At 50.3% G+C, this 134,684-nt stretch overlaps 2 protein-coding genes across 3 annotated transcripts; both read left to right on the forward strand.

The window, feature by feature from the left end:
- Positions 1-2,801: 2,801 nt before the first annotated feature.
- GALNT13 (polypeptide N-acetylgalactosaminyltransferase 13) lies at positions 2,802-52,849 on the forward strand. Of its 2 annotated transcripts, XM_036386518.2 has the most exons (14): positions 2,802-3,371; positions 12,422-12,521; positions 13,239-13,465; positions 16,791-16,959; positions 21,099-21,265; positions 22,875-23,082; positions 25,004-25,174; positions 29,931-30,048; positions 35,987-36,167; positions 37,957-38,096; positions 41,066-41,164; positions 42,927-43,061; positions 50,869-51,025; positions 51,056-52,849. In XM_036386518.2, exons 3-13 carry the CDS (start codon positions 13,324-13,326, stop codon positions 51,007-51,009), a joined length of 1,671 nt encoding a protein of 556 aa, XP_036242411.1. In that variant the 5' UTR covers positions 2,802-3,371; positions 12,422-12,521; positions 13,239-13,323; the 3' UTR covers positions 51,010-51,025; positions 51,056-52,849. The 2 variants fall into 2 exon arrangements, with proteins under 2 accessions (XP_036242411.1, XP_036242409.1); XM_036386516.2 differs by having other exon boundaries at positions 50,869-52,849.
- Positions 52,850-56,590: 3,741 nt separating this feature from the next.
- Positions 56,591-92,481, forward strand: KCNJ3 (potassium inwardly rectifying channel subfamily J member 3). The gene is made up of 3 exons (XM_036386800.2): positions 56,591-57,569; positions 62,044-62,260; positions 88,382-92,481. The coding sequence occupies exons 1-3, from the start codon at positions 56,892-56,894 to the stop codon at positions 88,966-88,968; spliced, it is 1,482 nt and encodes a 493-aa protein (XP_036242693.1). The 5' UTR covers positions 56,591-56,891; the 3' UTR covers positions 88,969-92,481.
- Positions 92,482-134,684: the final 42,203 nt, after the last annotated feature.

Below are 134,684 nucleotides of genomic sequence, written 5' to 3' on the forward strand. Positions count from 1 at the left end.
GCTCCATGGAATTTTCTTGCACACAATTAAAAGGGAGCTTTTTGGGGGAAGATTTAATTTTTTTGCTGTTTTCTCGAAGTTTTTAATTCCAGCAAAACTTGGATTTTTGTTTCTGTAGAAAATCCACTCCCCCTCTCCACTCATCCAAGGCCTTTTTAGGTGGGAAATTTCTTTTCCCAACTAAAACTCTTCTTTTTCCTTGCTGGAAAACCCAGGAATTTAAAGATCCCTTTGCTTTCGGGCACAGGAGTGGTGTCCAGGTTCTCACCTCCCAAAATCCTGGAATGCTTTGGAAGGGCCCTCCCAGCTCAGCCATTCCAGGATTTTTCCATGAGTAAAAGGGAAGGATTTTCCTGCAGCTCTTCCAGAGGGCTGGGGTTGGGATGAAATCCACCATTCCCCCATGGAATTCTGCTGGTTTGCCCAAAGGCAGGGCAAAAACTCGGAGGAATTTTTCAGGATGTGCTGGGGAGAGAGAGAGAGAGAGGTCCCTAAATAATTTATTAAATATTTTAATTAGTGGAAAATGCCTTTATTGCTTATTTTATAAGGGGGAAAAAAGCTTTTATTGCTTATTATATGAGGGAAAAATGCTTTTATCGCTTATTTTACAAAGGGAAAAAACCTTTTATGAGTTACTTTATGAAGAAGAAAAAAAGGATTTATTCCTTATTTTATTAAGGAAAAAATGCTTTTATTCCTTATTTTATAAAAGAAAAAATGCATTTATTGCTGACTTTATAAAGAAAAAAATCTTTTTATGACTTATTTTATAAGGAAAAAATCATGTTATATCTTGTTTTATAAGGAAAAATGTTTTTATTGCTTACTTTATACACAAAAATGCTTTTATTGCTTTTTTATAAGGACGAAAAGGTTTTTATTACTTAATTTTTAAGGGGAAAATGGTTTTTATTGCTTATTTCTTATGGTGGAAATATTTTAATTAATTTTTTTTTTTTAAGGAGAAATTTTTTTTTTTAGCGCTTCTGTTTTTGGATGAGGAACAAAATCCCAAGTGCCAGGACGTTTCTTGTGTCAAATAATTTCTGTTTGTGCGTTTGGTGCTCATTAAAAAGAAATATCTTTCTTAATTCTAACATAATTAAGAAGTTATTATTATTATTATTATTAGTATTAGTATTAGTATTAGTAATAATATCAATAATAATATTAATAATATTAATAATATTAATCAATAATATTAATAATTAATAAATTTATAGTATAGAATATATATTATTATATATAATATATAATAATTAATATAGTATTAATATTATTAATAATTATATTAATTATATTAATTTATATTATATTAATATTAATTATAATAATTAATATTAATAATAATATAATACTATTAAATAATAATAATAATAATAATAATAATAATAATAATAATAATAATAATAATAATAATAATAATAATAATAATAATAATAATAATAATAATAATAATGTTTTTATTTAATTCTCAGCAACCAAACATGGGGAATGTGGAGTTTCTGGCACTGCTGGACAGACAGGAGAGGGAGAGGAGGGCAGGGATCCCTGGAAAACCTCTCTGGAGCCGGGCTGGGAGAGCTGGGAATGTTCCCCTGGAGAGGAGAAGGCTCCAGGCAGAGCTCAGAGCCCCTGGCAGGGCCTGAAGGGGCTCCAGGAGAGCTGGAGAGGGACTGGGGACAAGGGATGGAGGGACAGGAGCCAGGGAATGGCTCCCAGTGCCAGAGGGCAGGGATGGATGGGACATTGGGAATTGGGAATTCCTGGCTGGGCTGGGATTGCCAGAGCAGCTGGGGCTGCCCCTGGATCCCTGGCAGTGCCCAAGGCCAGGATGGAACACCCTGGGATGGGGAAGGTGTCCAAGCCCGTGACAGGATGGATTGGGATGGGCTTTAAGGTTGCTTCCCACCCAACCCATCCCGGGATTCTGGGATTTGTCCGGGAATCCCTGACAGAAACGCTCCGGTCTGGGCAGGCTTTGCCCCGCTCCTCCTGCACAGAGCGATGAGCAGCATTTATCATTTGGTTTTCTTTTCCTTGAGAGTGAATTTCCTTTCCAAAAAAAGTGAGGGAATTCCACCCAGATGCCGGCAGGAGAGCTGGAGCCCCTGGGCCTGAGGGTTGGGAATCCGGAATGGCCCCGCGGGACGGGAGCGGCCCTGGGGATGGAACCTGCTCTGGTGCGGGCCTGGAATCAGCAGATGTGCTCCAGCGCCCGTGCCTGCTCCCCTGGGCTCCCCATGGCATTCCCTGGGCTCCCCATGGCATTCCCTGGGCTCCCCTCGGCCCCTCCAGCCTTCCCCTGCTCCCTCAGCACCCATCCCACATTTCCCCATCCCAGCCTTCCCCATCTCTCCTCAGCACCCCATCCCACGTCCTCCCATCCCCTGCTCTTCTCACCTATCCCTCACGCATCCCTTTGCTCTCCTCCTCATCGCTTCCCACACTGTCCCACCTCCCTCAGCGTCCCAACCTTTCCCCGCTCCCCTCGGCCCCCGATCCCCTCTCCATCCCAGCCTTCCTACTTTCCCTCTCCTCCCTATGCCAGCCCCCGATCCCCTCTCCATCCTCGCCTTCCCCCGCTCCCCTCGGTCCCCGATGCCCTCTCCATCCCAGCCTTTCCTCGGCCCCCATCCCGGCCCCCGATCCCCTCTCCATCCCCGCTGCCTCCTCTCCCTCCCCATCCCCGCCTCCCCGCCCGCGCCGCCTCCGCCCCTTCCCTCCGTGCGCGATTCGTGAGGCCGGAGCCGCCCCCGGCACCTGCCCGGCCCTCCCTCCCCATCCCTCCCTCCCCATCCCTCCCTCCTCCTCCTCCTCATCCTCTCCCATCGCTCCCCGCTGCCCCCGGGCCCAGCCGCAGCATCGCGGGAGCCGCGGCCATTGCGGCCGAGGCGGGGCCGCTCCCGCTCTGCCCCGGCCATGAGGAGGAGGAGGAGGGCGGCGGCTCGGAGCTGAGCCCCCCGCGGGCCGAGCTGAGCCCTCGCCGGAGGCTGAGAGCCCCTGGACGCTGCTGAGAGCCCCTGGACGCTGCTGAGAGCCCCTGGACACTGCTGAGAGCCCCCAGAACTGGCGAGTCTGAGCCCCCCGGACACTGCTGATCCTCCGGACTGGAGCTGCTGAACGTCTCCGGACACTGCTGAGACCCCTCGGACGCAGCTGAACCCCGGGACTGGAGGTGCTGGATCCCTCAGGACAGTGCTGAGCCCCCCAGGATCCTGCTGACCCCTCGGACTGACGGGGCTGAGCCCTTCGGACATTGCCGAGACCCCCAGGATCCTGCTGACCCCTCGGACTGACGGGGCGGAGCCCACCCCGGACACTGCCGAGACCCCCGGGCCGGTTCTGAGCTCGGGGCTCCGCCGCAGGTGAGGCCGGGGGAGTCCGTGCCGGGCTCCCCTCGCTCCTTCAGCCCCGGCTCCGTTATCCCGAGGGCTCCCCTGGCTCCCGGCTCCGTTCTCCCGAGGGATCCCCCGGCTCCGCTCCCCCCGCTGTCCCTGATCCCGGCTTTCCCGGGAGCTTTGGTTAATCCGGGCTCAGCCGGGCTGGGCCAGCGGAGTGTGAGCAGCCCTGAGCCAGCCCCGGCGCCGGGCTCTGCTCAGGAGCTCCCCAAGGAAGCTCCGCTGGGCCGCGAGGGAGCGTCCAAATATCCCTGGAAAACCGCGCGGAGGCTGCCCATGGTATGGAGCGGCGGGTTATCCATTTCATCCCTGGGTTTTCCTGGAACAGCGCTTAGGGATGCCAGGGTTCCCTGCAAGAACGTTTTGGGTTCTGGATTTCACCCCTAGGCTTCCCTGGAATTCTGCTTGGGGCTGCCAGGATTCCCTGGAATGATGTTTTGGGCTGTCAGGCTTCCCTGGAATAGCGCTCAGGGCTATGGATTTCAGCCGTAGGTTTCCCTGGAATGACGTTTTGGACTGTCAGATTTCTCTGCAATAGCAGTTTGGGCTGTCGATTTCAGCTGCACGTTTCCCTGGAATCGCTTTTGGAGCTGTCAGGTTTCCCTGGAATGATGTTTTGGGCTGTCAGGATTCCCTGGAATCGCTTTTGGAGCTGTCAGGTTTCCCTGGAATGATGTTTTGGGCTGTCAGGATTCCCTGGAATCACATTTGGGGCTGTCGGGTTTTCCTGGAATTGCATTTGGGGCTGTCAGGTTTCCCTGGAATCACATTTGGGGCTGCCAGGATTCCCTGTAATCACATTTGGGGCTGTCAGGTTTCCCTGGAATGATGTTTTGAGCTGCCGGGATTCCCTGGAATCGTGTTTGGGGCTGTCAGGTTTCCCTGGAATGATGTTTTGAGCTGCCGGGATTCCCTGTAATCGCGTTTGGGGCTGTCAGATTTCTCTGGAATGATACCTGGGGCTGCCAGGATTCCCTGGAATCGCATTTGGGGCTGTCAGATTTCTCTGGAATGTCTTGTGATTTCTCTGGAATGGTACCTGGGGCTGCCAGGATTCCCTGGAATCGCGTTTGGGGCTGTCAGATTTCTCTGGAATGATGCTTGGGGCTGCCAGGATTCCCTGGAATCACGTTTGGGGCTGTCAGATTTCTCTGGAATGTCTTGTGATTTCTCTGGAATGATGCTTGGGGCTGCCAGGATTCCCTGGAATCGCGTTTGGGGCTGTCAGGTTTCCCTGGAATGATACCTGGGGCTGCCAGGATTCCCTGGAATCGCGTTTGGGGCTGTCAGATTTCTCTGGAATGGTACCTGGGGCTGCCAGGATTCCCTGGAATCGCGTTTGGGGCTGTCAGATTTCTCTGGAATGTCTTGTGATTTCTCTGGAATGATGCTTGGGGCTGGCAGGATTCCCTGGAATCGCGTTTGGGGCTGTCAGATTTCTCTGGAATGGTACCTGGGGCTGCCAGGATTCCCTGGAATCACATTTGGGGCTGTCGGGTTTTCCTGGAATGATGTTTTGGGCTGTCAGGTTTCCCTGGAATCACATTTGGGGCTGCCAGGATTTCCTGTAATCACATTTGGGGCTGTCAGGTTTCCCTGGAATGATGTTTTGGGCTGCCAGGATTCCCTGGAATCGCGTTTGGGGCTGTCAGATTTCTCTGGAATGGTACCTGGGGCTGCCAGGATTCCCTGGAATCGTGTTTGGGGCTGTCAGATTTCTCTGGAATGGTACCAGGATTCCCTGGAATCGGGGCTGCGCCTCTTCCAGCCGCAGGTTTCCCTGGAAGTGTCTCAGCCTGGCTGCTTCCCGGTTTTCCCGGTGGTTTCTCCCAGTGCTTGCACAGATCAAGATGCCGGGATGATTCCACTTAAATTCCACTTAAATTCCATTTAAATTCCACTTAAATTCCTCCCGCGTGGAAATAAGGATGGAAACAGCCCGCACTGCTGGAAATGGGATTTGGCTCGGCTGTTAAAAGCTGGGATTTTCCCAGAAAATCCTGAAGTTGGGATGCCAGCTGCTTTCCCAGGAATCGGGGAAAAGCCCCTTCCGAGCTGACAGAAAATCGAGTTTATTTTCCATTTATTTTCCGCTTTTTTCGTTAGAAATTGAGTCGGTCTGAATGGATAAAGAGAAAATAACTGGTAAAAGCTGTTTTTTGTCGGAAAATAAGTGCTGGAATTTACTTGGGTGCTGGGAATAGGGGGAGGAAAGATTAACAGGAGATTAAGGCACGCTGGGAATGATGGAGGCAAAGATTATTTTAACTCTTGGTGGCTGCTGGGCTTTGAGGGGGGAGATGAGGCCTTAAAACTTGAGTTTTTAAGGTATTTTTAGGTTATATTTAGGTGGGTTTAATGTGTTTTTTGGTATTTTTAAAATTTTCCTCTTGTGCTGCACATTTGATGTTTTGTGTTATCAATGAAAACATACTTTAGGAAAATACCAGTATGAAAATCTGTTTTTCTTGTGTAAAAAAATCTAATTTTCTTGAGTAAAACCCTCCTTTTTTGGCTAAAAATCTGTTTTTCTTGTGTAAAAGCCTCATTTTTTTTTTGAGTGAAACCCTCCTTTAATTGTGTAAAAAGCCCTGCTTTTCTTGTGCAAAAAAAGAAGGGGTTTTCTTGTCTAAAAATCTGCTATAGTGTGCAAAAAAAGGTGATATTATTATTTAAAAACCTGCTCTACTTGTGCAAAAAAAAAGTGATATTATTATTTAAAAACCTGCTCTACTTGTGCAAAAAAAAAAAGTGATATTATTATTTAAAAACCTGCTCTACTTGTGCAAAAAAAAAGTGATATTATTATTTAAAAACCTGCTCTACTTGTGCAAAAAAAAAAAGTGATATTATTGTTTAAAAATCTGTGGGGTTTTTTGGGTCAAGAATCTGCTTTTCTTATGTAAAAAGCTGCTTTTTTTGAAGGAAAAATCTGCTTTTTGTTTTTTTTTTTTCCCTCCCAGTGAACGATCCCACACGGTTCTGGGGTTTTCGGGCTGTTCCCACCTTCTTCCCACCTGCTCCAGAAACAGCTCCTGGTTTTTAGGAATGAGAGCTGCCAGAGCTCTCCCCACCATCTGCACCCCCAGGGCCCCATTCCGTAGGAAATTTGGGCTGCTTTGAATGTGGGAATGTGTGGAGAGGGATGGAGTTCCTTCCTCCTCGTGTTCGGTGGGGTTTTGGGTTTGCAGGGGATGCAGGGATCAAGCCCCACTGGTTTGGGAAATGACAAGAAAATCGTGGTTCACGGAGGAAAAGTGGAATTGCCCGCAAAGAAGGAATTGGGAATCTCTCCTTTATTTTATTTTTTTTTTTTTATGTTAGGAAATTCCAGAGGTGTTTTGTCCATCGGGTGAATCCAAGGAAAATTTTGCCTGGGAATGTGGGAGATGGAGCTCCACATGCCTGCACCTTCATGGACGTGGGAAAATATGTTTGGGTTTTTTGATGCTTTATTTTGAAGCCCCACGGAGTGAGAGCCGATCGATCCCAACAAATCTGCTTCCCTCAGAGAGCAGGAGATGAGGCAGGAATAAACCAGGGATGGACACAGGAGATCCCAGTCCTTTTGTGAGGATGAGTTTGGAGCGGGAGCCGGCGGGGTTTAAACAATTCCTTGCTTGTCATGGGGGCTTTTGGTGCTCAGAGATTTGGGGTCTCTCCTGATCTGTTGGATGGGAAAAAGGGAGGGAATTCTGCTTGGGCACAGCTTTGTGGGGCCATCCCGTGCTCCTCAGATCCCAGAATGCTGGAAAGAGACCCCCAGGATCACTGGTGCACCCCCACAGTCCCTGACATTCCTGCCTGACATTCCTGCAGCTCCGGCAGCCTCGGGAATCTGCATTCCCTGGTTTCCCTGCTCCTTGGGCCACTTGGGCTCTCTGCAGCGTTTCCTTGGGCTGGAGGATCTGGAAAACCTCTCCAGGGGGGACGTGCCTGATGCAGAATTCCCAGCTTTCCCCTCTGATAAATTACAGGATTATTTCTCACAGCTGTCCACAAAAAAATTTGGGTTCACAGTGGGGTGTGAATGGCAAACCAGGAGATCCTTGTGTTGGAGGAGCTGGAAAACTCCTTCAGGGAGGATGTGCCGAGCTGTCAGTGCCACTCAGTGCTCTGCATTTCCCTGGAATGTGGGAGCTCTCCCAGCTCTGGAATGGGAACAAGCAGAGGCAGCTGATCAGCCTTGAGGAGGCTCCTGCAAAGGGAGAAATCCTGGGAGAGGTGGAGGTTTGGGAGTGGGAGATGCCGGGACTGCCTGGGAACGAGGGATTTGGGAAGTTGGTGAGCAAAGTGCTGCAATTTGCTTTTCTAGGTGGGCTGTGTTTGAGGGAAAGATCTGGAAGAAGCAGTGGGAGGGGAATTTTGAGCTTTTAACATATAGGAAGGGGGGTTGTCCTCCAGTAGTTGGGAGTTAATTCCCAAAATTTTTGTTGTTCCAGAGGGTGTGTGGCTGCTCCATCCCTGCAAGTGTCCAGGGCTGGGTTGGATGGGGCTTGGAGCACCCTGGGATAGAGAAAGCTGTCCCTGCCCATGGATTAATATCCCTTCCCATCCAAACCATTCCATGGCTCTGCGACATTCCGTTAAGATTTAGGGGGTTTCAAATCTTTATTTGAATTATCTGCAGCTTTTCGGTGCTTTGCACCTGCACAGCCCCAGGACTTTAAAGGAAGGAATCAACCCAGGTGAGCTCTTCCCGAATTTCCCACCTTGTGGCTCTGGGGCTGCTGGGAATGTGGGAGGATGGAACTGGGGGAGCCTGGAATTGTGTGGCTGTGCCTGAACAAAGTCCCCCAGAGGTTTTCCTCCCGAGGTCTGGGATGAGAGGAATTAATGAGGCTTTTCCACTTCAATTCCTGAGTCACAGGAATGAATTCCCAAGGGAAGAATGGGGCTATTAATAAATTTCAGGAGAGGAGAGAGGCAGAAAAAATGGAATTCTTGAGACACAAAACACTGCGTGCCTCTGACTAAGGGTACCTGATTGCTTTTATTTCCTTTTCCCCCCCTATTTTTATTCCTTGCTAGATGTGCAAGAGCTTCCCTGATCTTGGAGTTTGACAGTTCTGCCATTAAAAGTTCTTCCTTATCCATGAATTAATGAGCTGCTCATGGAATTCAATGATGAGTTTTGGAGAGGGTGTTTTATTTTCAGGTTTGCTCAGATCAGTGTGGCCCTAAAATCCAATTTTAAGTTGGAAAGGGGGAGTTTCAAACCTTCCTGGCCAAATTTTTTTTTGTGGTGAATCCCAGGACAGCTGTGAGAAATAATCCTTTAATTTATCAGAGGAGAAAGCTGGGAATTCTGCATCAGGATTCTGCCTTTCTTAGGTGGAAGAATGTATTTGTGAGTGATTTAATTCCCACTTGGGAATTTCTCCTGGTGAGCTTCCTGAGCCCTGTGTGGCTCTGCCTGACCAGGGGAGTCCTGGAAGCCTTAAACCCTTCTTGCTGTGGGGTTTTGGGGAAGTTTCCCCCCAGATTTCCTAAAAATTCCAGGAAAAACCCAAATTCTGCTGCCGTGGGCTGGGTGCTCATGAGCAGGAGCATCCCTGAGTGTCAGGTGCTGCTTTAGATTTGCCAGCAGGGGTTGAAACCTGGGTTAAGTGCTCCCAAACCTCTGGAATTCTGCTCTCTGGGATCCATGGCAGCAGGGGTTGAAACCTGGGTTAAATGCTCCCAAACCTCTGGAATTCTGCTCTCTGGGATCCATAGCAGCAGGGGTTGAAACCTGGCTGAGCTGCTCCCAAACCTCTGGAATTCTGCTCTCTGGGATCCATGGCAGCAGGGGTTGAAACCTGGGTTAAATGCTCCCAAACCTCTGGAATTCTGCTCTCTGGGATCCATGGCAGCAGGGGTTGAAACCTGGGTTAAATGCTCCCAAACCTCTGGAATTCTGCTCTCTGGGATCCATGGCAGCAGGGGTTGAAACCTGGGTTAAATGCTCCTAAATCTCTGGAGTTCTGCTCTCTGGGATCCATGGCAGAGCAGTATCCAAGACCATCCCAGGGATCCAATTCCTGCTTCCAGCCCAGATCCTTTTGGTGGGAGAGGAGCTGTGGGTGAGGTGAGAGGTGCTGGATTTGGGCTCTCAGGGGGCTGTGAAGGGCCCTCGTGGCAAATAGGAGATTCCCTGGAAAACTGACAGTGGAAAGGCAGGAATTCAGCTCTGGAGTGGGAGCAGGAGGTGGTTCCATCCATTCCCCAAACAGCACAAACAGGATCAGATTCCCAGGGATGTTCTGGATTCCATTTCCATGGCTGAGCTCTCATCCCCTGGGAAAGCCAGGCTGGATTTTGGGATGATTTTACTCCTCTTCCTCCATCCTTTTGCTGTGAGCAGGGGACAGGAGGGGTGTCCTTGGCATTCTCCTGTGGGAATGGGTTCCTGGGGGAGCTGGGAGCCCCTTGGAGCAGGGAAAACAAATCCCTGAGCGCGATCCCAAAGCTCCTGCAGGCTGGGGAGCACTGGGCAGCCTGGGGGCTTGGGCAGACCCTGGTACCCAGGGCAGCATCCCCTCTGTTGCCAGGCAACTGCTGGGATGTGCAGCTGGCTGGAGCTGCTGCAGATGTGGCCACATCTGGCAAGGGAGCAGGGGAAATCCCTGTCCCATCCTGAGCCTGCTCCTGTCTCAGGCCTTGGGTTAAGCTGAGCTTTCCCAGGCCCGGCTCATGGAATCCCTCCTTAGGGCTTAGGGTGGCGTTAAAAGCAGTTTTGGCTCTGGTTTTGGCTCTGGTTTGGGTTTCATTCCATGAAAATGGGAATATTTAGGTTGGGAACAATGCTTCCCTGGTAGTAACTTGGATTTTGTGTCCTTCCTTATCCAAGCACAGGGGTGTGGGCACTTAGGTTTGGTATTCCTGGGAATGCAGGTGGCCAAGGAAAGTTGGAGTCTTGCAGGTTTGTGAAGTGACACTGGGCTCAGAGCAGTTCTGAGGTTAATGAGGAAGATTTAATCACATGTCAGGATGCAGCTGCACTCTGAAATTCCAACTCTGCTGAATCAGTCAAGGAGCTGGGTGAGAAACTGGCCAACTCCTCTGCTTTGCTTTGGGATTTTCTTTGGGAATTTCCACGGCCAGGTCATTCCTGTCCTGCTGAGGATTAGGACACTTCATCCGTGATGAGCCTGAGGAGTGCCAGAGGATTAAGGAGCAGCTCAGGGCTCAGCTGAGCCGGATTTACAGCAAGTGCCCATTTGGGAATGAAGGGCTTTGACCTCCTGGAATGAGGCCAGAAGGTTGGGAGAGCTGGGAATGTTCCCCTGGAGAAGGGAAGGCTCCAGAGCTCAGAGCCCCTGGCAGGGCCTGAAGGGCTCCAGGAGAGCTGGAGAGGGACTGGGGACAAGGGATGGAGGGACAGGAGCCAGGGAATGGCTCCCAGTGCCAGAGGGCAGGGATGGATGGGACATTGGGAATTGGGAATTCCTGGCTGGGCTGGGATTGCCAGAGCAGCTGGGGCTGCCCCTGGATCCCTGGCAGTGCCCAAGGCCAGGCTGGAGCAGCCTGGGATGGTGGGAGGTGTCCCTGGGGGTGGAATGGGATAATCCTTAATGCCCCTTTCCACCTAAACCAGTCTGGAATTCTGTGATTCCCCAAAATTCTACTGAGTTTCTTCTGAACACACTTTTATTTCCTGCCCCCACTCTGTGCTGCTGTAATTTCCACATTTTCAGCCCATGAGAGGGTCAGAAATTACCCCAAGTTTCACTAAAGAATTGAATCACCAGAACTGGTGGGAAAATACAGCTCAAGGATTTTTTTGAGCTGTATTTTTGGGGACTTTTGCTGTATCCATGTTTATTTTACCTTGCAGGGGTATTGGGGATGGGAATGAAGAGATTTTCAGGCAGCAGTGATGGATTCTGTGTCTCTGAGCCTCAAAAAATTCAATATTGGTCATTCTGGGCATGGCCTGGCTGTGGGGATAACCAGGGGCTGGGGGGGAGAAAATCCTGAACAATTTACAGGAGAAAATCCTGAACAATTTACAGGAGAAAATCCAGAACAATTGGTTTATACCCACAAAAATGTGAGGTTTTTAATCCAGGATTGGAGTCTGGAATTGCCATTCACTTGGATTTGCAGCCTCCATAATTCCCCCCAGCACTGTGTGGGGTCAGCCCCAGGAAATGCTGGCAGGTTTGCCTCCTGTTTCCATTCCCCAAATCCTGCTTTTCCTGCTCCCAGCCCTGCAGGGTTTGGGGCAGGAATTTCCCTCTGCCTTGCTGCAGGATAATGGGGTAAAATTTGGTTTATTCCAGGAAGAGGCAGCTCAGAACTTGTGGGTTTTTCCCTTCCTCCTCTTCCCGCAAACCTTGTTAGGCTGAATTTCAGTTAAAATAAAACTTATTTTGGGGAACGGTCTTCCTTTTGGAGGTTTGGAGGAGGGGATTTTATGGAATCACAGAATCTTGGGATGTTTTGGGGTAGAAGTGACCTTAAAGCTCATCCCGTTCCATGGGCAGGGAATCCTTCCCCGATCCCAAATTGCTGCAGGCCCTTCCAGCCTTGGACACTTCCCAGGATGGAGCATCCACAGTTCTGTTGGGAAATTTGGGTTTTTCTTCCTTGTTTTTTTCCTATAGTGAATCTGTTCCCTGTCACCACTGTGGAAATGGATTGTGTTGCCCTGGAACAGCAATTCCTGAAATTTTAAATCAGTGTCCTGGGAATCCCTCAGCAGGAAGAGCCATTGGTTGATATTTAGGACAGATGGAAATTGTTATTAATGAGGAGTCCATGCAGAAATGCTGCAAGAATAATTAAATAAATCATTTATTTAATTTATTTAAATCATTCCAGCTCTTCCATCCCTTTGGCTCAGATGAAAATGAATTAAAATGAGATGGAAAATGGAAAGATCCCACTTGGGAATGAGGAGCTGAGGTGGGGAGGATAAGGAAGTTAAAATGTGCATAAAACTGAGGAGGAATTTTTAATGATAAGAAATTTCTTTATGTTTTAGGAAATACGGAAAAGTGATGGGATTTTCTTCTCTTTTTCTATTCCAGGCACTTGGAGAATTATCCAGTGGTTCAGTGCTGAGGGAATTCTGTGGGAGCATGGCTGGAGCAGGACACGGAGTCTGGGCACGGAATGCAGGCAGTGATGGTGAGTGGGGGTCATTAATTACAGAGCTCTAATTACTGATTGCAGCCACGGGGCGGGGTGAGCATGGCATTCTGGAATGGTCTGGATGGGAAGGGACCTGAAATCCCATTTATCCCATCCACCCAGGGACACCTTCCCTATCCCAGGCTGCTCCAGCCTGGCCTTGGGCACTGCCAGGGATCCAGGGGCAGCCCCAGCTGCTCTGGCAATCCCAGCCCAGCCAGGAATTCCCAATTCCCAATGTCCCATCCATCCCTGCCCTCTGGCACTGGGAGCCATTCCCTGGCTCCTGTCCCTCCATCCCTTGTCCCCAGTCCCCCTCCAGCTCTCCTGGAGCCCCTTCAGGCCCTGCCAGGGGCTCTGAGCTCTGCCTGGAGCCTTCCCTTCTCCAGGGGAACATTCCCAGCTCTCCCAGCTTGGCTCCACCCTTTGGAGAACTGGGTATGGAGGCCTCACCTTTAGCTTTGTTTTCCAAACTCCCTAATTCAGGCAGGAGCCCAAACCCACCCTGGGTCAGTGACTCTGCTGCCTTTTCCAAGGGATCTTTGGTGCTCACCAGGTGGAGTCCGAAATATTTTGGCAGGACGAAAATTCAAATAATGAGAAATATAATATCATTATTTGAGGCAAACCATGATTTCAGTGTCAAACAATGTTGAGTACAAGGTTGAATATCCAGGAATCCATGAGAATCTGCTGCCTTTCCTCTGCCTGCAGTGGGCAGCTGCTCCCTGCCTGCCTGGTGGGTCGGTGCCGTGGGACTGTGAGCCCGCTGTGCTGCTGCTGCTGGGTGCCAGGAGCCATGAGGAGGTTTGGCTACTGCCGGGTGGTGCTGGCCACCTCGCTGCTCTGGGTGCTGCTGGACGTGTTCCTGCTGCTCTACTTCAGCGAGTGCAACAAGTGTGACGAGAGCAAGGAGCGCTCCCTGCTGCCCGCCCTGCGCGGTGAGTGCTGCCCCGGCCCCTCCCGCCTGATCCCTGTCACCATCCATCATCCATCCATCCATCATCCATCATCCATCCATCCATCCATCATCCATCCATCCATCCATCATCCATCCATCCATCCATCCATCCATCCATCCATCCATCCATCCATCATCCATCCATCCATCCATCCATCCATCCATCCATCCATCCATCCATCCATCCATCATCCATCCATCCATCCATCCATCCATCCATCATCCATCCATCCATCCATCCATCCATCCATCCATCCATCATCCATCCATCCATCCATCATCCATCATCCATCCATCCATCCATCCATCCATCCATCATCCATCCATCCATCCATCCATCATCCATCATCCATCCATCCATCATCCATCATCCATCCATCCATCCATCATCCATCCATCCATCATCCATCTATCCATCATCCATCCATCCATCATCCATCCATCCATCCATCCATCCATCCATCCATCCATCCATCCATCCATCCATCCATCATCCATCCATCCATCCATCCATCCATCCATCCATCATCCATCCATCCATCCATCATCCATCCATCCATCCATCCATCCATCATCCATCCATCCATCATCCATCATCCATCCATCATCCATCATCCATCCATCCATCCATCCATCATCCATCCATCCATCATCCATCCATCCATCCATCCATCCATCCATCCATCCATCCATCCATCATCCATCCATCCATCATCCATCCATCCATCCATCCATCCATCCATCCATCCATCCATCCATCCATCCATCATCCATCCATCATCCATCCATCATCCATCCATCCATCCATCCATCATCCATCCATCCATCCATCATCCATCCATCCATCCATCCATCCATCCATCCATCCATCATCCATCCATCCATCATCCATCCATCCATCCATCCATCCATCCATCCATCCATCATCCATCCATCCATCCATCCATCCATCATCCATCCATCCATCCATCCATCCATCCATCCATCCATCATCCATCCTCCAGGGGGGATCTCGGGGTGCTAAAGGAACTGACACAGCTGATCCCTGTCACCATCCATCCATCCATCCATCCATCCATCCATCCATCCATCCATCCATCCATCCATCCATCCTCCTCCAGCGGGGGATCTCGGGGTGCTAAAGGAACCGACACGGCTGATCCCTGTCACCATCCATCCATCCATCCATCCATCATCCATCCATCCATCCATCCATCCATCCATCCATCATCCATCCTCCAGGGGGGATCTCGGGGTGCTAAAGGAACCGACACGGCTGATCCCTGTCACCATCCATCCATCCATCCATCCATCCATCCATCCATCCATCCATCCATCCATCCATCCTCCAGGGGGGATCTCGGGGTGCTAAAGGAACTGACACGGCACAGGGGATGTGCAGAAATAATCAAAACAAATGCGCCTTTGTTGAATGACCACTGCAAAATGTGATACAGGGATTAAGTTAGAAAGAGAGAGAGAGAGAAAGAAAGATAGAGAGAAAGATAGAGAGAGAGAAAGGTAGAAAGAGAAAGGTAGAGAGAAAGAGAAAGAGAGAGAGAAAGGTAGAGAGAGAGAAAGAGAGAGAGATGATGGAGAGAAAGAGAGAGGGGATAGAGCTACCAAACGTCGAGACAAAGTCCTTTGGTCCAGTCCAGTCGAGGATCCGCCTGTTACGTTGGGGAGATCTCCAAATCTCTCACTAACTCAGAGGTTTTTATTGTGATAACTATTGGAAATTGTGAGGGGGGGGAACAGATACAATAAGGAATAGATGTAACAGGTAGTCCATGCTCTCAGCAGTAAACCAGAGCCATTGTGTTCTTGGTCCAGTGGTCACACCTGCAGGCAAACATCTCGCTCTGGTCAGCTTGCCTCCCCTACACACCTGCCCCGGGCTGGGGGGTTCAGTCCCAGTCCTTGGGAGGAGCAGAGGGGCCTTTTCACATGGGGGTTTCGTGTCTCAGTCCTTGATGGAGCAGAGGGGCCTTTTCACATGGGGGTTCCATGTCTCAGTCCTTGGGAGGAGCAGAGGGGCCTTTTCACACGGGGGTTCCATGTCTCAGTCCTTGATGGAGAGGCTCCTCACATCTCAGTCTGTCTGTCACGGTGGTTGTAAAACAGGTGAGGGTCTGCTGTGGGGGGAGCACCCAGAACTCAGGAGAATCGAGCCAGGCCGAGAGGTGGGACAGCTCCCAGGGCTGTTGCTGCAAAAAGGGCACGGTGCCCCTTCTTCTTCTCATTGGGCTCAGTGTAGCACACAGCAAACAGCACCTGTGAACAACGGCTTAGCACTGTGCTCTCAGGGCCTTGTGGCATGTGGCTTTCTCCTACAGAGAGGACAGGGGCTCTTCTCTTCAGTGGTCCTCAAATGACGATCGTGAGGCAGATGAGGGAATATTCGGACAGACTCTCACACCCTGTCAGGGCTTGGCAGTGTTTGTCCTCGCGTCTGTGTCTCACAATGGCTTTTCCCAGCAGAGGAAATGTTATAGAGCCCCACAGAGCACAAAGTACCACGACTCCATCAGAAGGGTGCAGAAGAGGGATTTGTTATAGCAACATGCTGCTTTTATAGCTTTTCAAGATATTTACATTCACTCAACTTACACATTCACTGCTCGTTGGTCACAAGAAAGAAACCAAGTTCTCAGTGGGTGACCAAGGAGCCACATCATTCTGTGAGCCAGCTGGAGTCTGTATCTTTTATCTTTCTCTCCTTCATCACCTCTCCATGGTGACAGCCTTGGTGTCTTCCTCAGGAGAGATATGGGGCTTCCCTTTATCTTCAGGAGGCCTTTGCTGGCTCACAAGAACAGCACAGAATGTCTTTCCTACAAGGAAATCCCAGGATCTGCAGGATTTAGGGCTGCTTTGGTGTTGTCTGAGTTTGTGTTTTATGGGATGGTTGGGGTTAAATTGGACCTTAAATCCCATTCCAGGGGCAGGGATGCCTCCCAATAGCCCAGGTTGCTCCAAGCCCTGTCCAGCCTGGCTTGGGACATTGCAGGGATCCAGGAAGAGCCCCAGCTTCTCTGAGAAACTGAGGCTGCCCCTGGATCCGTGGAAGTGTCCAAGGCCAGCTTGGATGGGGCTTGGAGCGACCTGGGATAGTGGAAGGGAACAAATCCAGAGGGTTCAGTCATCTTGGATGTTGTTGGATGCAGAGAGGGATAAAAGCTCCCAGTGGAGCAGGGAGGATGGGGGTTGGATTTCCAGCATTGCTTGTGGAAAAGCAGAAGCTTCCCTAAGGATGAACCCAGTTCCCAGGAGCTCACAGCACCTTTTGCCCTTTGGTTTCCCAGCTGTTATTTCCCGGAACCAGGAGGGCCCGGGGGAGATGGGCAGGGCCGTGCTCATCCCCAAGGAGGAGCAGGAGAAGATGAAGGAGCTGTTCAAGATCAACCAGTTCAACCTGCTGGCCAGCGACCGCATCGCGCTGAACCGCAGCCTGCCCGACGTGCGGCTGGACGGGTGAGGGGCTGGGCTGGGAACGGGGCTGGGACTCCATCCGGGGCTGGGAACGGGGCTGGGACCCCATCCGGGGCTGGGAACGGGGCTGGGAACCCATTCTGGGCTGGGAATAGGGCTGGGACCCCATCCTGGGCTGGGAACGGGGCTGGGAACCCATTCTGGGCTGGGAATAGGGCTGGGACCCCATCCTGGGCTGGGAACGGGGCTGGGACCCCATTCTGGGCTGGGAACAGGGCTGGGAACCCATTCTGGGCTGGGAACAGGGCTGGGAACCCATTCTGGGCTGGGAACAGGGCTGGGACCCCATTCTGGGCTGGGAACGGGGCTGGGAACCCATTCTGGGCTGGGAACGGGGCTGGGAACCCGTCCTGGGCTGGGAATAGGGCTGGGAACCCATTCTGGGCTGGGAACGGGGCTGGGAACCCATTCTGGGCTGGGAACGGGGCTGGGAACCCATTCTGGGCTGGGAACGGGGCTGGGACCCCAGCCTGGGGGGGAACAGGGGCTGGAACCCCATCCTGTCCTGGCAATGGGGCTGGGAACCCATCCTGGACTGGGCTGGAGGCTGGAACCCCATCCTGGGAACGGGAGGATGGAGTGGAACGGGGGCTGAAATCCCATCCTGGGAATGAGGGGACTAGGGTGGGCTGGGGGCTGAAATCCCATCCCTGGAATCCTGGGGATTGGGATGGGATGGGATCTGAAATCCCATCCCTGGAATCCTGGGGATTGGGATGGGATGGAGGCTGAAATCCCATCCCTGGAATCCTGGGGATTGGGATGGGATGGAGGCTGAAATCCCATCCCTGGAATCCTGGGGATTGGGATGGGATGGAGGCTGAAATCCCATCCCTCCCAGCCCTGCCATGGCAGGGCCACTCCCACCATCCCAGGCTGCTCCAGCCTGGCCTTGGGCACTGCCAGGGATCCAGGGGCAGCCCCAGCTGCTCTGGCAATCCCAGCCCAGCCAGGAATTCCCAATTCCCAATGTCCCATCCATCCCTGCCCTCTGGCACTGGGAGCCATTCCCTGGCTCCTGTCCCTCCATCCCTTGTCCCCAGTCCCTCTCCAGCTCTCCTGGAGCCCCTTCAGGCCCTGCCAGGGGCTCTGAGCTCTGCCTGGATCCTTCCCTTCTCCAGGGGAACATTCCCAGCTCTCCCAGCCTGGCTCCAGGGTCAGTGGCATTCTGTGGGAATGGGATTCCTCATCAGGAGCCCAGGAATTCCCCATCCCATTGCTGCATCCAAGCAGGACTGGCTCCCATTGCACCCCTGCCCTGGGACTGATGGTTTAATTCCAGCTGATCCATGGGATCTCACACACAGAGTTTCATTTCATTCCCTTTCCATCCTGGGTTTTCTGTCAGGGCATGTCCCTGGATTTCCAGGGTCCTGTTGGAAATGGCCAAGCTGGAGATTTTAATCAGAGGCAGCTGTAATTAGGAGCTATTGATAGACCTTAAACCCAGCTTAACTCACCAGGGAAATGCCTCATTTCATTCCCAAGGATTTTCTCCAGCGAGGGAAGAAATCCATCCTCAATCTTTTCTGGATGAGTGAGGCTGCAAGTGCTATTCCATGGATTGCTGGAGCATCCTAATTGGATTTTCTCCTGGAGATTGCAGCTGGAATTGGCTCCTGGGTGTGTTCAGTGCTTGGGAACATCCAGGGCTGAGCAGAAACGTTGGGATTTCTGGAACAGCTGCCAGGGTTAAACACGGAGCTGGAGTTTTCTGGGGATTCTCCAAAGGAAAAAACACTGGGATGTGATCCTGGGTGGGGGAAAGGGCTTGGGATGGAGCAGTGCAGGGGTGGCAACGGATGTGTGGGAAAACTCCCTGTAATTGGGAAAATCCTTCCCTCAGATTCATGTTTCAGGGCAGGAATTCTTGATTGGATTTTGAAGTGAGACCAAAATTTGTTATTCCTGAAATTCAGCCCTTAGGGGACGGAAAACTGGTTTATTTTGGGATAGCCACACCTGATGCATTTGTTCTCCACCGGGACCTGGGATTTTTGGATTTGGGATTTTTCCAGCTCTTTAGTTGTGGTGGATATAAAATTCCTTCCTCAGAGAGTGGGGAGATGCTGGCCCAGCTTTCCCAGGAAAGCTGGGGCTGCCCCTGGATCCCTGGCAGTGCCAAGGCCAGGCTGGAGCAGCCTGGGACAGAGGGAGGTGTCCCTGCCCCTTGCAGGACTGGGATTCCAGGTCCTTCCAGCCCATCCTGGGATTCCCTGATCCCATGGATCAGTGATGGCGTTTCTGGCACTCCATGGAATATCCCTGGAATGTTTTTCATGGGCATGGACACCCTGGGATTGTTGCAGTTCTCCTTTATTCTGAGAACATGTGAAAATTTCCCTTCCAGAAGCACAGTCCTTGCTCTCCCTCCCATGTTTTCCACGTGGGCTGCAGCTGCCTTTGGAGCAGCCGTTTGCATGGGAGATATAATTGGAAAAGAGGAGCTGTCAGCTCCTTAATTAGTGTGAAAATCATGGAAAACAGATTTTCCTCCCTGGCAGCCTCGGAGGGGCCCCCAAGACATCCCTGGATGGAGAAAAAAAACAGGTTTTACTTAAGGAAAATTGTTCCAAAGGGGATTTTTAAATTTCTTTTATTCCTGGTTTCAAGGGGCTTGGAATTGCAGGAAATGCTGGAGCAGTTTGGATAAAATTCCTGATAAACTCAGGATTATTTTGCAGGGATTTTTTTTTTCCAAGGGTGAATTTTCAGGCTGCCTTGGGAGGGCCCTCACCTCCTTCCCATGGTGTCTTCTCTTAGAGAACCTGCAGGAAATCTGGGATCCCACCTTTCCCACAGGCCTCTGGAAATGGGGTTTGGGAGGGGGAATTTGAAGGCTTTGGTGTGCATGGATTAACTTTGAACGTCCGTGGCTATTTCCCATTTTTAAAGGACGTGCAGGTGCCCCACGCTGCTGGCTTTCCCAGAAATACCCTCAAAAATGGAATGGTGCTTGGTTCAGCTGGCAGGGTTTGGTCCTTGAGTGGGAGCTTTGGGAAAGCAGGCAGGATTTAAACATTCCTAGTGGATCAGTCCTGGGTCAGCTCTGCCTTTCCTTGGCAGTTCATGCCAGGCCATTCCCCGAGTGCTCCAAACCTCCCTGGGGCCAAATCCACCTGGGAATGGCTGTACCTGGAATTCCTGATTAAACAGCTCAGGGCTGGAGTCAGATCCCTGCGGTTGAGCTCGGTCCTTGCAGGGAATGTCAGGAAGAGTGAGATGAGCCCCTTCTCCAGCCCGTGTCCTGCTCAGAGCAGCTGGAATTCCAATCTCTGGGCCTCCAGTTTGTTCCTTAATTCATCCCATCAGCCTGAAATGTGGCAGGTTCCCCTTGGAGCAGAGCCGTGGCTGCTTCCAGGGCCCTTTTCCATCCAGCCTCAGAGCCACTGGAATTCCAGTCTCTGGAGCTCCACTTTGCCTCCTTAATTCCTATAATTTCGAACCCCCTGGATGTGGAACCTCCCCCTTGGAGCAGTGCCATGGCTGCTTCCAAGCCCCTTTTCCATCCTGCCTCATCCTCAGAGCCACAGGAATTCCAGTCTCTGGGTCTCCACTTTGCCTCCTTAATTTATTCCTAGAATTTTTTACCATGGGAGTGTGGAAAGTCTCCCTTGGAGCAGAGCCATGGCTGCTTCCAGAGCCCTTTTCCATCCTGCCTCAGAGCATTTGGAATTCCAGTCTCTGGATCTCCACTTTGCCCCTTTAATTCCCCACCATCCTGAGCTGTCTGGATGTGGAATCTCCCCGTTGGAGCAGAGCCATGGCTGCTTCCAAGCCCCTTTTCCATCCAGCCTCAGAGCCACTGGAATTCCAGTCTCTGGGCCTCCACTTTGTCCCCTTAATTTATTCCTATAATTTTTTACCATGGGAGTGTGGAACTTCCCCCTTGGAGGAGAGCCATGGCTGCTTCCAGGGCCCTTTTCCATCCCCCCTCAGAGCCCCTGGCATTCCAGTTTCTGGGATTTTGCCCCTGTGATTCCTGTCCCATCCCTGGGAGTGGCAGCGGTGCCGCGGTGCCTCCCAAGCCCCGTTTCCATGCCGGGAGGGCAGGGATCCCCTCCGGGCTGTCCCTGCTGTGGGGCTGAGCCCTTTCCCTGTTCCCTGGGTGTTTCGGGCAGGTGCAAGAGCAAGGTGTACCCGGAGGAGCTGCCCAACACCAGCGTGGTGATCGTGTTCCACAACGAGGCGTGGAGCACGCTGCTCAGGACCATCCACAGCGTGCTGGAGCGCTCCCCGCCGCGCCTGCTGGCCGAGATCCTCCTGGTGGACGATGCCAGCGAGAGAGGTGGGGCTGCCACAGCCCATCCCACAGCCCAGCCCATCCTACACTCCATCCCACAGCCCAGCCCATCCCACAGCCCATCCCACAGCCCATCCCATCCCACAGCCCATCCCACAGCCCAGCCCATCTCACAGCCCATCCTACACCCCATGCCACAGCCCAGCCCATCTCACAGCCCATCCCATCCCACACCCCATCCCACACCCCATCCCACATCCAATCCCATCCCATCCCATCCCACCCCACAGCCCATCCCATCCCACAGCCCATCCCACAGCCCATCCCACTTCCCATCCCATCCCACACCCCATCCCACACCCCATCCCATACCCCATCCCATCCCATCCCACAGCCCATCCCCTGCTCCCAGGGCGGCTCCTGCAGCTCAGGCAGGGCTCAGAGTGTGGTTCCCACCCAGCTCGTCCTGGCAGTGGTGGGTTCTAGAGGGAGGGGGGGTGGAAAAAATTCATGGAATTTTTTGGTTTGGAGGAGACCTTTAAAGGGCACCTAATCCAGCCCCTCACCATGGCTGGGACATCTCCCACCATCCCAGGCTGCTCCAGCCGGGCCTTGGGCACTGCCAGGGATCCAGGGGCAGCCCCAGCTGCTCTGGCAATCCCAGCCCAGGCAGGAATTCCCAATTCCCAGTGTCCCATCCATCCCTGCCCTCTGGCAGTGGGAGCCATTCCCTGGCTCCTGTCCCTCCATCCCTTGTCCCCAGTCCCTCTCCAGCTCTCCTGGAGCCCCTTCAGGCCCTGGATCAGATCCAGCTCAGTAAATCTGATGTTCCTGGAAAGGCCAATCCTTTCCTTCCTGTCTCTCCACCCTCCTCATTCCATGCTTAAGATTTTCCTGAATATCCCCACTAAATCATTTCCATAGAATCCCAGAATGGTTTGGCTTGGAAGGGACCATCTCATTCTAACTCTGCCTTTATTGCTCCTTTGCTCCTCCTTGTGCTTTGTTTCCTTCATTCTTCACTTTTTTTTTTTTTTTTTGCCTTTTCATTTCTGTTTTGACCCCAGACTTTAAAAAGCAAACTCTGCCTGTGGAACGGGGACTCCCTGAAAAAGGAATCCCATCAAGTTCCTTAAATGGAATCAGTGGAATGAGAAAGGATCCTGGAGCTGCCCAATGAGTGCTGATGGCAAACTCAACCCTGCAGCCACTCCAACCTTCAGTTCTGCCCCATGGAGCATTAATTGAACCCTAATTACTCCCTGGATTTCCCTGCTCGTTAAGTGGCTTAATGATTCCCCGTGCCAGAAGGTGGAGGAGGATTTGAGCCAAGTGATTCCTATTTTTCCTAAAAGCATGCAAAGAGCTCCAATGGGGAAATCCGTCAAAAAAAGCCAATTTTTTTTTATTGAACCAGCAGCAAATTGCTCAAAATGTCTTTGTTTTGTGGTTGCTGGTTCATCCAAGGAACTGATTGTGCTTTACTTAAAATTCCTGAGCTATTATCCTGGAATCAGGGAATGCTTTGGCTTGGAAGCGACCTTAAAGCCCACCCCCACCTCAGGTGCTCCAAGCAGGGAGCTTCTGTGACCACCTTGGAATAAAACCTCCCTAAACATCCCGTTTTCCTTCTGTCTGCCCCCAATTCTGGCAGAGTTTTTGAAGGCCTCCCTGGAGAATTACGTGAAGAAGCTGGGGGTGCCCGTCAGGATCCTGCGGATGGAGCAGAGGTCGGGGCTGATCCGGGCGCGGCTCCGAGGGGCAGCGGCTGCCAAGGGCCAGGTGATCACGTTCCTGGATGCCCACTGCGAGTGCACCCTGGGCTGGCTGGAGCCTCTGCTGGCCAGGATCAAGGAGGACAGGTGAGGAGTTCCCAGCTCCAGAGGCTGGGACCTGCTCCGGGCCCTTCCCTGGGGCAGATTAAAAAAAAAAACCAAAAAACCACAAAAAACAAAAAACCAAAAAAAACCCCCAAACAAACAAACAAAACAACAACAACAACAAAAAACAAACAAACAAAAAAAAAACCCAAAAACCCACAAAAAACAAAAAACCAAAAAAAACCCCTAAACAAACAAACAAAAAAACAACAACAACAAAAAAAACCAAACCAAAAACCAAAAAAAAAAACCAAACCAAAAAAACCCCCAAAACAACAAAAAAACCCCCCCACAAACCAAACAAAAAAAACCAAACAAAAAACCCACCAGGAATTAAAAGGATTCACTGAGCTGGAATGAACGTAACGTAATTGAATATTTTTCGAATTCGCTGCTGTTTGTATCAAAATCTCATTCCTGAGTAAATGTGGGAGCAGCTTTCCAGAGGTCTGGATCTCTCCCATTCAAAGGAAGCTTTCTCCCTGTTTTTTACCAGGAACAACTTCTCTCTCTGACCCCCTGAACTCACGGAAATTCGCACCCTTTTTATTCCTTCTCTTTTCTTGTTTTCCCTTTTTTCACCTTTTCCTCCATCTTTTCTTCCCCCTTTCCCCTCTGTTCCTCCCCTTTTCCCTCCTTTTTTCCTTCTTCCCCTCCTTTTTCCTCTTCCTTATTTCCCTCCATTTCCCTCTTCCCCCTGATTTTCCGTATTATTCTCCTTTTCCTTTTTCCCCTTCTCTCCCTTTGCCTTTTTTCCCTTCTTCCTCCCCTTTGCTCCCTTTCCCCCTTCTCCCTTTTTCTTCCTTGTTCTCTCTTTCCCCCCTTTTTTCCCTCCTTCCCCTACCTTTACTCTGTTTTCCCTCTCCTTTACCCCCATTTCTTTCCCTTTCCCTCTTTTTCCCCTCCTATTTTCCCTCTTTCTTCTCCCTCCTCCTTCCCCTCTTTTCCCCTTTTCCCTCAGTTTATTTCCCCCTTTTTCTTCCCCTTTTTCTTTACTTCCCCCCTTTTTTCCTCCCATTCCTCCCTCTTTCCCACCTTTTTCCTTCTCTTTTTTCCCCTTCTTTTTCCCTCTTTTCCCGTTCTCCCTCAATTTATCCCCTCCTTTTCCCCCCTTTTTCTCCCTCTTTTCCTTCTTTTCTCCCCTTTTCCTCCCATTCCTCCCCCTTTCCCACCTTTTCCCTTCTCTTTTTCCCCATCTATTTTTTCTCCCTTTTTTCTCTCTTTTCCCCTTGTCCCACAATTTATTCCCCTCTTTTTCTCCCCCCTTTTCCCCCTCTTTTACTCCCATTCCTCACCCTTTCCCACCTTTTTCCTTCTCCTTTCCCTCTCCTATTTTTCCCCCTTTTTTCCCTCTTTTCCCGTTCTCCCTCAATTTGTTCCCCCCTTTTTCTCCCCCCTTTTTCCTCCTTTTCTCCCCTTTTCCCCCTCTTTTACTCCCCTTCCTCTCCCTTTCCCACCTTTTTCCTTCTCTTTTTCCTCCTTTCTTCCCTGTCTTTCGTCCCTCTTTTCCCCTTCTCCCTCATTTAATTCCCCCCCCCCTTTTCTCCCCCCTTTTTCCTCCTTTTCTTCCCCTTTTCCCCCCTCTTTTCCTCCCATTCCTCACCCTTTCCCACTTTTTCCCTTCTTTTCCCCCTCCTATTTTTCCCCTTTTCCCCTCTTTTCCCCTTCTCCCTCATTCCCCCCTTTTTCTCCCCCCTTTCCCCCCCCTCTTTTACTCCCATTCCTCCCCCTTTCCCACCTTTTTCCTTCTCCTTTCCCTCTCCTATTTTTCCCCCTTTTTCCCCATCTTCTCCCCTTCTCCCTCATTCTATTCCCCCCTCTTTCCCCCTTCTCCCCCTCCCCTGCCCCTCCCACCATGCCCAAACACCCCCATAACCCCCAAATTCCCATTTTTCCCCCCCAGGAAAACCGTGGTGTGTCCCATCATCGACGTGATCAGCGACGACACCTTCGAGTACATGGCGGGCTCGGACATGACCTACGGGGGCTTCAACTGGAAGCTGAATTTCCGCTGGTACCCGGTGCCCCAGAGGGAGATGGACCGCAGGAAAGGGGACAGGACCCTGCCCGTCAGGTCAGTGCCCCCCTTCTCCCAAAAATCCCCACCCCCAGATCCCAAAATTCCGCTGCAGGATCACAGGCAGAAAGGCAGGGAAAGCCCAAACCCCAGCGTGGCCTTGGGCCAACCCCATCCCGTCCTCTTCCCAAAGAATTCCAAAGATTTACGAATTCCAAAGATTTAGGAATTCCAAAGATTCCTGCCTGCTCAGCTCCGTCTGTTAATTTGCTGCAAACAGGTTTTTAGTCCCAGCAGATATTCCAAAGGATTTCGAGCATTATCGAGCTTTGAACCTCATTGATTTGCACTTAACCCGATCCCGTCCTCTTCCACTTCCAAACGTTCAGGAATTCCAAATATTCCTGCCTGCTCAGCTCCCCCTGTTCATTTGCAACAAACAGGGTTTTAGTCCCAGCAGATATTCCAAAGGATTTCGAGCATTATCAAGCTTTGAACCTCATTGATTTGCACTTAACCCCATCCCGACCTCTTCCACTTCCAAACGTTCAGGAATTCCGAAGATTCCTGCCTGTTCAGCTCCCTCTGTTCATTTGCTGCAAACAGGTTTTTATTCCCATTTTTTCAGAATTTAAGGCAGATATTCCAAAGGATTTCTGAGCATTTTTGAGTTTTGAACCTCAGTGATCTGTGCTTAACCCCATCCCATCCTCTTCCAAAGGTTCAGGAATTCCAAAGATTTCTGCTTGCTCAGCTACCTCTGTTCATTTGCTGCAAACAGATTTTTATTCCCATTTTTTCAGAATTTAAGGCAGATATTCCAAAGGATTTCTGAGCATTTTTGAGTTTTGAACCTCAGTGATTTGCATTTAACCCCATCCCATCCTCTTCCCAATGTTCAGGAATTCCAGAGATTTCTGCCTGTTCAGCTCCCTCTGTTAATTTGCTGCAAATGCATTTTATTCCTGTTTTTTTTTTTGGGAATTTAAATGCCCATTTTTTTGGAATTTAGGGCAGATATTCTAAAGGATTTCTGAGCATTTTTGAGCACTGAACCCCAGTGAATTTGCACTTAAATTCCTGGTTTATTGCTTGGAAAATGGGATTGATAACGGAGCACCCTGAGGGAAAAATGATCCAAGAGCGTGTCCTGACCTCTTCCATTTAATTGCTGGAATCACAGAGTGGAACAGAACCTCTTCCAAAATTGCAAATGGAGCTGAAAAGGGAACAAATGGAATAAATTCCTGGCCATGGGATGTTTGCTCAGCTTCCTGCAAAATTCCAAAGGAGACCAAAAAAGGGTTCCCGAGTGGATGGAATGGATTTAAATCTGGGAAGGGGGAAGAGTTCCAGCCTGCAGGTGGAAGGAGGGACAGCTCAGGGATCAGTCCAGGCAAGGGAAGGGATGGAAGGGCAGGAAAAACCTTCCAAAATTGCTTTCAAAATTCCCATTTCTGCCCCTGATTGTCCTGGAAAGGCTGGAATTGGGGAAGGGCGGATTTGGGGTTTATTCCCAGGATTTGGGGTTTATTCCCAGGATTTGGGGTTTGTTCCCAGGAAAAGCCAGCAGGCCCTGGCTGTCAGAGCCAAGGGAATCGTTTTCCTCCTGATCCAAGATTTCCTTTCCAGGCCAGCAGCTCTTGATTAAAGCTCAGGCGTGCATGGAAATTGGGAAAATGAATTTTCCTAACGAGCTGCAGGGCCTGGCTGAGCTCCATCCATCCATCCTTATTTCCTTACCTTGAAATGGAGCCGGGCTCGAAATTCATCCCAGCTCAGACACTGAATTGACCCTTAAAACTGATAAGGCCAAAAAAATGGGGTTTTTAAAATTCCTTTCTTTTTTCTCATCAGTTTTTTGGCTGGAATTTTGGGGGATTCTCTGGATAAAGTGGGAGCTGGGAAGCAAAGGAGGCAGAGGGACAAATGTCACCTGTGCCACATTGGTCACAAAGAGCTGAGAGTGAAGGGTTGGTGCTTTAGGCTGGATTAAGTCCAAAATCTCAGGTTTTAGTCCAGGAATTTCAGTTTTGGTGTCAGAGAATCCCAGAATCTTGGGCATTTCCAGGCTCGGTGCAGCCCATTTTTGTGGATATTTCCATGCTCTTCCCTCAGTTTTTGAAGCTGAAGGCACTCCAGGCTGCGATTAGAAATACTAAAAATATGGATTGTGGTGCAGGAAATGTTTTGTATTAATTAGGGATCAAATCCTAGGAAAAAGGCAAGATGAAATATCAGGAATGTGTCCAGATCATGGCATTTCCTGGGCTGGAAGGGACCCTCAAGGACCATCAGTCCAACCCCTGGCCCTGCAAGACATCTCCAAAATCCCCCCCTGTGCCTGGGAACATCTTCCAAATGCTCCTGGAACTCTGGATATTATAAATACGTTACTTATTATCTTGATATTATATTAATATCTTGATTGTGAATAATTAATCCTGGAGTTGATTGCAGTTAATTAGCCCTGCCTGGGTGATGAACAGCAGGGATTGGTGTTGATCCTGGTGCCCATCCTTTATTCCCAGATATGCCCACAGAGGTCTGGTTTAGTGGGATTTTGTGCTGCTGGAGCCCTTTGGATGCCCAGGATGGGATTCCTTGGGAAAAGCAGGATGAGGTGATGCCATGGGGAGCTCCAGGGCTGGGAGCCCTTTGCCATCCCTCCTCCTCTCCCATCATGAAATCCTGGCATGGGCTCTGGCTTGGCTGGGGTGCAGCAAACCTGGGATTGCTCCCATTTTTCTGTGCAGGAATGGGAATCCTGAGTCAATCACAGCAATTCCCAGGAGGAGCTGTCAGGTGATTCCACAGGGAAAAGATGCAGAACTGAGGAAAAACTTTTATTTTTACAGTTTAAAAACCACTTTAAGGCCTTTGACCTTCCCGATATTTTGATGGAGAGGGTTTTGGTGGAGGGGATTTTCCAAGGGAAGCTCTGCAGGTCTGGTTGTGTCCCATTAAATTCACATCCCAGGGAACACTCCTGCCTGCTGCATTCCCCTTATCCCAGGAGCTGGGCTGGGGATCGGGGCAGGAGTCACTGAATTTTCCAGGGTGAAACTCAGCACTCCCAGGTTTGTTAGGGAGGGGTTTGGGAGGTGTTTGGTTCCAGGAAGCAAAGGAGATTTGGGGTCCTTAGCAAGAATCCAGGTCTGTGTGTCCAGTTCAGTTTCATCCTTCAAAACCTGCTCAAGGCTCAGTCTTGGAAAAAATGGGGAATTGTGTGTCAAGCAAAGAGTGTCTGCACCCACGGGAGGGAAGAAGGAGGAATGGGAATGTTTGGATTGGGAAGGACCTGAAATCCCATCCCATTTCACCCAGGGGCACCTTCCCCATCCCAGGCTGCTCCAGCCTGGCCTTGGGCACTGCCAGGGATCCAGGGGCAGCCCCAGCTGCTCTGGCAATCCCAGCCCAGGCAGGAATTCCCAATTCCCAATTTTCCATCCATGCCTGCCCTCTGGCACTGGGAGCCATTCCCTGGCTCCTGTCCCTCCATCCCTTGTCCCCAGTCCCTCTCCAGCTCTCCTGGAGCCCCTTCAGGCCCTGGAATGTGCTGGAAGCTCTGCCTGGAGCCTTCCCTTCTCCAGGGGAACATTCCCAGCTCTCCCAGCCTGGCCCCAGCCCTGCAGCAGCTCCAGAGCCTCCTCCCAAGGGTCACTGCCCCAAATCCCACAGGTTTGGGGCTGCTGGGGCCTCAGCAGAGGGGCTGGGATGGGCTGAGCCCCCAAACCCCTTTGGCTGTGCTGGGACATCTCAGAGGAAAGCTGGGTTTGGGATTGAGCTGGGCTGGGCATTCCATGGCATTTCCATTTCCAGGGAAATTCAGCCGTCCCCTGGGATTGCCTGTTTGTAAGGATTTCTAATCCTCTTAGCTGAGATTTTCCTGCTCCTTTGATGCCGTTTTGGGCTCCCCCTGAGGCAAAGCCCAGCCATGAAACTCCTCCCAAATCCATTTCCGATTGGATTCGGGCTGCTGCTCACTCAGGAGGCCCAAATCCCACCCAATTTACCCTCACAGTTCTCCTGAAATAATGCATGGAAGTGGGAGTGTGGCTGGGCCTGAGGTCCGTGGATGCTAGGGAAGAACAGGAAAATCTCGTCAGAATTTTCTTTATTTCTCCCTGCAGTGTGGCTGGGCCTGCACTCCATGGATTTTGGAGAAGAGCAGGAAAAATCCATTCCAAATTATCTTTATTGCTCCTGGGAGTGTAGCTGAGCCCAAGGCTCCATGGATTTTGGGGAAGAGCAGGGAAATCCAGTCAAAATTCTCTTTTCATAGCTCCTATTTGTTTTCCATAGAATTCCTGTGTGGTAAAATGGGCTGCAAATTCCACAGTGTCCTTCAAAAAGTATTTTTTCACCCATTCAACTCCTTCCAAGCATTCCTGCTTGGATTTGAGCTGCTGCTGCTCACTCAGGATGCCCAAACCTCACCCAATTTTCCCTCACAATTCCCCTGAAATAATCCATGGAAATGGGAGTAGTGTGGCTGGGCCCAGCTCCATGGATTTTGGGGAAGAGCAGAGAAATCCAGTTAAAATTGCATTTATTTTTCCTTGGGGTGTGGCTGGGCCTGAGATCCATGGATTTGGGGGACGAGCAGGGAAAATCCAGTTAAAATTCTCCTTTTCTAGTTGTTTTCAGTAGAATTCCTGTGTAGTGAAATGTGCTGTAAATTCCAGAGTGTCCTTTAAAAGGTCTTTTTTTTCTTTTTTCTTTTCTCTTTCCTTTCTCCCTTTTTTTTTTTTTTAATTTCCTTTTCTTTTCTGTTTTCCTTTGTTTTTTTTCCTGTTTGTTTCCCACCCAGGACCCCAACTATGGCTGGTGGCCTGTTTTCTATTGACAGGAACTACTTTGAAGAGATAGGAACTTACGATGCAGGAATGGATATCTGGGGTGGCGAGAATCTTGAAATGTCCTTTAGGGTAATTCCTGTTTTCCTTCCTTTTCTTCCCACCCCCAACCCCAAAAATCCTCCTTTTGTGCTCTCATTTCTTCAGGGAGCTCCTGCTTTAGCTGGCCTGCAAGTCATGAGCTAAATGGAATTTTTAAAATTCGGGGGAACCTCATTGGGTGTTGTGGGATTTTTTTGCTGCGCGGAATATTTTAGTATTGAGGGTTTTGATCCCTCCAAAATTCCATATATTTTGGTCATTCCTTCATGGAGGAAATGAGGTGCCCAGCGGAAATTTGATACGAATTTATGTTGAAAAATAAAATCAAAAATACGTTTTAAGACACTTTGGGAACGGTGACATCATGGACTTGCAAGTTCCAGCTGGAATTCTGGGTCTGTGCCCGGGAAGTTCCTATCCTGCAGAAAATGCTGATATTCCTGCTGGGGTAGGGGTGAGCCACACCCCAGGGAAATGCATCCAGTCACTGCCCTTGGGACAGAAAAATGGGAAACTGAGGCTTGGCTGAGGAATGGTTGGGAGGGATGGTGGGAATGGCTTGGAACTCCTGGGATGTGTCCCAGTTTCTGGATTTGGTGATGGGAATAACCCCCAGGATCCCTCTGGTGCCCACAGCACATCCTGACAATGCCCTTTCCCCCCTTTTCCTGTCTTTTCCATTCTGCCAGGAATGTTTTCCTTGCCAGGGACCCCTTGAAGTTTTTTAGGGAACAGACTTTTCCAGGGAAGATCAGCTGGGAATTTGAAAGCTTTCCCAGGCCATTCCTCTGAACTTCAATTGTTCCCTTTGCAGGAAAATCAAAGGGTTCTGTTCCTCCCCTGAGCCTGGATGCTTCCAATGAGGAGATTCCCACTTTTTTTTTGCTGTTTTAAATCCTAAAATTCCTCCTGGGGTGTGCCAAGGCCCCTGTGCAGGAATTCTTTTCCATGGTTTTCCATGTTCTACAGGAGATCCCTGCAGCAGGGAGTGCCAGGCACTGTTAAACCATTCCAAATGTGCCTTTCCACCCTAAACCAGTGAATCAATGGGGGCAGGGATAGGAATAAATGGAGATATTGCCATGGGAAGGCCAGGGAATCACCTGGTGCTGTTCATTGGGATTAATTAGAGCCTCTGGAAGGAAAACCAACTGAAAATCCAGGGATATTCTGTGTGACTTTGTCAGGGACATCAAAGGGTTCAAATCCCAGCTGAGGGAACAAATCCATGGGAGAATGAGGGCCAGGAGAGCTGAAGGATCAGGGAGGTTCCTCCAGCTCCAAAGCTTTTTGGAGCTTTTCCCTTTTCCAGTGGGGTTTGGGAATTTCTCCTGTCAGGAGAGCTCTGGGGGCAATTCCTGCTGTGGGACAGGGCTGGGATTGCAGGGAGGCACAGGGGTGTTCCTGGAGCTGTTCCTGCACCCAGGATTGTGTCACCAAAGGGAGAGGGGAAATCTGGGACTGCTTCGGAATAATAAAATAAATCCCCAAAAAATAAATCCTCAAAAATAAAATAAACCCAGCCATTCCCCCCATGTTTTGTGAATTCCTGAATCCTCATAAAATGTCACCCAGTGCCTTTGCTTCCCCTGGATCGTGTCTGTCTCATCTGCATCCAGCTCCAACGTTATCCCAAGGAATAATTAAGATTTCCAGCTTTTTTTGCTCTCAGGGGCATTTCCAGGAGGAGCATCCATGGGGTATAATTTGATTATTTTGGGAAAATCCGTGTTTTTTCTTTTAGCTGCTTCTTGTTGCTGATGGGTCTTTAATGAGTCCTTTTAAGAATGTCTTTTATTTGGGGGGAGAATGATGACAATTCCTGGCAGGAATTTCTTACAGCTCCAGGGGCTTGCTTTAGTCAAGGAAAATCTGATTTATTCCTAAACTTTATTTTTATTTATGGAATTACTGAAATTTTTAGTTTCCTGTTAAATTCTCCAAGTGGTTTTATCCCACTTAGAGAATGCCCTGGAAACTTGATGCTCTGAAAGGATTTCCTATGGGAATTAAAAATGATCTGTCCATCAGAAAAAAAAAAAAAATCCTATGAGATTATTCCTTAGGATTCCTTAGGTTGGGAAAGGGAATGTGAGCTCTGGGTGGGGTAGGATGGGGTTTATTTGGGATTTCTGGCACTGCTGGAAGTGCAGGAAGGACAGGGGAAAGGGGATTTCTCTGGATTTTCCTGCTGGAGCAGCCTGGGACAGTGGGAGTGTCCCTGGATGAGTTGGGATGGGGTTTAATGTCCCTTCCCACCCAAACCATTCCAGAATTCCCTGGCTCCCTGGGGTCACCACAGCGAGGGATGGACGCATCCCGTAGCCTGTGAGGGGAGCAGATCCCTGAAACCCCACAATTCTTAGGCAGGATGGGAACTTTTGGGAAGCAGTCACATTCCCAGGGAGTGTCCCAGAAAGGTTGGTTTGTTGGGATTTAAAAAAAATATTGAAAAATATCCCTTTTCCTAAGAAAAAAAAAAAAAAGGGATATTTTCCTTTCCCCCATATCCCATCCCAGCTGGCACAGGGAGCAGATTGCTCCAAGGAGAGCCAAAAATGGGCTGGAAAAGTGTCCAGGAGCAGAGATTTTTAAAAGTGGTGCTGTGGGAGGAATTCCCTGCCAGCTGGAATGGGAAGCCAGCAGGGGAATGCTGGGATTTGGGATGGAGGGTGCCTCAAATTGTGTGCCCAGTTATCCCCAGGTTGCTCCAGGGGCATATCCGTGGTGAATATTTGGGATTTATTCCCTGGTGTATATTTGGGGTTATTCCCAGATTTCTCCATGAACACATCCTTGGTGTATATTTGGGATTTATTCCACACTCCCAGGTTGCTCTGGGAATACATCCCTGGTGTATATTTGGGGTTATCCCATGGTATTATTTGGGGTTGTTCCATGGAATTATTTAGGGTTGTTCTGTGCTCCCAGGTTGCTCCATGAGGTGAATATTTGGGATTCATTCCCTGGTGTATATTTGGAGTTACTCCCTGGAATCATTTGGGGTTATTCCATGTAATTAATTGGGGTTTTTCCATGCTCCCAGGTTGCTCCATGAGCACATGCTGGGTGAATGTTTGGGGTTTATTCCCTGGTGTGTATTTGGGGTTATTTCCTGGTGTATATTTGGGGTTATCCCATGGAGTTATTTGGGGTTATTCCATGAGCACATCCCTGGAGTTTATTTGGGGTTATTCCATGCTCCCAGGTTGCTCCATGAGCACATGCTGGGTGAATATTTGGGATTTATTCTCTGGGGTATATTTGGGGTTATTCCCTGGAGTTATTTGGGGTTATCCCATGGAGTTATTTGGGGTTATTCCCTGGTATTATTTGGGGTTATTCCCTGGAATTATTTGAGGTTATTCCCTGGAGTTATTTGGGGTTATTCCCTGGTGTATATTTGGGGTTATTCCATGGAGTTATTTGGGGTTATTCCCTGGTATTATTTGGGGTTATTCCATGAGCACGTCCCTGGAGTTTATTTGGGGTTATTCCATGCTCCCAGGTTGCTCCATGAGCACGTGCTGGGTGAATATTTGGGATTTATTCTCTGGGGTATATTTGGGGTTATTCCCTGGAGTTATTTGGGGTTATTCCATGGAGTTATTTGGGGTTATTCCGTGCTCCCAGGTTGCTCCATAGGCACATCCCAGGTGTATATTTGGGATTTTTCCATGTTCCCTCTGGAATTCCTTGGCACCCCTGATCCTGAAGTTCCCCCTGAGTCCCTGAGCAGTTAACACAGGGATGTTTCACTGCTGATCCCACAGATCCCGTCCCTCCTCATTCTCATGGAATTCTGGAAATGGAGGGAGCCCTAATTAGCTAAATCTGCCTTGGTTGCCATGGGAACTCGGGCCTGTGTCAAGGAGCTTTAATTCCAAGATTACACCGGAGCTCCTGTTTAAAACTCCCTAAAAACTCAGAGATTTAACACCAGGAGGAGCCTGGAAGCGAAAGAATTGTAATAAAATAATTGAAATGAAAAGTTGAAATAATTAAAATATTTGAAATAAATAATTGAAATTTAAAAATGGAAAGAAATACTTGAAATAAGTAATTGAAATAAAAAACCCAACTAAAATGAAATAGATAATTGAAATAATTAAAATAAAATATTTAAATTAATTAAAATAAAGAATTAAAATAAAGAATTAAATAATTTGGGTCCTTCTGGCTCCTTAGGAGGGGACTAAAGCCCTGGCCAGAGGTGGAGTCCCATCCCCAAGGATTTAAAAGCTGTGGAACGAGGACATGGATCAGTGGTGGATGTGGTTAACATTGGACTCAATGTTCTTGGAAGTCTTTTCCAAGCTAAATAATTCCAGGATTCCCAGCATTTCTCACTCCGTAGGGATCCAGCAGCAAAATTCGTTACTTTATTTAACCCCAAAGTTCTAAATTCCAGCATTCCAGCATGTTTTAGTTTACCCCAAGCATGGATTTTGGCACTTGGAGAGGGAAAATTTCCATCTGGGAAAAGCACCCCACATTGCCTTCTTCATTTATTATGGAATTTTTGGGATTTCACCAGCACGTGAGGTGGAGGGCACACCCTGAATTCCTGGGTTTCACCTCTGGGGGTCTGGGATGTGCTGCCTTGTGTCCCTGGGTGTGGCAGTATCCTGGGAATGCTGGGGCTTTCCTCAGGATGGCCATGGATGGGATTCTGCTTGGAAAAATTTCTGTAAATATATATATAAAACGTAATTATATAAAAATAGAAATATATTATAATATATAGTCTATGTTTATATATACATATATAATATGTATACCTAACTGTATATCAAAATAGATGGAAAGATTATATATTTGAGTGTGTCGGTAGAAGTTCTGCTCTGTTCCTTTGAATATTATGGAATCCTGGAAAATCCACGCCCTCCATGAATCCATTAGGGAATGATGCCTTTCCCAGCAGGATGTGCTCCAAGGGACAAATCCAAGTGACCCATTCCCAGCACTTCCACTCTGGGAGCTCTGGGGAAGAGCAGGAAAAATCCAGTCAAAATTGTCTTTATTGCTCCTTGGAGTGGGGCTGGGCCCGAGCTCTGTGGATTTTGGGGAAGAGCAGGAAAACCCAGTTAAAATTCTCCTTTTCTAGTTGTTTTCCATAGAATTCCTGTGTGGAGGAATCTGGGTGTGTCCTGTCCTTCTTCTTCTCCTTCTTGGCCTCCATCTCCTGCTGTGATGGTGGCACTTTTGGATTGGTTTAGAGCAGAAGCTCACTGTCTAACACAGGTGATGGGTATTGGGAAGTCATTGTAAATATTGTACAGGTAGTTTTTAGTATAAAAAGATAACACAGCCCCAGGGCAGGCAGAGTGCCTCTGTCTGTCCTGCTGAGCAGACCTGGGCAGGTCAGAGAAAGAATTTTATAGATAAGGAACAGTAACCAACCTTGAGACCGAGAACTGAAGAGCTCTGACTCCTTCTTTGAGCACCGGGCTGGGAAAAGAGAATTTCTGACACATCTGGGGGTCCCTGTGAGCAGCCAGAGCCCTGAGAATCTACGTGTGCTTTATTTACAATAATTTCCAATACCTATCACCTATGGTAGACACTCTGTCTCTACTCTAAACCAATCCAGAAGTGCCACCATCACAGCAGAAGATGGAGGACAAGAAGAAGGACAGGACACGCCCAAATTCCTCCATCTTGCCTCTTGAACCCCCATTCTAAAACCCCAAAATTCTTGGAAGTCTTTCGAGTAGAGTGATAGTTAATTTGTCACTTTTTCACCCTGTGACAAATTCACTATCACTCTACTCAAACCCTTGTGGCTTGTGAACCTTCACACAAAGTTGGGAATTGTTTCCATGGGCTAAAATCCAAGGCACAGGTGTCTGTGACTCCGTGCCAAGGTCTCTGAGCCCCTGCCAGGGTCTGGAGCCCTCCAGGGCAGCCAGAGGGATGTCCTGGGCCCTACCCAGTGTCGTGCAGGTTGGCCCCATTCCCGTTGCAGATCTGGCAGTGTGGAGGCTCCCTGGAGATCGTCACCTGCTCCCACGTGGGACACGTGTTCCGCAAGGCCACCCCCTACACCTTCCCGGGGGGCACCGGCCACGTCATCAACAAGAACAACCGCAGGCTGGCCGAGGTCTGGATGGACGAGTTCAAGGATTTCTTCTACATCATCTCCCCGGGTACGGCTGGGTGTGGGGTCCTCCGGAGGTCTGGAGTGCTTCCTGAAAAAAGGGAGCTGGGAATGGGAGGTGTCATGGAGTTGTTTGGGTTGGAAAAGTTCTCTGAGGTCTTTGAGTCCAACCATCCCCAGCACTGCCCCATGTCCCCAGTGCCACATGCACAGGGTTCTGAAATCCCTGCAGGGATGGGGGTTCCACCTGAGCACCTTTTCCATGAAGGAATCGCCCCAAAATCCCCCTGAGCTGCCCTGGGCCAGCCTGAGGCCGTTCCCTCTGCTCCTGTCCCTGTGCCCTGGGAGCAGAGCCCGACCCCCCCGGCTGTGCCCTCCTGGCAGGGAATTCCACAGAGGGAAAAGATCCCTGGGGATCCTCCTTGGCTCCAGCCTGAGCCCCTGCCCAGCTCCCTCAGGGATTCTGCAGCCCCTGCCCAGCTCCCTCAGGGATTCTGCAGCCCCTGCCCAGCTCCCTCAGGGATTCTCCAGCCCTTCCCAGGTCCATTCCTTTCCCTGGACATGCTCCAGCCCCTCATCTCTTCCCATGTTATTACTATCTGCATTAATTAATAGATAAAATATAATGAGGTTGTTCCCCGGCATTGAGAAGCAAATGGAGGAGAAAGGGAAATAAAATGAAAGTTTTCATGGAAATTCTCCATAAAAAGAAGTAGGAAATCACAGATTTTTTTTTTTTTAATAGGGCCTTCCTAAATATAAAAGATATTTTAAAATATTTTTAATCTGCTTTTTGATCCTTTTCCTTTCCTATTAATGAAGAAAATGGAGATCTCTGGATAATTCTCTGGGAGAACAAAGGAATTTGCCTGTTGGTAATGAGGGCTCTGTTGTCTGGCACAGCCTCATCCCCCAGCTCCTCTGGGAGCTGATTCATCCCATTCCTGAGCTGAGATCCCAGGAGAGAGGAGCCAGGGACTGCTTCCAGTGGGAAGTAGACTTCTCAGCATAATTAGGGGCACACCTCACAATTACATCCAAAATGAAATGTCTGGAGAGATCTGATTCCCTGGGAAAACAGAATTCTGCTGGAGGAGAGCTCAGCTCTAATTTTTAGGATATTGAGCCTATTTTTAATTGGTGCCTTCTCCTGTTTCTGTGTGGATAACAGGAAAATCTTTATTTGTGCTGAGATGAGTCAGGAGCCAGAGTTTTTAATAAAGCTAAGCTGGATTTAAAAAAACCATTCCAGGGGGTGGTGAAGGTGGATTGTGGAGATGTTTCCATCAGGAAAACCCTGCAGGGGAGCTGGGGCAGCTCTGGGATTTTCCCCAGACTGGGATGTTTGATGGGCTCTTCTCTTGTTACACATAGGGGTGGTAGAGGTGGATCATGGAGACATTTCCTTCAGGAAAGCCCTGCAGGGGACCTGGGGATGGGTCTGGGATTTTCCCCAGATGTTTGATGGGCTCTTGTGTCACCATTCCAGGGGTGGTGAAGGTGGATTATGGAGATGTTTCCATCAGGAAAGCTCTGCAGTGGAGCTGGGGCAGCTCTGGGATTTTCCTCAAAAGTTTGGTGGGCTCTTGTGTCACCATTCCAGGCGTGGTGAAGGTGGATCATGGAGACATTTCCTTCAGGAAAGCCCTGCAGGGGACCTGGGGATGGGTCTGGGATTTTCCCCAGATGTTTGATGGGCTCTTGTGTCCCCATTCCAGGAGTGGTGAAGGTGGATTATGGAGATGTTTCCATCAGGAAAGCCCCGCAGGGGAGCTGGGGTGGCTCTGGGATTTTCCCCAAGCTGGGATGTTTGATGGGCTCTTCTCTCCCCATTCCAGGGGTGGTGAAGGTGGATTATGGGGACGTTTCTGTCAGGAAAGCCCTACGGGAGAGGCTGGGCTGCAAACCCTTCTCCTGGTACCTGGAGAACGTGTACCCCGACTCGCAGATCCCGCGGCGCTACTACTCCCTGGGAGAGGTACTGGAACTCACTGCGGGCTGGGATGGGATGGGATGGGATGGGATGGGATGGGATGGGATGGGATGGGATGGGAATGGAGGGGATGGGATGGGATGGGAATGGAGGGTAACAGGCAGGGCAGCCATCCAGGAGGCAGGAAAGCAGGAAAGAAAATAAAGCAGGGATTGCACGAAACCAGGAGTGGAGGAAACCAGGAATGAAAGGAAATCAATCTGTGCAGGAAAACAGGAATGAAAAGAAATCAATCTGTGCAGGAAATCAGGAATAGAGGAAACCAGGAATGAAAGGAAAACAGGAGTGGAGGAAACCAGGAATGAAAGGAAATCAATCCATGCAGGAAACCAGGAATGAAAGGAAATCAATCTGTGCAGGAAACCAGGAATAGAGGAAACCAGGAATGAAAGGAAAACAGGAGTGGAGGAAACCAGGAATGAAAGGAAATCAATCCGTACAGGAAACCAGGAATGAAAGGAAGCCAGGAATGAAAGGAAATCAATCCATGCAGGAAACCAGGAATAGAGGAAACCAGGAATGAAAGGAAATCAATCCATGCAGGAAACCAGGAATGAAAGGAAATCAATCCATGCAGGAAACCAGGAATAGAGGAAACCAGGAATGAAAGGAAATCAATCCATGCAGGAAACCAGGAATAGAGGAAACCAGGAATTCAAGGAAATCAATCTGTACAGGAAACCAGGAGTAGAGGAAGCCAGGAATGAAAGGAAATCAATCCATGCAGGAAACCAGGAATAGAGGAAAGCGGGAATGAAAGGAAATCAATCTGTGCAGGAAACCAGGAATGAAAGGAAATCAATCCATGCAGGAAACCAGGAGTTGAGGAAAGCAGGAATGAAAGGAAATCAATCCATGCAGGAAACCAGGAATGAAAGGAAATCAATCTGTACAGGAAACCAGGAATAGAGGAAACCAGGAATGAAAGGAAATCAATCCATGTAGGAAACCCTCCATGGGTCCCACAAACCAGTAAGTAAAGCAAGAACTGGAAACCAGTAAGGGAAGGAAACCAGTAACTACAACGAAGCAGGAAGTCTAGGAAAGCAGGAAAACCAAGAAATAAAGGAAACCAGTAAGAACTGGAAACCAGTAAGGAAAGGAAAGGAACCTTACAGGTAACCAGTGACTGCAACGAACCAACAAGTAAGGAAAACCAGTAAATCCAGGACACCAAGAAGTGCAGCAAACCAGTAATTGCAGCAAACCAGTAGCTTCAGCAAACCAGTAAGTAAAAGAATTCAGGAAAGCAGGAAACCAGCAAACAAAGGGAGCAAGGAGTACAGGGAAGCAGTGAGTAAAGGAAAAACCAGTAGTACAGGAAACCAGTAAGAACTGGAAAGCTGTTAGTAAGGAATACTAACAGGTACCAAAAACCAGCAGGTGCAGGAATCCAGTAAGTGCCACAAACCAGTAAGGAAAGAAACCAGCAAGTGCAGGGAACCAGTAATGTAGAAAATCAGTAAAACCAGGAGGTGTCCAGAGCCAATGGATCCATTCCCAAGGGGATGAGGTGGCTTTGGAGCCAAGACTCAGGTGCTGGAGTTCCCTCTTATTCCTCTCAATTTCTTATTTCTCTTTATTTCCATTTTTTAAAGTCCTTTTTAAGGAGAAGTTGCTGTTCCAAACATATTCCCTCTCCTTAAAAATCTCCCTTTAAATCAAGTGTCTATTCCAAATGTTCACGAGGCAAATTTATCTCCCAAGTGGAGCAGGAGATTGGAAAAGTGAAGTTTGGAATTAATATTTTGACACAATGAATATGCAGCCCTTGAGGGGAACCTTCCATCATCATTAATTGCTTAGAAAGAGACTAGAAATGGCTTTTTTTTGGATTGTTTTAAAGAAATGTTTGTTCACTGAATGTTTTCCAGCCTGGAGCTGAGGGTCATGGTCATTCCTGGTAATCACCAGGTTCTGGGACCACCAGGAGCTGGAATTTCTTTGAAATTCAACAAATTCACAGTTAAAAATATTACATTGAGTTGTGCCTGCACTGCCTTTTAAAGGCTCTGGAATGGGTTGATTTGAGATGATGGAGTAACAATCAAAGGATTTGGTGATGGAATAACAATGCTGGAATAACACTCTGAGGAACAAATGGCTTTTTTTTGACATCCAGGGAAGTGATTTCCCACTGAAGTTTGCCACTGTAGGCAGGAATAAAAGGCACTGGAGGATTCCAGGTTTAATCCTGCCAAAATAAAGGGAAACGGGGGTTTCCAGCAAGGAAAGGACTTGTCTAAGGAATGTCAAACAAAGTGGGATTGTGGCACATTGTCAGGCTGGAAAATGGGATGAGAAAGGCAGAAAGAAGTGATTAAAACACCTGATCTGTGCAGTGTGGCCTCAGTTCCCATGGAAACAGCAGCTCAGGCAGGAGCTGGGAATTAAAGCCCTGCTTGGCTGTTCCAATGGAGCAGGAAAAGGGAATTGCAGCCTTAAAGCCCAGGGAGCAGCAGAGAAATGGGGGATTTTTAAGGCATTGGAAGTGCGTTTTTTGGACATTTTCCTGCCTTGCCAAAGAGATTTGGGCAGGATTTGATCCATCCAAGCTGGAGCAGCATCATTAGGCCATACATGATCCACGTCCTGCCCTGGATGGCTCCTCCTGGGCTCAAATCCAAGGGAAAATGGTATAAATCAAAGGTGAGGAGCACCAGGCCTCAAAGGGCATTTCCCAAGTGGATGTTTCGTTGTTTTCTGGGACAAACTGGGAGAAAAAGAATGGAGATTTTGACAGACTTGGCATAATCATCCTGAATTCCCTCATGGCTTAACATGGAATTGTGAGAGGTGTCCCTGGCCATGGATGAGCTTTGGGGCTGTTTCCAACCCAGACCATTCCCTGACTATTTGGGAATGTGATCTGTTCACAAATTGCAATTTTCTGCACAAATCTGGCAGGTTCCAGGAAGTATTTTAAGGAATTTTCACATCTTTCCTTTTTCCAGATCAGGAATGTTGAAACCAACCAGTGCTTGGACAACATGGGCCGCAAGGAGAATGAGAAAGTGGGATTTTTCAACTGCCATGGCATGGGAGGGAACCAGGTAAATAAAACCAGGGAAAAGTGGCTTATTTGTCCAAGAATTCCTTTGGAATATTTTAAATACTTGTTTCAATTCTATTTTAGATTTTGTGTGAAAGTAATAGCGAAATAATCAATGAAAATTCCAAAATACATTCAGTTTCGAGCTGAAGGATTTTAAGAGGACTCAGCCACTTTTTTTTTACGTTTTAGCTCCAGATTTTGGGGGAATATTGGTGCACATCCATGGGAAGTATCCCAGTGAATATATTGAATAGAATCCTGCTGTCATTTAATAATAAATTAAACATTACAGACATGAGCTTCAGGAAATGTGATCAGGAATTTGAATTTATTTTCATAAAAATGAAATGGGCATAATCCATAAACGTAGCTGAATCCATCTGTTCTGAACGTGTGCAGGAAAATAAATATCCAGGATATTCATGGAAGTTCTTTAGTGGAATTCCAATAGTGGGGGCCTGGGGAGTTTCACTTGGAGGGGCTGGAAAGGGAGTAGAAGAGTGGATGGAATTCTTGGTCTTGTGACCAACAACTCTGGGGTTAATTAGAACAAAATTTGCATATTCCAGTGGATATTCAAATTAGCATGGCTGCTCCAGATGGGGTTTGGGATGTAAATTATAATTAAGGGACTTCTAAGCATATTTTAAATTAACTCTATTTTAATTAATTAGAGTTTATTATTTATGTATAGAATTTTCCAGGGGTGGTGCCAGCCTGGCACGGTCACAATTCCCTGGTAGCCCTGGTGTTCCAGACACCTGCTCCTGGCCACATTCCTGCTGGGAAAGGCTGGGATGCTCCGTGTTCCCATCCCTGATTTATCCTGAAGGTTCATCCCAGCTCCTGCCATCTCCTCCTGTTACTTCCTCCATCCTCACTGGAGCTTGGCCTCATTTCCCTGCTTTTTGGCTGGGAGAACCTTTCCCATCCCCTGAATTCTCATGGATTTCTCCAAGGGAGACCCTTTCCCATCCCCTGAATTCTCATGGATTTCTCCAGTGGAGACCCTTTCTCTTCCCCTGAATTCCTATGGATTTCTCCAGTGGAGGCCCTTTCTCTTCCCCTGAATTCCTATGGATTTCTCCAAGGGAGACCCTTTCCCTGAATTCCCGTGGATTTCTCCAGTGCAAAATCTTTCCTGAATTCCCATGGATTCCTCCAAGGGCAAACCTTCCCCTTCCCATGAATTCTGATGGATTTCTCCAATAGAGAACCTTTCCCTTCCCCTGAATTCCCATGGATTTCTCCAGGGGAAAACCTTTCCCTTCCCCTGAATTCCTATGGATTTCTCCAGTGCAAAATCTTTCCCTGAATTCCCATGGATCCCTCCAGTGGAAGACCTTTCCCTTCCCCTGAACTCCCATGGATTTCTCCAGTGGAGAATCTTTCCCTTCCCATGAATTCCCAGGGAATTCTCTAAGGGAGAATGTTCCCCTGAATTCCTGTGGATTTCTCCAGTGGAAAACCTTTCTCTTCCCCCAAATTCCCATGGATTTCTCCAAGGGAGAACCTTTCCCTGAATTCCCGTGGATTCCTCCAGGGGAAAACCTTTCCCTTCCCCTGAATTCCCATGGATTTCTCCAGGGGCAAACCTTTCCCTTCCCCTGAATTCCCATGGATTTCTCCAGTGGAGAATCTTTCCCTTCCCCTGAATTCCCACGGATTTCTCCGATGAAAGGCTCCAGCTCTCCAGCCCGGGCTCCCTCCCAGGGCTGGGCTTGGGGTTCCCAGCCCTTTCCCAGCCCCCTCTGTTCCAGGTGTTTTCCTACACGGCGGACAAGGAGATCCGCACGGACGACCTGTGCCTGGACGTGTCGCGGCTCAACGGCCCCGTCCTCATGCTCAAGTGCCACCACCTGAGGGGCAACCAGCTCTGGGAGTATGATGCTGAGGTACCCCGGGCCTGGGGGGTGGTTCTGGCACAATCCCAGCATCCCTGAGGCTGGAAAAGCATTCCAGGGTCATGGTGTCTCCCAAGCTGTGCCCACCCTATCCCCAGCCCAGAGCCCCGAGTGCCACCTCCAGAATTCCTGGGACACCCCCAGGGATGGGCACTGCAAACCTCCCTGGGCAGCTGCAATCCCTGAGCCCCCTTTGCATGGGGAAATTCCTGCTGGTGTCCACTCACACAGAGGTTCCAATTCCCAGCCAGCTCCTGGGGAAATCCTCCTGGGATTTGCCCAATTCCATCTCACTTTAAACAATTCCCACAGGGATTTCCATTCACACCGAGTGCCACCTCCAGGAATTCCTGGGACACCTGCAGGGATGGGCACTGCAAACCCCCCTGGGCAGCCCCTGCCAAGGCCTGAGCCCCCTTCCTGTGGTATTTGTGAGGTTCCCCAGATGGAGGAGGAAAGAATGAATCCGACTCCGTGTTCTTAGAAGGCTAATTTATTATTTTATGTTATTTATATTTATGTTATTTATGTAATTTATATTATATAAGGGAATACTATACTAAAACTATACAAAACTACACTAAAGAATGCAGAAAGGATACAGACAGAAGGCTGAAAAGATAATAATGGAAACTGGTGACTCTCTCCAGAGCCCTGACACAGCTGGGCCATAATTGGCCAATAAATAAAAACAATTCACACGGAACGAAGGAAACAATGACCATTTGGTAGACAGTGTCCAACCCACATTCCAAAGCAGCAAAACACAGGAGAAGCAAATCAGATAATTATTGTTTTCATTTTTTCTCCGAGGCTTCTCAGCTTTCCAGGAGAAAATCGGGGGCAAAGAGATTTTTCCAGAAAATGTGACAGTGTCACCCTTTCCATGGGGAAATTCCTGCTGGTGTCCACCCTGAGGCTGGAAAAGCCCTCCCAGGTCATCAAGTCCAAGCTGTGCCCCATCCCCACCTTGTCCCCAGCCCAGCTACATCCAGGAATTCCTTGGGCACCTCCACCCTTCCTGCATGGAAGGCTGGAATTCTTCCAATAAAATGCACACAGGGAATGTGCTGGTTTTTCCCTTAAACTGAGCAGAATTTCCCAGGAATTGTGTAAATCCCAGCTCGGCCATGAGGTGGAGCTCCTAAAACAGGAATACTCCATGGTTTTATGGCATCTCCAAGGACTGGCTGCTTGTTCTCCTGGAAAACATCCCATTGCATTCCCTGTCCCTGGATTTACTGAGCAAAGCTTTTTATTGCCAATTTTCCTTGGAATATTCAGGTTTCAGCTGCCCATTTTCCCTTTCATTTCATTATTGCCATTATTATATATTTGTTAGTGTATTATTAACCTCCAAACATTCCTAATACCCAGGACTTTTTTCCCAAGAAAACAACCAGTTGTGATATTCCAATTTTTTCGTCCAAGAGAAGCAATTACAGGATATTTCCTGGATCCCTTGTATTCATTAATTTAATTTTCCAGTGGAATTGCACTGATTTTTCCTTACCTTGCTTATTTAGGCATTGCATGGAGGGATTTTGAGTGGTTTTTAGGAATTTTTAGGAATTCTGGCTTGGCAATGGACAACATGGCCACAGCTGGACATGGAATAATCCAAAAAAGGGGTTTCTCTGACGGATTTTCATGGAATTTTCTATGATTTCCTGCTACTATATTTATAATTTTCTAATTTAATTTGTGGTATTTAAATACTGAATAGATTCCAGGCTCCCACACCTGGTGATTCCCATTGTGACATCTGGAGAAACCTCTGGATGTGGAGAAGGATGAGATCCTGGGACGTGACATGCACAAAGGGATCCAGGGAAAAAATGAAGTTGGAAATGTGTCACAGCTGATGGGAAAGGAGTTTAATTCCTTGTGGATGGGTGGTGATGTCAGGGTTTGTTCCTGAAAAGCTCCTCAGCGTTTATTCCTGACAGATCCCTCAGGGTTTATTCCAAGGCTGCCAGAGCTCCAGGAGTGTTTGGACAAGGCTCTCAGGGACAGGATGGGCTTGTTGGGATATCCTGGCAGGCCCAAGGTTTGGATCAGTGATCCCTGTGGATCCCTCCCCACTCAGAATTCCAGGATTTTTTTTCCTGGATAATTGCCACTGTTTGTCCCCGGTTGCGGTGTCGCTGCAAAGTTGTGGGATTTCCATCCAGGGAGAGCTGAGGGGCTGCACAAAAAATGTTCCTTGGATCACTGACTCTGCTTTCCTCCTGTCTTCCCTTCCCTCAGTATTTTGGGAAATGGGAGTATAGCTTTGAGGTAAGTCTGGTGCAATCCCTGTGCCAAATCCCAATCCCTGGAATAGCTCCTGTAGCAGTGCCCTCGCTCAGAGCTTCTCCATAGCTGCTGCTCCAACATTCCAGAGCTTCCCTCTCCCTGAGCCAGCCTGGGAGAGCTGGGAATGTTCCCCTGGAGAAGGGAAGGATGCAGGAAAACCTCAGAACCCCTGGCAGGGCCTGAAGGGGCTCCAGGAGAGCTGGAGAGGGACTGGGGACAAGGGATGGAGGGACAGGAGCCAGGGAATGGCTCCCAGTGCCAGAGGGCAGGGATGGATGGGACATTGGGAATTGGGAATTCCTGGCTGGGCTGGGGCTGCCCCTGGATCCCTGGAGGTGTCCCAGGCCAGGCTGGACACTGGGGTTTGGAGCAGCCATGGCAGGGGTGGATGGGATGGGATTTAAGGTCTTTCCACCCCAAACCATCCCATGAATCCACGTACCAAGAAAAGCCTGCTCAGATTCCCACACTGATGTTTATCCCCATGTGAGGGAATCTGCCACCTTTGGATATTTCATATCCTGTGAACAGCAGAGAGAGAATTCCGAGTCCTGTACTGATGGACCTGTGCTCTCCCTGGAGGGACTGATGGACAGGAGGGAACAGGGAGTGCTGTCCCTGCCCGTGACTCCAAGTGACATTTTAGGGACACTGGGCTCTGGTATTTTTAGTGGCTCCTTTATCTTCATGTCACTTTTTCCATTCCCAAGCCAAAAACATGGCAAAGGAGCGGGGGAGGGATGTGGGAAGAGCATTCCACCTCAATGGTGGGGTGACAGTGGGGAGAATTTAGGGAAGTGTAAGCTCCCCTTCATCTCACCCCACCTGGAATTGGCACTGGAAAGGAACAGCTGGAATTGTGGGGAAAAAAACCAAAAAAACCCACAAAAACAAACCCTCATCAATGTTTAATGAATTCTGGTTTTAACTGGGTAATTCCCAAATGGGGTTTAGGGTGGTTTCTGCAGGAAAAACCCCATCTGTGCCCAGATTTTTCCAGTGGGGAATCACAGCCATCCAAGGGGCTGGAGAGGCAGGATTGAGAGCTGCGTTCCAACATGGATCTTGGGAATGGGCTGAAGAGCATGGAGCAAATTTTGGGATATTTGTGCAGAACAAAACCCATCTCTGCCTGGATCTTCCCAATGGGGAATTGCAGCAATCCAAGGTTAGGGAGAACAGGACTGGGAGCCACAATCCACTCTGGACCATGGGAATGCTCTCAAAAGCAAGGTGGAAGTTTTGGGATATTTCTGCTAGGAAAACCCCATCTCTTCCTGGATCTCCCCAGCAGGGAGTTGCAGCAATCCAAGGGTAGGGAGAAGGGGATTGGGAGCCACAATCTGGATCATGGGAATGCTCTCAAGAGCATGGTGGAAGTTTTGGGATATTTCTGCTAGGAAAACCCCATCTATGCCTGGGTCTTCCCAGTAGGGAGTAGTCCCAATCCAAGGGGTTGGAGGAGCAGGACTGGGAGCCACAATCTGGTCTGGATCATGGGAATGCTCTCAAGAGCAAGGTGGAAGTTTTGGGATATTTTTATCCAATAGAAAATTGGATAGAAATATCCCAAATATGTGGATCTGTGGATTGCAAGAGGATCTTGTCAGCAGGGAATTGCAGCAATCCAAGGGTAGGGAGAATGAGCTACAGTGCACTCTGGATCATGGGAATTGCTCTCAAGAGCAAGGTGGAAGTTTGGGGATATTTCTTGGAAAACCCCATCTGTGGATCTTCCCAATGGGGAATAGCAATCCAAGGGTAGGGAGAACAGGATTGGGAGCCACAGCCTGGATCATGGGAATGCTCTCAAGAGCAAGGTGGAAGTTTGGGGATATTGCTAGGAAAATGCCATCTGTGGATTTTCCCAATGGGGAATAGCAATCCAAGGGTAGGGAGAAAGGGATTGGGAGCCACAGCCTGGATCATGGGAATGCTCTCAAGAGCAAGGTGGAAGTTTGGGGATATTGCTAGGAAGACGCCATCTGTGGATTTTCCCAATGGGGAATTGCAGCAATCCAAGGGCAGGGGGAAGGGGATTGGGAGCCACAGCCTGGATCATGGGAACGCTCTCCAGAGCAGGGAGGAGATTTTGTGTGCGATTCATCCCCAGCCCACGAATTCCCCTCCGCCCATCCCCGCCTGTCCCCGGCGCGTTCCCATCCCGCTCTCCGTGAACAATTCCCGGTTTTCCGCGCCGCTCCCGCTTTTCCAGAGGCGCACGTTCCTGCACATCATCACGCAGTCGTGCCTGACGCTGGGCAGGGTGGAGGACGGCTCCCAGGGCCCCACGGTGGAGGCCTGCGACGGGAGCGCCCTGCAGACCTGGAGCCTCAGGAATTACTCCCGCCTGGAAGTCTTTAGGAAGGTTTACTCCAGCCCCACTGATTACTTCCTGTAGGGCCGTCGGGACTGGGAGGAGAGCTGGGATGTGGTAAGGAATTGCCAGGGAATCTTCCTGCTCCGGGCTCTGCTGGAGGAGCCCGGTGGAGTTTCTGTCTTGTTTTAGTTTTGGGTGGAATTTTTTGTACTTTTGAAATTTTTTTTTTTTTTTTTTTGGCGGTTTCGCCGCTGTTCGTTTTTCATGGGATTCATAGATCTTCATGGAGTGTTTCAGGGAATTTTACGAGAATTTTTGAAACGCTTTTTCACACAGTTTTCATCGTTCCGTGCAATTTTCCATGGAATTTTCCATTAAATTTTCATGGATCTTTTGTAGAATTTTCATATAATTTTCTGACACTTTTTTCATATAATTGTCGTACAGTTATTTCATAGAATTTTCATACAGTTATTTCACAGAATTTTCTTACAGTTATTTCACAGAATTTTATACAGTTATTTTGTATAGTTTTTCATGGAGTTTTCATAGAATGTTGATATAATTTTTTGTAGAATTTTGATACAATTTTGATAGAATTTTCATAAAAATCTAATCTTTTTCCCATAGAATTTTCATATAATTTAATATAATTTTTCATATCAATTTTTTCCTATAAAACAAGACAGAAGAGGATTTTATAGCTGTATGATAGAAAAGATGTTTAGTGTTAGCTCTTGTAGTTTTTAATAGTTATTAGTTACTAGTAATTATTAGTCTTAGTTATTGTTAGTTTTAATTGATTTTGGATGAATTAAACTCCCTTGATCTCTTGCTGTCACCATGATTGTTCCAATCTGCAGGAGCTGAAGATTTGGTTCCTATTCCAGGACATAAAACTAATTCCAGTTGCAAAATATTTTCTCAAAAAGGTTCCACTTTTCCTAGGATTATCCACAGACTTTTCGTAGAATTTTCCTAGAATTTGGTTTTTTAATAGATTTTTTTTTCCCTGTACTTTTCATTGAGTTCTTCCCATTCAGTGGAGTAGCACAAGGAGATGGGTGGTAGGAAAACCAAATTCCTTGTTGGAATTTCCCACCAGTTTAGTTGGAACACTAGAAAAAAGTCTTTCTTTATATCTATATATATTTAATTTTTTATATATATGTGTATTTATTTTTTAATTTTGTATTTCTAGATAAAATTAAAATATATAGAATTTATATATATATTATTTACACTCATAAACGCCCATATGTTTATTCTGTAATATATAAGCATAACGCTGTATTTTTCAGTAAATATAACATTATATAGAAATATTATAAATAATGAACATAAATGGTGTTTATGAGCCCTGAGAGCATCAGACTCTTGTGAAAATAATTCCTGATTTTCCTTCAGTTAGGAGTATTATTGTTTTATTTTATTTTAATTTATATTTTATATTATTGGGTGCTATATTATTAGTATATTATTTTGTATATCACATCTTTTATATTATTCTAGATTACATTATTTAATCTATTTTTAGTCCCTTTAATTTTGTATTCTATACTATTTTTTATATTTGGTTATATTGTACATAACATATAGTAATCTATATTATTTAATATATTATTTTTATATTCTTTATAATCTTATATGTTATATTAATTTATATTATTTTATAATATTTTTCTATAATTTATTTAATTTATGTAATTTTTTTTTAATATTCTATCAATATTTATCCTCCTGGGTGAGCCCAAGACCTCAAGCGTCTCCCACCATTCCAGCCCCTCTATCCCTGAGGAGATCCCAAGGTTTGACATCAGCCTGGGCTGTTTGGGATGAATTTTGGGATTAATTCCTCCTTTCCTGAGAGCTCCGGGATTTTCCTGCCCATCCTGGTTTTCCCTGTTTGTTCCCTTGCCATAAAATCAAGCTCTGCTCCAGTGGATGATCTGCAGACAGGATTTCCACCCTGAAGTTCCCCATTCCCAGGGTTCTTGGCAGAGCTGGGAATGTTCCCCTGGAGAAGGGAAGGCTCCAGGCAGAGCTCAGAGCCCCTGGCAGGGCCTGAAGGGGCTCCAGGAGAGCTGGAGAGGGACTGGGGACAAGGGATGGAGGGACAGGAGCCAGGGAATGGCTCCCAGTGCCAAAGGGCAGGGATGGATGGGACATTGGGAATTGGGAATTCCCGGCTGGGAGGGTGGGGAAGCCCTGGCACAATCCCAGGGGATGGTGGTGGGAACGCTCCCAGCTCAGCTGGGACTGAACCTCTCTGGTGTTACTTAAGGACAGAATTTCCTGTTTAACTTCCTGGGATTTCTCTGGGAATTTGTTCTCCCTGTGGAAAAGGTGGTGTTTTATTCCCTCCAATTCGTTTTGTGCCTTCCTAATTCTCCCAATCCCACAGAAATGGGGTGGGATCAGAGGAGGTGTCCCAAGAAGGAAACAGCAGCATTTCCGTGGAATACTGAGCAAATACATTTCCATCAGCAGCAAAAAATTCCTGCTGTGGTCCCAAACATTCCACGTATCCATGGCTGTGGAGACCAAACTCCTCCATCCAGCAGCTGTGTCCTGGATATACAAGATTTCCTTGGAATTCCCTTCCCTTTGCTGAGGGGTTTGTTGGTTCAGCAGAGGGAGAAGCAGGGTGCTGGGGCTGTCCTGGAGCTCCAGCAGATCTGCTCCATTGACCAAACCTGGCCTGGAATGCCAGGAAATTGCAATTTCCCAGGGGTGGAATTCTGTGGTGGTGTTCACAGGGGTCCCAGGACGAGGGAAGAGACGAGAATCTGACTCCGTGTTTCAGAAGGCTGATTGATTATTTTATGATATATTAAAATGATATATTAAAACTATACTAAAAGGATAGAAGAAAGGATTTCATCAGAAAGCTGGCAAGGAAAGGAGTGGAATGATAATAAAATCTTGTGACTGACCAGAGAGTCTGAGACAGCTGGGCTGTGATTGGCCATTAATTAGAAACAACCCCATGAGCCCAATCCCAGATGTACCTCTTGCACTCCACAGCAGCAGATAATTTTGTTTTTCTTTTCCTCTGAGGCCTCTCAGCTTCTCAGGAGAAAAATCCCGGCAAAGGGATTTTTCAGAAAACATGGCGGCTGCAGAATTCCAGTGGGACGCTGTGTTTTCAGCAGGAATTCTCTGTCCCCCCTCTTGCAGAAGCTCACCCTGAGGCACCTGAACAGCAACCAGTGCCTGGCGGAGCCGTCGGACGAGGACCGGCTGGTGCCCACCGTGCGCGACTGCGGCGGCGGCCGCGCCCAGCAGTGGCTGCTGCGCAACATGACCCTGCCGGCGTGATTCCCACCGCATCCCGCTGCTCCCGCCGCTCCCGGCAGGGCCCGGCCCGCTCCCGGCCCCGGCAGAGTCACCGGGGGGCTCCTGGGGCCGCCCTGCCCTTGGGACTCTCCAGGGGATCCAGGATCTGCTGGGGCCAACGGCAGCGGGCTCCAGGCCCCAGAGGCAGCAGCTGGCCCTGGAGAAGCTGGGATAGGGAGGTGTCACTGTCACTGCAGAGATTCCAGAGCCAGCAGCTGACCTGGGAGAAGGTGGGATAGGGAGTTGTCACTGTCACTGCAGAGATTCCAGAGGTATCAGCTGACCTTGGAGAAGGTGGGATAGGGAGTTGTCACTGTCACTCCAGAGATTCCAGAGGTATCAGCTGACCTGGGAGGAGTTGGGATATGGAGGCGTTGCTGTTACTCCAGAGATTCCAGAGACATCATCTGACCTTGGAGAAGTCAGGATAGGGATGTTTTGCTGTCACTCCACAGGCACCAGTTGACCTTGGAGAAGTTGGGATATGGAGGTGTCACTGTCACTCCAGAGATTCCAGAGACATCATCTGAGCTTGGAGAAGTCGGGATAGGGAGGTTTTGCTGTCACTCCACAGGCACCAGTTGACCTTGGAGAAGGTGGGATATGGAGGCGTTGCTGTTACTCCAGAGGCATCATCTGACCTTGGAGAAGTTGGGATAGGGAGGTGTCACTGTCACTCCAGAGATTCCAGAGCCAGAAGCTGACCTTGGAGAAGTCGGGATAGGGAGGTTTTGCTGTCACTCCACAGGCACCAGTTGACCTTGGAGAAGGTGGGGTATGGAGGCGTTGCTGTCACTCCAGAGATTCCAGAGGCACCAGTTGATCTTGGAGAAGGTGGGATATGGAGGTGTCACTGTCACTCCAGAGATTCCAGAGGCACCAGTTGATCTTGGAGAAGTTGGGATATGGAGGTGTCACTGTCACTCCAGAGATTCCAGAGGCACCTTGGAGAAGCTGGGGTATGGAGGTGTCACTGTCCCACGTCACCACGGAGAGGTGGCCCAGCCTGAGGGCCCTGTGGCACCAGCTGGCACTGGGAGCCATCCGGGGAGGTGTGGTCCGAGCTGCTGGGATGTGCTGGGCTCTCCTGGAGGAAATCCTGGGGGATCTCGGGTGTTCTCTCGTGCCCAGTGGGATTTGACAGCACCAGAGCTTCCTGGGTTGTGCTGGGATAAAACAGGACCCAGCGTTGGGAAAACCAGGCCAAGAGTGCACCTCAGCAGGAATTCCAAGAGATGAGGCGGCAGGAGACACGCGGATGCCGAGGGGAAGGAGTGACACCCGTGGGACCTCAGGGTGGCATGGGGGGAGCTGTCCCCTCCTTCCATGGGAATGGAGCTGGACCTGGGGCTCGGGGGACACCTGGAAGGACCAAAACTGAGACCTCTGGAGCTCGGAGGGTCTCCATCCCTCCATCCCAACACATCCATGAGTCCCTGCATCCCAGCTCTGTCCCCGGATCCGCTCCCAGCTCTGCCTCCAGGCGTTCCCTGGAATCACAGGGGCTCCTTTCTGGTTTCAGGAATTTGGGGGCTCAGTCCTTGCGTGGGTGTGGCTGTTCCCAAAGCGCTGCTGGCCCTCAGAAGCTGCTCCCTGCTGGCATGTGGGGACAGGGACATTCCTGTGGGAGCCACCCCAAATGCGGCTGTGGCCCTCTGGGCTGGGATTTTGGGAATTCTCACTGCCCAGAGGGTTCAGGAGACTGAAATCCCAGGGATCCCAGCACGGGTAAGTGGGGAAATGTTTCCCAGGATTTCCCTCACAATTCCCCAGAAATCTCTGTAAATGCACTGGGTCATTAAAAATGCTGGTATTTTCTGTATCTGCTCTGCTGGTTCTGGATTCATCTGGGGTTTATGGATGGTGTAAATGACAGAGGAGATTTGCTGGACACTGAGCATTAAAGGGGAAGCAGGAAGGGAGTTCAGCTGGGACAGGGATTGCTGGGCATCCATGGAGCTGGAATATCCTGGATTAACTTGTATTGCGGTTCATCTCTAGCCTCCTGCTCATCCTCCAAAAATACAAAATGTGGTTTAAAAATCCCCCAGAAAAGGCGGAGGATTTGTTCTGCTTCGTAAAAAGAGCAGGAAAACGTCAGGATGAAGTTTAAACAGGAATTTCCATGCAAGAGGAATCCGTTATTTGTTTCACCTCCTTCCCGAGGGCTTTGGCCACAGCGCAGCCCTGGGTGGGTTCTGGGGTGGGAAGGAGGAGGTGGGGAACGTGCTGGGGACAGGGACAGGGCGGTGTCACCTCCCTGTGGAGCACCCCTGGCTCCAGAGGGGGACAGCTCCACACTCCCAACAAACGCTGCCCTGTCCCTTCCCAAGGCTCCTTGACATCAGAGCCGGAGCTGTTTACAAAACCAGGATTTTATAAATAGAATTTCTATATTAATACATAATTCTGTAATTCATCCTACACTGCTGCAGTGCCCTTCAATCAACCAAATCACAAAAGGACTAATTAACGACTCATTTAATGAGATTCCCCACATCCAGAGTTGCTTCCTTGTCCAAAAACCATGGAAAAACCCCAACTAAAATCCCTTTTCTCAGTAATTCCCTGCTCCAGGTTGTCCCTGCAGGTGTCTGGGGGGTTGGAGCTGCAGGTGACACCAAACCCTGGTGCGGCCCAGCCTCCCCTGCCGGTAATTAAAGCCTTTAGAGGTAATTAACTGTTCCTGTTAATGATGGGCTGCGGAGCCTGGGAATGAATCACCCAATAATCCCTTTGGGAGGGATGAATGCAGGCATGGAGGTATTTCCCCTTTTTTTTGGAATTTCTCAGAAATGTTAATAATTAGGATTGACAGAAAATTACAGAGAGGGAACCAACCTCCATCTCATTTCCCTGGAAATCTGATTTATCCTTTTTTTTTTTTTTTGGGCATTTATTTAAGGGATTTAGGGATTCATCCAGAGGGATATTAGGATATTTTTTAGGTCAGGAATATCCTGGTGCTGGTGCCATGACTGCCTGCTCCAACTCCCATTTCAAACTGGAAATGATTTTTCCAAGGAAAAACAGCAGGATCTGCCCTCAAATCCACATCCAAGCAGTGGGATTGGCAGAGACAGGTTTGGGAATGTATCTGTTCATTCAGGGGACACGTCATGAATTTCATAATTTCATTTGTCATCATCCCCACATATGCTAAAGCCTGGGAAAGCCTCCAGGTGCTGAAATCAGGGAATTGCAGGTAAGAAATGGAATTTCAGGGAAAGGAGCCCCAGAGGGAACTCCTGCCCAGGTGAGTTTAAATGGATCCAAACACAAACCTCGGGCCTGGGATGGGGAAGCTGGGATGGCAGCAGGCAGGGGACGGTTGGGTTTGTGGGATAATCGGCACAGGGAGGACGTGGAGCTGCTGGAGAGTCCAGAGGAGCCATGGGGCCAGGCTGGGAGAGCTGGGAATGCTCCCCTGGAGAAGGGAAGGCTCCAGGCAGAGCTCAGAGCCCCTGGCAGGGCCTGAAGGGGCTCCAGGAGAGCTGGAGAGGGACTGGGGACAATGGATGGAGGGACAGGAGCCAGGGAATGGCTCCCAGTGCCAGAGGGCAGGGATGGATGGGACACTGGGAATTGGGAATTCCTGGCTGGGCTGGGATTGCCAGAGCAGCTGGGGCTGCCCCTGGATCCCTGGCAGTGCCCAGGGCCAGGCTGGAGCAGCCTGGGATGGTGGAAATGTCCCTGCCATGGCAGGATCAGCTGGGAATTCCATCATTCCAGGGGAACAGCTCTGCCAGGGCTGCCTGGAGCAGCCTCCTGTCCCCAGGACCCTCTGGGTGACGCTGTTCCATGTCCACCACTCCTTTCCCACTGCCACTATTCCCTCATCCCACCCTGGCTGGCAGAACATGCTGGCAATGCTGGGAATCTGCTCATGCCCCTAAAAGCAAGGAGGATTTTAATTGCAGTAATTGCAGGGAATGGCTCCCCTTGGATTGTCACTGTCACATTGGGATGGATCACAGGGAATCTTTGCCCAATTCCAGCTCAGGGAGAGGCCTCTGGGAAAACAGGAGGGATGGAGGAAGGAGAAATAGGAGAGGGGAAGCTGGCAGGGCTGCTGGATCTATGAGCCAGGAGGGTTCTGGCAGCATGGCCAGAGTTTGGGATGAATTCCATGCAAAATTTCCTTTAATTGGGTGGGAAAATTAACAGGCATTGTGTCAATCACAGGAAAAAAGGCTGGGGAACAGGAGAAGTTGGGAATAGAAAACAGAAAAGTGAGAAACTGAATTAATTTTCTGGCAAAAAAAAAAAAAAAAAGCTGGAATAGAAATGCAGTGGCCAGAAAAAATCCTTGGGAATCTGTTCTGAGGAAGGTGAAGGGATAATGGTTAAAAAATGAGGTGTGGCTGGGCTTTATCCCATGGTCAAAGCTGCCGATCCAAGTTTTTTCTGGAGCTGCTGGCAGCAGTCCTGGAGCAGGAGTGGGTGAGGAGGACCCTTGGATCCAGCCTGGCCCTTTGGAGCATCAGCAGCCCCCTTCCCACCCAAACTGCTCCGTGATTCCCTGGATTTGTCCACATTTTGGGGCTGGTTTCCTGCTTCCCACCAGTCCTGGATCAGGGCTGAGCTCTGTGGCTTCTCTCAGGGGAATTCTTCCCGGGTGGAAGGGGCTGTGTCCCCTCTGTGTCCTGGCAGTGCTGCCTGGCTGCCGTGGGGATCTAAACAGCTCAAAAACTTAAAATCAAATGCAATGAAGGTAAAGATGGGATGGGATGGGATGGGATGGGATGGGATGGGATGGGATGGGATGGAATAGAATAGAATAGAATAGAATAGAATAGAATAGAATAGAATAGAATGAAGAATAAGAATTAAAATGGAATAGAAAACAAAAATAAATTAATAGAATGGAATGGAATGGAATAGAATAGAATAGAATAGAATAGAATAGAATAGAATAGAATAGAATAGAATAGAAGGAAGAATAAGAATTAAAATGGAATAGAAAACAAAAATAAATTATTGGAATGGAATGGAATGGAATGGAATGGAATGGAATAGAATAGAATAGAATAGAATAGAATAGAATAGAATAGAATAGAATAGAATAGAATAGAATAGAGTGCCCGACCTCCTCGGCCCCTCCTGGTTGGTTCTGTGGGAGCTGGAGCCGCTCCGAGGGAGGAGGAGGGATGGAGGCCCGGGGGAGGATGCTGGGGAGAGAGGAAGATGCGGAGGAGGAGGAGGATGATGCCGGGGGAAGTGAAAGATGCTGAGGATGAAGATGCGGCGCGCACCGAGGCTGCGGAGGGCGGGGGGGGCGCGGGGTCGCTGAGGCGCGCAGGGGCACGGGGGGTGCGGGCGGTGCGCGGGGCGGTGCGGGATCCAGGGGCGGTGCGCGGGGAGTGTCGCTGTGCGGGGCGGTGCGGAGGGCGGTGCGGGATCCAGGGGCGGTGCGCGGGGCGGTGCGCGGGGCGGTGCTCGGGGGGTGTCGCTGCGCGGGGCGGTGCCGCCCTGCCCGGGGCCGCTGCCGGCGGCTCCGCGTGGGAGGCGGCGGCGCCGGGCGGAGGCTCCGCGGCCGCGGCGCGGCGGGGCCGGGCGGGCTGCGCGGGGCTGCGCGGGGGTGCGGAGCTGAGCGGGGCTGCGCGGAGCTGCGCGGGTGTTGTGGCTGCGCGGATCTTGCCGGCTGCGCGGGGTGTCGGTGGCTGCGCGGATCTTGCCGGCTGAGCGGGGTGTTGTGGCTGCGCGGAGCTGTGCGGGTGTTGTGGCTGCGCGGGTGTTGTGGCTGCGCGGAGCTGCGCGGGTGTTGTGGCTGCGCGGGTGTTGTGGCTGCGCGGGTTTTGCCGGCTGTGCGGAGCTGCGCGGACCGTGCGGGCTGCGCGGCGCTGCGCGGGGCTGCGCGGAGCATGTCGGCGCTGCGGCGCAAGCTGGGCGATGAGTACCAGGTGGTGAGCACCTCGGCCAGCGGCGGAGGCCTCCCGCCCCCGCGCAGCGCCCCGCGCGGGAAGCGCCAGCGCTTCGTGGACAAGAACGGGCGCTGCAACGTGCAGCACGGCAACCTGGGCGGCGAGACCAGCCGCTACCTGTCCGACCTCTTCACCACGCTGGTGGACCTCAAGTGGCGCTGGAACCTGTTCATCTTCATCCTCACCTACACCGTGGCCTGGCTCTTCATGGCCTCCATGTGGTGGGTGATCGCCTACATGCGCGGGGACCTCAACAAGGCGCACGACGACAGCTACACCCCGTGCGTGGCCAACGTGTACAACTTCCCCTCCGCCTTCCTCTTCTTCATCGAGACCGAGGCCACCATCGGCTACGGCTACCGCTACATCACCGACAAGTGCCCCGAGGGCATCATCCTCTTCCTCTTCCAGTCCATCCTGGGCTCCATCGTGGACGCCTTCCTGATCGGCTGCATGTTCATCAAGATGTCCCAGCCCAAGAAGAGGGCGGAGACGCTGATGTTCAGCGAGCACGCCGCCATCTCCATGCGCGACGGAAAGCTCACGCTCATGTTCCGCGTGGGCAACCTCCGCAACAGCCACATGGTGTCCGCCCAGATCCGCTGCAAGCTGCTCAAGGTGGGTGCTCCCCGGGGACCGTGGGGAAATTCCCTCCTGGAAAGGCGCCCGGGGCAGTGGGGGAGTCCCCATCCCACGTGGAGGTGGCGCTTGGGGATGTGGGGGTCTTGGTAGTGCTGGGAATGGTTGGGGTGGTTGGACTCGATGGTCTTGGGTGGCTTTTCCAACCTCAGTAATTCCGTGGGGGCCCTGGCAGTGCTGGGCATGGTTGGGATGGTTGGACTTGGTGGCCTTGGAGGGCTTTTCCAAACTCAGTAATTCCGTGAGGGCCTTGGTAGTGCTGGGAATGGTTGGATTCCATGGTCCTGGGTGGCTTTTCCAACCTCAGTAATTCCATGGAGGCCCAGGTACTGCTGGGAATGATTGGATTCCATGGTCTTGGGGGGGCTTTTCCAACCTCAATAATTCTGTGAGGGCCCTGTCAGTGCTGGAAATGGTTGAATTCCATGGTCTTGGGTGGCTTTTCCAACCTCAATGATTTCATGGGTTCCCTGGCAGTGCTGGGAATTGTTGGATTCCTTGGTCTTGGGGGGGCTTTTCCAACCTCAGTAATTCCATGGAGGCCCAGGTACTGCTGGGAATGGTTGGATTCCATGGTCTTGGGGGGCTTTTCCAACCTCAGTAATTCTGTGAGGGTTTTGGCAGTGCTGGGTATGGTTGGACTCCGTGGTCCTGGGGGGCTTTTCCCACCTAAATTCCGTGGTTCTGTGACAGAACCGTGGCCCCACTGCCGCTTCCCCGGGGACATCCCACCCCGTCTCCGTGTCCCTTGGAGGTCCCTCGCTCCTGCCCGTGGCTGTCCCCTCGTCCCGGGGGCTTGGAGCAGCCCGGTCCATGGAATGTGGCCCTGTCTGTGGCCGGAGGTCGGACTGGATGATCCCAGATCGTGTTTTGGGTCCTGCCGCTGTCCCAGCATCCCTGCCCTGTTTTCCTGGCGCAGGGAACATCTCCCGGAGCCTCGGGCTGCGGGCTCAGCCATCAGCAGCGCATTCCCAACCTCCTCGGAGATAATTCCTACATTCAGCGCAGGATTGGGATGCGTATTTATAGATTCCTATAAAATGCTCCGTTTCCCTGACAAGGAAATCAAATCCTTTATAGCTCCGAGCCTTCCGTGAGCCGGGAAGGAGAAAGCTCCGGGCATAATCCAGAGCTTTTTGGGCAGGCTGAACTTTATTGACGTGAGCTCCAAGGAAAGCGGAGTGCCAGGGTTAAAGCTGGAGCATCCCTGGCCCCGGAGCATCCCTGGCCCGGAGGGCTGGGAGAGCCGGCGCTGGTCCGAGGCTCGCCCGGCGGCCGCGGATCCAGAGGGGATCGGGAATGGGAGTCGGGAATGGGGATGGGGATGGGGATGGAGCGGGTGGGAGGAAGGAGCCGGCTCGGGGGGGTTTGGTGCACGCGGAGCATCCTACAGGGACCCCCGGGAATCGGGATACCTGCAGGGGGCTGGGCAGGGAATGGGGAGTCCTGTCCTTGGGATGGGTGTCCTTCAGGGAATGGGGTGTCCTGCAAGGAATTGAGGTATCCTGTCCTTCGGGGCAATGTCCTCCAGGGAATAGGGTGTCCTGCAGGGAATGGGGTGTCCCGTCCTTGGGATGGGTGTCCTGTCCTTGGGGTGGGGTGTCCTGCAGGGAACGTGGGTGCTGTTTCCATTGGAAGGGTGTCCTGCAGGGATTTAGGATATCCTGCAGGGAATGGGAGTGTCCTGGTGGGATTTAGGATATCCTGGTGAGACTGGGGCTGTCCTGCAGGGATTTAGGATATCCTGTAGGGAATGGGGATGTCCTGTCCTTGGGATGAGTGTCCTGTGTCCTGTTCTCCCAGATCCCCGTGTCCTGTTCTCCCAAATCCCCGTGTCCTGTTCTCCCAGATCCCCGTGTCCTGTTCTCCCAAATCCCTGTTTCCTGTGTGATTTCCTGATCAGGACGGGCCCAGTGTTGGGGTCTCCTGAACCTTGAGGGAGTCTGTCCCTCAAAGAGGGAAAGAATTCCTAAAAATCTCCCCAAATAACCCTTTAATACCTTTAAAATGATGGAATATGATTTATAAATATTATAAATATTATTTTTAAATATTATTTATAAGGATAAATGTATAAAATAGCATTAAAACATAATAGCGTGGATTTATGTAATATGCAATCATAAATATTTATATTTAACAATATATAATTTATACAGTTTATTTTAAAGTATTTAATAATATGTAAATATATATTTGCATACTGTATCAATATATTTGAATAATTTCATATGTTTCAAGCTATAAAAGATCAAAAATGAGTAATTTCCAGTTCAGCATTTGAAAATTGCTCTTTTTTTTTTGGCTCTGGAAGTCCCAGAGGAGGAATTTTAAAAGATGGAGATTTAAACTTAGTGTGGCTCCAAAAGAATTGCCTGGATTTGAATTATGGGAGAAGAAAGGTTTGTGCTTGGAAGGGAAGCAGAGCCAGGCCAGGTCTCCTGGGGGAAAAAAAAAAGGAAGGGGGAAAAAATGGAAAAAGAGATAATTAGAAGGAAAAAATGGGGGAAGAGCAAAATAAAAGGGAAAAGTAAAATGAAAAAAGCAGGGGAAAGGAAAGTGGAAGGGAAAATAAGAGGAAAAATAAAATTAAAAAGGGGAAAAAGGGAAATAAAAGGAAAAAATCAAAGAAAAAAGGAAAATAAAAGGAATGGGAAAATAAAAGGGGGAAAGGGTAAAAAAAATACAAAAAAAATGTAATAAAAGAAAAAGGGAAGTAGAGGAGAAAGGGAAAATAAAAGGGACCCACAAGGGGGAGAATAAGAGGAAAACTAAAAAAATGGGGGAAAGGGAAAATAAAGGGAACAAATTAAAAGGAAATAAAAGGAAAAAAGGGAAAAGGAAAACAAAAAAGAAGGGGAAGGGGAGAAAAGGAAAAAGGGGGGGGGGGGAAGAAAACCAATAAATTGGAAAACAAGGAGGGAAAAGGAGGAACAAAGAGGAGCCAGGGGCTGCAGCAGGGAGAGCCAGGCCTGGCCGGTGTTCCCAGCTTTGGGGCACAGGGATGTGGAATTCAGGAATTCAGGAATTCCTCCCCAGAGCTCCTGCCAGGCTGGCTCCCACCTGTGCCAGGTGAGCTGCAGCCCCCGGGGTCAGGTCTCCTTTGGGAAGGGTTTTTGTTATGGAAAAGGTTCTTTTCCTGCAGAGCTGGGTGGAACTGGCAGTCCCAGTCCATAGGGGAAATATTCCTTCATTTTTCCTGCTGAGCTCAGGCCAGGAGCAAAACCAACCCCAAAGCCTCAAAGTGGGAAATCTGTGCCAAGCCTCTTTGGATGTAATAGGAGTTTTGGGATGGATTTTTGGGATCCGAAGGAGCTCGGATGTCACTCAGAATTCCTGAGCTTTTCCCCCCTCATCAGTTGGAGCAAAGGAGTCGCTCTGGGTTCATTCCTTAGCAAAACGTTCCCTCTGGAACTGCCTGGGGTTGGATTCTTCCCGGGGCTTGGGGAGGTGTAAAATTAAACTTGGTTTCTCTGGATTTGAGCTCTGGAATTCCATCTGAATTCCCTGGGAGCAGCTGGGAGTGTGTGACATCCCAGCTGGATCTGGGAACACCTGGATCCCTGCAGCTGTCCCACAGCAGGGCTGGGAGGGATGTGCTGGATCCCTGGGAATTCCAGGGACAGGGAGGGCAGCGCTGGTGCTGTGGGAATTTAACCTGCAGCTAGGAAAGGTATTTGCTAATATTCCTAATATTTCCTAATATTGGATATTAGGAAAGATTTATCCATGGAGAGGGAAAGGAAGGTCAGGCACTGGCACAGCTGTCCAGGGCAGGGGTGGGGCCCCATTCCTGCAGGGATTGCAGAGCCTGGGATGGAGCCCCATTCCTGCAGGGATTGAGGAACCTGGGATGCAGCCCCATTCCTGCAGGGATTGCAGAGCCTGGGATGGAGCCCCATTCCTGCAGGGATTGCAGAGCCTGGGATGGAGCCCCATTCCTGCAGGGATTGCAGAGCCTGGGATGGAGCCCCATTCCTGCAGGGATTGTGGAACCTGGGATGCAGCCCCATTCCTGCAGGGATTGCAGAGCCTGGGATGCAGCCCCATTCCTGCAGGGATTGAGGAACCTGGGATGGAGCCCCATTCCTGCAGGGATTGCAAAGCCTGGGATGGAGCCCCATTCCTGCAGGGATTGTAAAGCCTGGGATGTGGCACCTGGGGACCTGGGGCAGTGCTGGGAATGGTTGGGAATTGATCTTGGAGGCCTTTTCCAACCCGGCCTTTCTGGGATTGCACCATTTCCTTCCCTCCCCCTGAAGCTCACCCCATTCCCCCGGGCGTCCCCAAACTCCCGATTCCACCTGGTGAAATCCCAGAATCCTGGACTGCTCGGGCAGGAAGGGCTCTCGATCCCATCCCATGTGCAGGGACTCCCAGGCTGCCCCAAGCCCTGTCCGAGCTCCCCTGGGCACTCCCAGGAGCTCCAATGTCCCCTCCTTGTCCCCCGCAGTCCCGGCAGACCCCGGAGGGAGAATTCCTGCCCCTGGACCAGCTGGAGCTGGACGTGGGCTTCAGCACGGGGGCTGACCAGCTCTTCCTGGTGTCCCCCCTGACCATCTGCCACGTCATCGACTCCAAGAGCCCCTTCTACGACCTGTCCCAGCGCAGCATGCACACGGAGCAGTTCGAGATCGTCGTCATCCTCGAGGGCATCGTGGAGACCACGGGTGAGTGCGCCTGGCCTGGCTGGGGTTCCCTGCTGGACCCGCAGAACTCGGGGTTCCCGTGGCTCCTGGCATGGCTGGAGAGCTGGGAGGCAGCTGGAGCTGGGCTTTGCTGCAGAGGGGTTTTGGTGTTGGGCTGTCTCTCCAGGGCATGGATTTTGGCACTGGGGCTCTCTCCAGGGGGATGGATTTTGGTGCTGGGCTCTCTCCAGGGGAATGTATTTTGGGGCTCTCTCAAAGGAGATGGATTTTGGTGCTGAGGTCTCTCCAAGGGGATGGATTTTGGGGCTCTCTCCAAAGGGATGGATTTTGGCACTGGGGCTCTCTCCAGGGGGATGTATTTTGGGGCTCTCTCCAAGAGGATGGATTTTGGTGCTAGGGCTCTCTCCAAGGAGTTGGATTTTGGTGCTCTCTCCAGGGGATGGATTCTGGGGCTCTCTCCAAGGAGTTGGATTTTGGTGCTGGGCTCTCTCCAGGGGGATCGATTTTTGGGGTTCTCTCCAGGGTAATGAATTTTGGGGCTCTCTCCAGGGGGATGCATTTTGGCACTGGTGCTCTGTCCAAGAGGATGGATTTTGGGGCTCTCTCCAGAGGGATGGATTTTGGTGTTCTCTCCAAGAGGATGGATTTTGGGGCTCTCTCCAAGGAGATGGATTTTGGTGCTAGGGCTCTCTCCAAGGAGTTGGATTTTTTGCTCTCCAGGGGGATGGATTTTGGCACTGGGGCTCTCTCCAGGAGGATGGATTTTGATGTTCTCTCAAAGGAGATGGATTTTGGTGCTCTCTCCAGGGGATGGATTCTGGGGCTCTCTCCAAGGAGATGGATTTTGGTGCTGGGCTCTCTCCAGGGGGATGGATTTTTGGGATTCTCTCCAGGGTAATGAATTTTGGGGCTCTCTCCAGGGGGATGCATTTTGGCACTGGTGCTCTGTCCAAGAGGATGGATTTTGGGGCTCTCTCCAGAGGGATGGATTTTGGGTCTCTCTCCAAGGAGATGGATTTTGGTGCTCTCTCCAAGGAGATGGATTTTGGTGCTAGGGCTCTCTCTAAGGAGTTGGATTTTCGTGTTCTCTCAAAGGGGATGGATTTTGGAACTCTCTCAAAGGAGATGGATTCTGGGGCTCTCTCCAAGGAGATGGATTTTGGTGCTGGGCTCTCTCCAGGGGATGGATTTTTGGGGTTCTCTTCAGGGGATGGATTTTGGCACTGGGGTTCTCTCCAGGGTAATGAATTTTGGGACTCTCTCCAGGGGGATGCATTTTGGCACTGGTGCTCTCTCCAGGGGATGGATTTTGGTGCTGGTGCTCTGGGGATGGATTTTGGTGCTCTCTCCAAGGAGATGGATTTTTTTGCTCTCCAGGGGGATGGATTTTGGCACTGGGGCTCTCTTCAAGGTGATGGGTTTTGGGGCTCTCTCAAAGGAGATGGATTTTGGTGCTGAGGTCTCTCCAAGGGGATGGATTTTGGTGTTCTCTCCAAGGAGATGGATTTTGGGGCTCTCTCCAGGGGGATGGATTTCTGTGCTCTCCAAGGGGATGGATTTTGGGGCTCTCCCAGGATATGGGGTTGGGGATGTGGAGCTCCTGGCTGGGATGTGGTGCTCCTGCACTTCCCAGCTGCTGCCAGGCACAGGGAATGTCCAGGACAGGGAATGTCCAGGGTAGCTTTGATCCATTTGGGGCCGTGTTGTGGAGTCCCAGTGTTCCCACCCTGCTGCCCCAGGACAGGAGACCAGAGCCCAAAGAGAGGAAAGTGAACCCTCTGTATGCTTCCCTACAAACTCCTTGATATTCCTCTAAAAACTCCCTGATGTTTCCCTAAAACCCCCCAGACACTTCCCTAAAAACCCCAGATCTTTGCCTACCAACCCCCTGATAGTTCCCTAAAATCTCTTTGAAATTCCTCTAAAAACTCCTTGGTGTTTTCATAAAGACTCCCTGATGTCTCTATAAAAAATTCCTGACATTTCCCTGAAAAACTCCCTGATGTTTCCCTAAAAAACTGATATTTCTCAAAAAAAAATTCCTGATATTTCCATAAACCCCCCCTGATATTTCCCTAAAACTCCCTGAGATTTCCCCTGAACCGCCCTGATATTTCCCTGAAATTTTCCTGATACTTCCTTAAAACCCTCCTGGTATTTCCCTAAAAACTCCTTGATACTTCCCTAAAAAAAAAAAAACCCTGATATTTTCATAAAGACTTCCTGATATTTTCCCAGAACTCCTGGATACTTCCCTAAAAACTCTCTGATATTTCCCTATAAACTCCCTGACATTTCCCTAAATCCCCCTTGCACTTCCCTAAAGTCTCCTTGATATTTCCCTATAAACTCCCTGCTATTTCCCTAAAAATTTTGTGATATTGCCATAAAAATTCCCTGGAAAAGCTCATGGAAAACTTCCAGGCCTGACCTGCAGACCAGACCTTGTTTTAATTCCTCAAAAAATTAATTCCAAACAAAGCGAGGGAAGAAAAGCTCTTTTGTAAATAACTCTTGGAATTTTAAATTTTGTTTTGGGAAATATTATTAACCTGGAAATTATACAGGGAATGGGCAAAAAAAAAAAAAACAAACCCCCAAAAAAAGGCAATTTCTGAGTCTTTAAAGCATAACTGGGATAAGGTTCCAAATGTTGTGACCTACTTTTGGGAGCTGAGCTGAAAATTGGGCAAAATAGAGCAAAATGTGCTGGATCTGGATAACACAGGAGGGAACGAAAGGGTTGGGAAAATCTCCCAGAGGGAGCAAAGGGAGGAGGAGGAGGAGGAGGAGAGGGCAGGGCTGGGTTTGAGGGATGGGAGAGCTCATCCAGGGATGCTGGGGTTTTTAGGGAAGAGGGGACACCCCTGTGGGTTTAAACCCTGCAGAAATTCCAGATCCTCCTCTCGGTTCCAGGCTTTTCCCAGCAAATGCTGCATTTCCCCTCCCACCCTTCCCCTGGCAGCCCAAAGCTCTGGAAAAGCAGAGGTTTTCCTGTGGGAACGTGCAGTGATCCACGAGCAAACGCTGCCATCCTTGCATATAAATGGGCATTAAATATTGGGAATAACGGGATGCATTTTCTATGGGCCACATCCCTGGATGCCTCTGGGAAGGGAAAAATGGTATTAATTTGGGGATTTGGAGAGGTTGAGTGTGGTACTGGGAATGTGACCTGGAGTTGGGATGAAGGCCTGGAAGGATCAGCCTCAGCTTTGACAGGACCTGTAAAAAGCTTAAAAATTTACAAATCCCTTTTTTTTTTTTTTCTCTCTTTGTGGAATAATTTGGAGGGAATTCAGCTGGAACACCTTGTCCAGACCCTGCTGTGGGCAGGAAAGGTTGGAGCAGATGATCCATGAGGTCAGCCTGGCCTTGGTCACTTCAGGGGTGGGATAAGAGATGGGAATTAAAGGGAATTAAAGGCACTGGCAGGATCAGCATTCAGGGATGTGTTTCTCCCTCTCTATTTTACATTATTTATAATAATCAAGGATTTAGGAATCCAAATATCCATGGTTTGAGTTGGCTTTGCTGTGGATTTGGAGCCTCCAGGTTGGCTCCAGCAGGTGCTTGTCAGGAATTTTTTCCTGTTAACTTTCCTTCCTTTAATCATTGAAGGATCCTGTTTCCTTCCCATTCCCAGGTTGTTCCCATTCCATTCCTCCTTTAATCATATAAAGATCCTGTTTCCTTCCCATTTCCCAGGTTATTCCCATTCCATTCCTCCTTTAATCATGGAAGGATCCTGTTTCCTTCCCATTCCCAGGTTATCCCCATTCCATTCCTCCTTTAATCATGGAAGGATCCTGTTTCCTTCCCATTCCCAGGTTATCCCCATTCCATTCCTCCTTTAATCATGGAAGGATTCTGTTTCCTTCCCATTTCCCAGGTTATCCCCATTCCATTCCTCCTTTAATCATATAAAGATCCTGTTTCCTTCCCATTTCCCAGGTTATTCCCATTCCATTCCTGCTTTAATCATATAAAGATCCTGTTTCCTTCCTGTTTCCCAGGTCATTCCCATTCCATTCCTCCCCCATCTCCCTGTGCTGCAAATCCCTCCCAGATTACAGCCAGGGTCAGAAGTGCTGGGTGTTCTGGGTGTTTCTGCCTCCAATATTGACCATAAGCAGGGATTTAGGAATGGGAGTATCCATGCTTTGAGGCCCCTCTCTTTTCCTGTGGATTTGCAGCCTCCTGGTTGGCTCCAGCTTGGGAGGAGTTTTTTCCTTTCCCTGCTTTAATCCTTGCCTTTGATCAGCTCCAGCCCCGGGGGGTTTGGCCAATGAGGAAATATTCCCAATAAATCTGGGTGCAGAGGCACTGGAGGGGTTTGGGGAGATTCCTGCTGCTCAGTGCCACCTGCCCGATGGAAATTCCCATTTCTGACACGGGATCCAGACAGTTTCATCCTGCCTGGATGGAGCTCAGTGCAACTGGAATTTTGGGAAACATCCACATCCCTTCCTGCTGTCCTTACACTCGCTGGTCCCAGGCTTTGGGCTGTTGGGAGGAAAATATTTGGAGGAAAACATGTGGGAAGTGGATCCAGCCAATTCCTGCAGGGAGGAGGGGAGCTGGGAGCTCCTGATCCTTCCTGAATTCCCTGAGAGCTCCTGATCCTTACTGAAATTCCCTGAGAGCTCCTGAACCTTCCTGGCGTTCCCTGAGAGCTCCTGAACCTTCCTGAATTCCCTGAGAGCTCCTGATCCTTCCTGGACTTCCCTGAGAGCTCCTGATCCTTCCTGAATTCCCTGAGAGCTCCTGGTCCTTCCTGGAGTTCCTCCCTGGTTTAGGGAAGTGTCTCCTCTGGGATTTTTTAGGAGGGGTCCCGGCCCAGGATGGTGGAGGTGATTCCTTGGGATGGTTTGAACTAAAGGAGGGAATATTTAGATGGATATTGGGAAGGAAATCCTGGCTGGGAGGGTGGGGAGGGCTGGGCTGGAATTCCCAGAGCAGCTGTGAGATCCAGGGAAAGGGAAAGAAAAAAGGGAAAGGGAAAGAAAAAAGGGAAAGGGGGAATAAGGGTAAAGGAAGGGGAAGGGAAAGGGAAAAGGAAAAAGGGAAGAGGGAAAAGGAGCTCGCTGGGATCACCCACGGGCAAAGGGAGAAGGGAGCCCTGGATCCCTGGCAGTGCCCAAGGCCAGGCTGGAGCAGCCTGGGACAGTGGGAAGCGTTGGGGATGGGATGGGATGGGATGGGATGGGATGGGATGGGATGGGATGGGATGGGATGGGATGGGATAGGATGGGATGGGATGGGATGGGATGGGATGGGATAGGATGGGATGGGATGGGATGGGATGGGATGGGATGGGATTTTAGGTCCCTTCCAACCCAAACCATTCCATGGTTCCATGACCTCAAATTCCTGCATGGGGAGTGCCCTGAGTTCCTGCCAGCCCCCAGGAGCTGGAGGAGCCCCACTCTGCACTGGGATTGCTCCCAGGTTTTGGAGCCTTTCCCAGTGGAGATGCTCCAATGGAGCTGGTGACAATTCCTGAGGGTCAGTGCTGATCATTCCAGGGTTTTTTTGGATATCTCTTCCACCCCTACATTTTGGATATTTGGATATCCCATTCCACCCTACAATTACTAGGATAACCTGGAATTGGGAAGAACATCCCAAGGGTTTATTTTCCAAACCTTTTGTCCTCCTTTCCCATTGTTGGCATGGAGAATTGGAAGCTCCTTTGTCAGCAGAGCCTTCCTGGTGCTGTTCCTGTGCAGAATTTGACTTTCATCCTGGATTTTCCTGCTGGGATTTGCCTCTGGATGTGTTTGGGATTATGTAACCCTTTATAATTTTGTGTTATCCTGCAATTTATTGATAAGCTGCTAAAATTCCTGAAAAAATGAGCCATTAATAGGAATCTGAAGCAGACAAAGCCCTGCAGGAACGGTTTGTGCATCCGTTTTCCAAACCCATTAAATTTATTTTGGAAACCTCTTACCGTGATTTGCTGATTAAAGAACTCCAGAGCCTGCCAGGCTTTTTAATTAAAGAAATAGGGATGGCATCAAAGGCCTTTTCCTCTGGTTTTGCTTTTAAAAACATGAAAAAACTGGAATTCTGGAGCCACAGGAAGGGTTCTCTGAGATCCATGGGGGTGAGCTCAGAACGCAGCAGCTTGAGGGAACAAAGAGCTGGGACAGATCTGAAAATTACCAGGATTCTGATGATTCCATTGAAAATGGGATTTTTTTTTCTTGGATGTCTGTTCTGAGGGTCAGTGAGAAACCTCAATACAAATTCAGCAACTTTAAAGAACATAAAATATGGGAATTCTAGAATGGTTTGGGTTGGAAGGGACCTTTAAAGGTCAATTTATTTGTGGTTTTTAATCTTTCCATTCAGATTTTGGGATTTTTTTTTTGTGTGCGTTGGATGGGAGGGCGACAGGAAAAGAGGACTCAGCACTTCACATATTGACAGCAGCTTTGAAATTGCATTTATTTTATTTTAAACATTTTTAAGCCCAGCCTGAGCATGGTAAAATATCCCTTTAAAACTCTCAGGGCCGAACGCCCCTCAGATCTTTTCCCAGTGCTGCCGTTATAGGAAATCTGTCAGTGGAAAATCCAATATTTTTTGGTCATGTGGACAGACACGTTTGGCCCTGGCAGAGCTGGGATTTCCTGGGACTGGGACCTTCAGCTCCAGCTTCCCTCTGTCCCCCTGGAGCTGCTGGGCTGGGAAAGGGGGGAAAAGGGATTTTTACAGCTGAGGAAAAGGTGGAATGTGCTGGGGAAATGCAGGGAAGTGTTTGGTGGGAGAGGAGAGTTTGGAACAGCAAATCCCTGGTGTCAGTATAGGACACGAAACAACACAACGTGGACACGCTGCTCTTTTCAAGGCAAAAGGGACTTTTAAATTGCTGACTCCAACATTTACGGATTTCCAGAAGTGCCCGTGGGTTGGAGGGTGACAGTGGCACCTCTCCAATGACACTGGACAAACCAACAGCCCATCAGATTTCTCCTCCTCCATGAAAGAATCCAAAACAATGAGTTATTTACATAGAGTGTGTGAGAAAGTTCATGACAAGAATATAAACACCAGCAGGCTTAGAAAATCCTAAAGAATCCAAACACACCCTGGAGGTGTCCCGGGCCAGTCTGGAGCCCTGGGACAGTGGGAGGTGTCCCTGCCATGGCAGGGCTGGGATGGGGTGGGATTTTGGGTCCCTCCCAAGCCAGAGCAGCCTGGGAGCCTGGGATCCATCCCTTACATTACTTTTGTCTTGGGTGACGCTCCCTCCTCCTGCCTGAGGCAGCAATTCCCCAAATTTCCCTGCATCAGGCCTTCCTGCCCCCCTCTTCTTCTCCCTGAGATCTCTTTGGAGGCCCAGGAGAGAAAACTGGGAGTGATTTTCACCTGGAGCTGGGCAGGAGCTTCCCTCTTCCCTTTTCTTCCTTTTTCCCTTTTCTTCCCTTTTCCCTTTTTTTTTTTTTTTTTCCTTTTCTTTTTTTTTTCCTTTTTCCTTTTTCCTTTTTTTTCCTTTTTCCTTTTTTCCCCCTTTTTTCTCTTTTCCCTTTTTTCTCTTTTCCCTTTTTTCCCTCTTCCCTTTTCTTCCCTTTTTCCTTTTTTTTCCTTTTTCCTTTTTTCCCCTTTTTTCCCCTTTTTTCCCTTTTTTCCCTTTTTTCCTTTTCCCCCCTTTTCCCCCCTTTTCCCCCCTTTTCCCCCCTTTTCCCCCTTTTCCCCCTTTTCCCCCTTTTCCCCCTTTTCCCCCTTTCCCCCCTTTCCCCCCCTTTCCCCCCCTTTTCCCCCTTTTCCCCCCTTTTCCCCCTTTTCCCCCCTTTCCCCCCTTTCCCCCCTTTCCCCCCTTTCCCCCCTATTCCCCCTTCTTTCCCTTCTTTCCCTTTTCCCCTTTCACCTTCTCTTCCCTTTCCCCTTTTTTCCCTTTCCCTTTTTTCCCTTTTCTCCCTTTTCCCTTTTTTCCTTTCCCCCCTTTTTTCCTTTCCCTATTTTTCCTTTCCCTTTTTTCCCTTTTCCCTTTTTTCTCTTTTCCCTTTTTTTCCCTTTTCCCTTTTTTCCCTTTTCCCTTTTTTTTTTTTCCTTTCCCTTTTTTCCCTTTTTTCCCTTTTCCCTTTTTCCCCTTTTCCCCTTTTTCCCTTTCCCTCTCCCCGTGGATGATCCCTGCGAGCAGGGGCTGAGCCGAAATCGCGGCAGTCTCTGCCAAAATTCCCTGCTCACGCCTGATCAGGCAGGATTCCTTCTGCTCGAGCAGCCTCCTTGTGCTGAGCTGCTGCTCCCACAGCCTCTGGAGCTCCCTGTGGAGCCCCATTTTTCCAGGGATTGCTGTGGGAGGCTGAGCTGGAAATGATGATTTTGGGAGCACCAAAACTCCATCTCTGCTGCGGCTCTGCACCTGCTGCCAGGAGCTGGGGAGTAGAGCAGGAAAAGGGGAATATTCCAGCTCCTGCTGCGGCTGGAACGGGGGTTTGGGAATGCTGGGGTGGGAAAGGGGAAGGCAGAGGGCTGGAATTTGTCCTGGAGCGCTGGGATGTGGGGATGCTGCTGGCTGAATACAGCCCCAGACTGCTCCTCCTGGAGAAACTGATGGACAGATAAAACCCTCAGGGCTCCAGTGGGGCTGATTCACAGCATCCTGGAATGCCTTGGCATGGAAGGACTCAAATCCCATCCCATTCCATGGCCAGGGACACCTCCCACTATCCCAGGTCACCCAGCCTGGCCTTGGGCACTGCCAGGGATCCAGGGGCAGCCCCAGCTGCGCTGGGAATGTGTGCCAGGGCCTGTCCACCCTCCCAGCCAGGAATTCCTTCCCAATATCCCACCTAAATCTACCTAAATCCTTCCATTTGAAGCCATTCCCTCCTGTCCCTGTCCCTGAATCCTTCACTGTACTGCAATCCGAGCCATTTTTTCTCTGTAGCACCTCCTGCCCACTCCTTATTTACCTCCTGGATCCTCTGGCAGTGCAGCTTTCCCTGGATATTTGCCCTCAGTGAGTTATGGCTGCTGCTGCCAGAGGTTTTTGTCAGCAGCCCACGGGTCCCTGCTCAGTGTTTTTTATTTATTTATTGTTTCAGTGGCCTGCAGCAGCTCCGTGCCTCGGGCAGGTGTGCTGCTCCAGGAATGCCCAGCTGCCTTTTCCATGGATACCTGTTCCTTGGCCTGGATATTCTGCTGTTTGTTATTCTTTATTTCCAGCTCTGCACAACGGGGGGGAGGGTGTTAAATATTAAATATTCCAGCTCCCTCCCACCTCCTCCTCACAGGCTCGCTCTCCTGAGGGATCCTGGCTTGGGAATGACCTTGAGCTGCTCCAGGGGAGGTTTGGGTTGGATATTTGGGAACATTTCTTCACGGGTAGGGCTGTCCAGGCCTGGCACACAGTCCCCATCCCTGGGGGGGTTTCACAGCTCCCTGCACATGGCACCGGGGACAGGGGCAGTGCTGGGGAAGGTTGGGCTCAATGCTCTGAGAGGCTTTTCCAGCCTAAACCCTTCTGGAACTCCACAATTCCAGCTGAACTGGCCTTCCCAGGGCACTTGGTGCAATCCCTGAGCAGCCATGCTCAGTGTCTCCTTTTGGAAAGGCACAGACCCCCGAGCTCTCTTCCAGGTTAACTCTGGGTTTCTTCTGCCTTTTGAGGGTTTGGAACCCCTGGAATTCTCTGGGGAACAGGATGTGCTGTGGGGCAAGGAGCACAGGAAACTCCCTGCAGGGGTGGGGGCTCCACCTGAGCACCTTTTCCTGCAGGAATCGCCCCAAAATCCACCCTGAGCTGCCCTGGGCCAGCCTGAGGCCGTTCCCTCTGCTCCTGTCCCTGTTCCCTGGGAGCAGAGCCCGACCCCCCCGGCTGTGCCCTCCTGGCAGGGAATTCCAGAGAGGGAAAAGATCCCTGGGGATCCTCCTTGGCTCCAGCCTGAGCCCCTGCCCAGCTCCCTCAGGGATTCTGCAGCCCCTGCCCAGCTCCCTCAGGGATTCTGCAGCCCCTGCCCAGCTCCCTCAGGGATTCTGCAGCCCCTTCCCAGCCCCATTTCCCCTCCAGTCCCTCTCTCCCATCCCACCCCAGCCCTTTCTGGGGGCTCATCCTAAGGGAAGAACCCAAGCCTGGCCTTGTTGTTTTCCCAGTCTGACACTTTGCAGCCAGGTTTGTCCCAGCTGGGCACTCCCAGTTTACAGGTGACATAAACCAGTTGTAGTTCAGGCCTTGCTTGGTGCCGGCTGTTGGTTCTTGGGGTGATTTGAAGGTGAGGTTTAAGAGGAAAGTGCTGGTTTAGCTGCTGGTGTGTTACACAATCCAGGCTGCACCGAGGCTGCTGTGAGCTCAGTGATGATAAAAGTGGTTGGCAGGAGAAGGGGGAGAGGCCTGGCGTGGGTAAAACGCTGGGACATTCCAGGACAGTCATCAAAAACGTCAGGAGGAATTGGGAATTCATGGAGGGGAAAGCTGTGCTCGGGCTGGAGAGAGCCTGGAGGGCTAGGGGCTGCCTCTGCCTCCCTTCCCTGTGCTCCAGGCTGGTTTTGGGGGTTTTGTGGGGGTTTGTGGGGTTTGGGGAGCAGGGGCAGCAGCCCTGCCCACTACTGGCTGATCCTTCCTGGGGAATGGAGACAGAGCCTGCCTGTCACAGGCATCTTTTATGGAAAATCCTTTCCTTAGGATTTTTCCTCCTGAGCAGCTGAGAGGCCTCAGGAACAAAATGTACCCAATGGTTATCTGCTGCTGTGGAATGCAACAGGTGCATCTGGGATTGGGCTCATGGGGTTGTTGCTAATTAATGGCCAATCACAGCCCAGCTGGCTCAGACTCGCTGAGCCACAAGCCTTTGTGATCATTCCTTTCTATTCTTAGCCAGCCTTCTGATGAAATCCTTTCTTCTATTCTTTTAGTATAGTTTTTAATATAATATATATCATAAAATAACCAATCAGCCTTCTGAAACATGGAGTCAGATCCTCATCTCTTCCCTCATCCTGAGACCCCTGGGAACACCACCACAGCTGCCCCTTTTTATTGAGCTCTGAGTGCCCTTGGAGGCAGCCAGGGGAGATCATCATGTGCTGTGCCCTGAGTGCATCTGGGAGCCCAAACCAAGCCCATTATTGACCTTAGTGACAGGGCTCCAAAGGTTTGGAGCTGTCTGTGCCATTCCAGCACCGGGAGAGGCTCTGGCGATGCTGGGAACAGCTCCATCCTCTAATGGCAATATTTATTACAGGCTCCTTGTCCTTGCTTTCCAACCTTAGTGACTCTCTGCAGCTCCTGAGCAAATCCCAGAGCTCCCAGCAGGGCAGGCTCAGCCCCTGTGCTGGGGATGAACCCCAAATCTGGATTTCACACCCAGTCTGGGATGGGGCTCCAGGAGCAGGGCACTGGATCAGGTGTCCGGGTGCCTCTGGAGTCAGGGACCTGCAGGAAAGGGGGGGTTCTGCCCCTCTGCCCCTGTGCTCAGGTGAGAGCGCACCTGCAGAGCTGCCCCAGCCCTGGGCTCCCACAGCAGAGGGACCTGGAGCTGCTGCAGGGCTGGAGCCCCTCTGCTCTGGAGCCAGGCTGGGAGAGCTGGGAATGCTCCCCTGGAGAAGGGAAGGCTCCAGGCAGAGCTCAGAGCCCCTGGCAGGGCCTGAAGGGGCTCCAGGAGAGCTGCAGAGGGACTGGGGACAAGGGATGGAGGGACAGGAGCCAGGGAATGGCTCCCAGTGCCAGAGGGCAGGGATGGATGGGACATTGGGAATTGGGAATTCCTGGCTGGGAGTGAGGAGAGGCCCTGGCACAGGTGCCCAGGGAAGCTGTGGCTGCCCCTGCATTCAGCACTGACAGGATTAAAAAAAAAAAAACCAACAACAAGGAAACAAACATTTGTGCCCCCAGACAGGCAAATGCTCCATGGAGTCAATTTTATGCAGAGATTTATTGGCTGTGGTCAGCCCTCACCTGTGTGAGTGCAGCCCGGGCTGGAATCACCCTGTGCTTACCCAGCCCCTGGATCTGCTCTGTGCCTCTGCCCTGCCCCTCCTGCTGGAATTCCTGCTGTTGTTATGCATTTATTCCATTTATTGCCTGCAAGGATTCGTTCTGCTCAGGCTTTGTCAGAAGGGATAATGATTCAAGGAGCCACTGTGTGACAAGGACAAGAGGGAATGGCTTTTAACTGCAGGATTTGGGGGGGGGAATTAGGTGGGATATTGGGAAGGAATTCCTGGCTGGGAGGGTGGGGAGGCCCTGACACACATTCCCAGAGCAGCTGGGGCTGCCCCTGGAAGTGTCCAAGGCCAGGCTGGAGCACCCTGGGACAATGGGAGGTGTCCGGAGGTGGATGGGATGGGATGGGATGGGATTTAGGGTTCCTTCCCAACCCATACCATGTTCTGGGATGGGTGGCAGTGATGACTTCGGGCTGCTGAGAGGTCCCACAGCTGCTCTGGGGTGAGTCAGGCAGCCCAATCCCCTCAGGAATCACCTCCTGCTGCTGCTGCACTGGGGAAAGCTGAGCCCGAGGTGCAGAGATGAATGAATGGAGCAGCAATGTTCCTGCTGAGGTTTCCTCTGCTCGTTAAGATATTGATCTGTGGCTGCAGGCCCTCCCCCGGGCCACAGCTCCGGGATAAATAACCCGGGACAGGCGGCACTGATTGTGATGTAGGAGCTGGGCCGGCTCTGTGGCCCAGGGAGGGGTCTCTCCATCCTCCTGCTCTCTGTGCCCCGGGTTTGGCTCCCCAGCCGCTGGAGTTGGGCATGTGTGGGGCTGGCCGTGGCTTCTGGATGTTTTTTGGATCGCTGTAAGTAAGAATAAGAATGTTTAGATTGTTAGAAATAGAAATGTTTAAATTGAAAATATGTTGTGAGTGCAAGGGTAACAAAGATCAGGGAATCAGGATCATGGGTTGGGTTGGAAGGGACCTAAAACCCATCCAATGCCACCCCTGCCATGGCAGGGACACCTCCCACTGCCCCAGGTGCTCCAGCCCCAGGGTCCAGCCTGGCCTGGGGCACTGCCAGGGATGCAGGGGCAGCCCCAGCTGCTCTGGGAATCCCAGCCCAGGATCCCTGTGAGTGATCCATCCCTTTTCCATCCCTTTTCCCTTTTTATCCCACAGCATTACTCTGCCCATCTTTTTCCCCGTGGTGCTGAGCACATTCCCCGTATCCCTCTGGAGCCTTTGCTGCTCCTCCTCGTGCTGCAGACACTTTAAATTCCCGGGGCAGGGAGCTGGGGGTGGGATTTCCCCCAGTGGAACATTGCTGACTCCGTGTTCAGAGCTCTGTGTGATGGACGAGCTGGCATTTATATTGAATATTGCCCACGATTTCCCTGCCCGTGCCTGCTGCTCAGCAGCCAGACCCGAGCAGGGCTGGGAAAATAGGAAAAAATCGTGGAAAATAGGAAAAATTCATGGAAAACTCGGAAAAAATTCAGGGAGTGCTTTGTGTCAAGGACTTCAGCCAGAAAAAAAAAAAAGGGGGGGATTTTGCCTTTTATTTTATTTTTTTTTTTTTTAACTGGAAGAGGTTAAGAATTTAAAAGCTGCACGAAAAACATGCCTGGAGTTGTGGCCTGGTCCATGATGGCTGTGAAAGCATCCCAGATTTGCACTGTAGGTGGGATATTGGGAAGGAATTCCTGGCTCTGAGGATGCTGGAGCCCTGGAATAGAATTCCCAGGGAAGCTGTGGCTGCCCCTGGATCCCTGGAATTGTCCAAAGCTGGGCCGGAGCAGCCTGGGAGGATGGGAGGTGTCCCTGCCGTGGCGGGGGTGGCCTGGGATGGGATTTGGGGTCCCTCCCCACGCTGGGGTTGATGTCCGTGTGTCTGTACTGCCCCGGTGGGAAGGTGTCTGCAGGAGCAGCGCTTGGGGAATGCATTCCCTGGCTGCTGGGGCGCTGAGGCAGCAGCTGAGCTCACCTGGTAATTAATTCATCAGCAGAACTGCCTGGAATTAGAGCCGTGCTCTGAGAGAGGCTCCTAATTGGGAGTTAATGGCTCATTAGTGCTGAGCAGATCAGCCTGAGCACCCCGACAACACAAACAAAGCAATTAATGATGTTCAGGGAGTGGGCTCCACCCTGGCAGCGCCGCTGCTGGCCCCGGGAGCACCGAGGTGGGGCTGGGCTCTGGGGGTGCTGCTGCCGAGGGAATTCCCTTTGCAATGCCCTTTGGATCGCCCTTTGGGGCTGTGGGAGAGCTGGGATGGTGCCGTGGGGTGGCTCTGGCTTCCTGCTTTGGGGCTTGTTCAGCCCAAACTGGCACCTGGGAATGATGAGGTAGGGAAAAGATGGGGAAATGAGCAGCAGGGGCTCCTACTCGGAAAGCTTTAAGAATGGAAATCACGGAATTTCAGGCTGGGTTGGGTGGGAAGGGATCTTAGAGCCCATCCCAGCCCACCCCTGACCCTTCCCACTATCCCAGGGTGCTCCAAGTGCTGTCCAGCCTGGCCTTGGACACTTGCAGAGAGGAAAAGGGGCTCCAGGAGAGCTGGAGAGGGACCTGGGACAAGAAGGGACAGGAGCCAGGGAATGGCTCCCAGTGCCAGAGGGCAGGGATGGGTGGGACACTGGGAATTGGGAATTCCTGGCTGGGAGGTGGGGATGCCCTGGCACAGGTGATTCCATGGGTGGCCCTGGATCCCTGGCAGTGTCCAGGGCCAGGCTGGAGCAGCCTGGGACAGTGGGAGGTGGCCCTGCCACGGCAGGGCTGGAATGGGATGGGGTTTAAGGTCCCTTCTCACCCAAACCAGGCTGGGACCCTGTGAAGGTGTGGCAGCACCTCTGCAGCCCAGCAGGATTTTTCCTGGAAGCAAAGCAGGGCCCTGACATGTGGGATGGGAAAAGGCAAAGAGCCCTAGCCAGAACTGCCAGTGTCATAAACACCAAACGCTTCTGAAACCTGCAGGAAATAAAAGGAATCGTTTTCCCTAAAATGGCAAAAATGCTCCAGACTTGGAGGCTTTTAAGCCAGCCTGGGGAGAGCTAAATCAGCACGATGGGGATGGCAGGCAAGGCTGGGATGTAAAATTAGAAACCCCTGGCAGGCATGTGGGTATTTGTGCAGCTCGGGCTGGGATGTGGCAGATTGATCCTCCTGGGAATAACGAGCTGCTGGATGGTATCACATCCCCGGGATGGGGACCCTAATGAATGCAGGGTTTGGGATCAGATTGATCCTCCTGGGAATAACGAGCTGCTGGATTTTATCTCATCCCTGGGGATGGGGGCCCTCATGAATGCAGGGTGGGTTTGGGATCAGATTGATCCTCCTGGGAATAATGAGCTGCTGGATGGTATCACATCCCCGGGATGGAGGCCCTAATGAATGCAGGGTTTGGGATCAGATTGATCCTCCTGGGAATAATGAGCTGCTGGATTTTATCTCATCCCCAGGATGGGGGCCCTCATGAATGCAGGGTTTGGGATCAGATTGATCCTCCTGGGAATAATGAGCTGCTGGATGGTATCACATCCCTGGGATGGGGACCCTAATGAATGCAGGGTTTGGGATCAGATTGATCCTCCTGGGAATAATGAGCTGCTGGATGGTATCACATCCCCAGGAATGGGGGCCCTAATGAATGCAGGGTGGGTTTAGGATCAGATTGATCCTCCTGGGAATAAGGAGCTGCTGGATGGTATCACATCCCCGGGATGGGGGCCCTAATGAATGCAGGGTTTGGGATCAGATTGATCCTCCTGGGAATAACGAGCTGCTGGATGGTATCACATCCCTGGGATGGGGGCCCTCATTAACCCCCTGACTGCAGGCTGGGGTTGGGATCGCTTCCCTCTCTCCCTCCCTCCTGCAGGAAACGATCTCCCTGTGCCACCCTGGGATCTGAACCACGGGGTTCAGCAGCACCCAGCCCCTCTGAGCCTCCCCTTCCTCTGCTGCAAGAGGTGTAGGGCCTGTGGGATTCTCAAATCCTTGGATTTGGGATCCTTGGATCCCAGGATCCTTGTCCCAGGTGTTCTGGGATGTGGGCTCTCCTCGGGAGAGGTGTGAGGGTGCTGAGGATGGAGGAGCAGCTGGGAGGTGCTGAGCACCTGGGGGGGCAGGAAAATGTGTCACCAAGGGGGAGAATCCAACATGGAACTGCTGAGGGTGTGGAGGGGCTGTTGGGGAGTTTTTTCCTAGGGGAAAAGGTTTTCCAGGTTTTCCAAGTGGGGGAGGTCCCAGTGAGATCTCTGCTCACTGCAGGGGAAGGGGGAACTGCCCCAGCCCTGGGAGTGTTCCAGGCCAGGCTGGAGCAACCTGGCACAGAGGGAGGTGTCCCTGCCCATGGCAGGGGGTGGGATGGGATTTACTGTCCTTCCCGACCCAAACCACACTGGGAGTCTGTCATTCCATGGTATTTGCATAGATTTGTATATCTATGGCCCAGCAAGCAGTGTGTGGATTCCTGAAGAGCCTCTTGCAGCCCCCAATCCCAGCTGGCAGGGCTGACAGCGCTGATCCTCCCTTTCCTGGGAGTCTGTGTGCTCCTGCTGTCGGGAGTGTTTGCCAGCCCCTCCTGCCAGCTGTGTGCCACAATCCGTGTTTGGTTCACAGATGTGGTGTTCCAGCTGTGCACAGCTCTGAGGCACGGGACAGGAGCTGTTCCAGCCTGGGAGGTGCTGGGCATGGCAACTGGGATGTTCCCCTTGCCAGACAGATGGATGCAGGTGAGGAGCTGGGAAAGATGCTCAGAGCCAGCCTCAGCAGCTGTCTGGGCACAGAGGAGCAGAAGGATCCCCCAGAACAGGAGTTTGGGGTTGGCAGGGCTGCTGATCCCTTTGGCAGGCTCTGGGTGGGGTTATCCCCTGCATCCAGCCCTGGGAATGCAGGAGTGCAGCCTCTGCTCTCCAGGGGTTTTGAGTATTGGGGGATATTGGTTTATAAATATTGGGTTTAAATATGAGGGGCTGCTGAGTGAGGTTTGCATGGAATTGTGGAGTATCAGAGCTGGGAGGGAGCCACAGGATCATGGATGCAGCTCCTGTCCCTGCACAGACACCCCAAAATCCCACCCTGGCATCCCTGGAGTGCTGTCCCAACGCTCCTGGAGCTCCTGGGAATGTGCCCATTCCCTGGGGAGCCTGGGCAGTGCCAGCACCCTCTGGGGGAAGAGCCTTGCCCTGATCTCCATGCCAGCCCCCTCTGGCACAGCCCCAGCTGTTTTCCCTCTCCCATGATGGATTTGGGGGGGTCTCCCCCTGAATTCCTTGGCCAAGCTGAGGCTGCAGGAGAGGAGCAGGAATCACAGAGCAGCTGTGTTGGAAGCAGTTCTGGGCATGAATTGATGGCCTCGAAATGTTTTAAGAGACTCAACAAATCCATCCCCGTGTTAAACCAGCAGCACTAAATCCTGAGGGGTTATTCCCAAACACAGCTCCATGCTGCCTTCTGTAAATCATGAAATCCCAGACAGGTTTGGGTGGAAAGGGACCCTAAACTCACCCTGCAGGGACACCTTCCCCTGTCCCAGGGTGCTCCAAGCCCCATCCAACCTTGGACACTGCCAGGGGTGGGGATTCCACACCTTCTCTGGGCGATCAGAGGCAGATGATCCCTCTCTGTACCAGCCCTGACGTTGTTACAGATTATTTTCAGCTCAGAAAGTGGCTGCTGACTCTGTGTTCTATTTAAATCAGTCTCCCAGCCATCCTTTTGCCATGGGGTGGCTGCAGGCGGGGATGCTGGCGTGGAGCAGGTCTGCCTCTGGCAGCACTCAGGGATCAGCCCCAGATCCTGGAGCCCAGGAATGCTCTGCCTGTGTGGCCCTGTGTCCAGCCCAGTAAATTGTCCCTTTCCACGTGAGGAGAGCTGGATTTTCCATCCAGGAAGGCGTCTCTGGATCCCTCAGGGTGTTTTTGGGGCTGCAGAGGGAAGCTCTATTTTGGTGCTGAGCCCATATGGCCGGGTGGGTGTTTGGAGGAGTGGCTGTGAGAGGGGAGGGGAGGGCTGGGCTCAGCCTCACAATGAAAATGTTCTTGTCTGGAGAGCAGAAATTATTGTAAATATCTTTTTTTTTTTCCCCCTTTTCTCACTGGTCCCCAGACTTCCCTCAGCTGTTGCTCTGACCTCCCAGTCTCCTGGGATTTAACAGAACATTCCTTTCTCCCCGTGCCTCTTCCCCACCATTCCCAACATCGAGCTACAAATGAATCCCCTCATTTCCAGCTGCACTTTGGAGCCCTAATTCCATGAAAATCAGAACCAGCTCTTTTTTTTTTTTTTTAGGAAAATCCCTGTGAGACCATGGAGCCCAGGCATTCCCAGACTGCCCAGGCCACCACTGCCCCATGTCCCCACATCCACAGGGCTTTGGAATTCCTCCAGGGATGGGGACTGCCAGGCTGGACAGCCCTTTCCATGAAGGAGTTTTTTCCTGGCACAGATTCCCACAGAAGCTGTGGCTGTCCCTGGATCCCAGGAATTAACCCAGGCCAGGTTGGACAGTCTTGGAGCAGCCTGGGACAGTGGAAGGTGTCCCTGCCCCTGGCAGGGGTGGATTGGGATCATCCTTAATGTCCCTTCCAACCCAAAGCAGTCTGGAATTCTCTGTTCAGCATAAGGAATGTTTCCATAGGGCTGTGCTGTCAGGAAAAAATCTGGGGATATTTGGGGCTGATGGGAGCTCTGGAGAGCATCCACTGAGTTTTTCCAGGGCATGGATGGGCAATTCCAGCTTTTATGCAAACCCCACTTTACCCATGTGCCCAGCTGCCTGGGAATATCCCCAGCCAAGGAGAGGGGATCCATTCCCATCCCATTCCCGCCCCTCTCCCCTGCCCTTGCCGGTGCTCCCCGGCAGGAGCTGCGTGGGGCAGGCAGTGAAATGCTGCCCTTCTGGCGCTGCTGAGTCAGTCCCAGGCGGGTGGGAGGCAGTGATGCAGACCTGGGAGGGTGGCAGATGGCTCTGGGAAAGGAGCCTGCTCCCAGGAAGGAGCTGCAGGGGCTGGGATGGGCCCTGACGCATTCCGGCCGCGGGGAACGGGAGCGGAGCCTGGGCTTGGGATTAAAAAAAAAAAATAATAATCAGGAGGGGCTAAAAATAGCAGGGCAGATTTCTCAGCCAGGATTAATTATTGCGTGGAATGTGTGTTATTGCAGGGAATGTCTGATCCAGATAACTGCTCCTGCCTCTGCTTTTCCAAAAGGATGGACAGCCCTGCACCAGGCCTGGAAGGGCAGCCCTGGGGGCTGCCAAACTTTCATTTTCCCCTCTTGTTTTGGTACCAAATTAAGGAGGTTCCTGACATGCCAGTATCCCCTTGCATCCCTGGATGTGGGAGCAGGAGCAGGACGTGCTTTCCTGTGCTGCTTCCATGATATTTTGGAAACCTGCTGTGATTTGGGCTAAGGATGGTCCTGGCAAACACCAGGATGAGCTGCTGAGGGTGCCAGGGAAATCTAGGGGTGTGAGGATCAAAAAGTGCTCCTGGAAGAGGCCTGGCTGATAAGGAGAATACCTTTGGTGTCATGGCTCTGTTTAAATGTCAGGAATGCTCCGTGAGGACAGTGGGAATAACGCAGGAGGTATTTATGGAACGGAGATAAACAACGTGGCTGGGCTGAGGAGCAGGGCAGGAGCCTGGATTGCTCCCCAGCGTGAGGAGAAATAAAGTGTTTGGGATAAAACCATGTCTGACTGACAGGAGTGTGGTCTGGAGCCACGGGAGCATGGGATCATGGAATGGTTTGGGTTGGAAGGGATTTTGGAGATCAGCTTGGCTCCCTTTTGCACACAGACTTTGTGTGTTAAATCTGTGTGTGTTGGAATTCCCAGGGATTCAGATTCCCAGAGCAGCTGGGGCTGCCTCTGGATCCCTGGAAGTGTCCAAGGCCAGGCTGGACAGGGCTTGGGATAATGGAAGGTGTCCCTGCCCATGGGTTGGAATTAGATGGGCTTTAATCATCTTCCAACCCAGATAATCCTGGGATTCTGTGGTATTTTCATGGATTCATAAAGGGTTTTTGTGGTTGGTACCTTTAGGACGCATTTTGTGTCTTCCATTTCAGGAAATGCTGTATTTTTTTCTCTTTAACCAAAGTGGGTTTTTATGAAAAAATTCCCTCAGCATCCTCACAGGGAGCAATTCCCAATTCCCAATGTCCCACCCATCCCTGCCCTCTGGCAGTGGGAGCCATTCCCTGGCTCCTGTCCCTCCATCCCTTGTCCCCAGTCCCTCTCCAGCTCTCCTGGAGCCCCTTCAGGCCCTGCCAGGGGCTCTGAGCTCTGCCTGCATCCTTCCCTTCTCCAGGGGAACATTCCCGGCTCCCTGGCCACAACTGCCAGAACATTCTGGAGCACTCCAAGCCATCATCACTTTAATCAGGGACCAGCCTTGCGCTGGTGCTGGGGAAATGTGAGTGCCAGAAATAGCTGCTGCTGCTGCTGCTGCTGTTCCCAGGGAGCTGGAGGTGCTGGAGCTGCAGCCCCACGCTGTCTGTGCTGCTCAGGAGCTCTCCCAAAGGGCTGTGCCCTTCCCAGTCTGCCAGCTGAACTGCCATGGAAAAGCAGGGGGACAGGGAGAGCCTGGGAGCTGAAACCCTCCTGGGTTTGGGGGCTGAGCCCCATTGGTGCCCCCATTTTCTGGCTGATTGCAGATCTCAGCCATCCGTTGAGGTGTTGGGAGAGGGTCCCCAGGACGAGGTGAGAGATGAGAATTTGACTTCATGTTCTCAGAAGGCTGGTATTATATTATATTATATTATATTATATTATATTATATTATATTATATTATATTATATTATATTATATTATATTATATTATATTATATTATATTATATTATATTATATTATATTATATTATATTATATTCATAGAAACGTTATACTAAAACTATACTAAACTAAACTAAAACTATACTAAACTAGAGAAAGGATACATCAGAAAGCTGGAAAGGAATGAATAAGAAAAACCTGTGACTGACCAGAGTCCCTACTGGAGTCTGGCATTGGTCATTAATTAAAAACAATTCACATGGAACCAATCAAAGATACACCTGTTGGTGAGCAACCTCCAGATCACATTCCAAAAGCAATCAGATAATTATTGTTTACATTTCTTTTCTGAGGCTTCTCAGGAGAAAAATCCTGGGCAAAGAAGATTTTTCAGAAAATATCATGGTAACAATCCGTCACCGTTGCAGATGTGAATATCAGGATATCCTGTTTATCAGTTATCCCATTTATCAGTTTTCCTTAGATAAATGGGATGAACCAGCTGCTGTCCCTGTATTGGGGTGAAGCTGTGGCTGCCCCTGCATCCCTGGAACCATCCCAGGCCAGGCTGGATGGGGCTTGGAGCAGCCTGGGATGGTGTCCCTGCCCATGGCAGGGGTGGGATGAATCCTGATTTCTGATCCTTGATTTCCCCTCTGACCCAGACCATCCCAAGATTCCATCATTTCCCCTGCTCTCCTGGAAGAGGAGAGGTTGCTGTGGGAATCCTTTTCCCTGCAGCAGCAAGTCCTCCCTCAGTCCTACAAGAGCAAAGGCCAAATGCTGTATGTCTCTATATCAAGTCCCAACCAGGCTTTACTCTTCCCTTCATGGGCCTTAAATTACAGTTCTGAATTAGCTCAGTTATCAGAAATTCATCAGGCTTTGCAGTGTGATTAATTTTTCACTGGTATTTTGGAAGTTTTACAGGTAAGCTGCAGGTTTAAGGCAGATCATCGCTCCAAAGTGCACAGGGAGGAGCCCCTGGCTCAGCTCCGGGGGTTTTAACCTGCAGGACAGGAGCTCTTCCTAAGGAAAAAGGTAAAAACCTGACAAAAAGAAGGATGTTTGTGCCTTTTGGCCAGGAATTCCTGCTGGAATTCCTTCCTCTTCCTCCCAATGCTAGGACACAGAGATGCCCTTTTGTGACCCCATGCTGCTGAGTCGCTGTAATTCCCAATTAATTCCCCCTTTCCCCACTGATGAGGATGAACTTTTCCCCATTGGGAAGGACAGCCAGTGTGTCCCTGTGTCCAGCTAACTGCATTCCAACGGCTGAAGGTGACATTTCTGGCATTCTTTTGGAGAGGGAAAGAGCCAGGGAACCTTTGGGTGCCAGAATTGCCTCTGAAGCCTCTCCCAGGGCAGGGGGAAGCTGTTAAAAGCTGATTAATGATCTGTGATTTCCCAGGCAGCGGCCAACCTCGGGGATCAAATGGGATAAATAACAGGGCTGGGATTCTTTTCAAGACAATTTATGATGAGCTCTAGAAAACAGCCAGCTCCATCTGGGCCCTTTAGAAATTTGGAAGTAATTGGAGGATTATTAGAGGGTGGAATTAGTCGAAGCATTTATTTACGGCTTTTTTTTTTTGGCCTCCATCTGCCCCCTCATTAATCTGGGAATGCAGCAATGAGCTGGGCTGACAGCGAGTCACAGAATCGTGGAATGACTTGGATTGGAAGGGAAATTAAGGATCATCCTTAACTGGATGGTTGGGACACCTTCCACCATCCTGGGTTGTCCAAGTGGCCTTGGACACTTTTAGGGATGGGGCAGCCACAGCTCCTCTGGGTTCCCCACATGCACAAAAAGCATTCCCTGGTTTTGAAGCGATGGAGAAGGGGTTTATTGGATATTTTGGGGTATTTCTACTGGAATTGTTGTACCTGCTCAGGTGGGATTTGTATGCAGGCAGAGCTTCGCTGGTTCCCAGAGCCCTCGGTGAGGGAGGCTGAGCTGGGAGCAGGGAACAAAACGCTCCAAAGCCTTTTCCTTTGACAAACACTGCTTAATTCCATAATAAATAATTCTACTGCAGGCAGCTCCCAAGCTGGAGCTGGGAATTTATCCTGCAAATGGATATTAATCCTGGGGAGAACTTGGGAAGATGGGAGCAGGCCCGTGGTCGGGGTGGAGGCCTCAGAGCAGCGCAGGCCGCGGCCCTGCTGAGGGGGAACTCCTGAGGGGAAAAACTCAAAAAATGAAAACCCTTCCATGCCCACAGCAGGAATGGAACAGTGGGAGCCAGGAGGGAGAGATATCCATGAGGAAAATTAATGGAAAATAATCCTGGGGTGGTTAGCAGAAGGGTTGGCAGAGGTGGGGAGCACGCAACTGATCCTGCTCTCTCTGTGGGAAAACATGGAAATGTTCATGGATTTGGGCTTGGATGGAGCCCCTCTGCTCCCTGAGCCAGGCTGAGAGAGCTGGGAATGTTCCCCTGGAGAAGGGAAGGATCCAGGCAGAGCTCAGAGCCCCTGGCAGGGCCTGAAGGGGCTCCAGGAGAGCTGGAGAGGGACTGGGGACAAGGATGGAGGGACAGGAGCCAGGGAATGGCTCCCAGTGCCAGAGGGCAGGGATGGATGGGACATTGGGAATTGGGAATTCCTGGCTGGGCTGGGATTGCCAGAGCAGCTGGGGCTGCCCCTGGATCCCTGGCAGTGCCCAAGGCCAGGTTGGACACTGGGGCTTGGAGCAGCCTGGGACAGTGGAAGGTGTCCCTGCCCATGGCAGGGATGGGATGGGATGGTTTTGTTTTTAAGATCCCTTCCCACCCAAACCATTGTGGGGTTCTGTTGTTGCTGGAATACAAGTGTGGAACAGCAGAACAACAGTGAGAGCTCAGAGCTGGGGCTGAGGCGTTGCTGAGAGAACAGAACACAAAGGAAAAGCTGGGAAATGCAGCAGAGCTGGAAGAAAAGCTGGGAATTGATTTCCCGTCCTGGCCTTGGTAGCAAGTCTCAGCACTGTCTGCTGGCTGGCACGTATTCTCAAGAACGTTGGGAATATTGGCTGCTGCTCTTCACCCTGAGAGGCTCTTAAATAATTTGTGCCCTTGGGTTTGTTGGGAAGGAGATAAATGGATCTGAAAGACAAATTATATTCCTGCAGATATTTGCCCCTCCAGTGAGCTGGTGTGGGAATGAGACAGAATTTGTGGCTGATTTTCCTGAGATTCTGCTGATGAATTTTTCCATGGTAATAGTGGGTACAGAATTCCTCCTTGGAAAGCCTGCTGGGAGAGGCAGGACCATGGGGCAGGAGGTGGAAATAGCCCTTGGGACATTGCCATGGGATTGCCTGGGATGGGAATGGGGATGCACATGGGACAGGGGATGGGAATGCTGGTGCAGATGAGGATGGGGACTGGGATTTGAATGGGAATTTGGGTGGGGATGGGAATGGGAACGCAGGTGGATCTGGGTCTGGAGATGTGGGTGCAGAAGGGGATGGGAATGTGGATGTGGATGCAGACACAGAAGAGGATGGGGATGGGAATGCAGATGCTGACAGGGGTGTGGATGCAGACTGGAATGGTAATTTGGATGGGAATGTGAGTGTGGATGGATCTGTGTCTGCAGATGTGGATCCAGTAGGGGATGAGGATGTGGATGGGATGGGAATGCTGACAGGGATGGGAATGCAGATGTGGATATGAAAATAGGTGTGAATGGGAATTGGGATGGGGATGGGATTGCAGATAGGTCTGGAGATGCAGATGTGGATGGGGATGCAGATGTGGATGGGGATACAGATGTGGAATCCCACGTTCAATCCCTAAGGAAGACCTAGTCAGAGTCAGGGCTGAGGCTCAGGAGGGGAAGCTCTGGGATCTGCTGATGAAGCTGCTGCTGAGCAGCTGCAGAGCGAGGGGCACAGCTGGAAGAGGAACTCACTCAAATTGCCATTTCTCTCAGAATTGCAGGTTTTTCCTAAGCCTTTTAGGAATGGGTTTGCTTCCATTCCGCTTCATAAACAGGAGCACCTGGGCTCTGGGTGAAAATTCACTGGGAAGTACAAAATATGTCCTGGGTGAGGCTGTGGGATGGCTCTGGCTGTGCTCCTGCAGATGGGCGGCCTCCCTGGCAGTGGGAGCAGCATCCAGTGCTAAAACCCCTGGATTCATATTTTCCTCCCAAGAGATAAAGTGGGAAACAGTTTTGTCTTGTGATCAGCAGCAAGACCAGCACTGATTCCATCAGCAGTAGCATGAGGTGGGATAAACTGGAATTTTCCTGGCCGTGTGTCGCATTCCATCCCACTCCCCCCGCTGCAGCCCCGCTGTTGTTTTTCCTGTGCCTTCCCAAGTTCCTTTCCTTTTCTCCTGGCTCCTGGTGAGCCAGGCAGGGGATGTGTTTGCAGAGGTGGATGGAGCTTCCTGAAATCCAAATGTCACATTTCCACTTGGCTGCATGAGGCGCAAATGGCAGCGTAAATCTATTTGCAGATTTCTACAGAGAGTGGTTAAAAATAATAATAATAATAATAATAATAATAATAATAATAATAATAATAATAATAATAATAATAATGATAATACTAATCATGATGAAAAAAGCAGGATTTCTTCTGGAAGCCTCCAGCAATCCATGAGCATCATCTCCCTCTGATTTCCAGGGGTCACCAGGGTGGCCAGGTCTGGTGCTTGGCGGGACTTTTCTCCGTGGTGGGAGGAAGAGGAAGGGCAGTGTTGTGCCTATTAGTCATGGATTTTATTCCCTGTTAATCTTTTGGAGCTGGATCCCAGCCTGGCAGCAATGGATGTGGGAGCAGGTTGCTGGTGAGGCCTTTGAGGAGGAATAAATGTATTTTGTGGGACTTGCTGATGGGTTGGAGTGTGCAGATGAGGGGCTGGTTTTGTGTGCGTTCATGGATATGAGGGAAATGTGGAATGACTTAGGAAGACTTTAGGATCTGACAAGTCCCATTTGCCCTTGCAGCTCCTGCTGCTTCAGTCCCAGGGTTCTCAGGTCGCCCTGATGCCCCTTTGGCAGCAGCACCTTCAGAAAGGGTCTGTAAATGTAGGTGGGAATTCTTCAGTTCTGCCCCATCCACTGCTGTTGGATCCTTTCCCCTTGGGAATGACGATTTAACAGCTGTAGAATCCTAAAATCATGGAATCCTTAGAGTTAGAAAAGACCTTTAAAGCCATCAAGTCCAACCATCATGCCACTGGCCCACCTGCCCAGGTGCCACATCCACAGGGCTTTGAAGTCCCTCCAGGGATGGGGACTCCACTGTTGCCTTGGACAATCCTTTCCATGAAGGAATTTTCCCTAATATCCAACCAAACCTCCCCTGGTGCATCATTTCCTCCAAACAAGGGCAGGCCAATCCCTTTTTTTTTGTTTTGTTTTTAAATACATTTAAACCCCTAAAATCCATTTCATGGAATTGCTGAAGGATTTCTTTGCATCCCCAATTTCCTGGGACTGCTGGAAGCTTTTCCTCCCTTCTCCTTGCAGGGATGACGTGCCAAGCCAGGACATCCTACACGGAGGACGAGGTGCTCTGGGGCCACCGCTTCTTCCCGGTGATCTCCTTGGAGGAAGGGTTCTTCAAGGTGGATTATTCCCAGTTCCACGCCACCTTCGAGGTGCCCACCCCGCCCTACAGCGTGAAGGAGCAGGAGGAGATGCTCCTCATGTCCTCGCCCCTGATCCCGCCCGCCGTCAGCAACAGCAAGGAGAGGAACAACTCTGTGGAGTGCCTGGATGGGCTCGACGAGGTGGGCACAAAGCTGCCCTCAAAACTGCAGAAAATCACCGGGAGGGACGACTTCCCAAAAAAACTGCTCAGGATGAGCTCCACCACCTCGGAGAAGGCCTACAGCATGGGCGACCTGCCCATGAAACTCCAGCGCATCAGCTCGGTGCCCGGCAACTCCGAGGAGAAACTGGGCTCTAAGACCACGAAGATGATGTCGGATCCCATGAGCCAGTCGGTGGCAGAGCTGCCCCCCAAGCTGCAGAAGCTCTCGGGGGGCGGCGGCAGGATGGAGGGGAACCTCCCGCCCAAACTGCGCAAAATGAATTCCGACCGCTTCACATAACACGGCTGGGACTGCCAGGAGGGCAGCGGGGGCTGCCGGGGGCTCGGCGCCGCCCAGGGGCCGGGGTGGGCTCGGGGGAGCCGGGGTGGGCTCGGTGCTCCAGGAGCTGGGGGCGTCCCGCGGGGTTCCGAGCGAGGGCCGCGTCCTCGGCGCGTCCGGTCCCAGCGCATGCAATAACCGTGTGCAATCTCTGCATCTAGTCCGTGGCATGACCTCTCCTGTATTTATACTCTGTACCCCGAAAAACACCCAGAGGGGCCTCCCTGCCCCTGCATTCCCCAGGGAATAGGGACAACACGGAGTGGGGAACGTGCAGGGGAAGCCGAACTTGAGTTGAAAGCGTTTGGGGTTTGTTTTTTCCCCTGCCGTGGGTCGTGATTTGCTCACCCAAGTTGTTTGCTGCATGTGGGTTTTTTTCCTCCAAGGAGGTGTTTTAGTTCACCTTTCACATCAAATCTGCTAGCCTTAAATCCACTGCTGGTTTCTAGTTTGCTTTCAGTTTTTTTTTGGGGGGGGCTGATTGTTTCCTGTGTCAAACCCACAAGGAAAAATACTGGGGGGGAAAAATAAAAATCTGTATTTCATCAGGCTTTGTTTAGAAAATAAACTTGTGTTTTTAAGCCTAGGGCAAAGTGATAAATAAATTACTCGAGTTCACACTTTAGGTACAATTAGTAATGTTTTTATAAAATCTTTGTGATTTATATGTGGAAGAAAATCAGCAGGATGTACTTGATTTCTCTGGTTGCTGAAACAGCCTACCATGAAAAAAGCTGAATGTACCCGTTGTGCCAAGCAGGCTCTTCTCTTGGAAAAACTGCATCCCAAAAGCAGAGCCCCAATTCCCCACGTCCCTCTGGGCCTGGATTTCCCTGCCAGGCAGGGCAGGGTGCTCCCAAGCCTTGTTCCTCACTGCTTTTTGTGGTGAAAGTGCTGTTTGATCTTGTTCTGAGCTGCAGGTCACCCCTGGGGCTCCAGAGTGAGCCAAACCTTGGATGAATGTTGAAGTGCTGGGGTTGATCCCTCGGTGCCTGTGTTTGGGTTTCCTCTGTCCACTGGATCAAGGCAGGGTGGGCCCTGTGATGAGGCCTGGAGGTGATGGAGAACCTCCCCAAAATCCAGGGGGTTGAGGTGCCCGTGGAGCCCTGGGCTGTATTTGGGGCCTTTCCAGAGGCTGCTTGGAGGAGGTTTGGGATAGATGGAGGGATGGGTGGGACAGGCACCCCAGCAGGAGCAGGGCTCCGAGTGCCACCCCCTGGGTGAAACCCTTGGGATCACATCCAGGTGCTCCCGGGTGTGGCAGAGGAACGTCCCTGATTGGGCACCTCTGGCTCCCCCTGCAGCCATGCCAGCATTGCTGGATAATTAATGACAGAGCTGATGGGTTTTGAGGAAAAGATTGGGATTTTATAGATGCTGGCATGGAATGAGGACTTGGAAGCCCAGCACTGCTGGAGCTGGCTCAGCCACCAGTGTCCCTGGAAGTGTCAATGTGTGACTGTCACTGTATTCCTGAGGATGCTGCACAATTCCCAGAGTTCCTTCCCATAGTTATCCTGATCTTACTCTTATTCTTTTCTTATTCTATTCTAATTCTATTGTTTTCCTTAAGCTAGTTTGTTTCTTAACTTATTCCTATTCCTATTCTTATTCCTATACTATTCTTATTCTTCATTCTATTCTATTCTATTCTATTCTATTCTATTCTATTCTATTCTATTCTATTCTATTCTATTCTATTCTATTCTATTCTATTCATTTTTGTTTTCTATCCCATTTTAATTCTTATTCTTCCTTTTATTCTTCCTCCTATTCTATTCTATTCTATTCTATTCTATTCTATTCTATTCTATTCTATTCTATTCTATTCTATTCTATTCTATTCATTTTTGTTTTCTATCCCATTTTAATTCTTATTCTTCTTTTTATTCTTCCTCCTATTCTATTCTATTCTATTCTATTCTATTCTATTCTATTCTATTCTATTCTATTCTATTCTATTCTATTCTATTCTATTCTATTCTTTTTGTTTTCTATTCCATTTTAATTCTTTTTCTTCTTTTTAGTCTTCCTCCTATTCTATTCTATTCTATTCTATTCTATTCTATTCTATTCTATTCTATTCTATTCTATTCTATTCTATTCTATTCTATTCATTTTTGTTTTCTATCCCATTTTAATTCTTATTCTTCCTTTTATTCTTCCTCCTATTCTATTCTATTCTATTCTATTCTATTCTATTCTATTCTATTCTATTCTATTCTATTCTATTCTATTCATTTTTGTTTTCTATTCCATTTTAATTCTTTTTCTTCCTTTTATGCTTCCTTCTATTCTATTCTATTCTATTCTATTCTATTCTATTCTATTCTATTCTATTCTATTCTATTCTATTCGAATTATTTTTCTTTATTCTATTATTATTCTTAACCCATTACTATTCCATCCTTTATCCTGTTCTTACTCTATTCTTTATTCCTATTCCATTCTAATTCTGTCCTATTTATTCTATTTTTTATCCAACTTTATTTTATTCTAATCTCTTACTCTATTCTATTTCCTATTCTTATTCTAGATCTATTTTTAATCTTATTCTCTTCTTAATATGTTCTATTTCCTATTCTTATTGAGGTAGCCTTGTTCTAGTCTATATTAATTCTAATTCTATTTTGGTTTTAATTTCTAATTTGAATTCTGTTCTATTTTCTCCTATTCTATTCTATTCTATTCTATTCTATTCTATTCTATTCTATTCTATTCTATTCTATTCTATTCTATTCTATTCTATTCTATTCTATTCTATTCTATTCATTTTCTCTTTTCCATATCCTATCCCATCCTATCCCATTTTATTCCGTTGTATTTCCTGACTCTGGCACAGCAGCCCAGGTGCAATTTGGGGTTCCCCAGGGGTTCCTCCACAAATGGAAAACATCCCAGGGAGAAGAGCTGGAGGTGGGAAAAACCCTCCAAAAACCCCCTGGAAGTGGGGCAAAAACTGGAAAAGGAGCCCCGCTTAATGGAATAAAAACATCAAGTTGGGATCAACTGGAAAATTCTGATTTTTAAATGAAAATGTGCCAAAAAAGCAAATATTAAGGGAATTATTGCAGTGGTAAAACCCGGTCTGGGTGCTGGGGGAGCCAGGGTTGTTGGATTTTCAATCCATCCCCAATGGATGCAGAATTCCCTAAGTTTGTGGCCTGGATTGAGGTACAAGAACAGACACCTGTCCATATTTATTTGTTTTAGGGATTTCCTTGTGTTCATATTTCATTTTTATGGTGTGCTCACTTTATTTTAATTTATTTATGAACATCTGAACCCAGCCCTTGCTTCTGCTCATTAAAAAGAACTGTAATTAACAATGATTGATTGATTGATTGATTGGTTGGTTGATTGCACAGCCGGTCTGTGTTCTCTCCTGCTGAATTCCCGCTTGGATTCTCCTGGAAATTGTAAATATTTCAATTACAATTAAAGAAATAAAAGAAATAAAAGCGTTTTTGGGCATGCAGTGTCTCCCTGGATAAATGTTCAAGTCTGGTTTGAGTTCTACAGTAAAACCAAGTCTTGGATGAAGGCTGCGAAGCTCAGCTTTATCTCCACCTTTGTTAAACTGGCCCAAACTGGGGTGGTTTTAAGGCATTTGTCATTTGTCCCCCCCTTTTGTCATTTTAATAAAATTACCAATAATAAACTCCTCAATTTCCTCCTCTCACCTTTGGGGAAGGGCAAAAATCAAAGTCTCTCTGCTCCAAAAAGCAGCAAAAAAATAAAAATTGGGTTGGGTTGAGCTGCATTTTGAGATCTTTGAATTCCTTTGGGAAAGGCCTTTCCCTGTCCATGGAAAAGTGGGAACTTTCCTTAGGATCTCCCACATTCAGCCCCAGGAATCACCCAGAGCTGGCAGATCCCGGCCAGACAATCCTCTGGGCTTTTCAGGGAAATTCAGGGTCAAAGCTGGGGCTTGAGGGGAAATTCCAGCGCTGGGCACCAGCACTTGGGGAGCAAAATAATAATAATAAATGGAATAAACTTTTAAATATAAATAGAAATAGAATACTGTATAAATATAAATATAATTTATTATTAATATAGCATATAATATCTATATATAGTAGTAATAATAATACAATAATAATACAATGACATAAACGTTAGAAAAACCCAATAATAATAATGATAATACATAATCAGGTACATTAGAAAATATATTAATTATAATAAAATATATAAAAATATGAAAGTCATAAATATAAAGTACAATTATAAATAATATATATAAAATAATACATAATAATATATAATAAATCTGTAATCTAGGATATTAATATATAATAGAATGTATTAGTAAATTATTAATAATAAAATTTACTCTATATAATATATATTATATATGAAATTATACATTTACTATATTATTAGATTATTATTAGAATATTATTCGTAAAATATGTTAGTAAATCTAAAATGAAACATATTTAAATATGTAATGAAATATAGATAATATATAAATAATAATAATATATATAATGAATAATATGTAATAAATATATAGAAAAATAAGTATATGAGACTGTATTAATAGATACTAAAATATATTAGTAAATATATAATGAAATATATTAACAATGTATAGAATGTATATAATAAAGTATATTAGTAAATATATAATGAAATTAAATAATACATATGTAATAAAATATAAGAAAATATATACAAGAGTATACAAAGTAAAATATATTACAAATATGAAAAATTAAGGACTATAGTAATACATTAATTAAAATATATAATTAAACATATAACAAAACATTATTAAATATTTAATAAAATACTGATAATATATAAAATAGATATAATAATATAGATAATAAATGTAAATGTAATAAATATACAGAAAAATAAAAATAATAATATATATAACTATTCCTCCCTTTTTTTTATTTTTCCCTCAGAGCAAAAGCACAAAACTCACAGGGATATTATTGACTTGCCAGGGAAAACTGATTCTGCTGCCACGGAATTTCACTGGGATGGAAGTTGGAAGATGGGAAAAAGGGAAAATGATGCCACAATAAAATAGCAGCGACACTGGGCGGGGGCTCAGGCTGGAGCCAAGGAGGATCCCCAGGGATCTTTTCCCTCTCTGGAATTCCCTGCCAGGAGGGCACAGCCGGGGGGGTCGGGCTCTGCTCCCAGGGCACAGGGACAGGAGCAGAGGGAACGGCCTCAGGCTGGCCCAGGGCAGCTCAGGGTGGATTTGGGGGCGATTCCTGCAGGAAAAGGTGCTCAGGTGGAGCCCCCACCCCTGCAGGGATGTCACAGCCCTGTGCATGTGGCACTGGGGACATGGAAGTGCTGGGGATGGTTGGGCTCTGTGGTCTTGGAAGGCTTTTCCAGCCTAAACCCTGCATGTGGGGTTCTCTCTGTGGGATCTCCTCAGGGATTTTCCTTGTCCTTGATTTATTAAAAAATATGGATATTGATCTAGTACCGATACCCAGCTGTGACGGTCAGAAAGTATCTAACAGTTTAAAGTTAGAAAGTGAATGTTTATTGTGGGATAGCTCCCAAATACACACCACAATTTACGGGTGATCACAGAGCCCTTTTATCTATACAAGTATTGAATACCCAAAATGCAAACACACATTCATAACTTTGGTACATCCCATTCCAATGGTAAGTAGTTCAAAAGCCATTAAGCATGCCTAGTTTGTTCTTTGAAATGGGTCAGTGGTCCCTTTCATGGGGAGGGGTCCCAAAATGAGGAAGTAAATGGAGTCTTCCTCATTCTGACCTTTCTACATTTTCAATGCGAATATGACCAATGAACCCTTGGTAGAACTCCCATTCCTGTCCTCAGTTGGTTTCAGAACAGAGGAATTTGTCTTATGTTCCTACAATTGTCTGATGTTCCTAAAAACCATTTATCAGTTCCTGTATTCTTCATTATAAACCCAGTTAACCAAACATTGTGCTGACAAGCAATCAATTATTAGTTAACTACTAACTCTTAACTTCACCAAGGCCTACCCATTTATTTCAATTAACTCCAATAAAGCTTATCTCTAACTAAAATCTTAGCGCCTCTAAAATCTGTAATCCCTTCAAGTTTATGTCTCATCCTTGCCCTCACCGACTGACAACAAAATCCTCCTGCTCCATCCCACAGCTCAGCTGCATCGCCCACCAGGAGTGCTGGGGTGAGCTGCAGATGGAAACACCTTTTGCCAATTTTCCCCACCTTTTGCCAATTTTCCCCACCTTTTCCCAATTTTCCCCACCTTTCCCCACCTTTCCCCGCCTTTCCCCTCGGTGCTGCTCACAGGGGCTGCTCCAGAGCTGCAATGCGCGGTATCCAGGGCCCGTGTGCGGATCTCTGTTTCCATGGCGATGGAGCACGGGAGCCGTTCGGGTCCCGGTGCCTCCCGCTCCTCCTTTCCCGCAGGTCTCCCTCATCCACGCTGAAAATCCAACACCCAATTCCCCACAGGTCGCTGCAGGACACGGAACAGCACAATGTGGACTCGCTGCTCTTCCTAAGGTAAAAAGGGAAGTTTATTTTTTTACCCTGACATTTATAGGTTTCCAAAAGCGCCAGTGGATTGGAGGGTGACAGTGGCACCTCTCCAATGACACTGGACAAACCATCAGTCCATCACATTTCTCCTCCTCCATAAAAGAATGCAAAACAATGAGTTATTTACATAAAGTGTGTGAGAACTTTGTTACAAGAATGGAAAACATCAGAAGGCTCAGAAAATCTCAAAAAATCAGGGCAACACCCACAGATCACCTGCAGAGATCCATGGAGGAAACCATGGGATGCATCCATGAAAAATCCCTCTGGCAGCACCTCATGAGGAAGCTCTGGGCTGTGCCAGCACAGAGAACAATTCCCCAGTCCTGGTGGCAGGAATTCCTGTGAGGAATAGGGAACAAAGGAAAGCCAAGGTGTTTTCCAATGTTAGTCCTGTGGAACAAGAATGATCCCATTGCCAGGGACAGATCAGGAGCTGGAAAATCCAGAGGTGCCCTACGCAGCCAGGAAAGGAGGCTAGGGAGGCAGGAGGCTCCAAAGCTGGAATATTATTTGGGAGAGAATTGAATTTAAAAAAGGATGTATTTCCAAAATATTGCCCTTTTGTCCTCAGCTCCAGTCCCCCAGTCCTGGTTTGGCTCCCATATCCATGGGAGAGCCCAGTGGGAGCTCTGCACCCACCAGGAGAGCTCTGGAGTCAGGAGATGGTGAAATGGGAATATTATCAAACCCTTCCACCTGGAACCACTGCTAGGAGCTGAAGTCATTCCCAGCATCCAAAATCCTGGAAGAGAAATTTTTCTCCAATAAAATCCAAATTATCATCCTCTTACCATGCCACGATTCACACCCCAGCTGACAGGGCCTCATCACCCCTCTCCTAAACCTTTAACATCCCAAACTCCTGTTTGGGTGCCTCTTTCCCCGTGGGGATTTTGGGATCAGTCACTCCCAGGGGCTGAGAATTGTGAGGGATGAGGGGACCCCAGCCCAGGGCTGCCCACGGTTCCTCCCAGCTCCGTTTGCTTTTAAAGTCTTCAAACAGCAGCACCCGATCCCCACGGATCTGGGAGGGCCAAAGCTGGGGACAAACTGCTTTATCCCAGCAGTTCTGAAATGTTCCTGCTCCCATGGGGTGCTCTGGATGGAACCTGCCCCGTCCTCAAGATTCCAGAGCATCATTCCAAATCAAACAGACCACAAGAGATGACTTCAGGTTGCCATTCCTCCCCAGAGTGACCTTTAGCTGAACATCTGAAATATTTATCCTGCTTTACCTGAGACATTCTTGCCAAATCCTGAAAACCTGATGGAAAATCCTGCTTCCAGCAGGAGACAATGCTTGGGAAAGGTGTTTTGGTTCCTTTTTTTTTTTAATCAGTCATTTCCAGCAGTACAAACCTCCTGGGTTTTATTCCCCTTTTCCCCTCCATTCGGGAGTGGCTCTGTTTCTGTACAACACTTCCCACACAGCCCTGCTCCTGGCAGAGCTGGGATGCTGCATTGCATTCCAGGCTTTTTCCAGGATATTTTGGAAGTGGAGGCTGCACGAGCGCGGAGGAGAATTTCCAGCACTTGCTAAATCACGCACTAAAAAAAGATGAATCCAGCCCAAAGTCACCCTTTGGAATGAGATCCTTGGAATTTCAACCAGAGGAATGGACATTCATATGGAATCTGCTCCCAAAGGAGGAAGAAATGAGGGAACAGTCGTGTGTTACCCTGGGAGCTCTGTGGAATTGTGATCCAACTCCCCATGGAATGCAGCCCTTCCTGGGAGTGGGGCAGGAATTCTGGCATGGATGGTTCTCCAAACAACCTGTGGGATAATAAACCTTAAATAATAACAAATACATCAGAAATCGAGGATTTCACCAAAGAAACCTTTGGGTTTTGTCTTCAGAGAGAGGAAAACTCCGCCAGCAGGGAGGCCAATCTGTCTGGGACTGATATTCCTAAATAAATAAATTTGTGTTTATTTTCCACCCTGCTCTGGTTCTTTGACCCATTTTTGGGTGAAAAAGCAATTTGAATACTCCCATTCTTCCACATATATTAAACATCAATTCAATCTATAGAACTCATAATATTTCTCCTCCTTTCCCCTCCCTCTTAGGGCAAAACAACCCCCAGTTTGTGCATTTGATCTCTTCCCAACTGCTCCTTCCCTATCCCTCATTTTCTCCTCCTCCTGCCGTTAATTTTCCGAGCGTTTCTGCAATGGAGCCCTGGAGAAGAGGCTGCAGCAGAGCCCGGGTCCCGTTTCTATAGAGACAGAGCTGCCTGCATCCCGGGAAGCCTTGGGAAAACAGGGAAAAGGAGCAGGACAACGGCAGCGCCACCCAAAGCTCCTCCGGGGCCCCTCCAGCCCACGGCTCCACTGTTCCTTGATTAAATCCTCTGGATAATTGGAGCCCACGGCCATTTGGGGCTTGGAGCCGGCTCTAATTAGGGAATGAGGGTTTGGGAAAGGGATTTGCTGCTGGACTCCCACTGCTCCCAGCACAGAGGCACCGTGTCCCAGCTTTCCCCTCCTCCTGCTTCCCTGGCCCCTATCCCAGGTTTTCTGTCCTGCTGTTCCCTGGATCCCCTATCCCAGGTTTTCCCTCCTGCTGTTCCCTCCATCCCCTATCCCAGGTTTTCCCTCCTGCTGTTCCCCCTGTCCTGTATCCCAGGTTTTCCGTCCTGCTGTTCCCTCCATCCCATATCCCAGGTTTTCTGTCCTGCTGTCCCATCAGACAGCTGTAGCCATGATCTTTTCGGAAAAATCCTTTCCTTAGGATTTTTCCTCCTGAGAAGCCGAGAGGCCTCAGGAACAAAATGTACCCAATGGTTATCTGCTGCTGTGGGATGCAACAGGTGCAGCTGGGATTGGGCTCATGTGGTTGTTTCTAATTAATGGCCAATCACAGCCCAGCTGGCTCAGACTCTCTGTCTGAGCCACAAACCTTTGTTATTCATTCTTTCTTTTTCTATTCTTAGCCAGCCTTCTGATGGAATCCTTTCTTCCATCCTTTTAGTATAGTTTTAATGTAATATATATAATAAAAAAATCAATCAGCCTTGTGAAACATGGGGTCAGATCCTCATCCCTCCCCTCACCCTGGGACCCCTGTGAACACCACCACAGGCAGGGATTGCTGGGTTTGGGCTCAGCAGGATCCCAAATCCAGGCTGGCTCTTGCATCCCAAACCAGGGTTTCCATCCACAGTTTCATGGACACACCAGGACAAAGGAATTCCCAGGGATGGTTCAGCAGCAGAGCCTAAGGAAAGGGAATATGGGATCCGGCTGGAACAGGAGATTCCCCTGGAACCCACTGGAATTAGAACCCAGGGATGGAGAGTAGCACTGGCTGTGACCACCACCGGAAATGCATTTACCCAAAAAATCCCAAAATGTCACCAAAAAACCTGTGTGTGGAATCCCAGACTGGTTTGGGTTGAAAAGAGCCAGAAATCTCCACCCATATCAACCCCAGCACCTCCCACTGCCCCAGGCTGCTCCAGCCTGGCCTTGGATAATCCCAGGGATCCAGGGGCAGCCCCAGCTGCTCTGGGAATTCCAGCCCAGCCAGGAATTCCCAATTCCCATTGGGAGGAATGGCGGATTTGTCTTTCCAAAGCAGCTGTGGGGCTGCTGGGAGGTAAAACCAGCACTGGGAGATAAAAGAAACCATGGGAAGGATTCCACAGATTGATGAATGGAAAAAAAAGATATTTGCTTTTACAAATAAACTCTAGGTTGGCTGATAAATGAAATTGGACATTGAAAGATGAAAGAAACAATGGGGAAAAAACCCTAAATTCCATAAGAATTAAAAATGAAAAGGGAGGGTTGTACATTAGAGGGGAATCTCTGGGATCAGGTGTTCTGGGAAGTCTGAACCTCTCAGGTACCTCAGAAATGGGGAAAGAGAGAAGGGAAATGCAGCTGGGAAATTGGGATAAACAGGAGGCTGTGTCCTCCAAAAATGTGAGAGACCCCAGGGGATGCCCCATGGCCTCTCCCTTTACTGGAATAAAGCCAAAGGACTCCTCTGGCTCCTGTTTGGACACAAACCTCTGGTGTTTGTGGATTCATTTTCCTGACACCAATCTCCCTCCCAACCCCACCTGGCAGTTCAAGGCCATTGCGTGTGGAACGGGAGAGGAAATCCACCCCAAGGCAAACCAGCTCACCTTTGCCACCTGCAATTCCCACAAATCACCTGAGCCCAGATGGCACCGAGTGGGGGCTTGGATGGAGAGCCTTGGACTGTGAGAGCTCCTGGAGACCCCTAAATCCTGCCCTGTGGCCAAGATTTACTTCCCGAGGCTCTGCCAGAGCCCGGCTGAGGCTCAGCAGGGATTTGCAGGTGATTCACCTCCTCCATAAAGTCTGCCCTGGGGAATGCGGTCACACCCGTGCAGTTCCCTTGCAGAGCAAGGATTTATCAGGGAATGGCTCCGGATCCCCAATTCCCCGGCAGGGATGGGATGTGGTTTATGGGCAGCACTTCAGCAAGCCCGGTTCAAGGATATTTCAAAAGCCACGGGCAGCAGGGGAGTGTTTTTTCCCGCAGCCAAGGAGCTGCTGTGGCCATAATTCAGATTATTGTTTAAAAAAGAGCAGAGGAGGCAGCGCTGGGGTCACTGTGGCACTGCCACACCCCCAAAACGTCATTGAAATCCTCTGTAAGGGACAATAAATGCCAGAGTTGGTGCGGGCTGCCCACATGGATACAGCTCCCACTAATTAGCTGCCACCAATCAGCAGCATGTGCCCTTTAATGAGTGCTTGCCCTTCCCCTGCACGTCCAGCGCCCACCTGCAGCCAGCAGAGCTTTGCCACCTGTCTGGGGAAAAAAAGCACAAAACTACCCTGCAAGGAGGTGGGAATTGGCAGGGACGGTGCAGGGATCACCAGGGATATTGCAGGAATGGCCAGAGACAGTGCAGGAATTGCCAGGGATGGTGCAGGAACGCCCAGGGATGGTGCAGGAATTGCCAGGGATGGTGCAGGAATGGCCAGGGATGGTGCAGGAATGCCCAGGGATGGTGCAGGAATGCCCAGGGATGGTGCAGGAATGGCCAGGGATGGTGCAGGAATGCCCAGGGACGGTGCAGGAATGGCCAGGGATGGTGCAGGAATGGCCAGGGATGGTGCAGGAATCCCCAGGGATGGTGTAGGAACTGCCAGGGATGGTGCAGGAATGCCCAGGGAGGGTGCAGGAATGCCCAGGGATGGTGCAGGAATGCCCAGGGATGATGCAGGAATGGCCAGGGATGGTGCAGGAATGCCCAGGGAGGGTGCAGGAATGCCCAGGGATGGTGCAGGAATGGCCAGGGATGGTGCAGGAACGCCCAGGGATTGTGCAGGAATCCCCAGGGATGGTGCAGGAACGCCCAGGGATGGTGCAGGAATGCCCAGGGGTTTTCAGGAATGCCCAAGGATGTTGCAGGAGTTCAGTCCAGCTCTGGCCTCAGGGTATTCTGAAGGCTGGAATGGGCAGGAACAGCCCCGGGGGCTGAGATTTGCAGCTGGAGGGAGCAGGGAATTCTGGCACTGGGAAAATGGATGAACCCAGGAATGGGGTGGGTTGGGAGGGATCTTAAATCCCATCCCACCCCACTGTCCCAGCGTGCTCCAACCTGGTCTGGGACACTTCCAGGGCCATCCATGGAATCACCTGTGCCAGGGCCTGCCCGCCCTCCCAGCCAGGAATTCCCAATTCCCAATGTCCCATCCATCCCTGCCCTCTGGCACTGGGAGCCATTCCCTGGCTCCTGTCCCTCCATCCCTTGTCCCCAGTCCCTCTCCAGCTCTCCTGGAGCCCCTTCAGGCCCTGCCAGGGGCTCTGAGCTCTGCCTGGATCCTTCCCTTCTCCAGGAGAACATTCCCAGCTCTCCCAGGCTATTCCACATCCATCCCATGGAAAGCTGCAGCAGACACCTCCAAGCTCGGGAACGGGGCCGCAGCTTTTCCATCCAAAATCCCAGCAATTTTCTCCCAGGCCAGCAGCCAGGGCACGTGGGAGGAAAGTTCTGGAGCTGCAGGGTTATTCCCAGCCCCGGCCCCGCTCTGCTGCTCCCGGGGAAGGGAGCGGAGCAGAATTCCCGGCGCTGGCAGCGGAGCCGTTCCCGGAGATCCCGTCCGGTTACCATGGAAACAACCTTGCCTGGAAAGGGCATCTCCGCATCCCGGAGCCACTGCAGAGGCCTTGGAAAGCCCTGCCCGGGCGGGCACAGCAGCGTCCCCGACCCCTGCCCCAAAACCTCCCTCGAAATCCTCTGCTGGCCCCCATCGCTGGCACCCCTGGTGCCCCTGTCCCTTCCCAGGATCCCAAATCCCCCAAATCCCCACCAGAGCAGGGCTGGCAGCGCCTCTGTGCCTTCCCAGGATCCCAAATCCCCCAAATCCCCACCAGAGCAGGGCTGGCAGCGCCTCTGTCCCTTCCCAGGATCCCAAATCCCCCAAATCCCCACCACGGCAGGGCTGGCACTGCCTCTGTGCCTTCCCAGGTGCCCAAATCCCCCAAATCCCTCCCAGAGCAGGGCTGGCAGTGCCTCTGTGCCTTCCCAGGATCCCAAATCCCCCAAATCCCCACCAGAGCAGGGCTGGCAGTGCCCCTGTCCCTTCCCAGGATCCCAAATCCCTCCAGCCCCGGGAAGCCCGGCTCCATCTGGCACAGGTGGGAATGTTTAATGAAGGAGCTGTTTTAGCTGCTCCACACACCTTGGAGCAGGTGGGCAGGGATGGGCTCCAGGCCCGGGGCCCTGCAGGATGGGCTGCATTCCATGGACACCTTCTGGAAAAGGGCAGGAAATGTCTGCACTCAGCATTCCCAGGCTCCCTGGCAGCTTTCATCCCAAACATCCCCACTAATTTATATTGTCAGGAAATCAATCCACAAACATCAGAGTTTTATGTCCAAAAAGGAAGATAAAAGAAACCATGGGAAGGGTTCCACAGATTGATGAATGGGAAAAAAAAGAGATTTGCTTTTACAAATAAACTTTAGGTTTGCTGATAAATGAAATTAGACGTGAAAGATGAAAGAAACAATGGGGAAAACTCTAAATTCCATAAGAATTAAAAATGAAAAGGGAGGGTCAGAGATTAGAGGGGAATCTTTGGTATCAAGTATCTTTGGTATCTCAAGTACCTCAGAAATGGGGAAAGAGAGAGGGAAATTGGGATAAACAGGAGGCTGCATTCTCCAAAAATGTAAGAGACCCAAGTGGAAATGCCCCATGGCCTCTGCCTTGATTGGAATAAAGCCAAAGGACTCCTCTGGCTCCTGTTTGGGCACAAACCTCTGGTGTTTGTGGATTGATTTTCCCAGCACTGGGGACATCTGGGAGTCATTACTGGAAGAGCCCTGAGTGCCACCACTGCTGCTCCCCAGAGAGCCCCAAATTTGGCCAGGAAAGTTCCTCCTCCCCAGGGCCATGCCTCAGACTCTGGGATCATTAGGGCAAGGTGCTAAAAAACAAACCAGGAAGCAAAAAAAAACACTCAGCAGCCCTTAAATGAAAGTGCCTTAATTAAGCAAAGAAAGTGATTATTATTAGAAGCTCATTTCTTATTTATAAGCAGCAGCAAATGTTAATAAGGGGAAAGTCAGCAGCTGCTTAATGAAACCCAAAGCAGCTGGGTCAAAGCACAGAGTGCAAGGAAAAATAAAACTCCAGCAGCTCCTGAGCAGCAGGGGTTACAAATTTGGCTTGTGACGAGGAGGAGGCAAAGCTGCAGAGCTCAGAAGGGTGAGATGCCCACCCCAGGAAGGGCTGGGATCGGCTGGGAGAGCCAGGCTGGAGCCACTGCTGGGCTCACACCCAGCAGCCCTGACACCACCAAATTCCAGAATCCCTGAGGCTGGAAAAGCCCTCCAGGGTCTCCAAACCCATCCTGTGCCCCTCCAGAGCCACCAAACCCATCCTGTGCCCCCTCCAGAATCACCAAACCCATCCTGTGCCCCTCCAGAGCCACCAAACCCATCCTGTGCCCCTCCAGGGTCTCCAAACCCATCCTGTGCCCCTCCAGGACCCCCAAACCCATCCTGTGCCCCCTCCAGGGTCACCAAACCCATCCTGTGCCCCTCCAGGACCCCCAAACCCATCCTGTGCCCCTCCAGGGTCTCCAAATCCATCCTGTGCCCCCTCAGGGCCCCCAAACCCATCCTGTGCCCCTCCAGGGTCTCCAAACCCATCCTGTGCCCCCTCAGGACCCCCAAACCCATCCTGTGCCCCTCCAGGGTCTCCAAACCCATCCTGTGCCCCCTCAGGACCCCCAAACCCATCCTGTGCCCCTCCAGGACCCCCAAACCCATCCTGTGCCCCTCCAGAGCCACCAAACCCATCCTGTGCCCCTCCAGGGTCACCAAACCCATCCTGTGCCCCCTCCCCAGCCCAGAGCACCAAGTGACTCCATTCTCAGACTCCACTGTCAGTTTTTTTACTGGTTTTCTATTTCCAGTTGTCAAAACTTTTAGGGAAATGTGTTTTTAGGAATTACCAAATCTAAAGATTATTCACCCCCCTCCCCAAAGCAGAAATACCTGGATCAGCTGAGGGGGAGCTGGGCAGGGGCTGCAGAATCCCTGAGGGAGCTGGGCAGGGGCTGCAGAATCCCTGAGGGAGCTGGGCAGGGGCTGCAGAATCCCTGAGGGAGCTGGGCAGGGGCTGCAGAATCCCTGAGGGAGCTGGGCAGGGGCTGCAGAATCCCTGAGGGAGCTGGGCAGGGGCTCAGCCCGGGGCAGGGGCTCAGGCCAGCACTGAGGTCACCCCCAGAGTGTCCCCAGAGCCCTGCAGGGCAGCCAGGCTGGAGCAGGGATGGGGAGAGGCCTCTGCCCTCAAAGCTGATCTCCAGTAAGGCAGATTTTCCCTGCTTTGTGCAGGGCTGGCAATTATCTGCTTGACCACGAAATTACAGGCTGTTAGGAATCATTTTATTCATCTGATAATTACAAGATTAACCAAAGCTCTCTGTCTAGCAAGGGTTCATCTTGCACATGGGGTGGGCTGGGGCTCATTAGCTGGAACTGGCTGGTGTTAATTTAAAGGACAATAGCCCTGTACACCCTGAAAAATAATAAAAAAAAAAAGCCCAAATTTCCTCTCCAGCACCCATTACCTGCATTTTTCCATGGCAAAGTGGCTCTGCCTGGGGTAAATACCAGCCCAGGGTTTGAGCTAAGCTCTGTGCAGCCCCTGCAGGCTTGGGGAGCCTCAAAACACAAACCCTACAGGGGGAAGGGCACAGAAATCCTAACTGGGGAAAACACACACAAACCCTACAGGGGGAAGGGCACAGAACCCCTAAATGGGGAGGACACACACAAACCCTACAGGGGGAAAGGCACAGCGTGGAAAGCCATGGATTTCCATGGTGATGGAGGAGGAGGAGGAGGAGGGCTCTGCCCTGTGTTTTCCAAGAGTGTCCAGAGCACTCCTGTGCCCACCGCCAGGGCCCTGCAGCTCCACCAGCCCCTGCTCCCCTCCTGTTCCTTCCAGGTGAGCCCAAGGTGAGCAGGATGGGGCTCAGCAGGGCAGGGAACACCTGGGGACACCAGCAGAGCCTCAGGAGCTCTGGGAGGCTGCCCTGGAGGGTCCCTGCAGGCTGGGATGGGACCGTGGTGGGCAGGAGGATCCCAGCCCAGTCCCAGAGCCAGCACCCAGCTGGGGATGCAGCTGCAGGAGCTCTGAGCATCCCACGGCATCAGAATTGTTTGGGTTCTCAGCCCAGCCTGCTGATTGTGGCTCCCACTTGCACCTGGGCCTGGCAGCAGATATTCCAGAGAAGCTGTTTTGGCTTGGAGTGCTTCCATGTGCTACAAAATAACGAGGCTGGGCCATTTTTAGGAGCTGTGCATGGGCAGAGTTGTGCTGGTGTTCCCAGGGGTCCCAGGGTGAGGGGAGAGACGAGGATCTGACTCCATGTTTCACAAGGATGATTGATTATTTTATGATATATATTATATTAAAACTATACTAAAAGGATGGAAGAAAGGATTCCATCAGAAGGCTGGCTAAGAATAGGCAAAGAAAGAATGATAACAAAGGCTTGTGTCTGACCGAGACAGTCCAGACAGCTGGGCTGTGATTGGCCATTAATTAGAAACAACCCCATGAGCCCAATCCCAGCTGCACCTGTTGCATTCCACAGCAGCAGATAACCATTGGGTACATTTTGTTCCTGAGGCCTCTCAGCTTCCCAGGAGGAAAAATCCTAAGGAAAGGATTTTCCATAAAAGATGCCTGTGACACAGAGTGAGCCATTTGTCACCACAAGCTGGGGGATTGACAGGGCCAGGCACATTTACCTGGTCCCAGAGGCTGGGGATGCTCGGGGGTTTGAATCATCCCCCCTGGCCTGGCTGTCCCTGCCTCTCCAGCGCTGCTGAAGCCCTGTCCCCAGGCAGGGCGGCTGCTCCAGGAGCCTGGCACACGCACATCCCATCCCCAGGGGTGGGAAGGGACAGGGCTGGGCTCAAACCCTGCCCGGGCAGCCCTGCCCGGCCCTCCCGGGGCTGTGGGACAGCCCCCAGGAGCTGCGGCTGCACAGGGACCACCCCGAGCCATCACAGCCCAGCTCCAGCCCCACCCCGGGCACACAAACCCATCCCCAAAACACCAGTGCCACATCCCTGCGTCCCACAGGGACCCCACAGGCACTCCCTGGCACATCCCTGCATCCCAGAGATACCCCACACATCCCACAGATAACCCCACAGACATCCCAGATATCCCACACATCCCTGCATCCCACAGGCACCCCACAGATCCCTGCACCCCACAGATAACCCCACACATCCTACAGATACCCCAGACATCCCTGCATCCCATGGACACCCCACAGACCTCACACATCCCTGCACCCCACAGGCACCCCACACATCCCACAGGGACCCCACACCCACCTGCATCTCACCAGCACCACACAAAGACCCCACACATCCCTGCATCCCACAGGCATCCCATAGATACCCCACACATCCCTGTATCCCAGAGAGACCCCATACATCCCTGCACCCCACAGATACCCCACACATCCTACAGATACCCCACACATCCCTGCATCCCATGGGCACCCCACAGATCTCTGCCCCCACACCCACCTGTGTCCCAGGCCAGCAGCAAGGACAATTCCCAAAGGGAGCCAGGGCCATCCCAAACCTCCCTTCTAGGGCAGCTCCCCCTGGGCCTCCTAATGAGGAGCAGGGTGCCCCTAATTAGCACTCCAGCTAATTAGCCCATGAGCTGTAAGCCTTTCCTGGCCTGGCAGGAAGAGTTTGGGTATTGGGGTACACAAAGTTTTGGGACCAGAAGAGATTTGATAAACAAAGTGCCTTGGCAAGAGCAAACAGAACTTGGAGGATTAAATCAAGATTCAGAGAAGATTCAATCACACAGATTTACCTGAAAAAGAAAATGGCATCAAACTCTGCAAGCAAGAGATGTTGTAAAATGCATAAGTTTGTATTTTAACCCAATCACTGTGGTAAAACATTACTGGCCTCCCTAAAATACAACATAAGCATTTGTATCCCACAATAAATGGGATTCTTTGACCCTCTCAGCGAGTCCTGGTCTCTCTCCATCACCAGCACCTGGGTGGTGCTGTCACTGCAGCCCTGCCCACCCTTCCCCCGGGCAGGTTCTGCACCATCCCAAATGATTTCCCTGGCCCTGCTCTCCTTCTGTCCCCAGAGCAGCTGCACGTGCCAGCCCAGCCCCGGGGGAACAGCGCCAGGAGCCTGGCACACACACACAGCACACAGCCCACATCCAAAATCCCACAGCCCAGGGGATGGAAACACAACAGGCTGGGCTGGGAGGAGGAGGGAGGTGGAGAGAGATGGAAGGAGATGGAAGGAGATGGAGGGAGGTGGAGGGAGATGGAAGGAGATGGAAGGAGATGGAAGGAGATGGAAGGAGTGGAGAGAGATGGAAGGAGATGGAGGGAGTGGAGAGAGATGGAAGGAAATGGAAGGAGGAACAAGGTGGAGGGAGATGGAGGGAGATGGAGGGAGATGGAAGGAAATGGAAGGAGGAACAAGGTGGAGGGAGGTGGAGGGAGATGGAGGGAGATGGAAGGAAATGGAAGGAGGAACAAGGTGGAGGGAGGTGGAGGGAGATGGAGGGAGATGGAAGGAAATGGAAGGAGGAACAAGGTGGAGGGAGATGGAAGGAGATGGAGGGAGTGGAGAGAGATGGAAGGAAATGGAAGGAGGAACAAGGTGGAGGGAGATGGAAGGAGATGGAGGGAGGTGGAGGGAGATGGAGGGAGATGCTCAGTGCTCTCTGGCTGATGGTGGGCAGGGCCTGACCCCTCCCTGGTGCCAGGGCCTGTCCCCACCCTGCAGGGCCTCCTGAGTCACACACGTGTGGCACTTGGAGCCATGGAGAGCAGGGATTCACGGGGAGCTGGGCGCATCTCTGCCCTCAGCGTGTCCTGGAACAATCCAGCCCGCTGGATCCATCGCTGCTGGGAGCCAGGGGATGGCTGGCCTTGGGGACAGCCTGAACGACGCCGTCCCTGCTGTGTTCCCTGCACTCCTGCTGGGGGAAGCTGATTTCTGAGCTGCACCTCGGAGCTCAGGCAGGGGAGGAGTGTGCAGTGCTCCTGACGTGCTTTTCCTGCCGGGCCACAGCTCCGTTCTGCTCCATGAAGCATCCCTGGGTGACTCAGCTGTTCAGGCCTCTGCTGCCAGCCCCTCTGCGTGCACACACCAATTAAACAGCCTCCTGAGCACTCCTTTGGAGCTGACAAGTCATTAATGAAACACTTTCCTGTCTCCAAGGGTTCCCTCCAGGGAGAACAGCCTGGGATGGGGCTGGCAGGAGAAAATTCGAGCCCTGAGAAGAGCTAAGCCACGAAGTTGTGAAAGATCTAAACACCATCAGGTATTTATAACTCTGTCCCTCATTACCTATGGATGAGCATAAAAGGTTTTTACCTCCAGAGAGGGGCTTTGCATATGGATGAAGCACAGAGAAAGGAGCCAAGCCCTGTTCCCTTGGGAGAGCAGCACTGCGAGTGCCTTTCTGTGTTAGGGCTGCTGTGACGTGTGCCCTCATACATAATGCACATCATTCCCACCCTAAATATAGCCCTGCTCCCTGGGAGCTGCCACAGGACTGAGATCCAGGGGTGCCAGCGTGGGCTCTCCTGGAGCTGCAGCCCCCTGGGCTGGGCTGGGGGTCCTGGGGCCATTGGGACGTGGAGCTGCTGCCCCTTGGGCTGGGGGTCCTGGGGGTCCTGGGGCCATTGGGACGTGGAGCTGCAGCCCTCCTCTGGGTGGAGGTCCCAGAGCTGCAGGGGCCATTGGGACACTGAGGGTCCCACTGGGCCCCCTTCACTGGAGGCACAGGGTGGGAAGGAGCTGAGGGACAGCCTGGGGGTCCCATCCCATCCCATCCCATCCCATCCCATCCCATCCCATCCCATCCCATCCCATCCCGCTGCTGCATTCCCACCCCTGCCACACCAGGGATGCAGCTGTGGGGTTCAAGGACCCTTTTTGCCCTCTATCCCAGACTGGATTGGGTTGGAAGGGGCGTTAAACACATCTCCTTCCACCCCTCCATGGGCAGGGAAGGGAACCTTCCAGCCATGCTTGAAGGCACCTTTAATCGGGCTTTCTCTGCCCCTTAAGTTGGGCTTTCTGTGCCCCCCAAATCAGGCTTTCTCTGCCCCTTTAATCGGGCTGTCTGTGCCCCCAAATCGGGCTTTCTCTGCCCCCCAAATCGGGCTGTCTGTGCCCCCCAAATCGGGCTTTCTGTGCCCCCAAATCGGGCTTTCTCTGCCCCCCAAATCGGGCTGTCTGTGCCCCCCAAATCGGGCTGTCTGTGCCCCGAAATGGGAGAGCAGCACCCAGAGCAAGGCGTGCCTGCTGAGAGCTGCCAGCCCAGGGAATGGTGCCCTCCTGGGGCAGCCTGGGCTCTGCTCTGGCTGAGCCCCAAGGCCCTGGCACAGCTTCCAGGTGCTCTTTGCCAGGAGCAGCAGCCGTGCTGGGCCCCGTTTCCCTCCCCAGCAGCTCCCCCGAGCAGTCCCAGCCCAGGTGCTGGAGGTTCCTCAGCCTGGGGGAGCCTCCAGCCTTGCATAGGAGGGACACAGAGCTCAGGGAAATGCTGGATTTTCACCTGTGCCATGGAAGGGTTTGCTCTTCCCCTCTGCGCTGGGAAGAGACAATTTAATTATTTAAATATTTAAGTGTTTAAACGAAATTAAATTAATTATCCAATTAATTAAATTTTATTAATAATTGTTTAATATGTTAAAATCTTCCTGCTCTGAAACACCTCTTGGGGTTGGTTTGGGAAAAGCTCCTCTTGTGCTGAGGGAGCTGAGCAGATCCCAATCCCATTTTCACCCTGCTAAATCCTTGTTCCTGTTTATCACCAGCCCTGGCATTAACCAGGTGATGGATGAGCACACTCTGCTCTTCCGTGGGAATATGTGCAGGGAATGCTTGGATAATTACCTGTGAGAAGAGCAGAGCCTCCTGAGCTGGGCTTTAAACGAGCTGAGGGACTGGAACGGTTCTCTCTTTAATTAAACTCCTGGCAGATCCCATATTTCACCTCTCTGTTAGCCTTGGCCCTCTCCAAGCTTGTCAGGAGCCCCTGATTCCAAGGGCTGAGGAACAGGAACATCCTGGGTGGAGCTGCGGCCTTGTGACCCTCCAGTGACTCCATTTCCCTCCCAAAATCAGGGAATTGCAGAGCCCAGCTTCCCCAGGGAGCAGTGGGAGGGGATCCCTCCCAGCCTGGATCCACCCCAGCAGGGAAATCATTCCCCAGTTTCAGAGGCCCAGGGAACGCTGGTTTTCCCAGGGAATGGATCCCCTGTGCACTTGGGATTCCCTTCATTCTCCAGCCTCCCCATCCTCTTCCAGGAGAAGGAAACCAGCTGCTGATGGTTTGCTCCTCCTCCTCCTCTTAAAATGTTTCCTGAGGCTCCCAGATATTTGGGAGGCAACATGACTAAAAATGGAAGCAAGATTGCTCCTCCAGGTGTTGTTCTCAGTCCCACCAAAATCTTAAATAAGCAGAGGAAAATTTATCCATACACATTCCATAGAATCCTAAAACCTCAGGATGTTTGGATTGGAAAGGACCTTAAACCTCATCCAGTGCCACCACTGCCATGGCAGGGACACCTCCCACTGTCCCAGGCTGCTCCAAGCCCTGCCCAGCCTGCCCTGGGACACTGCCAGGGAATGGGGAATCCTCCCAAAGCTCTCCTAAATCCTATCAAAAGTGATTTTCCGTAATTAAAATATTTAAGTGATTTTCCATAATTTAAATATTAAAGGGGTTTCCCATAATTTAAATATTAAAGGAGTTTCCCATAATTTAAATATTAAAGGGATTTCCCATAATTTAAATATTAAAGGGATTTTCAATAATTTAATTATTAAAGTGTCCTCTTCAGCCTCATGGTGGCTGCATCAGTAGAACACCTTCCACTGTCCCAGGCTGCTCCAAGCCCTGCCCAGCCTGCCCTGGGACACTGCCAGGGAATGGAGAATCCTCCCAAAGCTCTCCCAAATCCTATCAAAAGTGATTTTCCATAATTTAAATATTTAAGTGGTTTTCCATAATTTAAATATTAAAGGGATTTCCCCCAATTTAAATATTAAAGGGATTTCCCATAATTAAAATATTAAAGGGATTTTCCATAATTAATTAAAATATTAAAGGTATTTTCCATAATTTAAATATTTAAGGGGTTTTCCTTCCTAATTTAATTATTAAAGCAATTTTCCATAATTAAAATATTAAAGGGATTTTCCATAATTTAAATATTAAAGGGATTTCCCATAATTTAAATATTAAAGTGTCCTCTTCAGCTTCATGGTGGCTGCATCAGTAGAACATCAGCAGGTCTGGCCTTGGCTCCCTTTGCTGAGCAGCAGGGTGATGGACAGCACAGCAAACACGTTCTCCTTGGCTGGGAGAATCCCTGCTTTCCTTGCACTCCCTGCAATCAGTGGGATCTGTTTAAGGAGCAGAACCATCCCTGATGATGCCCTTGCCTTGCTTGGGGTGTCATCAATGGCAGAGCCAGAGAGCCAAGGCCAGACCTAAACCATCCCTGGCCTGCGCCAAACCCAGCTCAGCCATTGCTGGGCAGAGCAATCAGAGCCTCATTTTTCCAGGGGAAAACCAGCTCCAGGTTTTTCTGCTTCCCTTTAAGCAAAACAGCCCAGCCTGGAATGGGGCCAGGCAGAGGGACCGGGTGCCAGCAGCGAGAGCCAGGCACAGGGTGGGGCTGTGCCTCCCCATCTGGAGAGCACCAATTAGCACTCCAAACACGCTAATGAGGCAATTCATGGAGGAAAAGCAATAATCAATCAAGTCCCAATCACAGAGAGATTGCTCTCCTGCATAACAGCAAAGTTCCATATCCAGGTGGAAAAACTGAGGGGGTTGGAGCCGGGCTGGGAGAGCTGGGAACGTTCCCCTGGAGAGGGAAAAGGATCCAGGGAAACCTCAGAGACCTTCCAGGGCCCAAAGGGGCTCCAGGAGAGCTGGAGAGGGACTGGGGACAAGGGATGGAGGGACAGGAGCCAGGGAATGGCACAGGCAGGAGGAGCAGAATCCGAGCCTGGGATGTTCCTGGGATCTGCTCCCACCCCCTGCTCTGCCCTATCCCCAGGTCTGGAACTTCTTCTCCCAGAGAAGGAGTAGTTTTCCTGTAGTGAGGAATATCGATGGATCTCATCTGACTGTGCCCAAAATAACCTCTCCAATGTGCTGAGCGTGGATTTTCTGTCAGGAACTGGAGCAGGGATTTCACTGAGCCCCACTGTGGGCACAGGGAACTCACAGCTCACCCCAATCCCACGGGCAGGGCTGGATCCCAGGGTCCCAGCTGGCTCCAGGCCACCCAAACCAGTGTGGAACCCCCAGGGCAGGCACAGGCACAGCCTGGGGCCAGGAGTGCTCCAGAAACCCCTTTGAATCCCGGCTGAAATCCACATTTCCCCATGGCAGGGAGTGTGGGGAAGCTCTCAGTCAGGATTTCCCTCCCAAGCCAGGCTCCAGGGTGCAGCTTTCACTGCCAAAGCCAAGCTTTGGGTGCTGCATCCATTGGAATGAGGCCTCACAGGCTCAGGGAAGAAGGGGGAGATCCCATTTTTTATGGGGTGGTGGCAGAGCAGGAGGTGTTTGATTGCTGGGTTTGTCACATCCAGCTGATCTCCTTTTCCACAGGGATTGTTTCCAGGGAGGGCCCAGGGATGCACAGGCCCAGCTATTGTCTCCTCAAACCAGAATCCTGGAGTGATTGGGGTGGAAGGGACCTAAAATCCCATCCCATTCCATGGGCAGGACAACTCCCAAAGTGTCCCAGGCTGCTGCAAACCATGGCCAGCCTGGCCTTGGGCACTGCCAGGCAGGGATGGGACAGAAAATCTGGAATTTTTCTGTGTAATAAAAACTCCTGATAGGGAACAGCCCTTCCAGCACCACCGAATCCCTCAGGTGGCTGGAGAAAACCAGGGTAAAACACAAACCTGACTGAACCGTCCCCTCTGGAAGGCCTCTGCCACCATTCATGGGTTTTTTCTTGAAGAGAAGGGGAGAAAACCAAGGTAAAATACAAACCTGACAGAACCCCCTCTCTCTGAAAGGCTTTGCCACCATTCCTGGGGTTTTTTCCTGGAGAAAACCAGGGTAAAACACAAACCTGACAGAACCCAATCTCTGAAAGGCTCTGCCACCATTCCTGGGGTATTTTCCTGGAGAAAAGCAGGGAAAAACACAAACCCGACTGAATCCCCCTCTGAAAGGACTCTGCCACCATTCCTGGGGTATTTTCCTGGAGAAAAGCAGGGTAAAACACAAACCTGACTGAATCCCCCTCTGAAAGGACTCTGCCACCATTCATGGGGGTTTTTCCTGAAGGGGAGAAAACCAAGGTAAAACACAAACCTGACAGAATCCCCCTCTCTGAAAGGCTCTGCCACCATTCCTGGGTTTTTTTCCTGGAGAAAACCAGGGTAAAACACAAACCTGACTGCACCCACTCCTCTTAAAGGCTTTGCCACCATTCCTGGGGTTTTTTCCTGGAGAAAACCAGCGTAAAACACAAACCTGACTGAACCCCCCTCTCTGAAAGGCTCTGCCACCATTCCTGGGGTTTTTTTCCTGCAGGGAAGGGGGACAAAAATCTGGTTTTGTTCTCGCTGGCTGTCCCACGTGCTGGAGGAGCAGCTGACCCTAAGCCACGGAGGCAGCTATTTCTGGGCTGTAATTAAACATGGGCAGAGGGGGAGGCACAAAAGCAGCACCATCTGCCACCCTCGTGGTGTGGAAATAGAGCTGGAGCTGCCGCCCCTTTTGTCCTTCCCCAGGATCCCAAGGGTTTCTGGAGCGCTCCTGTGTTACTGTTATGTTTCTTGGAAAAATCTCTTTGCTAAGATTTCTCCTTTTGGGAAGCTGAGAAACTTCAGGGAAAAAAGGAAAACAATATTATCTCGTTTATTTCTCTTGTGTTTTACTGCTTTAAAATGTGGTTTAGAGATTGCTTATTCAGCAGGTAATTGTTTTATTGGTTTCATGTGAATTTGTTTTTACTCACTGGCCAATAACAGCCAAGCTGATGAACCCCCTCTCTCTGAAGGGGGTCAGACTCTAAAAAAAAAGTCACGAGTTTTTCATTAGTGTCTTTCAAACCTTCTATTGGTATCCTTTCTGTATTCTTTAGTGCAGTTAATTTAGTATTATTTAATATAATATAAATCATATTTTTAAAAATAATATTTAAAATAACTATTAAAATAATATTTAATAAGCAATCATTATTTAATTAATAAATTAATTAAATAAATAATTAATAATCGAAATGTATAAATAATCAAATTATAATTTAATTTATAATAATTTAAATAAATAAACAATTAATTAAATAAATAGTAAATTATTAATTATTCAATAAATAAATACTATTTAATGAATAAAATATATTTAAATACAATAATATTTATTATGAAAATAATTTTTAAAACAATATTTTAAATAATATTTTAAAATAATAAATTAATTTAAAATAATATAATAATATATTATTATTTATATATAATATAAATAATATATGTGATTATATAATTAAGCATATTATAAATATATAAATAATGGATATAATTATATAATTATGTAATATAATATATATAATATATATAATAGATAATATATATTATATATAATTATTTAAATAATATAAAATTATATATTATTTTATATATGTATATTTAATAATTTGAATAATTATATATTAGTATTTATTTAAATAATTAAATTAGCCTTCTAAGAACATAAAGTAAAATTCACCACTTCCTTCCTAGCACGAGGCACCTCTCAAATACCACAGTCCTGGCCCCAGGCTGTGCCTGTGCCTGCCCTGGGGGTTCCACACTGGGTTGGGTGGCCTGGAGCCAGCTGGGACCCTGGGATCCAGCCCTGCCCATGGGATTGGGGTGAGCTGTGAGTTCCCTGTGCCCAAAGTGGGGCTCAGTGAAATCCCTGCTCCAGTTCCTGACAGAAAATCCACGCTCAGCACATTGGAGAGGTTATTTTGGGCACAGTCAGATGAGATCCATCGATATTCCTCACTACAGGAAGGCTATATTTGGCCAACTACAACACTGCAGAGCAGACTCAAATCCCAGGATTTTGGGGTGTTTTCGGGTTGAGGTGCTGGCTCTGCTCCCCTCCCATCCCAGGCAGAGGGAGGGCTGTGAGTCCTTGCTCCAGGTGGGACAGGACTGAGCAGCCCCGTCCCTGGGCTGTCCCAGCTCCCACAGCCCTGCTGGCTGCCTTTGGCATTGTCTTTCCCATTTCCCCATCCCGGATTGCTCTGAATTCCAGCAGGATGGGGCAGTGCCCTGGGACAAGGGAGCTGGGATGGGAGCGTGCCATGAGCTGGGCACTGCTCTCCAAGATCTCTGTTCTCCTGGCGGAAATAAAATAAAACCACATTAAAGTGGTTTCCAGCAAAGGATCCACCCTGAAGTGCCCTCTGGGACCAGAGCAGCTTCCAAGGGGAAACTCCTGATTTTGGGACAAAGGGGCTGGAGAGGGGAGGGCACTGTGCCACCCCCAGCACCTGTGGAGTGCCCAGGGAAGGGGGTCTGCATTCAGGGAAGGGTCTGGATGGTCAAACAAGGGTTTGGGTTGCCCAGGGAAGGGTTTGGATTCAGGGAAGGGTCTGGATTCCTCAGGAAAGGGTCTGGATTGCCCAGGGAAAGGGTCTGGAATGGTCAGAGAAGGGTTTGGATTCCTCAGGGAAGGGTCTGGATTCAGGGAAGGGTTTGGGTTGCCCAGGGAAGGGTTTGGATTCAGGGAAGGGTCTGGATTGGTCAGAGAAGGGTCTGGATTGGTCAGAGAAGGGTCTGGATTCAGGGAAGGGTCTGGATTCCTCAGGGAAGGGTCTGGATTGCCCAGGGAAAGGGTCTGGAGTGGTCAGAGAAGGGTTTGGATTCCTCAGGGAAGGGGTCTGGATTCAGGGAAGGGGTCTGGATTCAGGGAAGGGGCTGGATTGCCCAGGGAAGGGTTTGGATTGCCCAGGGAAGGGGTCTGGATTCAGGGAAGGTCTGGATTCAGGGAAGGGGCTGGGTTGCCCAGAGAAGGGTCTGGGAGCTGGAGCAGCCTTCCATGAGGCTGGGCTTGAGGGCAGCCTCTCCCTATAAATTCCTTTGGAGAGTCACTGGAAGGTCCTGCAGGAGCTGGAAAAGCAGAGCTGGGGCTCATCAGCTGATGGATGAGGTGCATCCCATGGATATCCCCACACCAGGACACAGATCCCCCATGGAAGAAATGTCCCCAGATTCATGAAATGCCCTGCTGGAGTCCCTGCCAGGCCCTGGGGGTGTTCCTGACTGCCTTGGCACCTCTGCTGTGCCCGTCCCTGCCACCCATCCGCTGCCACCCTGGAGCTGGGACTGCTGGCCATGGATAAGGATCCAGAAATAGCCCAGCACCAAGCATGTGATGGCCACAAATCATTGCAGAGCTGCTCTTGAGCATCTCAGATAAAGGAGCTGCCAGGAAACACGGGGCACACAGAGCCTGCTGCAATTCCATCCAATAATGGAGGGAAAATTAACCTTTAATGTGGGATAAGGCCAATACCCCACAGCCAAGGCACGCCTTAGGTGCTTCCAGGGGAAGATTTGTCCTGGGTGATGTTTTTGCCACCCTGGGCTGTCAGCAGGGGCTCTGGGAATGGGGTGACATTCCCTGGGTTTGTGTTTCTGCTCTGGAGGAGCACAGCTGTTTTCAAATGTCAGAGAAAACCTGAAAATGTAGAACTGGAAGGCAGCCCGAGAAGAGAGGAGTTACCTGGGGTTAAATGTGGTTTCCACCCTTCAGACAGGTCCTGGTGAGCCAGAGGGCCTTGGTGGGGCCAAATCCACATGGAGTCAATGGAAACAGAGTGGTTTGCAGAGAACAAGAACTGTTCTTGCTTTTTAGAAAGTCTGGAGTCACAGATTGGTTTTGTTTGGAGTGACCTTCAAAATCACCCCAATGCCCCCCTGCCATGGCAGGGACACCTCCCACCATCCCAGGGTGTTCCAGCCTGGCCTTGGGCACTGCCAGGGATCCAGGGGCAGCCCCAGCTGCTCTGGCAATCCCAGCCCAGCCAGGAATTCCCAATTCCCAATGTCCCACCCATCCCTGCCCTCTGGCACTGGGAGCCATTCCCTGGCTCCTGTCCCTCCATCCCTTGTCCCCAGTCCCTCTCCAGCTCTCCTGGAGCCCCTCCAGGCCCTGCCAGGGGCTCTGAGCTCTGCCTGGAGAGACCCTGCAGAACAAAAATCCCATTTTTAGGACACCTAGAGGGAGGAATGTGCCATTTTTAAGTTGTTCCAGCAGAGCAAATGTAACTTTCATCTCCAACCACTAAAACTATTTATTGTGCCGAGGAGCTCCCCACCAGGACCAGGTTTCCAAGGGGCTGGCACAGAATTCCCAGCTCTGGAACCCTCCTGGAGCTCAGGGTACCCGACCCAGCCCAGGAGAACCCCAGCCCCACACCCAGCATCCTCTGGGAGGGCTGGACAAATCCCAGCCCCTGCACACCAAGGGCTGCTGGAGTTTGTTCCGTGGCTGCTGGAATTGAGGACATCCAGCACTGTGTGCCAGGTTCCTCCTGCCAGGAATCCCATAATCACTGTCACCAGGCACTCGTGGCATTGAGGGGACACCAAGGGGACACCAAGGGGACAGTGTCCCTGTGAAGGCAGAGTGGATTGTTCTGGGAATTATTTATAGAAATATATTGTTATATGTATATGTAAATAACATTATATTATATTAATATATAGCATATATTATATAAATACATAATATAAAAATAATATATAATAATATACAAAATAATATATTTATACACAATATTTCTATTTCTATTTCTATTTATATTTATATTTATATTTATATTTATATTTATATTTATAATCATTATTATTATAATATTAGACCATGTATATTTTAATAATTATTAATCTTATTAACTATAATTAATGATAATTAATACAAAAACGTATATTTGTACTATATTTATATTTATATGTTCTATTTATATATTTATACTATATTTATATTTATATTTACAATATATTTATATTTTTATAAATAATTATATTTATAATAATTATTATAATAATATTCAACCATGCATATTTTAATAATTATATTTATATTTTATATATTTATACTATATTTATATTTATATTTATATTTATATTTATATTTATATTTATATTTATATTTATATTCATATTCATATTCATATTCATATTATATTATATTATATAAATCCTGGACGGAAAAACCCCACAAACAATTAAATTTCTTCTATCAGGTAACCCAAGAGGCTTCCAAGGACTGACAGAACAAACCCAGGCACCAGAGATTTACAGGAATGATTGTAGGGCACAGAATGGCTTGGCTTGGAAGGGACACTGAGAATTATCCAGTGCCACCCTGGGGACACCTCCCCCTGTCCCAGGCGCTCCAAGCCCCAATGTCCAGCCTGGCCTGGGGCACTGCCAGGGATCCAGGGGCAGCCCCAGCTGCTCTGGGAATCCCAGCCCAGCCAGGAATTCCCAGTTCCCAAATCCCATCCATCCCTGCCCTCTGGCACTTTCAGACCATCAGCCCCGGTCCTGTTGCCACAGGAAATAACGATAAAAATGACAAATAGGGATCGAAGTGGTAAATGGCGAGCCCGGGCAGGCTGAGCGCTCATTGCTGGGATTAGAGCTCCCCTCAGTGGGATGCAGGGAGGGCACAGCCCCGAGTCACCCGCGTCCAGCCCGGCCTCGGACACCTCCGGGGATGGCACAGCTTCCTCCAGGGCGCACGCCGTGAAAATTCCTGTTGGGAATCGCCTGTGGAATTCACCCCGAGCATCCCCGTGCGGATTCCTGCTGGGAGACACAAGATTCAGGGGGAGAAAAGTGTGTAACAGCCAATATTGCAAGGCAGGAGATCTGTCAGGGAGGAATCCAGCGGTGCCAGGAGCTGCTCCCGGCCTGGAGCTGGGCTGGAACCCCGGGAATGGAGCCTGGAGTCCTGGAGCAGCTCAGAGCCACACAAAACAGCAGCCAGGGAAATCTGGGAGAAGCCTGATCTGCGTGCTCTGAGTGCAGTTCTCCAGCTCTGGGCAGATGTCACCCTGATTTTTAAAGATTTTCTGAGCCTTCTGATGTTTCCATTCTTGTAACGAACTTTCTCACACACTTTATGTAAATAACTTATTGTTTCACATTCTTTTATGGAATAAAAAAAAATGATAAACTGTTGGTTTGTCCAGTGTCACTGGAGAGGCGGCACTTTCACCCTCCAATCCACTGGTGCTTTTAGAAGTCTATAAATGTTAAAGTCAAAAAATAAACTTCCCTTTTTACTTTAGGTTGGTTTGTCCAGTGTCACTGGAGAGGCTGCACTTTCACCCTCCAATCCACTGGCACTTTTAGAAATCTGTGAATGTTAAAGTCAAAAAACAAACTTCCCTTTTTACCTTAAAAACAGCAGCATGTCCACGTCGTGTTGTTCCGTGTCCTACGGTGAGAGGTGGATGTTGGCCTCCAGCTGTGCCCGGGGGGTTTAGGGTGGATATGAGGAAAGGAGTTTCCATGGGAAGGGCTGGAAGGCGCTGCAAGGCAGTGGGAACATTCAGGGAATGTGTGGATGTGACACCTGGGGACACGGGGCAGTGGTGAATGCTGTGGGCGGTGGCTGCACTTGATGGCCCCAAAAGTCTTCTCCAACCTGAGCAATTCCCTGATTTTGTAATGCAGCATTTTCCAAGGAAGCCTCAAGCAAGGAACCTGTCCCAGCTGTGCTCCTGTTTCCTCCACCCTTCTGAGCAGATCCATCCCCTCCTGGGCAGGAATATCCCCAGGCAGGAGCTTCTCCATAAACCAGCTGAGGCAGGTGCCACAGGAGCAAACCCAGAGCTGCCACCAGGGCCCAGTCTGTGTGTCCTGCTACCCTGTCCCAGCCACATTCCCATCAGGAGCGTTCCTGGGCAAAGCCAGCAGGACAGAGCCAATCCTGAGCTGGACAGGGCCAATCCCAGAGCTGGACAGAGCCGGTGCCAGAGCTGGACAGAGCCAGTGCCACAACTGGACAGAGCCAGTGCCAGAGCTGGACAGAGGCAGTGCCACAACTGGACAGAGCCAATCCTGAGCTGGACAGAGCCAGTGCCACAACTGGACAGAGCTGGACAAAGCCAATGCTGAGCTGGACAAAGCCAAAGCCAGAGCTGGACAGAGCTCATCCTGAGCTGGACAGAGCTGGACAAAGCCAAAGCCAGAGCTGGACAATCCCAGAGATGGACAGAGCCAAAGCCAGAGCTGGACAGAGCTCATCCTGAGCTGCACAAAGCCAAAGGCAGAGCTGGACAAAGGCAATCCCAGAGCTGGACAAAGGCAATGCCAGAGCTTTGCCACATCTTTGGCTGAGGGCAGGCAATTCCCAGCCTGGGGTGCTGGGTGGGCTCAGCCCCCAGGGCCCCTCCTTGCTGTTCCCCTGCCCTGCATCCATCACTGTTGGTTCTTGGTTATTATTTACACAATAACAACCAAACCCATGGAGAAGAGGAGAAGGAGAAGGAGAGGGAGAAGAAGAAGGAGAACAAGTCTCCACCCTAAACCCTCCACCTTGCTCTCCATCTATTCCTGTATTCTAAACCCTTAAACTCTGAGTTTCCCACCCTGTGATATCACACACTTCTATCCAAACTGCACACCCACAATCCCAGTTCCACCATTCCATTTTGGAAGCTTCTCCACGGCCTCAGGTCAATGCAGTGTTCTCCTGGGGGTCAGTGCCTGGCAGCACAGAGAGTCTGAAATTCCCAGCACAGAGAGTCTGAAATTCCCAGCATCCAGAACTCCAACATATCACCTTCCATGGACCAGGAGCTGTTTGTGGCCTCTGACAGGTGGCTCCTGCAGGTCCCGTCCCAGGTTTTTGTTATCCTGGCAGTCCCTGGGCACACATTCATTGGGATTTCCACCTGGGCCACCCCAGCCACCCTCACCCCAGCTCAGGGGAGTTTCCTCACCTGCTTGTCCCAGCACTCACCTGAGCTCTGGGCCTGTGTCACTGCAGCTGCAGCTCAGGGCTTGCCTTCCAACTCCAGCAGGGAGCTCAGCATCCCCAGCCATGCAGTCCCAGGCAGTTTTGGTGACAATTTCTTGGGCATCCACTTAATTCTGGCTGAACAGTTTCTTCTAAATGAGCAGACGAGGCCTGAGAGTGAGCAGGGCAGGAGGAGGAGGAGAGGGGAGGAGTTAATTCAGGGCAGTAATGAGGCATCCCTGGGCTAATCACAAACGTGGGGATGTCCCTGCCCCATGTGCTGGAGTGGGATCACTCTAATGTCCCTCACAGGTCACTCCATGGCTGCTTTCCCAGAGGTCTCTCCCTCCTGTCCCCCTCCCTGGGGTCTCCAAGGGTTCTTACTGGGGTTAAACAGATCCAAGGTTTTGTTTCCTTTCCCTGGGGAAAGGAAATTGCTGCCCAGGGGAGAGGAGGTGGAAGAGTGAAGGGAAAAACTGCCCCAGCCCTGGGGAGCCAAGAGCAGGACAGGGACAGAGCCCAGAGGAGCCAGGAGCTGCTCCAGGGCTGGATGAGACCAAAAACTTTTCCAGACAATGCCTGTGAGATGATCAAATTAGAGCAGGAGAAAATATTTTCTCTGGCGAACAAATATTGAAATTTGTTTGAAATACACCATTTCCACAACGATGCCATTTGAGTTAATTACTTTACTGTAAATGTACCTCTTAAATAATTGCTAAACCTCAAGAAATGCTTTCAATAATTGACGGAGTTTTCCGAGGGAAAAATGGTGTTATTAAATCCAAATTAAATGCACATTTGAGACACTTCAGTAGAGTGCTGCCAGAGCAGAGCTTTTCATGCTGTATGAGGAATAACTTTGGGAATTAATGGCAGGAAACCTTCACTCTGCAGCCATCCATGAGCATCTCCTTCCCCGTTTTTCCTAATTCCCACACAAATCCCAGCATTTTGGGGAATACCCCGAGGTCTGGGAGCAGTCCCAGGTGTGGCTGTTCAGCACCACCTCAGGGGGGTCAAACCCAGCCCTGGGCTGGGTTTTTAGGGGTTGCTTCCTTCCAGAACTGGGTGGAAATTCGGGAGAGCCTCTCCCTCCGAGGGGAGCCCTGGGTGGGGCAGCAGGAGCCCCCAGCCCCGTGTCCCCTCCCAGCCGGGTCCCAAATGAGACAGAGCAGAAACTCTCCAGAGTAGAAATCTGTTTTGGTTTAAGTGAAATGTACATCTTTAAGTCTGTAGTTTGAAGCCTGTAGCCTGTAGCATGGCTGCAAGGCCTGGGCTCAGGGATTCAATGAAGGACAGAGATAAGGGGGGCAGACAGAGGGTGATAAAGAGAGACAGAGACTGCTGTGAGAGCAGGCCAAGCTGACCTAGGAATTCTTTCTGATAAAGAAGAACTAGAGGCAAATGTCACACAAAATTCGTAACAATGAATATGTATGAACCTATTGTGAAACTATTTGTATTTGAGAAGGGGATAAAAAGGGACCCGAAGCTCCCAGAAGTTTGCATGTCATTTTAGGGGAATGATTCCCACCTGCATCCAGTGCTGTAATGAACATACTGGCTTTACAACTTCCATAAAAGTTGTGGAATTTTGATTATGTCCCCAAAACACCAAGGAGAAGCTGAGCTGTAACTGAGCTCATCTGGAGCAGAGCAGCGATTTCCACAGCCCAGATTTCCCCTGCCCATCCCTGCAGGACGAGGTGTTCGCTCCAAGGAGCCCCAGCCCTCCCAGGGCATCCCCAGCTGATCAGAGCCCGACCTTGGCCTTGTCCCCGAGCGCTGCAGGATGGTCAGGATAGCTCAGTCCCTGTGGGAGACAGAGTGCCCAATACCCCTCAGCTCTCAGCCGTGGCCACCCTTGGCAAGCTCAGTGATTCCAGCTCTTTAGTGATTCCAGCTCTTTAGTGATTCTCAGCTCTTCAGTGATTCCAGCTCTTCAGTGATTCCAGCTCTTCAGTGATTCCCAGCTCTTTAGTGATTCCAGCTCTTTAGTGATTCCAGCTCTTCAGTGATTCCAGCTCTTCAGTGATTCCAGCTCTCTCAGTGATTCTCAGCTCTTTAGTGATTCTCAGCTCTTCAGTGATTCCAGCTCTTTAGTGATTCCAGCTCTTTAGTGATTCCCAGCTCTCTCAGGATCCCAGCTCTTTAGTGATTCCAGGTCTCTCAGGATTCCAGCTCTTTAGTGATTCTCAGCTCTCTCAGGATTCCAGCTCTTTAGTGATTCTCAGCTCTCTCAGAGTTCCAGCTCTTTAGTGATTCCAGCTCTTTAGTGATTCCCAGCTCTCTCAGTGATTCCAGCTCTTTAGTGATTCCAGCTCTTTAGTGATTCCAGCTCTTTAGTGATTCCCAGCTCTCTCAGTGATTCTCAGCTCTCTCAGGGTTCCAGCTCTTTAGTGATTCCCAGCTCTTTAGTGATTCTCAGCTCTCTCAGTGATTCCAGCTCTTTAGTGATTCTCAGCTCTCTCAGTGATTCCAGCTCTTTAGTGATTCCCAGCTCTTTAGTGATTCTCAGCTCTCTCAGTGATTCCAGCTCTTTAGTGATTCCCAGCTCTTTAGTGATTCCCAGCTCTTTAGTGATTCCCAGCTCTTTAGTGATTCTCACCTCTCTCAGGATTCCAGCTCTTTGCTGGCTCGCTGGGGCGCCTTTGCCTGGGGCAGAAGCAGACGGGAGAGAGGAGAAGGAGAGGTCCTGGCGTGCCACAGCCATGGTTTATTGAGGGATCTCTGAAGGGTTCCATGACAGCTCTTCTCCTGCCAAATGGGCTAAACCAGCCCCTTTTATAGGGTATAGGGGGATCCAAACTTGTCCAATAGTGAGGGTCAGGGAAAAGGTGACCTATGGGGTTACAGAGATAAGCTATGGGGCGAGACAGAAGACAGGAGCTTATTTTGCTGTCTCATCATCACTCAGCAGTTCCTGCTGTTGAGTCTCAATCCTCCATGGAGCTCTGGCAACACCCAACCCCACCCAGCACCCCCCAAATCACCCCGGAGCGATCCCTGCGCCTTGGCAGAGGCGGGATGTTTAATTCCAGGCACAGCCCAGCCAGCAGCACTAGAGGGAAGCATTTCCCCACGTTGCCGGGACCCGGAGCTGCTGGAACCAGCCAACCCCAGCAGCAGAAAGGTCCCCGTGCTATCAAACTCTGCTAATCAACGGCAATTAACGAGCGAGCCGCAATCAGCCGCCCCCGACAAAGGCAGCGAGCGGATAACGAGCGGGTATTTGGCTGAAATTCGGTGCGCGGAGGGTGGTAGCGCCTCCCCGAGCCGGCCTTACTCCAAAGGGGACGCGGAGTGCCGAGCTCGGCCGGGTCAGGCTGTCCTTCAGCCCCCCGAAATGCGGGGCTCTGTTACCTCCATCGATCCGCTGGGGATCCGCTCCAGCCGCTAATTACGGCCGTTAATTACATCACCAGAGAGAGACAGCACTTGGCGCTTCTGATGGGGAGGAAAAGGGCTTTGAACGCCTCTTCCCACAGGCGGGACAAAAACCCTTCCGAAATTCCTTAGCAAAGGTCCAGCGGCTCGGTCCTGCCCAGCACAGCCTGGTGCGCCAGAAAACGGGGGTAGAGTTGGAAAAGGGCTAAAGAAAGGAGATCTCCATTAATTCGAGGCGTTTGTGGCCACAGAGAGGCGGGTGATGAGCTCTGCAGGGAGGGGGATGGAGGTGGAGGTGCGCTGGGGTGGCGTGGCTGCATCCCATATCCCACATCCCATATCCTGCATCCCACATCCCACATGCAACATCCCATATCCCATATCCCGCATTCCATATCCTGCATCCCATATCCCACATGCAACATCCCGTATCCCATATCCCGCATTCCATATCCTGCATCCCATATCCCACATGCAACATCCCATATCCCACATTCCATATCCTGTATCCCATAGCCCACATCCCACATCCCATATCCCATATCCCGCATTCCATATCCTGTATCCCATATCCCACATGCCACATCCCATATCCCACATGCCGCATCCCATATTCCATATCCCGCATTCCATATCCTGTATCCCATAGCCCACATGCCACATCCTGTATCCCATATCCCGCATTCCATATCCCGCATCTTGCATCCCACATCCCATATCCTGCATCCCATATCCTGCATCCCATATCCCACATGCAGCATCCCATATCCCACATCCCATATCCTGCATCCCATATCCCACATGCCACACCCCATATCCTGCATCCCATATCGTATATCCTGCATCCCATACTCCACATCCCATATCCCACATATCCCGTATCCTGTATCCTGCATCCCATATCCCACATGTGACATCCCATATCCCGTATCCCACATCCCACATCCCTCATCCCATATCCTATATCACTCATCCCAAATCCCATATCCCATATCTCCTATGCCACATCCTGCATCTCCTGTCCCACATCCCATATCCCGCATCCCATATAACATATCCTACATTCTATATCCCATGTTCCATATCTCACATCCTATATAACATATCCCATATAACATATAACATATCCCACATCCCATATCCCACATCCCACACGCATCCCATATCTCGTCTCCTGTATCCCGCACCCCAGGCCGTTCCCGGAGCCGCTGGTAGATGGAGCTGCAGCCCCAGGAATGCGGGCTCGGGCTCAGCCCCGCTCCCTGCAGCCCGAGCGTCCTTCAGGATCGCTTTTATGGGAATTCATGGAGGCCGGGGAGAGATATCCCTACAGGGAAAAGCGGGGCTGCTCCTCAGAGTTCAGTAATGATCGGGGGCAGATATCCCGGGATGGGGGCAGATATCCCGGGATGGGGGCAGATATCCCGGGATGGGGGCAGCGTTCCCTGGGAAGTGCCCACCCCATCCCACAGACGCCTCCCCAGCACACCCTGACCCTGTGATCCCAGTGCTGGGCATCACTGCCATCCCAAAGGAAGGAATTGCAGACCCGGCTCTCCCAGCACTGGGCACGTGGAATCCATGGATCCCAGCAATCAGTGAATGCACAAATCCCCAGGAATCAATAAATTCATGGATCCCCAGTTATCAGTGAATTTATGGATCCCAGCAATCAGTGAATGCACAAATCCCCAGGAATCAATAAATTCATGGATCCCCAGTTATCAGTGAATTTATGGATCCCAGCAATCAGTGAATGCACAAATCCCCAGGAATCAATAAATTCATGGATCCCAGGAATCAGTGAATGCACAAATCGCCAGGAATCAATAAATTCATGGATCCCCAGTTATCAGTAAATTCATGGATCCCAGGAATCAGTAAATTCACAAATCCCCAGGAATCAATAAATTCATGGACCCCCCAGCAATCAGTGAATGCACAAATCCCCAGGAATCAATAAATTCATGGATCCCAGCAATCAGTGAATTCACAAATCCCCAGCAATCAATAGATTCATGGATCCCCAGCAATCAGTGAATGCACAAATCCCCAGGAATCAATAAATTAATGGATCCCAGCAATCAGTGAATTCATGGATCTCCAGGAATCAGGGAATCCATGGATCCCAGGAATCAGTGAATTCACAGGCCTGCTGGGATCAGTGAATTCACAGATCCAGAGGGAGAGATGGAATTTTGGGAAGGAATCCTTCCCTGTGAGGGAGATGAGGCCCCGGCACAGATTCCCAGAGCAGCTGTGGCTGGCCCTGGATCCCTGGCAGTGCCCAGGGCCAGGCTGGAGCACCCAGGGACGGTGGGAGGTGGCCCTGCCATGGCAGGGCTGGGTGGGGTGGGATGATCCTTCCTGTCCCTTCCACCCCAAACCATTCCAGGATTTGATCATCCTTCCCTCTCCGAGGAAGCAGCACCTCAGGACTTCTCCATGAATTAATAAAAAATAACAACACAAACCCTGATTCCTGGCTCTTCCCAGCTCCTCCAAGCTAAAAATTCTCCGGAGCCCCCCAGACAGGCTGGGATGGATCCAGAGCACCCAGGATTCGTTCCTGCCGGGAATATCCCCTTGAACACAGAGCCCCAGTTGTGAACAATTCCCAGTTTCCCCTGCCGGAGCTCGGCAGCAGCACACACAGGCAGCAGCAGCAGCTCCGGGGAGCTCGGGAACGGCTGCTCGGCACAGGGCTCGTCAGATTTTTAATTATTATTAATTTTTTAAATGGGTGCTTTTGGCCAACAGAAAGAGCCAGCTGGGTGGGGTAAAACGGCGCTGCAAGGACCTGCTGGGTTTTTGTTGCTCTTTCTGACAAAAGCCAGGCAGGTTTCCCAGGAAAACCTTCCGAGCTGCCCAGCTCTGCCCCCAAACCTGGAGCATCCCTGGATTTGTGTCCCAGGCCCAAAATGTGCAGGGAGAGGGAAACAGCAGCAAAACAAAAAGAAAATCCCAAATAAATGTCGCTGTTTCCTCTGTATAGAAAAGTGCTGGGGAGTAAAACCCTTCCCGAGATCCATGATGTATTTCTGATGGAATATTTGCTTCAGGTGCTACAGATTTAAGAAAAAAAACCAAAAAAAAAAAAAAAAAACCAAAAAAAACCAAAAAAACCCCCCTAAACAAAACAAAAACCAAACCAAAACAAAACAAACCTAACCAACAAAACAAAAAAAACCCCCACACACACACACACAAAAAAAAACAACCAAAAAAGCTCCTTCTAAAAGAACAAAACAAATCCAAAGTTGTAAAGTTGTTTTGCAGATTTTCAAGGCATTTGAGAATCACGACTTCCGTGCAAAAACTGAAAATGAAAAAATGACTGAAAGCTCGGAGTTTCAACACTGGACTGGGAGCTCTGCTCCCAAAATCCACCCTGGAGGAAGGGCATGGGTGGCCCTGGAGGCCCCGCACGTCGGATCCTGGCTCCCCACCTGCACCCAGGTTCACTTTGGGAATATTTCCCTGGAATTTACTGACCCAGGGATGGGGGTTAATGCTCCTCCTTGGAGGCACAGGAGCTTCTCCATTTCCCCCAGGAGCTCATTGCTGCTTTCCAGCTCTGTGGAGCCTGCGTGTTTTAGCTGAAAGTTTCCAGCTCTGAGTGGGAGCAAATAAATTAAAAAAAAAAAAAAAATTAAAAAAAAAAGGGTGAAATCAGATAATTTAAGCTAATTTTAAAAAATAATGAGAAATATAAACCGAAGCTGCCCAGCCCTGTGCAGCTCTCGGGCTGCAGCCTGCCTGTCCTTACTCCTGTGGTAATTCCTTCCTTCCTGCCAGCCCCAGATCAAGGGGAGCAGCCACCCCAGCGACACCTGAGCCATCGTTATCCCTCCTTTGGAGCCTCCCAGCCCCGGGGAGCCGCGGTCCCACCCGCGCCCGGCCCCATGGGAAGCCCCAAGGGCGGCTTTAACAGCCCCGTGCGGGGCAGGTTTGTTCTGCAGCTCGGGAAGGGCAGGGGGGCAGATCCCAGCCTGGGCTCGGGGCTGGGATCTGGGGACAGGTCCCGATTTTGGGGTCGGGGCTGGGATTTGGGGACAGGTCCTGATTTTGGGGTCAGGGCTGGGATTTGGGGACAGGTCCCGATTTTGGGGTCGGGGCTGGGATTTGGGGACAGGTCCCGATTTTGGGGTCGGGGCTGGGATTTGGGGTCAGGTCCCGATTTTGGAGTCTGGGTTGGACTCCAGGATCAGGTCCCGATTTTGGGATCGGGGCAGGGATTTGGGGACCCGTGGCCAGGTCCTGATTTTGGGGTTGGATTTGGGCTTTGGGGACCCGAGGCCAGGTCCCGATTTTGGGGTCAGGGCCGGGTTCTGGGGACAGGTCTCGATTTTGGGGTCGGGCCGGGATTTGGGGACCCGGGGCCAGGTCCCGGTTTTGGGGTCGGGCCAGGCTCTGGGAACAGGTCCCAGTTTTGGGATCGGTGTTGGGATTTGTGGAGCCAGGGCCAGGTTCCGATTTTGGGGTCAGGGTTGGGATTTGGGGACCCAGGGCCAGGTTCCGATTTTGGGATCGGGGCTGGGCTTTGGGGACCCGGGGCCAGGTCCCGATTTTAGGGTCGGGCCGGGATTTGTGGAGCCAGGGCCAGGTCCCGGTTTTGGGGTCGGGCCGGGCTCTGGGGAGCCGGCCAGCAGCACTAGGTGGCATTGTGAGACCGGCGGCTGCCCAGCCCCAAATTAGTGACAATTATCCCTCCTGCGCCGCTCTCTGCCATGGAACCGGTTCCTTATAGCCTGCAGGATAAATTCTATAGGGTGCCTGCCTCAGTCAGGGCTGTTCCTTCCCAGGCTCTCCCTTCCCAGCTTTCACCTCAATCTGTCATCCAGATTTGACACTGCCTCGTTCCAACAGTGCTCAGGAATGACATGTATATAATGTGGAATATTGTGCACATTTACAGCCAGCGCTTTTGCCCCTTCAAACATTGCTCATTGCTGGGTTCTGGCAGCCGCCGTGCTGGAGAGAAAATAAAATTACCGGGGAGAAAAAAAATAAAAATAAAACCAACCAAACAAACCCAACCCGCCACAACAGAGGGTTCTGTTCTGATCATCGGGAAGGAAAACTTTGATTTGGGTGCTGGGCAGAGCGGGGTTGGATTTTCGGGGCTTTGGGGCTCGGAATGGTCCGGCAGCTCGGGGCTAATTAAAGAGGAGCTGCACGGCGCTCGGCGAGCTCCCCGAGCTGGCTGCTTTACGATTCTCTTCCATTAACACTCCGGATTATAAATCAAATTAACTGGCATTTCTATTAATAATAAAAAAAAAAAGAAAGAAAGAAAGAAAAGGAATCCTTTCAGGAGAGCGCCCAGCCCGGCGGGCTGAGCCCCTTTTCCCGGGGAGGATCAATCCCATTCCAGCTTTGTTCCCACCGCTGCCACCAGCACCCTCCTCCCACCCTCTCGGAGCAATCAGGGAGGACGGGCGATTTCTCCCTTGAAGAAAACAAAACAAAAAGTCCCAATTACTCGGGGATGACTTCCCGGCTCGGCTCAGGGAGCCCCGCGCTGATCCCGGCTGCTTCCAGCGGGAATTCGGCAGCAGCAGCACCAATCCCTGCCTGCCCGAGCCGGACGCACGAAAACACACAAATATCCCTGAGCACACAGCGCTCCCAAAGCCTCTCGCCGCCCCAGCCCCGCGGTTTCACAGGGATTCTAAATCAAGGCTCTTTTCCCCTTCTCCCCCATCCCGGAGCCGCTCAGCCGCATTCCCGGGCTGTGGATTCCTTTGGGATGGGTTTTCTTTCCTTTGTGTGTTTTGGGCTGGAATTTGGGATCTGATCCCGCAAGCACTGCCGCTTGGAGCTGGGAAATGGGACGGGGGAGAACGCGGGGTTAAATCTTTGGAATAAACTTGGGAACGGTGGAGCTGGAGTGGGGAGAGAGAAATTCCTGCCTAAGGCTGCTCCCGTGAAGGAAAACCCGGGCTAGAGCCGAGCTCCTGGCACAGGGAGCACATCCAGCCCGGATTCGGGAGGAATTATCGGAGGAAAACCCCCGGAGCTCAGATTTATTGTCACTGTCTGAGAGCAAAACGGCAAAAGCAGATTGTCACTGGGCTAACGACTGCACTGCCAGGAGAAATAAAGGTCCCCCTTCCAGGGACGCTTGTTTTTGCTGGGAATGTCCCCGCAGAGCTCAGCACGGCGAGGGAGATTTCAAACGGAAATCTCTGCCTAAATTCTGCCTAAATCCCCTCTTTTAGTCATGAATGTGAATTCTCGGGGCCGCAGGCCGGGAAGCGGCGGCGGGAGCGCTGCTCCAGCCCGGCACGGCGCTGCCTCGGCCGGATCCCCCCGGGAACACCGAACCCGGGGGCTCCCCGCCCTCCCCCGCTGCTCCCGGCCCCGCGATCCCATCCGAACCGGGGCCCACCCCCAGCTCGGGGGATTCGCTTTCTGTTCCAGAGGATCCGCGAGGATTTCAGCCCTGGCTGGGCAAGAGAGCCCGGCCAGAACTTTTCCCCTTTTCCCAGCACGGCTGGCGCTCTCCCTGCAGGGAAAAACGATCCAGTGCCTCTCGAACCACCCCAGCCCGGCTCTTGAAAATCGGACAATAAAAATTGGGTTGTTTATGGAAAATAAACAACCTCTCAGGGAGGGTTGTGCCAGGCCAGGGCTGCTCCTGCGGGATCCCGATCCCGATCCCAGCCCCGAACAGCCCCAAAAGGGCTCAGCAGCTGCCCCTGCTCCAGTGGCCCTTCCCCAACGCCTGATTTTCCAAGGAATTGCCGCGGCCGGGACTATTATCAGGACTATTATCAGCCGGGCACGTGGCTCTCCCGGCTGGCCAGAGCTTCCCGGGGAGCGAGGGAGGGAAAAGGGAGCGGGAGCGGCTCCGCAGGGCCCCGGGGACGGGGCTGGATCCAGCCCATCATCCTGGAAACCCGGGAGAAGGGGTGGGGGACAGGATCCTTCCCGCACGGGGCTCATCGGTGGCTTTTGCTGGCCACAGCACGGATGGATCAGCTGTGACTCCCCGAGCTCCGGGAGCGCTGCACATCCGAGTCCCCTCCCGCTGCCTTCGGAGAGCAGCGCCAGGCACGGGCACCTCATCCCTCCCCAGTTTTGCTCGGGCCCTCCCAAATTATTTCTGTTTTCCTCCCCCACCTGCTCTGGGCTGCAGGGAAGGAACGGGCACGGGTGGATTGGTCCCGGCTGAGCTGGGCAGGGAATTGCTGGCACTGCAAGCGTGGAAGGGCCCTCTGGCAGCTCTGCGCTCTCCGTTAGAAACTTTGTTCTGCTTCAGGATAACAGGGGGGGCTCAGGGAGGGATGGAGGGGGATGGGACACAGGAATCCTCACTTAGGAAAAGTGACAGATCCTTGAGAACTTCCCAAAATTGTCCTTTTAGTGTAAAAGCTTGAAATTCCTGAAGACTCTTCCACAACAGGAATACCTGAGCTGGAATCCTTCAAAAACAAACCCCGAGGAAGGCAGGGATGGACTCTCTGTGCAGCTTGCAATTCCTTATTCCAGGAATGCTACTGCTAAAAATCCCAAATTAGCTCCTAAAAATCTCAAATGCCATCTCCCCTCTGGATCAGCCGGGAAATTATTCCTACAGATGCCAATTACGTCCCACCACCCTTCACCAGTGCCACTTTTGGGACCCCTTGGAGAGAGGGCGGACGGAGCCACAGCAGAGGTTCACCCACAGCAATAAATACACCTGGAATATTCATGGAATGTCTATGGAATATCTATGCAATATCTATGGAATATCCATGCAATATCCGTGTCTTGCCACAGGCAGCACATCCCCAGATCCAGGCGCAGAGTTTAAGGGAAAAAGGGATTTTTTTTTTTTTATTTCCAGGACCGCCGCCCTCCAGGAATAAGGATCCAGGGAGGATCCAGGGAACAAACCCCCCTTGCCCGTGGCAGCCCCGGCGGAGCGCCCTGCCATCACCATGGCAACCGCGAGCCAATTACAGCAATTAACATTCCCGCGGAGCTGGCCCTCATCAGCGGCAGCCGCGCTCCTCCATCTCCTCATTTCTCCCTCCGAGCTGGCTCTGGAGCTGCAGCAGCACCGAGCCCGGGATGGCCCCAAAAGGGAACCAGGAATGGCCCCAAAAGGGAACGAGGATGGTCCCAAATGGGCACTGGAGATGGTCCCAAAAGGGCCCCGGGGATGGTCCCAAAAGGGAGCAGGGGTGGTCCCAAAAGGGAGCAGGGGATGGTCCCAAAAGGGAGCAGGGGATGGTCCCAAAAGGGCCCTGGGGTGGCCCCAAAAGGGCAACAGGGATGGTCTCAAATAGGAGCAGGGATGGTCCCAAATGGGCCCTGGGGATGGTCCCAAATAGGAGCAGGGATGGTCCCAAAAGGGCACCAGGGATGATCTCAAAAGGGCCCCGGGGATAGTCCCAAAAGGGGGCAGGGGTGGTCCCAAATGGGCACTGGGGATGGCCCCAAATAGGAGCAGGGATGGTCCCAAAAGGGCACTAGGGTTGATCTCAAAAGGCCCTGGGGATGGTCCCAAATAGGAGCAGGGATGGTCCCAAATGGGCCCTGGGGATGGCCCCAAAAGGGAGCAGGGATGGTCCCACCTGGACACAGGCACAGTCCCAAAAGGGCGCAGGATTCCATCCCAAATTCCTCAAACTCATCCAGACGGTGCCAGTCAGTGCAGCTGCATTGCTCACAAAATCGCAGAATAAGAAATTATAACAATTATTTTCAGTTGGTTTTTTTTTCTGGAATATTTGGGGGCGGTATCAAGACACTGAGGCTCAGTACTTGAGCCCATTTTCTGTCCCTGGAAATGAATTAGAAATGGGGATAAACCAGAAAAATGCAGTGACTGCCTAGGTATTTCAAAAACTTCTGCTCCATTTTCAGTCTCATGTGAAGGGTGGGACAATACAGGTGTTATAATTCACACCACCACAAGCAGAAGCCAAATATTTCCTAATCACAATACACTATAAGCATTTTTTGGCCCATCAGCTTTTGCCACACCACATTGTAAGTGCCTTAAAGCCAATCATCTAAAACTTCAAAAGCAATCCTGCAGTTCAACCCCAGCTCCCTTTCAGTGTTTCTCAGCAAACTCCAGGCCCAAGCTCGCTGTCCGCAGCCAGAGGATGGTTTGTTTATTTATTTAATTTAAAGAAACCTTTCCTGCCAACCCATCTCAAATCACCGAGGCTGTTTTCAGTTTTGTCTGAGCCTGTGACTGCAGAGGTGCCAGAGACAAGAGCAGCAGCTGTGCTTTGACTTCAGCACCTCAGCTGAAGGGCTGGAAGTGAAGCCAGCTGCAGGTTTGGAGTTGTCATTTCAAGTTCAACCACAATTCAAGGAAAGATTATAAAGAGGGAAAAAAAACCCTCAAAACCCAAAATACTCAAACAAACAAACAAACAAAAAAACAAACCAGAACAAACTAACAAAACCAAAAAAACACTCACAAAAAAGGGGAAGAAAACCCAGCACATCCATCCCCCTACAATGCAACTCCTATTTCTTTTCCTTAATAAAAATGTGGGATTTTTTGATTACTTGCTTACTCTGTAGCAGTAATAAATATTAAAAACCATCCAACTCCTTCCACACCCTGTGGCCCAAGGAGGGACTCACAGCACTGCCCCTGCTCAGGTCCAGACCTCCTGTGTGCACTCAGTTCATACTTTTGGGACAAATTATCCTAAACTTCACTAAAAATTCACTAAAAAGAAAGTCCAAAGGAGCTGTTTCCCTTCAGAGAGGAAATAACAGCAAGTACCACTGAACCAAGGAGTATTTCCAGAGCCAGAGCAGAGTTCCAAACCACCAGCTCCAGAATCATTCCCTTTCCCATTCCCTTTCCCAGCTTTAGGGAGCTCAGGAAGGGGTTGTACCAAGCACCAGGGACACAACTCCCAGCAAATTCCCTGCCCTGGGAATGTTAAAAAGAAAAAATAAAATAGGGATAAGAAGCACCTGAGCTGGGTCAGCCCCACCCAGACCGGGTCAGCCACACCTGGGCAGCTGCAGATCCTCAGGGCTGGGATTTGGGATTCCCTCTGCCATTCCCAGAATCCCTGACAGTTCCTCAGGGCTGGGATTTGGGATTCCCTCTGCCATTCCTGCAATCCCTGACAGATCCTCAGGGCTGGGATTTGAGATTTCCTTTCTCATTCCTGCAATCCCTGAGAGATCCTCAGGGCTGGGATTTGGGATTCCC

The sequence above is a fragment of the Molothrus ater genome, chromosome 7, assembly GCF_012460135.2.
Source record: "Molothrus ater isolate BHLD 08-10-18 breed brown headed cowbird chromosome 7, BPBGC_Mater_1.1, whole genome shotgun sequence".
Taxonomy (NCBI): Eukaryota; Metazoa; Chordata; class Aves; order Passeriformes; family Icteridae; genus Molothrus; species Molothrus ater.

Excerpts from the sequence above, each read along its gene's own strand:
- GALNT13 (XM_036386516.2), top strand. The coding sequence starts at position 13,324 with ATGAGGAGGTTTGGCTACTGCCGGGTGGTGCTGGCCACCTCGCTGCTC. Across the intron at positions 16,960-21,098 it reads CCCGACGTGCGGCTGGACGG|GTGCAAGAGCAAGGTGTACC; the intron begins GTGAGGGGCTGG and ends TGTTTCGGGCAG. Across the intron at positions 38,097-41,065 it reads GCTACTACTCCCTGGGAGAG|ATCAGGAATGTTGAAACCAA; the intron begins GTACTGGAACTC and ends TCCTTTTTCCAG.
- KCNJ3 (XM_036386800.2), top strand. The coding sequence starts at position 56,892 with ATGTCGGCGCTGCGGCGCAAGCTGGGCGATGAGTACCAGGTGGTGAGC. Across the intron at positions 57,570-62,043 it reads TCCGCTGCAAGCTGCTCAAG|TCCCGGCAGACCCCGGAGGG; the intron begins GTGGGTGCTCCC and ends TGTCCCCCGCAG. Across the intron at positions 62,261-88,381 it reads GGGCATCGTGGAGACCACGG|GGATGACGTGCCAAGCCAGG; the intron begins GTGAGTGCGCCT and ends TTCTCCTTGCAG.